Genomic DNA, 120,526 nt, shown 5'->3' on the forward strand with positions numbered 1-120,526 from the left:
CTATGTGTCCAAGAGTGTCTGTACTCTGGTCCAATATTTTACTTTTATATCAAGCAACACAAACATTAATGAATTAATGCTACCACTTACTCAGTTTATTATACTGACAACTTGCTTGTTTGGATATCTCATGTCCTCTTTCCATCATAATGTCCCTGTAATGTCTTCAGCTTGTTCAGTTGATGTCTGGACAGCCAGAAAATCCAAGCAGGACACTACAAGACCCTCCAAGAAATGTACAAGTCCAAAAAGCCAAACAAAGCTGCAGTAACTGATTGCTGAACCTTGAATCCGAGTCTAGAAGACGCTTCATCACCTCTGACATCTTAAAGGATTCTAGAGGCTTACCCTTGTTTCAGGGAACTGGATCACGTAAGTAATGTTGGTCCCACTTAGTTCACATGACTCAGTTTGTAGCCTGACATAAATAGCATAATGTTCATATGTCTCACACATTATAGATTTGTTTGGCCTGATGGTGAATCATTTTAGATTTGCCATCAAAATGTTAGACTTTTTTTTAATTCTTCACTGAATCTGTTTTTCAGGTGCTTGACGAGCTGCAGCCACTTATCCAACCAACCAACTTCCAGCACATATCAGAGATGCAGAACAGATGGAAAAGCTTCTACTCAAAGGTCCAGTTTTATGGTGTGATGAAAAAGGCCATGAAGCCTCCAAAAACTTTGAATGGAGGTGAAGTCATGATGCATTTAGTTCTTTTTACATAATAATGTCTCAGTTATTTATGTTACAGTTACTTATAGTACCACGTTGTATTGTGCCTTTTCCATTCAACCAGTGGAGCATATCACAGCTGTCTCCAGAGCCCTGCCACTGCTCTGTCCGTCCAGCACTATGCCACCAAAGAAACTGGGCTCGAGCAGCCAGGCTCTTTTCCATGTCCTTTCGGTAAGATTGTTCATAATATATTCCTGTTTTTCATACATTTTATATTTAGTTTAGTTACTTTGAGATAAGCTTTGATCATTTCCAAAGTTCCAGGGGAAGGGGAAGTGTTTTCTACAGTGTGCTTAATGTAGTACTGACTTCATTGGCTCTAGCTGTGCTGCAGTCAGCATTTGCAGGGCTGAATGCTAAGGGGATTTATTGTGACCATAGAATTTCACTAATGTCCTCATCCAGGTCAAAGTTCTGTTTTTCTAATCTTCTTCATTTATTTGTGTCATCCAGACTTCTGAGGATCCTGATGGGTTCATGCAGCAGCGGGGCCTGTCTTCTCCTGTTCTGCTCGTTTCTGAGGACAACTGCATGATCGCCGTTGGAAACACTCCAGTGAGCAGCTTCACCATGGACAGACTTAATGAGGGACTTCTCTACCTCATGGCATATTACTATGCCCTGCACATACCCAAAGTGCATTTCTACACTCCTGTCAGTACTGCAAACAGAGGTACACAACCATTCAGTCCATGAGCAGGATTTGACCTCCCACTACAAAGAAGCGATTGGTGAGTGGAAGTCCTTCCCTGAGTGAGTGAGCCCCTTTGTTTGTAGAAGCTTGTGTTTGATTTTCAAAGAAAAGTTCATCACATTCGTCACATTTGTTGTTGATGTTTTTTGGAATGTGGAAGTGGTCCTGTTTTGAATTAAATACAATATATTGAATGAAACACTTTTGGTGTCTTGATTTAAGACAACTTCACTTATATTTGTTATACTGTTTTAAGAAATGATGTCTTATTTTAACTACATTTGTGCAGATTAAGGTGTCATTTCCTAAAGGTAATTTAGTAGATAGACTTAAATTCTAATTTTAAGTTACTTAATCTTAAATTAGTGGTTTTTCATTTCTGGTTTTAGAACAAAATGGATTACTTGAATGTTTTCTGTCATGTTTTAAGTCGCATTTTAGTCTTACAGAGCCAAGAATTTTGTGCCTATTTTAAGAATTCTTGTCAATGTCTGGAGTACATCTTCCAAATCACAACGGTGTTACAGCACCTCTGATTGACCCCACACCCCTGTGAATCACCCAGGAAGGGGAAGACCTTAACACACATGGAGGAGGCACATGTTAGCCCCAGTGGCCTAATGTATAAGGCACTGGCCTCCTAAGTGCAGAGGTCAGTGGATCAAACCAACCTGTGTGAAAATGCATCTCAATGTTTTCCCTAAAGAAGCAAAGTCCACATGTCGGTGTGTCTCAGCAGCTCACTGTTCATGAGCACTATGCTGCACTGAACTGATATAGACTCTAAAAACTGTAAGCAGGCTCTACTCAACGTGGTGAAACAGTTTTACACTTCAAAATATTAAGTAAACATGAAACTAATTATTTAAATATACTAACGAAACTGAGTATATGTAAGTAGAAAAGTATATCTGTGGATGCTCTCATTCATCAGGTCAGAGTCATTTCCAAGAGTTTAAATCGAGGCAGCTGGTGTCAGGGTTTGTGTAAGGAGGTGAGGACACAGTTGCAGGACGCAGAGTGGTTAAAATCCAAAAGAGTCTTTTATTTAAAGGCCAGGAGGGCAAAACAATACAAAACCAAAAATCACACTTAGCGTGGCAAAACTAGATTCAGAAAAAAAGGCACATGGCATAAAAGGCAAGAGCAAAAACAAGGCATGAACGAGGCTTCTACCTGGAGCCTGGTGGGGTCAGGCAGAAGTACATGGAGTAGGCAAGGATCTAGGCATGGCATGGACGAAACATGGAACAAAACAAACCCTACACCAGACGAGACGAACTAGCAAGGACAAAGGGGAAGACGCAGACTATATACAAAGGGACCAGGGAAGACAACGAGGCACAGGTGACACACATGAGGGCAGGGCTGGTAATCAACAAGGAGGGAAAACACAGGAAGCAAAACTCCAGACAATACACAGGGAGGACAGGACTACCAAAGTAAAACAGGAAACACAAGACAAGACTAGACAACTAAACACAAACCCAGGAAAACAAAACACCAGGACTACAGGAAAACAACAATAACTAAGCACAGATTAAACTAAAAACCCAAAACAAGGACATCAAAAACCATAAATAACACCAAGTCGTGACAGCTGGACTCCAGGACTGTTTTTGAAGATGTTTCCCACTCCCCCGAGTGGCTTCTTCAGTTCTGCTACTGTTCTGGTTGGAATCTGAGTTTTATGTGTTCAGGACCTCTGTAGGTGGATCTTGCAGGAGCTACCATGACTAAGATCCCTATAGTTGGTTAATGGTCAGTTAACAACCAGAAAGTGTGTCTGGGCCATGTGCAGGACTAGTTGACGGCCCATCGTTAGAGATTGAATATGAGTGAAGTCTGCTAGGAAGGGATGAAGGGACAGAGCTGTAAACAGGTGAGAGCTGATGCAGCATCACTTATTACCTGAGTTTCCCCTCAGGGAAGCTGCTGTTTGCTGTTGCATCATCCAGGGGATTCCAATTCCCTGAATGGGAAACAGCTGGTTTGGGACTTCCACATGCTTTCCTAATGGAACACATGATGTGTTTGTGTAACACTGGAGATGTTAGCTGTACATGTGCAGAACAAAGACATGACCCACAGCAGACCATCATGTTTAAGGAGCAGCAGGAAGTCCTCTTCTTAGTAACATTTAGGTGAATGGGACGGCACATTTGATGTTTGACTTCATCTATGAACACATGTCTGCAGCATGTTTACTGCATTTGAACTGTTACTAATGTCATGATGCCAGCTGTGTCAGCTTTGTTTCCCTTTAAGTCCTCCATCTTCCTGCTTCATGTACTTTGTTGTTTTGTTGGATATCCTGTTTTATTGTGAAAGGACTCTTTCCTTCCTCTTGTGTTTCCCTCCTTGTTGGTCAGCTGCTCCGCCATGATTGTTGTCACCTGTGTCTTGTTAACTCTTGAACACTGTGCTCAGGGCTCTTGGTAGTTTCTGCTTCTTCTCCTGTGCTCCTGCAGACACTCCCAGTCCTCCTCTGACTGAGCTCACCTGCTTCCACTCCATGTTGATCGGCTGCCCCACCCTGATTGTTCTCACCTGTGTCCTTGTGTATAATCCCCGAGCTTCTCCTGGTCCTTGGTCAGTGTGTCTGTTCCAGTCTGTGTGTCCTCTTTGTTCCTGTCTCACTCTGTGTGTCTGCAGTTGTTCTCCTGGATTCACAGTTTTTTTCCATGTTATTTCTTTTGTTATTTGAGTTTCTCTTTTTTGGGTGTAAGTTTATGAACTCACCTTTAAGTCTCCAATAAAACCAGTTTATTTCACAGACATTTTTTTCAAGTAACAATTGTTTTATTTGAAACCTCGGCTCTGAAGGTGTTCATATAGATGCATAAAGGCCTGTTCAACAGCAGCCACTTTTCTCCACTTGGTGACACACCGGCTGAGAAACCACTGGCTCCATCTAGTGGGCCAAGTTGAAACTGCTATGTATTCAGATGGTTCAGCTCGATCTTGTGCGAGTGCGAGAGTCATTTTTAACATGTGCTCAGTTATCTTGTTTTATTGGTTATATCTTGGAGCTGGAAGGTCAGGTCTTTTTTTGTCATTATTATTTATAATAATTCAGCTCTCAAGCAGGACACATCATTCCCTTCCCCCCCAAAGCACCTCCTAGTCACCCCATAGTCCCACAGCAGCTCATCACCAGTGTGGATATTCTTAGCGCTGCAAACAGGATGACTTCCTGCTGCCCACTGGGTAAATCCACCAAACTCGTGCGGGGTGTGACGTTGGGATTTTTGGGGGAGTGACTTTAACAGGACCCAGGCTCCCAACACCTCTGCACAAGTGGGTTTGTTCTGCCCCATCCTGCCTGGATGCAGGCCTTGAGGGGGGTCTTGAAGAACTCCTCTACTTTCTTCAGTGGTGTAACATTTTGAGCTACAACTTCTCATCTTCTGTCATAAACCGTGGTCACTATTGTTCCCAGTTCATTGACATATATTGTCCAAGCTGCTGATTGCAGCTTTAGTTTTCCAGAAAAAGTGAGCTTGATGCCTTAATAAACTTGACCCCTCCATCTCCTGAGGGTTCATTAAATGATGACATTGCACCACCAATAAACAGCTCCACACCTCCAGAGCCTTCGTTCTCTTCACATGCCTCCAGCACTGCCCCTGCCATAAGCAATTTCCCTTCTGGGATTGTTAAAGTATTTCTGATTCTGATTCTGAAGCCCCCTGAAAAGGTACATATGTCTATCCCAAGCAAGTGGATAGTTCAGGATGAAAGTCTGAAGAGGAAAGTTTAAAGGCAGAATCAGGAATCTGTCAATAAACTGAAAGAACAACTGAATACAGTTACTGAAAGATCTGTTAACACTTTTCGACCCAGAGCACCCAAAAAACAAAAACAAGCACTCTTCAAGACCTTCACAGAGCATAAATGGCAACAGTGATGAAATGCACAGGATGTCTGACCGGCAGCTCATCAGATACAAACCATTCTACATCACTGATCACAACACCTGTGCATGCCATCAACATGGAAACATGAGGCTTTAGACTATAACTGTTTCAAAGAGAGGATTAATCACAACATATTTCCTCCACTGACTGAACAATATAATGTAATAATAATAATGATATTCTTTGTGAGCCTTTGTGTTTTTATATGAAGGCTCTAGCAGGAGTATCACATAACCCAGGAAGCGCAGCATGCACAACCTCGGCTCTGAGCATATCAGCACATGCTCCTAGTGTGGACATGACACCAAACCCTTTGGCATTTTCACAATCCCATCTGCAGAGGATTGCAAATGGGAGTCCCCCTCTCGCCAGCCAGAAGAGGAAGACCAAGGTCTCTATTGTGGCACCCCATCCGTGTCTTCTTTCCTGGTGTAGAAGCTCCAGCAGCACCGCCAGGGACTCTCTGCTCAGCCCGCCGGCGCCGCCTCTCCTCTTTGCTCTTTTATTTGGAAATGGATTGTCCGTGTCTCCATGTGTGTTACTTGCTCTGGTTTTCCCTCCTGTGTGATTGTGGGCCGCCCTGATCATTGTCACCTGTGTCTCTTCACTCTCGTCTGTCTTGTTGCTCTGTGTTGTGACCATATTAGGAAGCAGAGGACAGAGCAGGGAAGCAGTGAGGGGCAGATACCTCTGTACATGTGTGGCATCCCTGTGTCTTTCTGTTCTCTGTGTTTAGTCCAGTGATCACACTTCAGATTATTTTCCTGTTGGACAGTGAGTATTTCTTCACACATCAGGCAGCTTTGTCTCCTCTGAGCTCCTCATTTGCTGTTATTTTGGGGCACCTAATTAATGTAGGTTAAACTTTAGGCTGTAGAAAAATGAATGGCTTAATGTTTGATCAGGTTATGTCAGTCGACATATATGACAGGTTTTAATGTAGGCACAAACATCCTTTAATAAGAAAGCAGCAAGCTGGTAGAGGCAGGACTGATGTGTTCCACTAGGTGTCAGTAAAGCCTGGAGAACTAAACGGTGGATGAGTTTAATAATAATTGTATAAAATGTGTTGGCATGCCGTCTGTTTTTAATCCACCATTCGACCTAAGTATAATAGTGACTACATGAACGTCTCTTCATTCAGACAGCATTGTTCACTAGAACACTGTGCAGTGACACAGCTCCCCATCAGCTTCAAGTAATGTTCTCACTCTGAGCAGCAGCCAGGTTCAAAGTCTTTAATGCAGCCATAAAATGGTGGAAACCTGTGCAGTAACATGTTATCATCCATCACTGATTAACAAGCAGAGATCCAATGCAGCTGTAGAGATTGAGTTATGATGCACAGATGGTGTTCAGGAATCATATGAACATTTCTAACAGCATTCTGAGGCCGTCTCTTAAAATGAAGTGTTTCCAGAAACCTGCCTTCATATTGTATAAACTGAGAATACCTCATCTGCTCACTTCTTTCATCCACCCACAATCAATCTGCTCAGATTATTCATTTTCAGGATCTGGACCACTGTGCTGGCAGAACAACCAAAGCATTGATGTGTCTGATCGTATCAAATAATAATTTTCTGCAAATTTGTAAATCTGTTCTTTGCTTCTGTCACAGTCTCGCTGTGGGTTGTGATCTAACTACACAAAGTCCTCACACAGTTTATTCATAGTAACAGTCAGATAAGAACATCAAATGTTACATTTATAGCGAGTGTAAATGATGTTTGGAGCTGATGGATTTGTTTTCACTGAAACACACTTTATTAAGAAGGTGTGTTTCTCCTTCCTTACAGTCAGATCAAGGTCTGTAACTGTAACTGATAAGAACTCTGTGCTGGTTCAGTCTGTGAATGTTTGACCTGAGCTCTTTGTTCCAAAGGTCAGAACACTGTCATCATGTTTCCTTAAAGAAGCCTTGAGTGTGACGATGAATCCAGAGAGCTGAGCCTTTCTGTGCATCAACAGAGCGTTGAAAAGCTCCTGCTGTGAGTTCCATGTTTGTTCTTTCTCTGCTGTTTTCCTGCTGATGGACGTCACCTTCACTCCTCGGCTTCATCCAGATTCTTTTCTCCATCAGGAGGTAACTAACAGCAGTTTATTTATGAGTGTTGTTGTGTTACTGTGACTTCAAGTGTTTGCTTGTTGTGCTTCATTTCGAAGATTTATTGTATCTGTTCGTCTCGTGCCGATCATCTAATTGTTAGAGATCTTTGTGTCATTCTAACAGACAGTGTGATTCAGCTAGTGAGAGGCGTTCACTGTCCTGTTGTGGAGGACTGCTGGCTGCTTCATACAGTCATTAAACATGTTCCAGATGTTTGAAAATGTTCACAGTCAGCATGAAACAGAAAGTCTGTCATCAAACTGCTCTTTGTAGAACAATGCAGCATCTGTTAACACTGTGTCTGCATCATGTGTTCAGTCAGATACTTTTGACTTTTTACATTCTCATTGTGTCACTCATTCATGTTAAACTGTAGATGGAGCTTTTACTGAGCAGCAGCCAGGTTCAAAGTCTTTAATGCAGCCATAAAATGGTGGAAACCTGTGCAGTAACATGTTATCGTCCATCACTGATTAACAAGCAGAGATCCAATGCAGCTGTAGAGATTGAGTTATGATGCACAGATGGTGTTCAGGAATCATAAGAACACTTCTAACAGCATTATGAGGCCGTCTCTTAAAATGAAGTGTTTCCAGAAGTGATGAGCTGCAGCAGAGAGCTGCATGTTTTCATGGATCTGTGAAAACTCTCAGCTGTTTTTAAAGCTTGGAGAAAGATGGAGGTCCTGCTTATAAACAGTCCAAATGCACTTTTTATGAATCCTACAAAAACATAGTTTTATAGATAAGTTACAATCCAATGTTTCAGACATCATATGAAATCTTTAATGTAAAATGCTTCTTCACTGTTTATCATGACGTTATTTCTACACTCTCTGTACTCTGACCCATGTTTACTTTGTCTCATCTGCTGGTAGAATCCAGAGTGACAGTGGTATTCAGTGGTGTAAGTGTTGGGGGGAGTGTTGTGTTTGTATGAAGGTGTGTGCTAGCAGGTCCCAGGTGTCTTTTTAGTCATTTCATTTTAGTCTTTTAGTCTTTAAAAACGTGAGGTCAGTCCTGATCCGGTCCTTTTGGGATGAAATGAAATAAATGATTAAACATTCCAGTCATTAAGTCACAGCATCTGCTCACGTAAACAGCTGCAGCCATTTGAAATCATTTCAGTTATTTTTTGTACACACAGCACCCCATGTTGACAGAAAACATTTCTGCAGATTAAAACACAAAAAGTGAAATATGATTCAGATGGTTCTAACCTTCATCTGAGTCCAGCTGTGTTTGGTGATGCTGATTGGACTTGATGAGGAAAGACACACACCTGTCTGTATAAGACTTACAGCTCACAGTGCATGTTAGAGCACATGAGGAGCATGAGGTCCAAGGTCAAACTGACTCTGACTGTCTGTGGGACCCTTTGTATTTTTCATCAACAGAAAAATGATCCAACCAATTATTGTTTTAAACTGAGACTCACTGGCCCTGGCTCATTGACTGTGATGAACATATATCTGAACACATTTTCATTGACCCACACACACACATTTCTATTATATACAGGATGTTTGGGTCTACTGGACCCAGGCATATAAAAGTGTGAAAAGTGCAGTGTTGTACCCTCATACCTGGGCCTGCTGTTTGACAGTCCTAGGTAGTGAAAGTGATCTCAGTGAGTTGTTGGATCAAATAAATGTAATTATGTGCAGTTTCATTAACATTTGTGTGTTTGGTTTTAAAACCTAAACTTAAAATGTAAACTTGTTGAAGCAACACAAACCAACTAAGTCAATTCAACACAACATTGTTGAGTAAACTGAACGCTCACCAACCTGATACCTACACCTGACACCAGGTGGCAGCACTTGGCTGTGTGACATGCACAGTTCCCCTTTGATGAAGTTGTCCAATTTACTTAATATAGTTATGTCAACAAGTTCCACAGAACTTAGTTGTGTTCAATCGAAATAACTAAATTATGTGAAGCTAACAAGACTGTGTTAAGTCGTTTCAACATAATCTGACATTTATTACACTGACACACCTAACACCAACTAAACAGCTCACATTTCTACACTGAAATAAATGTGGATTGATATTACCTTAAAGAGCTTGTAACGTTTTGCACTCAGAAAGTGCCTGTAATCTTTATTCAGGAGTTTAAATTAATGAGTAAACATTAAATTAGTACATGTTAATTAGTTCCTAAAATATGGACTTGAATTGTGCCTTTATTATGAGAATAAATATATAAATATTTATTTTCAAATGTATTTCTGTAGATTATTTATTGTGATCAGTGTTAATTTTGGCAGCAATTTCTAATTTAGTTTTTATTTTAGTGTTGTGACTAAAATGTCATTTTATTTTAGTCACATATTAGTCATCAACATTTTTTAAGTTTTAGTCTAGTTTTAGTCGACTAAAATTCTTTGATATATATTTTTGATGAAATATGAATGAAATAATTAAGGTTTTATTGTGCAATAACACAGGCACAGCTTTAACTTGTGTAATTTGAAACAAACACCTCTTTATTTAATTGCTATGACCTAAGAACCAGTGAACAGTGAGCTGCTCTCCCTGAATACACTGTTCAGTCATGACTTTCTTCATGAATACTCCATAACTACAGCAAAACACTTCAGTGACAACTTAGAAACAGGTCGCATGCTGTAAAACCATCAGCGCTGTTTTCATTTATAGATTTTGTCACGTGTATCTTTGAGCGGAAGTTAAGATGACTCGTCTGCAAACGTCGCTTCAGGTTTGTTGTGTTTTTACCGCTGATAGTCGCTCCACACGGTTTGAACCGTCCTGTTTGTCTTGACATCAAACGTGTCCGTGTGTGTGTTCTTCTCCTGTGTTGTGTTACCATGCATGAGGACGCCTTCTTCCAGCATCGCGGGGTAACGTCCGTACACAGAGAGAGCACTTCTGATTGGCTCTCTGCCGCCGTCTCCTGATTCGTCCCTCCCTTCCACAAACAAAATTTGCTCTGATTGGATCTCGTCTCCATCAATAATTTCGTCTCGTTTTTATTAGTTGACGAAAGTGTCAATACATTTCGTCTTCGTTTTTGGCACCGTGCGTTAGTTTTTATTTAGTTATCGTCTCATTTTTATCAGCAAAAAAAGGTCGTTAACGAAAACTATGACGAAAATGATTCGTCAACAAAATTAACACTGATTGTGATACTATATTTGAAAGATGTCAGCAAGAAAAACACACGAGGAGCAGGAAAAAACAGGACACAGGTGAGACACATTAGGGCCAGCAGGTGATCAGCAGAGGAGACACAAGGAAGTGAAGACACCTGAAACGAGAGGCATGTTAGAACTACATGAAGCTGCTTGGAGGAGCAGTGAAACCTCTTCAGACAACTCTATAACTCTGCAGGTTCTACACTTGATCAGCAGCTACTTCACTTGCAGCTAGTTCAAACTTTGAAGGTCCAGCCACTGTCACTGACGGTGTCTCCTCTGTTTCAGCTGAAGACACAGCTGGACTGATGGCAAAGCCCGCTGACCGTGAGTACAGTCTTCTCTCTGTACACCACACACACCTCAGTGCGAGTATTTGGGTTTTTACTGACCTGACCTTTGACCTCTCTGACCTCACAAAGAGGGCAGAGTCCAAAGGTCAGCACCAGTTCCTCTTGAACACACCATAAACCAGCTGATAGACTGATGATCTTTATTCTTTGATTGATCCCAAACTGGGAAATGTCAGGCACTCAGCGTTCTATACACCCTGAAGCCCATCAGTCCTCACAGGACAGAGGGCAGGGGTTCCTGAACGCACCACAGAGGTCATCATCTTTCTCTGCTCTCCTCTCAGACATACACTTTGTGGATGAACACAGAGCCGACCTGATCCAGAGAATCAGCAACATCGACCCCATCCTGGACCAGCTCTTGGGCTCGGTCATCCAGCAGGAAGCATATGATCGGATCAGAGCTCAGCCCACCAGCCAGGACAAGGTCAGGGAGCTCTACACGTTCCTGCAAGCTGCAACAGAGGCCAAAGATAAATTCTACCACATCCTCCAGACGCACGAGCAGCTGCTCATCGATGACCTCAATAAGAGGTAAGCTCTGTGAGGACACCCAGGCCTGAACACCAGTGTCATCATGAGGGAACAATATACTGTATATTCTATATTTTACTCGTGTTACCTTTACTTTTCCCTTCGTTTACATATAAACAGAGTTTTCGGCTCTGAAAGATCTTGAACCCAGGGATCCACATAAAGAAAAGACACCCGGCCTGTATAGGCCAAAATAGGGTTACAATAATATTCTCATAACAGAATATGTTTTTACATATAGATAAGGACATATAATCACATGTATACACAACCATGTACCATGTAAAACATGGCCTCTCAATGGTCATTATAAATATTCTCATTATCAGCTTAACTGATTATAAATATCAACATTAACATGAGACCATTTGGCTGGACCATTACTTTCCATACTAGAACTACTCATCTCCCATTTTCTTTTTTTTAAACCACTCTCAAAAAAACAGAGAGGAAAATGTATTTTAACATCATAATATGAACAATATTTTTAAGCACAACACATGAACTGAACGCCTCCTTACTCCATATTATCATTAGCAAATGCTTCATCTTCCCTGGTTTCTTTGTGAACATATGTAAGATGGTTTTAGTCAGAAATACTATGAGTGTCCTGTTTTCTAAAGGAGACCTTAAGAGGACTGTTAGGACTATTGTGCAGCGATTAGCCTGTTAGATGCCATGCATCAGTTATTATTATGATGAACTAATTTCATTAGTGAACTTTACATGACTGACAGGTTTCATTACAGAATAGCTCCTTATATAGACGTTCTTTTTGGCTGCCATCTCTTGTGTCTCGAACTCACTGTCTCACATGTGTTTTGATGCTGCCAACCAACGTAGCTACACACATGACAGCCTTTGATATAACACAGTCAGAATGTGTTTCTTCCTGCAGGGTGGAGCATGGTGGAGAGCAGAGGTTAAAACCTGATGTGAGGAAGGGTAAGTTTGACTCAGTCTTTCCTCATGTTATTGTGCATGAGTCAGTGTTCTATCAGTCCATCAGAAGTCCTGTCTTTAATGGACATTTGTCTCTTGTATTCAGTCACAGTGTCATTGCACACTTACTGGATCCTTATTGTTCTGACCCACATATGCAACAAGAAAAAGGCTTTTGTCCATCAAACGTCTGGATGTGATGTCATTGGAGTGAATATGGACTGTGACCTGCTAGCATGTCCCAGGTGTCTTTTTAGTCTCATGTCCTCCTCACTTCCACTCTCACATGAGCCAGATGATTTGTGTGTCTTTAGTCTGTGTCTGAGTACCTGTTGTGTTGATGTGTTTGTGTAGCTGGAGTCCATCTTGCTTTTGGATCAGTCATTGTCATTTGTAAGTAGCTCTGTATGTATTGTCATGTGTAGCTGCAGCTTGTAGGAGGGAGACGCCCTTTTTCTTTGTTCTCCTGTTTTTGGGTCAGGAGTTTTAGGTTCCAGCTTTGCCATTTTTTTTATCTTTTGTTAGGGAACCTTAGTGTGTTTTAGTGTCTTTTTGTTTGTTGATTTGGGCACTGCTCCCCTCTGAGTTCATGAACTGCAGCCTAACACTGAAACCAGCTTATCTGATTAGGCGGGGCATACCACTTCGATAGTGGTATGTGCCACCAAATTCCACTTTGGGATCTCGCTGTCTCTCCTTTAAAATGTACTCAAGTATTGAAAGTAAAAGTACAAGTATGAAGTTTTAATATGTCATGTAGGTAATAAAGAAAGCAGTCGAAAATATCGCTTCGTAAGTCTGAAAGACAAAGCAAGTGATCAGAGCACCTTAAACACTGTTTAACTCTTTCCACTTTTTCCACTTCCCTTGACACACACATGCTTATAACTAACAATGACATAACAAACCACCAGCCTCTTTACAGAATCATCCACATTATCCAGAGACAAAGGTTTGCCACTTTCAGGTCCGTTTTGCTGTTTCCATGCTCGCACTGCAGGGGGCACCAACCTATCATGAAAGGAAGAGTAGGACTGAGGAACTTGATTCACACAGATACGATGTTCTGATTGTAGCTTTAACACTTTCCCATTAGAACACGGCTCTGGCTCTTATGGGTGTCGAACAGTGTGGCACTTTTGTGTCCCCCATCTTGAATCATCTGCATCAGAGACGTGTTTTGGACAATGATGGATCTGTATTGCTTTGTAGGAACAGACTGGGCTGTCTCTAAAAGTTAATGCTCAGTGCCTGTATGTGTACACACACTAACCTACTCACTGTTTTTGACACAGATGGGATGGTTCCAGTGCCAGAACCACATCACATCACATATTACCAACAGAAACTCCAATCACACTTCCAGGACAGGTTTCTGTGTGCACAAGAAGGCTCGGCAATACAAAAAAAGCGTCTGGTTGATATCTACACAAATCTATACATCACAGCCAGCCCTGACAACACACAGCATGAGGTCCAACAGATCCAGAAAGCCTCGAGGCCCAGAGACACTGAAAAATCTGTCAAACCCAGAGACATGTTCCAACATCCTTCTGGAGAATACAGACCCATAAAAACAGTGCTGACCAATGGAATCGCAGGAATTGGAAAGACCTTCCTGGTGCAAAAGTTTGTTCTGGACTGGGCTGAAGGAACAGCCAATCAAGATGTGCATCTCATTTTCCCCTTCTACTTCCGCCAGCTGAATCCACGGATGGGAAAACAGTTCAGTTTGGCAAATCTCATTCATGAATGTATCCCAGAGGCTAAGGACATCAAAGAGGAGGCTCTTAATTGCATCTTTACTGCTTTAGAATCATCAGGAAACAGCAACTACGACAAGAGCGAATTCAAGCTTCTGTTTGTGTTTGACGGACTGGATGAGAGCCGCCTTCATCTGGACCTTCATGTTGATGATAGTCACTCTGTTGATGTAACTAAGTCCACCACCACCGATATCTTGGTGAAAAACCTCATCAATGGAAAACTGCTGCGTTCCGCTCGCATATGGATAACCACAAGACCTGCAGCAGCCAATCAGATCCCCACTGACTGTGTGGACGTGGTGACAGAGGTCAGAGGGTTCACTGACCCACAGAAGGAGGAGTACTTCAGGAAGAGATTCAGAGGGGAGGAGCAGGCCAGCAGGATCATCTCCCACATCAAGACATCACGAATCGTCCACAACATGTGCCACATCCCAGTCTTCTGCTGGATCACTGCTGGAGTTCTGGAGGACATGTTGGAAACCAGAGAGGGAGCAGAGCTGCCCAAGTCCCTGACTGAGATGTATATCCGCTTCCTGGTGGTTCAGACCAAAGTGAAGAAGGTAAAGTATGATGGAGGAGCTCAGACAGATTCACACTGGAGCCCAGAGAGCAGGGAGATGATCCAGGCTCTGGGAAAACTGGCGTTTGATCAGCTGCAGAAAGGAAACCTGATCTTCTATGAATCAGACCTGACAGACTGTGGCATCGATAAACCAGCCCCAGTGAAATCAGGAGTGTTCACACAGCTCTTCAAAGAGGAAGACAAGGTCTTCTGCTTCATCCACCTGAGTGTTCAGGAGTTTCTGGCTGCTCTTCATGTCCATCTGACCTTCATCAGCTCTGCTGTCAACCTGCTGGAACAATCTTGGTGGTCTAAAGTCATTAGACACAAATCCAAACTAAAACACCTCCACCGGAGTGCTGTGGACAAGTCCTTACAGAGTCCAAATGGACACCTGGACTTGTTCCTCCGCTTCCTCCTGGGTCTTTCACTGGAGACCAATCAGACTCTTCTACGGGGCCTGCTGACACAGACAGGAAGTAGCTCACAGACCAATCAGGAAACAGTCCAGTACATCAAGAAGAAGATCAGTGAGAATGTGTCTGCAGAGAGAAGCATCAATCTGTTCCACTGTCTGAATGAACTGAATGATCGTTCTCTAGTGGAGGAGATCCAACAGGCCCTGAGATCAGGACGTCTCTCCACAGATAAACTGTCTCCTGCTCAGTGGTCAGCTCTGGGCTTCATCTTACTGTCATCAGAAGAAGATCTGGAGGTGTTTGACCTGAAGAAATACTCTGCTTCAGAGGAGGCTCTTCTGAGGCTGCTGCCAGTGGTCAAAGCCTCCAACAAAGTTCTGTAGGTGGATTTATGAACCATTTCAAACATGGTTGATTTTTATATGAACAATAAAACATTGACACCTTGATTTTCATTATTTAGAACAAATTTTGTAACTGGTTATTGATGCATTCATTCATTCGCTCATTCAGTTCATGCACTGCAGCAGTCACTATGTGTCAGTAAGGATTAATTTGATGATTCGCCGATGATTAATAATAAAGTAGGTACAAACATAATTCACAAATTATAACCACTGACATTACTAAGCTTAGACAATAGTGTCCTTTCATGTTGTAGAATTGTTTTTTTCATTGCACTGCTCTACTTTTTACAATTATTCAGTATTGTTAAATGTACACATTTCATTTCTTTCAGGCTGAGCAGCTGTAACCTCTCAGAGAGAAGCTGTGAAGCTCTGTCCTCAGTCCTCAGCTCCCAGTCCTCTAGTCTGAGAGAGCTGGATCTGGATAATAACGACCTGCAGGATTCAGGAGTGAAGCAGCTGTCTCGTGGACTGAAGAGTCCAGACTGCAGACTGGAGACTCTCAGGTCAGGATCCAGCTTTTTGATCATCAGTTAAATTCTGCTTCATGTTCATGTTGAAGATCTGTTGGATTTTCCTTCTTTCTTCTTGAGTTCATGACATGTTTTGTACCTCCAGTCTGTCAGGTTGTCTGATCACACAGGAGGGCTGTGCTTCTCTGGCCTCGGCTCTGACCTCCAACCCCTCCTATCTGAGAGAGCTGGACCTGAGCTACAATCATCCAGGAGACTCAGGAGTGAAGCTGCTGTCTGCTTTACTCAACAGTCCAGATTGTAGTCTGAAGACTCTCAGGTACACAGAGACCACAGAGCATGAGTCCTCCTCAGTCTGTCAGTTTAGCTCATATATCCACAGCTGTTGATGGATGGACTGAAACTGCAGAGAAGAAATAATCACTGATCCCTGATGTTCATCTTCCTCCATCATTAAGTGTCCATCATGTTAACTTCACTTTTCTTTATACACGTTCTTCATGTCAAAATACAAACAGACTGATTTTCAGTCACACTTAGTGCAGATCAAATACTAAATGATGCCCTACTTATTAATGTCCTCAGCTGTAAGAACCACTGAATTATTTCCACAAACAAATGTTCCTGAAACAATCCATATGTGAAGCTTCAGAGGAGACAACAACACAATGGTAGAAGGAGGAGTTCCTTCAGTCAGAGACAGAGAGCAGGGAGACACTACAATATTATCACTGTAAAAACTACACACAGACATGAGTGAATGTATTTATTTGAAGTGTGTCAGAAACTCTTCCATCCATGACACATGTGAACCAGGCTTGTGTTTGCATATAGAGTGAAAGGAACAAACAGTCAGAGACAGTGTGGCTTGTTTGCTGCTTTGGATAAATGCACAATGCTGAGATCAAACCTACACTGTTGCTGCATGAAGAGGATTTTACAGTAAAGCACTGACAGAGAGCAATATTTCACAGAATGGAGGACATGAATAAACACAGAGCAGATCAGGAGAGACTCTTCTGGAGTCGACACAGATGAGTTTCAGTCTGTTTGTGTGTCTCTGACAAACTGAGGAACTCTGCTTCATGTTGATCAGCAGTTTGGACTCATGTTGGTTAGAAAATCATTCTGACTGTGTTTCTTCCTGCAGGGTGGAGCATGGTGGAGAGCAGAGGTTAAAACCTGGGCTGAGGAGGTGTAAGTTTGACTCAGTCTTTCCTCATGTTATTGTGCATGAGTCAGTGTTCTATCAGTCCATCAGAGCTGTTGTAGCGCAGCCTCGGCGGTTGGATTTCTTTGGTGTTTACTGGAGTTTATTACTCCCCAGCAGGAGTTTTAGGTTCCAGCTTAAAAATAAGTTTCACACGGGGTCTCTGTTTAAAGCTTTTAATCAATTAGTAACAAAACACGTTATCCGCCATGTTTCCCTGCACCGCTTCTTCCCTTTTTCCCCAATCTGCTACAAACGCCCTGATTTTCAGCACAATGCAGCATTTCCATTCAACCAATCACGGGGCAGCTTTCCAACCGTCATGGCGGAGGGTTTATATGAAAACTAGAAGTTTCATATAAACCCTTTTTGGAAAGAAAACACTTTTTTCTGGATTTATAGCGTTTTGGAAGCAATCTCTTCATTTGTTAGGCGGGACAGCCGAAACCAGTTAAACAAGCTTTTACTGACAGCTCTGAACAGACCACATTAACTTATCATTCATTTTAGTGCAGCCGCCACAACTTCCATTTCACAAACCATTTTTTAATCTTCATTTATTATATTTCCTTTTATTTTGCTTTGTGCTTTGGTTTCATTCTGTAACACTGGACTTATTTTTATGAAGGTTTTGAACTCTGACAGTGTTTGAACAGGAGAGAAAGGAGTATAAAGTGTGTAGTGAGGGCTTCACAGCCTTAAAGCATCTAGAATAACTGTAAAAAATAAAGCCCATCACTTCACGGATTTCACCTTTTGCGGGTTATTTTTGGAACGTAACCCCGCGATTAACGAGGGACCTCTGATGAGAAGGAAGAGACTGGGCTCTCAGCTGCAGTAAAGGGGGCAGGTCTGGCTCCAACACAGGTTTCAATGTGCAAGATGTCTTGCCCTCACATTCTTCTTCCATTTCCACTTGTCCTGAAACTTCGGCCTTCGCTGTCAACCTTCCTTTTCTTACTCACACTTGCCATTTTAGAAATGGGCAATAAAAAACACAGATCACTGGCAAACAGGGTGGTGAGAGTTTGACCATGTTTGCTGCCATCTTGTGGTGAAATGTTAAATATATATAAATAATAATCATTTTTAAACGTGTGATTTCATCCTGTGGACAACAGTACTGGTGGCATATTATGACATTATTGATTTTATGACAGAGGCTTCGGCCCAGTGAACATATGAACTGGACTTTTGGTCTGTTCTACAGGAAGAACCCTCAATGATAATGCACCAACAATCCCAACCAAAGAAAGGAACATAAGGACAGAAGAACCAAACAGGAAAGAAAATAGAAATAACTATTGTATATATAACCTAGAAAATTTCACAAGAAATTTTGAGTGGGCCAATGCGCGCTCACCCACACTCTGCTGCCGGTCCGCCCCATTATATACCACCAAACCTCATTCCTGATCACCGGCAGATGTGAAAGATGCCACTGATGACATTTCATGCTTTTACAGTGTTTCTGATGGTTTTATATAAGGTTTAATAGGCCCCAAGCTTCTCCATTCATTCTGAATGGAGGAATCCTAAAGATGTGGATGTGACTTTGGCTGCTATTTTATGAAGTTTGGTAAAAGACATGAACATGAGGACTCAGTATGATAAAGTCCAACTCCTTATGAGCAGTTTGCAGTTGAAATGAATATTCTGTGTAGAGGCATGCCAGACTGATAGGCTTCCAAAGTTAGCTGGGTTTTGTCAGGGATCTCACCAGTTTCCCATTATTTCCTATGAGGGGGGTTAGGTCAGCTTAAGTGGCTTGCCTGTCAAAACAAAAAGTGGCACAGACATGGGGACTCAATATGTCAGAGGTCTAATGTTTATCTACATTTTACATTTTGAATGAAGGTTCTGTGTGAAAGCATGCCCAAACGCCATGCCTTCAAAGTTTGACAGTGATTTGATGCCTGTGTGGAGGGTCGATCGCAGTTTTTCTGGATTTTTTCAAACACCGATTATCCGATCGCTACCAAACCTCAGAGGGTAGTAGTCCTGACCGAGCCGGTCGATTTGATGTATAATTTGTAGGGGTGGCTAGCGCTAGTTAGCTGTGTAATGAATTAGAGGCTTTTATTTTGAAAATCAGTGTGTGTCTGTGTAAGTGTGTGTGTGTGTGTGGGGGGGGGGGGGGGGTGGGTTGGGGACACTCCCTAATGCATGTTAAAACATGTTTAAGTGTTTTATTTTGAAAATCTACACGTCAGAATATCCTGTCATTGTGCAGGGTCTTTTATTTTGAAAATCCATGTTTGTGTGTCTGTGTGTTGGCAGGTGTGTATAGTGTGTGTCTGCATATTTCTGGGTGGCTTGTATGTAGTTTACCAGGCCTAGTAAGGTCTGTAATGATGTGGAGGCTTTTATTTTGAAAGTGCGTGTGTGCGTGTGTGCGTGTGTGTGTGAGTGTGAGTGTGTGTGTGTGTGTGTGTGTGTGTCTGTGAGTGTGTGTGTGTGTGTGTGTAGTTGTGTATGTTCCTGTATGGAGCTTTTGGATGATGCTCTTTATCCAATGATACAGTTGATGCTGCTGTTACGGTTACCATGGAAACGGCTCCCTCAGTTTTCGGCTTCCTGGTTTTGTGACTTTTGCCTTTTTCTCTCTCTCTCTCTCCCCATTCACCGTCTGTGTCGTTCGCCCACTGGTTTTTTGCGATTTACGTGAAAACCGTACGTCGGAACGGAAAGAAAAGTCACAGCACAGGTGTCCCGGTACAGCCGGACGTCCTGTAAAAGTTTCAGGTCGCTCACATTAAAGCTGTGGGACTAGTTCTGCTGAAAATGTGTCCAGAAGAAGGAGAATAATACAGAAGCGGAATAAGTATTTACAATAGTAACAGTGGAACAATATCAGGATAGATCAGGAGGTCTGAGTCTGGTCTTTCAGTCCAGATCCTCCTCCAGACTCTGATGAAGGAGCTTTTGGATGATGCTCTTTATCCAATGATACAGTTGATGCTGCTGTTCTTCTCATGTTCTAAATGTGTCGTCTGTCTTTACTCACATTGCTGCAAATATCCAGTTTGTGTTTGAACACAAAGCTGATAGTTGTGTGTTTGTTCATTCAAACATTAGTGACAAAAAGTCTGATGATAAACTTTGTATGAATGAACAACACATCAGTCAGTAAAGACAGAATGAAGCCATCAGATGTGTCAGATGATAAACTGCAGCTGTGTCTTTTTCTCTCCATCAGATTTCTGTCAACTTGAAGTCGACACAAACTCAGTGAACACAAACCTCAAACTGTCTGACAACAACAGGAAGGTGACACGTGTGTGGGAGAAGCAGCCATATCCTGATCATCCAGACAGATTTGACAGGTGTCCTCAGCTGCTGTGTAGAAATGTTCTGACTGGTCGCTGTTACTGGGAGGTCAAGTGGAGAGGAAGGGTTAATATATCAGTGAGTTACAGAAGAATCAGAAGGAAAGGACGCAGTGATGACTGCAGGTTTGGAAGAAACAATCAGTCCTGGAGTCTGAGCTGCACTGATCATGGTTACTATGTCTATCACAATAACAGAGGAACATCCGTCTCCTCCTCCTCTGTCTCTCACAGAGCAGCAGTGTATGTGGACTGTCCTGCTGGCACTCTGTCCTTCTACAGAGTCTCCTCTGACACACTGATCCACCTCCACACCTTCAGCACCACATTCACTCAGCCTCTACATGCTGGGTTCTGGTTGTTGTTTCCTGGTTCCTCAGTGAGTCTGTGCTGTGTGTAGAAGCAGAGTGTGTGGAAGTGACAGCAGCTTCAACTTTGTGCTTTAAATGTTGATGATGTTTCACTTTCATTTGAATCACTGACTGTGATTTCAGGTCAGAACATGTTTTTGTCTTAGAAGCAGTGAAATGAAGAATGTGAAGCTGAATTTATGATCATGAACTTTGACATGTCCTCACAAATGAAACCCTTACATTAAGAAATGCATGATTCCATGTTGTTATGGCTCTGATATTAAAATGTAGTATTATAATAGGAGTTAATGGACCTAAGTGGAAAACACCATTTAAAACTGCTGCAATACAAACACTAATAACTCCAACTCAATATTTTGGATCAACTTTGACATGACAGATATAAAATAATGCCTGAGCCTCCCAACTTGTAAAATAACTTGTCTGTCCGTTCTTTCTCTGCTCGCTCTCTCCCTCTCCCCCCCCCTCTCTCTCCCTCCCTCCCCCCCCTCTCTCTCCTCTGTATATATATATATATATATATATATATATATATATATATATATATATATATATATACACACACACACACACACTCATGCTGGCTCCCTCTGGTGGACCATTTGTATATTACTACAGGTTTCATAGTTGTTTTTTATGTTATTTATTTTATATGTTTTTTTTTCATACTTAGCCACTTAGTATTTCGTGAGAATTACTTACTCTGATTACTCTTATTACTTACTCTATACTGGCCACTATTTACTTTGACAGCAAGGGAGAATATTTTTTCCAACTGACTAATAATTCAAAAGTAACATTTTCACAAAAATATTCTAGAAAGATAAATCACCTTTGAAATCAATCAAAAGACGATGTGGAAAAATTCTATATTTCTGCTGTAGACTGAACACAAGTTGAGTACCTTAGTCCTGACAAGTCTTTCCCAGTGTCCCTGCTGCTGTTTGACTAGTTTGAAGTCCAACCAACGGGTTGGTTGGACTTCAAACTAGTCAAACAGCAGCAGCTCACATGCTGCACTTTTCTTCAGTGACACCGTAGTTGCTGAGAGAAGTTTGTGCAGGGCGCCATATTGCTTTCAGAAGTTTGATTCCTCTGAAAGGTAAGCAGCACTTTATGATGTGGTTTATTTTATGTGAAGGTAGTGATTGTGCATGGCTCCTTGGGAGCTCACTGTAAAAATGGATATTTATGAGGCTGAGTTCTGTTTCTGACAATTACATTATTTGGTAGTTAACCCTTCATTGTAAGCATACCTATAAGTATGTGTAGTCATATCAGTGTTAATTTTGGCAGCAATTTTTGATTTAGTTTTTATTTAGTCTTGTGACTAAAATGTCATTTGATTTTAGTCACATTTTAGTCATCAACATTTTTTAACTTTTAGTCTAGTTTTAGTCGACTAAAATTCTATGATATAGGCTATTTGTCATGAAATTAGTTTGACTGTGCAATAAAAACAGGCACAGCTTTAACTTGTGTTATTTGAAACAAACATCTCTTTATTTAATTGCCGTTACCTTTTCACAAAAGAACAAAAGCACCAGTGAACAGTGAGCTGCTCTCCCTGAACGTTCATACACTGTTCAGTCATGACCTTCTTCATGAACAGGCTCTCTCATATTCTAATAGGCTCACCCTTAACCCATCTGCAAACACGTGTTACCAACAGCCAATAGAAAGGAGACACAACACAAAAACTAATCAAGTTTACTAACATGAATACAAACAACAAACCTAAAATAACATCCCTGAAGCTCATACACCCAACACTAACCAGGTCTAAATGCATTCACTAGTTAACTAGTGCAACGTTTTGCCTTACTAGTGCGAGAAATAAAATATTTACTATCAAGAAATGAACTGAACTGGCTTTCCATACAACACTGACATGAGGTCCACATTGTCCTGTAATGGAATCCAGAGTCTGAGAGTGTATGACTGGCAACAAATAACAATTTCACTTTGTAGATTAAAGCAACATGTGCTTACACCAGAATCAGTCCTGTCAGCTGATATGAACAGGACTTCCTCCTCCTCCTCCTCAGGTTCAGACAATATGAAGAAGTCCTCTATAAAAACACATACATTCATTAAGTATGTATTCTTTATGTGTATAGGACCACTGTCCTCTGTGGACTAGCAGATGTGAGCATGTGAGGAACTGGAACCACTTCTTCATCTGAACCATGGAGATGCCAATTTATAACACCTGAAACCACCTCCACTGTCTGCACACACAGGAAGTTCACCCTTAAAGAAGCATTCAGCGAATTTCTTATATGTTTGAATGTAGCCAATCAATGCTCTCTGTTTCAGTTAACCTGTCTACACGGAATTAGTCCCTGTTTGGGCAGCAAGCTTTGTATTCTTGTTACACCACATTCAGATGTTAACCCTTTAAACCCTAAAATAAAACAAAAATCACCTAAAAAGACAATAATAATGTGCATTATGCATGTTCTTGGTGTCTAGGAACATCCAGGGAGCTCGGAAAATGCATTTCCAGTGTTTAAAATATTGTGTCTATTAGTATGCCTGAGTGAATTACAATAAACTGAATGAGAAATGTAACATTTCTATCCTCGCCTGAGTTTTTTCCTGTTTGACAGAAGAAAACATTATGCTAACAATGTTTCTATGTACACAGATGCCATTGATCACATTCAGCTATTCCTTGGCTACAAATGTACCAAATTTGATCGAACTTGAACAAAGAGCAAAGCCTTCACAAAGGTTTTAGTAAGGATATCACCAGGCGGACACTCTGGCACAATTTGGCACCACATTGCCAAATAGGTTACTTATCATTTCCAATGGGAACTGGCTGAAAAATACAACTTATATCCATTTCACTAGTCTATTGCCATCTACTGGAGCTTTTGGGTATGAATTTTACCTTGTACTTCATCAACTTCTACCATTATGCACAGTGTAAAATCAAAAACATCAAAATGTATAATTTTGTCTCCAAATAGAGCAGTTTTTATTATCATAACTAATAACTAATGTAAAATAATGAAAGTCCAACCAAATGTAAAGTAAGAAAAATACAATAACAACAAGGAGAGGTGATGCATCAGCGTTGAGCCCAGATGGGCCTGGGACCTCGCTGAAGAGGAAAGCCAGGTCCCAGGCCCATCTGGGCTCTTTCCTCTTATTGGCTATGAAAATAATAACACTTATTTTTATCTGTAATTGCATACATATTGAAACATACACATCATGTAAAAAATATGTAAAGACAGTATTGAATAGGATTGAATCATCCTTCATCTCTGTTCAGCTCTTCCCTTAGGGGTTGCCACAGTGAATCATCACCACTATCCTCTGCATCCTCCTCTCTCACCCCAACTACCACCCTGCTGTATACTATACTGTGTATATGTATATATATAATAAATCATTTTTATTAGCAACAAATAGTTTACACTTCAAAATAAATGTACAAAACTTACTCATAAACTGGGTCCATCTTTTCCAACGTTCAACTGGCTGGCAACGGGGTCAAACAAATCCGGAAATCCCTGCCATTGAAATTCTGCTCCATGCCCCTCTCGACGCAGTAAGAAGAAGAGATAAGCTAGCTAACAACCTAAAAAAAACCTCTGACACTCACTGAAACTCACTGAAATTCACCAAAAGTCACTGAAGCGCACTAAAGCAACTACAACCTCCACAAACACCTACGCGCACTAGCGTTAGTGTTGTTGCATCTAGTCTTTACGCAGGGATTTTATGTCAGCTGGGTATTGTAGTCCATTAGATTTTTTATACCATTCAATTCAGTAGCTTGTCCTCTTTCATTGGACTACAAACATGGCCGTGTCAGAATTTGAAGTAATAGTGCCTGCACGTTTTCAGCCCTTCAGCGGCCCATCGGGTTTAACCACTGCAGTACTGTTAACCTGCTAGCATCTTTGCTTATCTAAACACAGTTTTCATTTCTGTCCAATGCGAGACAATTACCAACCCCTATAAAGGAGAGGTTCTGCTTCTCAATTCAATTCAATTCAGTTTCCACTGACCACTTCCTGTTATGCAACAAATACACTATGATTCAATGTTGAGCTAATGCCACAGCCACAAAGTCAATCAAGGATTGTTTTTTGAAGACGTTTCGCCACTTCCCCAAGTGGCTTCTTCAGTTCTGCTACTTTTCTGGTTGGGAATCCGAGTTTTATGTGTTCAGGACCTCTGTGGGTGGATCTTGCAGGAGCTCACATGACTACGATCCCTATAGTTCAGGGTTCGGCAACCCAAAATGTTGAAAGAGCCATATTGGACCAAAAAAAACAAAAAACAAATATGTCTGGAGCCACAAAAAATTAAAAGCCTTATATAAGCCTTATAATAAAGGCAACACATGCTGTATGTATCTATATTAGCTATATTAGCCTACTATCAAAGTGACTAAGTTGGCTTACCGTCCCCTGCTATAGTTGGTTAATGGCCAGTTAACGACCAGAAACTCTGGGATGAAGGGACAGGGTTGTGATCAGGTGAGAGCTGTTGCCTCACTAGTTGACGGCCCATCGTTAGAGTTTGAGTGGGAGTGAAGTCTGCTAGGAAGGGATGAAAGGACAGAGTTGTAAACAGGTGAGAGCTGATGCCTCAGCCCTCCCCCTCTGTTTAGAGAGGGCTTTTCCAATTTCACATAGACGCTTCTTTGACTCCTCTTTCATACCATCTGTCCTCCCTGTCTAGGATTTGGACATTATTATCCTCAAAGGAATGACCACTGTCTTTGAGGTGGAGGTGAACTGCTGAGTCGTGTCCTGAGGAGGTGGCTCTCCTGTGCTGTGCCATCCTTCTGTGTAGTGGTTGTTTGGTTTCACCAATATAGAGTGGCGAAACGGCTAGAATGAAAAGCATTCCAGAATGAAAGAAAGCATTCCCAAATGAAAGGCAGAAATCTAGAATGAGAGGCAGCATTCTGGAATAGACATCCATCCACCCATTCCAGAATGATAGGCAGGATTCCGGAATGGTAGACAAAATTCTGGAATTAAACCCCTAACCCGACAGTGACCTGTGATGTCATCCGATTGGAGCCAGAGACTGACCCTCCTTAAGAGCAACAGTGGCAAGAAAAAACAGGAAGAACCCCTGAAAGTTTTGTCCAACGTCTCAGCTGTTACCTTTAATATTATCATAACAGATGAAATCATTCAATTGGATTTTGTGGTCTGGGTTAGATCAGTCAGCGTTTTAAATGAAAACTTATTTCTCCTCCAGAGGAGGAACTGTCAGGAGTGGGATTTGAACCCACACCTCCAGTGGAGACTGCGACCTGAACGCCAGCTGGCGAAGGATCGTCCGTACAATGTTGGAAAATGTTGGACACAAGAGCCAATCACAAGCCTTCAATTGCTGGAGGTGCGCCCAATCAGCTAGCGGATTTCTTCCCCACTGTCCAACATTTCCAACATTTGACCAATCACGGTGGACAAATGTTGGAGCAGAGAATCAGTATGGCGCATACCGGTCGGCATTCATTCTGCACTAGCTAGCGAGAAAAAACAGTCGGTACGGTAATTAAACACTTGCTACAGTGCCGTGTGACACTATTTTACGTTTGTGTGTCATGTAAACTCTTGTACTGTGTTGACGTTTTTATAGATTGATAGATTTGTTGAGTTACGGTCGTTACACAAAGTGGATTTTGTTTTTGCCACTCGGTGCTTACTAATGTTATTTAAGGTGCAGTGTTTAAACACCAAACCTGAGAATCAAAGTATTTCCACCCACGTTTAAGCACTACCACAGCACCGTTTAAGCACTACCACAGCACTACCACATAAGTTATTTAGATTTTTATGGTGTATGGCCATATAGAAATGTCTTCCTGTAAATAAACATTGTCCCTTAATGCTGCTTAAAGCTACGGCATTCTTTGTAATATTTTATTTTATATTTTATATTATATGTTGTGGTACACGGCGTGTCAGAGGACAGCGGGGGTTGGGTGATCTATTTTGCCAGCTGACATGCTGTGGGTGAAAGGAGAGAGACGTGAAGGACAGCGGTGGCAGACAGGAGAAGGAAAACGGGAAAACGGGGTGAGTAAGAGGGACCCGTGATTCGAAAAAAAAAATACGGACAATAACCATTTGTTTTTATGGACAAGGATCGCCCAGGGAGAGAGAGGATCCTGTGTGGGGTTCACCAGGAGGAGTTTTTTGTTTGTTTGCCTGTTACTTTTTGATCGGGACTGAAGGGACATTTATTTGTAAATATGGGTCGGATTACAGCGTTATTTGGGATGTAAGAAAATATGATTTTGAGTTAATAAACCCGAAACAGTCTCATTTCATGTGTCTGTGGTCTGTGTTATGCAACAAGGGTAAATAGAGTACAACACGGAGAGTCCCTGCTTAATAGTAACACTCCGTTTACTTTAGGCAGACTATTAAAACGTTTATCCATATGTCCATTTGTAAAAATGATGCCAAAAATGTAGCAGATGCAGATCAACACTAGCATTCCTGTGGTCGCCGGTTCGAATCCAAGCTGTGGTCCAAAGTAAAATCCTAAGTATTTCAAAAGTTTGAAATATGTACATAAATTAGATATGTTTCCACAGCTTTCCTTTCTTTTTTCATTTTTCCCTTTTTCCCCTCTTTTTCCTCTTCTTTTCTTCTCCCCCCTTCTTCCCCATCTTAGACTGACGAATGTTCCCCAGCTTTAGTCCATCGCCTTAACCACTCGGCCACAACAACCGGCAAAAGGTAATGATGAAGAGTCTGACGACCCAGGTTGGTTCTGTCCATGAGTGCATGGTCTTGTCCAGTTTGTCCTGTCCAGATTGGTGTTGGTGCTCCTTTACTTGTTTTCCATTTCATTCGCAGGTAAATCTGCGCCGACCAGAGTCTCCGTTTGACAGACAGCTATCACAGAAAGTTGCCGACAGCTGAGCAAGTACTCACGTGCCAACATGGCACAAGTTGAATTGCTTCCAAGCCGGCTGTGTTCACGATCACATGGTCGGTTGAGACTACAAGCCTTCACTGTCCATTCTACGCTGTTTACTTTATTAGGAAGGTGCTCTACAATTGTCCCAACAAGCAGGGGGAGCACTGAACATAAAACTCTCTTTCTCACATGTTATTGTCATGTGTTTTTGTGAAAGATAAGGCTGACTTGTTTTCTTGCTTCTCTATTTAAACAATCTGAAATCTTCACTGACACTGATGTGGACAGACTGAGAGTGTCTCTGTGCTATCTCAACAAGTCTTGAGCCAGAGATGAGAGTTTTCATCTGCATTCATGGTCACCACATAATGAATCATTCTGACTATTGTGATGCCTTGAGATGAGGTCCAGTATTCTGGAATGGAAGTTACCATTCCAGAATGGAAGGCAACATTCCGGGACAAAGATCGGCATAACAGAATGAAGAGCACATTTGCAGAATGCAAGACAGCATTCCGGAATGAAAGTCAAAATTCCGCAATGAAAGGCAGAAATCTAGAATAAGTGGCAGCATATCAGAATAGACATCAGTATTCCGGAAGGATAGGCAGAATTCCCGAATAACAGTCAGTATTCTGGAACAGAGGTCAGTATTCCGGAACAGACGTCAGCAAGACAGCATTCTGGAATGAAAAGCATTCCAGAATAAAAGAAAGTATTCCCAAATGAAAGGCAGAAATCTAGAATGAGTGGCAGCATACCAGAATAGACATCCACCCACTCCAGAATAATAGGCAGGATTCCGGAATGGTAGATAAAATTCCGGAATTAAACCCCTAACCCGACAGCGGCCTGTGACGTCATGGAAGTCAGCATTCCGACATGGAAGGCAACATTCCGGGACAAAAGTCAGCAAGACAGCATTATGGAATGAAAAGCATTCCAGATTGAAAGAAAGCATTCCAGATTGAAAGGCAGAAATCTAGAACGAGCGGCAGCATACCAGAATAGACATCCATCCATGCCAGAATGTTAGACAGGATTCCAGAATGGTAGACAAAATTCCGGACTTAAATCCCTAACCTGACAGCAGCCTGTGACGTCATCCAATCAGAGCCAGAGACTGAACCTCCTTAAGGGCAACAGTGGCAAGAAAAAACAGGAAGAACCCCTGTAGGTTTGGTGTAATGTCTCATCATATCAGAGGAAATCATCCAATTGGCTTCTGTGGTCTGGGTTAGAATCTAAGTCAGTCAATGTCTTAAATGATTACTTATTTCCCCTCCAGAGGAAATAAACAGAACTGTCAGGAGTGGGATTTGAACCCACGCCTCCAGTGGAGACTGCAACCTGAACGCCAGCTGGCGAAGGATCGTCCGTACAATGTTGGAAAATGTTGGACACAAGAGCCAATCACAAGCCTTCAATTGCTGGAGGTGCGCCCAATCAGCTAGCGGATTTCTTCCCCACTGTCCAACATTTCCAACATTTGACCAATCACGGTGGACAAATGTTGGAGCAGAGAATCAGTATGGCGCATACCGGTCGTCATTCATTCTGCACTAGCTAGCGAGAAAAACAGTCGGTACGGTAATTAAACACTTGCTACAGTGCCGTGTGACACTAGTTTATGTTTGTGTGTCATGTAAACTCTTGTACTGTGTTGACGTTTTTATAGATTTGTTGAGTTACGGCCGTTACACAAAGTGGATTTTGTTTTGCCACTCGGTGCTTACTAATGTTATTTAAGGTGCAGTGTTTTAAACCTGAGAATCAAAGTCTTTCCACCCACGTTTAAGCACTACCACATAAGTAATGTTTTTATTTAGATTTTATGGTGTATTGCCATATAGAAATGTCTTCCTGTAAATAAACATTGTCCCTTAATGCCTATTACCTATAGAGAAAGGCCACTCAAGGCAACGGCATTCTTTGTAATATTTTATTTTATATTGTTGTGAGGACAGCGGGGGTCGGGTGATCTATTTTGCCAGCTGACATGCTGTGGGTGAAAGGAGACGAAGGACTGTCATCAGGGGAGGAGAGACGCCAAGGACAGCGGTGGCAGACAGGTGAAGGAAAACGGGAAAACGGGGAGAGTAAGAGGGACCCGTGATGCGAAAAAAAAATACGGACAATAACCATTTTTTTATGGACAAGGATCGCCCAGGGAGAGAGAGGATCCCGCGTGGGGTTCACCAGGAGGAGTTTTTTGTTTGTTCGTCTGTTTGCCTGTTACTTTTTGATCGGGACTGAAGGGACATTTATTTGTAAATATGGGTCGGATTACAGCGTTATTTGGGATGTAAGAAAATATGATTTTGAGTTAATAAACCCGAAACAGTCTCATTCAAGTGTCTGTGGTCTGTATTATGCAACAAAGGTAAATAGAGTACAACACGGGAGAGTCCCTGCTTAATAGTAACACTCCGTTTACTTTAGGCAGACTGTTAAAACGTTTATCCATATGTCCATTTGTAAAAATGATGCCAAAAATGTAGCAGATGCAGATCAACACTAGCATTCCTGTGGTTGCCGGTTCGAATCCAAGCTGTGGTCCAAAGTAAAATCCTAAGTATTTCAAAAGTTTGAAATACGTACATAAATTAGATATGTTTCCACAACTTTCCTTTCTTTTTTCATTTTTCCCTTTTCCCCTCTTTTTCCTCTTCTTTTCTTCTCCCCCCTTCTCCCCCCTTCTTCCCCATCTTAGACGGACGAATGTTCCCCAGCTTGAACGCAGCGCCTTGGACCGCTCGGCCATCCTGACACTGATGTGGACAGACTGAGAGTGTGTCTGTCTATGCTATCTCAACAAGTCTCAAGTCTTGAGCCAGAGATGAGATTTTTCATCTGGTCACCACATGATGAATCGTTCTGACTATTGTAGTACCTTGAGATCTGCCTTCCCTAGGTGTTTTGTCCTTAAGGTGAAGCAGTCTCTGCCTCAGGGTGAAACTGGGTTTGAAATGTGCTGGGACGTTTTATCCTTTGCCTCCTCACTGCACACCAGTTGCTCTCGGTCCAGCGTTTTTAAAATGATAGTTTTTGGAAGTGTCAGATGGACTGTGCCAGGGTTTGGTCCTCAGACAGTCAATATAAATGGCAGCACTCTGACTGGTCAAGATGAACTTTTTCATAGAGCTCGTTGTTAACACATCAGACTTGTTAAGTGTAAACGATGGAGGGGCATAAAGTGATCTTGGAGATGAAAAGAACCGTTGTTGGCAGGATTAGAACCTGCGCGGGGAAACCCCAATGGATTTCTAGTCCATCGCCTTAACCTCTCAGCCACAACAACCGGCGAAAGGTAACGATGAAGAGTCTGATGACCCAGGTTGGTTCTGTCCATGAGTGCATGGTCTTGTCCAGTTTGGTGTTGGTGCTCCTTTACTTGTTTTCCATTTCATTCGCAGGTTTGATTGTTCACACCTGTGATCAGTCATCAGCCAATCCTGCTGCAGCTTCCATCTAGTATATGTGTCCAATGGAAGCTGAGCAACATGTCAGCTACACACATAGAAACGCTACACGTAGTTTGTCATATAAATAACATGGATTGAATCATGTTGTACAGTCAATGGAAACAAAAAGCACTGAGAGTGGTGCTGGTAGTGCAGCAGTGGATGGAGGCTGAAGTGCTGCCACCTAGTGTCAATATTTGGTATTAACTCTGACTACATATTCCACCTTTAACTCTCTGCCATATATACTGTGCCATGTGTGAAGTGATAATAAAATGTGAATGTGAATTTATTGTAAAGAACTTTACTTATTATCCCTGTTACAAGCAGTGTGTGTTGACCTATTACATACATATTTTATAGCTTTTCATATTTTAAGCTGTTTGGAAGCCGCTCTGTTGAAGTTACTCCCTCTCTCCCTCTCTCTCTCTCTCTCTCTCCCTCTCTCTCTTTCTCCTCTCCCTCCCTCTCCAGCCTCATCTCCTCCGTTATCAATTGTCAGGTTTCTTCTGTTTCCCTCTGCTCCTCCTACATCAAAATGACAACAGGCAGAATGCCCGTTTGATATAATAACCATAATATTGCTCCTCACGTGAACTATACTTTATACTATACTACAGTAAACAACAAGAAACAACATTCAATCAAAGCGTTTAGTTTACAGCGCCTCGTGTCAACAGGACGTCATGTTTGTAAATATAAAACTCATTTTTTTATTGCCGCTGTCACTACTAGCATTTTAAAAATCCCTCGAATTACTGCCCTTTACTTACATTTAAATGTGAATTCGGCACTCCTGCCGCTGCCGCTCGCTTGGTCCGTCATTGTACTATTGGACAAAAAGTAGATCCTCCAAATTCAGGCAAAAGGAGGACGCATTTGGAGGACGCATTTGAAGGACCCAGCCTTTGCGCAGCGTTGTGACGTACGTGGCCTTAAAATGTGTCCCTTAATTGGGACACAGCTTATGAAACCTGTAGTAATATACAAATGGTCCACCAGAGGGAGCCAGCGTGAGTATATATATATAGTGTCCACCAGAGGGAGCTACATAATAATTCTATGAGAAGGGCCTACTATGAAACCTGTAGTAATATACAAATGGTCCACCAGATGGAGCCAGCGTGAGTACCGTATTTTCGCGACCATCAGATTTATAAGGCGCAGTGTCTGTTACAGGGTCTATTTCTGTCCTCAGCACATACACAAGGCACATCGTATTATAAGGCGCATGCTACGCTAAAACATACCAGTACGTAAATAAAAAGGTAACAGGAGTAAAACAGTGAGTTAAGTCGAACTTTATTGTTGTGAAGGAACAACTTTGTATATAGTTTGATTACTCGCTGCATATAGCGCTGTAGCTCGCAATAATCACATAATACAGATGCAGCGGTTTGTTACTCACACGTTATTCTGCATAACAATTTGAAATGTGTATGTACAATTTTCTGTTTCACATGCCGCGCCTGTGTGTTTTTCTTGTTGTGCTCTGAGCTGCAGTGACGTACGCTCGGACCCTCACATCTCAGCTTTTAGACAGAGAGTTACGCTGTGCTGACTCATTTGCATACGGACGCTGACAGAGCCGTTGCTTGACACTATAGGGGCCCTAGGCAAGAAGGTAACACTGGGGCCCTACGGGCTACTAGATTCTATAGAAATGCCGCCCCAAACACAAAGACATGTACAGTGATGATTATATAAGCAACCTTTTATTTAAATAATGTGGAACACACATATGAAAATATTATCTTAAGGAAACATAACAAATAATCAAACATAAAAAACAATCAAAATACATCATAGAAATATGTACTCTCTGAAGACTGTCCACAGTGGTGGAAAGTAACTAAGTATTTGTACTTTGTTACTGTACATAGGTAATTTTTCATGTATTTTTTATGTATCCCCAAGTTAAAAAAAACAATCCTTGAGTCCCGTTGCCTTGTTTTAAACTCTTGGAAATTGAAAGTAAGTACTTACGACTTTGGTTAAGTAGGATCATTGATGTAGCACATCTACTTTTACTTGAGTATATATTTGGCTGGGTAATTGTACTTTCACTTAAGTACTAAACATCAGTACTTCCTCCACCACTGACAACACAAGATATGATGACTAGTATTGTTATTACTAAGTTTGTCCACAGTGCAGGATCATCAGTGAGACCTGGACACCTTGGACCCTTCCTCTGTTACCAGGTCAGATGCTGGAGGAGCAGAGGAAGGAGTGGAGGCTCTCAGGTGTTGGACTGCTGCTGGGACGTCCTCTGGAGTTTCCTCACAGGGCTCCACATGACCTGTGTGGTATAAGACCATAATGATCAGCCTGATAACTAACACTGTAAATAATCCAGATTATACCTTCATCTGTGGAGGCTGTGGCATCTTCATGAGGAGACACAGACAGGTGTTTAAACACAGCACCTGATGAAAAACATTTAAAAAAGCCATAAAATAACAACTATATGACAATAATTCACTAGCTTGTCATTTACAGAGAAACACCTGAGCATTAATAAACACTAAATAGACTAAATACATACATTAGTTTTTCCTGCTGTGGTTTAGAGCTCATTAACTCTAACAGTAACTTGTAACAGCAGCACTTAGCTTAATGCTAAACAAGCTAAAGTAGCATTAGCATAGCAGCTACACACTGTTGCTGCATGAGCTAACAAGCTACTTTACAGCTTCATTCACGTTTTTATACGTTTACGTTTTATATCACGTCATTATATTGACGTTTGTAACTCATTTAGCAGACGTTTGTACGCAGAGCGACTCAGTGAACATTCAGGCTGCAGCATGAAGGAGGCTGTAGTGACGTGAAGCCTGCGTCTCTAAAAGTGTTTAAGTGATACAATGTGAAAAAGACAAACAGTGGTGCAGTAAGATGAGGCTGAGCTGTGTCACAGACTCTTACCTCTCTTGTTTTGTCCTCTGCTCCTTTCCTTGCAGCCTGCAGAGTGTGTGCTTCCTCCTTTATTTTGAACAGCCGCTCCGCTTCTGACTTTATGTGGAGGAGGATTGATTTTGGAATGAGGAAGCTGCAGCCTGCAATTCCACCACTAGATGTCAGCATTGCACAGCATTGGTGGTTCAGTTCAGATTGAGAGAATGCAAAGAGTGTGCAAAGCTGTCATCAAAGCAAAAGCTGGCTGCTTGGAAGAATGTCAAACATCAAACATATTCTGCTTGGTTTAACACTGTTTGTTCACTGCATCATTCCACATGTGTTCCTTCATAGCTCTGATGTCTTCAGGATGAATCTACAATGTAGAAAGTCATAAAAACAAAGACAAACCACTGAGTGACTTTTGACTGGTACATTTAAAATGTCATCATATGTCCTAACCAGCAGGGGGAGCACTGATCATAAACTCTCTGTCTCACATGTTATTGTCATGTGTTTTTATGGAAGATGATGCTGACTGTTGTTTTCTTGCTTCTCTCTGTAAACAGCTTGTAAACAGCAGCTTCCCTGAGGGGAAACTCAGCTAATAAATGATGCTGTAACCTCTGGGACTTGATCTGCTGGGTGGGAGTCCACCACATTATCCATCCATCCTCATCCATCCAGCTACACCCTCCCTCCTAAAATGCAGGCTGGAGGATGCAGGCATCGATCCCGCTACCTCTCACATGCTAAGCGAGCGCTCTACCATTTGAGCTAATCCCCCTTGTATAAAGGGTCAATTGCAAGTCAATCAGGACTCACTGCACTACATGAAGTGTACTAGTGAAGTATTGGAAGCATCAGACTTTTAATCTGAGGGTCCAGGGTTCAAGTCCCTGTTTGGGCAGAACACTTTGTACTCCCTCTTGCTTGTACTCCCCTTCCCTCTCTGTTAATGTGCTTGGACAGAGCTCTGTGAACAGCCAGCCTCTTTGTGTCTTGCCCTCCTCGTGCAAGGTGTCAATGGTCGTCTTTTGGGCAACTGTCAAGTCAGCAGTCTTCCTGTGGTTGTGCAGCCTACAGAACTAGACTGAGACCATTTAAAGGCCTTTGCAGGTGTTTTGAGTTCATTATCTGGTTAGAGTGGCTCCAGGTGTCTTCAATATTGAACCTTTTCACATATTCTCATTTCCTGAGATACTGAATGTGGGTTTTCATTGGTTGTCCGTTATAACCATCAAAATTAAAAGAAATAAACACTTGAAATATTTCAGTCTGTGTGGAATGAATGTTTGCATTATACAGCTTTCACCTTTTGAATGGAATTACTGAAATAAATCAACCTTCTGATGATATTCTAATTATATGACCAGCACCTGTAGTGGTGTTTTGTTGCAGCCTGTGGGGTCACCATAGAAACCAAGCTATTTTTTATTTTGCTTAGAGAGCACTTGAGAGCACTCCCTAATACTTGTTCTAGTTTCCTGAGTAATGAGAGAGTAATGAGTACCCTAATTAAGACACCTGTGTGATTCTCCTTTCACTCCTGTCAGGGCAGATCCCATGTATTTTAATGGGGGTTGCACCCTCCGAACAACTTCTCTTTTTGTCCAAACCGAAGCCTTCATACCAAAAATAAGAACACCGTCAGAATCACAAGAAGTTGCTCTAAACACAGTATAATTTTTATGTGTGTGATGTCAAAGATGTGGAGATGGTGGTGAGTTACACAATATGGCTGCTCTGCTTCTCTGTTTTTGGTTTTACATGATGTCTTAATGGAAGAATGACCAGCACTCTTGCCAAATAACTGGATCTACAGGCAAAACGGTTTGGTGTTCAGTTTTAAGAGTGACACCATCAGAAAGCTAACTAGTGTTCCTTCGAGCCGATATACAAATTATCCCAGTTATCTCCACATTGAGGGAGAGGTTGTGGTCTCTGCACCACTCGGCCAGAAGGTGCATCTCATTCCTGTAGTTTGTTTCATCTCCACTGGAGATGTCGTCCACAAACTTTAACGTGCAGTCATGGGTCAGCAGAGTGAAGAGGAGGGGGCTCAGCACACATCCTTGGGGAGTCCCGGTGTTCATTGTGATGGTGCTGGATGTGTTTCTGCCGACCCGCACTGTCTGAGGTCTCCCGGTGAGGAAGTCCAGCAGCCAGTTGCACAGCAAGGAGTTCAGCCCCAGCTGGTTCAGTTTGTTGATGAGCTGCTGTGGGATTGTATTCAGACTTAAAATTACGCATAATTATGAGCGTTGGCGCTTGAGCGACAGACGGTTGCCATATCACAGCACGAGTTTCTTGCCCGCCCCCCCCTAAACTCAGCTAGTGCTACCCCTCTTTGTCCGTGAGTTTGAGTTTTGGCGGACACAACGCTGCCAACATGGCAGCGATCAGAGTGTCCCGGAGCCTCCCACCGAACAAACGGGTGATGTCACGGAAGCTCTGTCCATAGTTTTTACTGTTGAACTTAAAAGACAACACATGCGTCTATATGTGTGTGTGTGCGTGTAAGAATGTGTTATGTGTGTGTTTCTGTATGTATGTTTGTGTGGTGTGTCTGTAAGAGCGTGTGTGTGTCTATATGTTTGTGTTATGTATGTGCGTGTGTGTCTGTGTGTGTTATGTGTGTGTGTGTGTGTGGTCAGCCTTCATCCTTCCTGTCAGCAGAGCAAAGCTGTATCAGTGTCTCATCCAGGTCTCAGCTCCTCAGGCTTTCTTCAGAAGAGCTGTCACTGTTGGAGTATCTGTTGCACAAGTGCTGCACATATCTGATCTAAGTTCTTTCTGAATCCTCACATTTAAAGTTACAGAGAACTTTTACAAACTCCCTTCTTGTTGGCTGCTACAAGCCTCCACACATCAGAGGCCTGCACACCATGAGCTTCCTGCACTTCCTGCTGTTGATGACAGCTCTCTCTCCGATTGGGAGATTAGACTGATGTGACTGTGACATCATGACGTCACTATTCAGAGCCTGCTGTTTAACATGCTGCTCACAGAGAGACAGAGACAGCAGCAGCACTCTGTGAGCCAGGTCCACTCTACTTGGAGGAAGTAAAACGCCTCATTTCATCAAGATGGAGACACTGAAAGAACACAACCAGCAGCTGTGACACATCAGCTTCTCCTCTTAATCTACTCAGTTCATGGATGTTCTGACACACGTCCTGCCTCGTGCTTCAACAGGAAGACTCATCAAGTTGATAGCAGCTTCAAAATAAGTGTGTATAAGTATTAAAACACTAAACTGTGACTTCAGTGAGTCTCCTTTATTTGAACTGATTCATAAAATGATCATAAACACATGACAAATGAAATCTATTCAAACTCTGAAGTTCACCTCATCATATCCCAGTGGCAGACAGAACAGGCCCCCTGAGTGACAGCAAAGCAGTGAGCCCCCTGCTGGTGATCAGCTGCATGTACCAGAAGCAGACAGAGATTTCTGATATGATGTTAAAGGTGTCACAGAGGAGGATCCGACTGTCTGACCTCTGATTCTTCTGTCAGCATCAGACACATCACAGTTTGATCAGTTTTCAGATCACACACAGCAGCATCAGTAACACTGAGCAGACATTACACACTCCATCAAACACACACACACACTGCTCACTTATAACAGGGATAATAAGTAAAGTTCTTTACAATAAATTCACATTCACATGTTATCATCACTTCACACATGGCACAGTATATATGGCAGAGAGTTAAAGGTGGAATATGTAGTCAGAGTTAATACCAAATATTGACACTAGGTGGCAGCACTTCAGCCTCCATCCACTGCTGCACTACCAGCACCACTCTCAGTGCTTTTTGTTTCCATTGACTGTACAACATGATTCAATCCATGTTATTTATATGACAAACTATGTGTAGTGTTTCTATGTGTGTAGCTGACATGTTGCTCAGCTTCCATTGGACACATATACTAGATGGAAGCTGCAGCAGGATTGGCTGATGACTGATCACAGGTGTGAACAAGCAAACCTGCGAATGAAATGGAAAACAAGTAAAGGAGCACCAACACCAAACTGGACAGGACAAACTGGACAAGACCATGCACTCATGGACAGAACCAACCTGGGTCGTCAGACTCTTCATCGTTACCTTTTGCTGGTTGTTGTGGCCGAGAGGTTAAGGCGATGGACTAGAAATCCATTGGGGTTTCCCCGCGCAGGTTCGAATCCTGCCAACAACGGTTCTTTTCATCTCCAAGATCACTTTATGCCCCTCCATCGTTTACACTTAACAAGTCTGATGTGTTAACAACGAGCTCTATGAAAAAGGTCATCTTGACCAGTCAGAGTGCTGCCATTTATATTGACTGTCTGAGGACCAAACCCTGGCACAGTCCATCTGACACTTCCAAAAACTATCATTTTAAAAACGCTGGACCGAGAGCAACTGGTGTGCAGTGAGGAGGCAAAGGATAAAACGTCCCAGCACATTTCAAACCCAGTTTCACCCTGAGGCAGAGACTGCTTCACCTTAAGGACAAAACACCTGGGAAAGGCAGATCTCAACGTACTACAATAGTCAGAACGATTCATCATGTGGTGACCAGATGAAAAATCTCATCTCTGGCTCAAGACTTGTTGATATAGCATAGACAGACACACTCTGAGTCTGTCCACATCAGTGTCAGTGAAGATTTCAGATTGTTTATTAAGTGTTCATCCTTGAGATTTTCCAAACTTGTTGTGGACAGCACACTTTTCATGTCAGGATGGCCGAGCGGTCCAAGGCGCTGCGTTCAGGTCGCAGTCTCCACTGGAGGCGTGGGTTCAAATCCCACTCCTGACACTTCTGTTTATTTCCTCTGGAGGGGAAATAAGTAATCATTTAAAACATTGACTGACTTAGATTCTAACCCAGACCACAGAAGCCAATTGGATGATTTCATCTGATATGATGAGACATTACACCAAACCTACAGGGGTTCTTCCTGTTTTTTCTTGCCACTGTTGCCCCTAAGGAGGTTCAGTCTCTGGCTCTGATTGGATGACGTCACAGGCTGCTGTCAGGTTAGGGATTTAAGTCCGGAATTTTGTCTACCATTCTGGAATCCTGTCTACCATTCTGGCATGGATGGATGTCTATTCTGGTATGCTGCCGCTCGTTCTAGATTTCTGCCTTTCAATCTGGAATGCTTTTCATTCCAGAATGCTGTCTTGCTGACTTTTGTCCCGGAATGTTGCCTTCCATGTCGGAATGCTGACTTCCATGACGTCACAGGCCGCTGTCGGGTTAGGGGTTTAACTCCGGAATTTTGTCTACCATTCCTTAATCCTGCCTATTATTCTGGAGTGGGTGGATGTCTATTATGGTATGCTGCCACTCATTCTAGATTTCTGCCTTTCATTTGGGAATACTTTCTTTTATTCTGGAATGCTTTTCATTCCAGAATGCTGTCTTGCTGACTTCTGTTACGGAATACTGACCTCTGTTCCAAACTTGTTGTGGACAGCACGCTTTTCATGTCAGGATGGCCGAGCGGTCCAAGGCGCTGCGTTCAAGCTGGGGAACATTCATCCGTCTAAGATGGGGAAGAAGGGGGGAGAAGAAAAGAAGAGGAAAAAGAGGGGAAAAAGGGAAAAATGAAAAAAGAAAGGAAAGCTGTGGAAACATATCTAATTTATGTACGTATTTCAAACTTTTGAAATACTTAGGATTTTACTTTGGACCACAGCTTGGATTCGAACCGGCGACCACAGGAATGCTAGTGTTGATCTGCATCTGCTACATTTTTGGCATCATTTTTACAAATGGACATATGGATAAACGTTTTAATAGTCTGCCTAAAGTAAACGGAGTGTTGCTATTAAGCAGGGACTCTCCTGTGTTGTACTCTATTTACCCTTGTTGCATAACACAGACCACAGACACATGAAATGAGACTGTTTCGGGTTTATTAACTCAAAATCATATTTTCTTACATCCCAAATAACGCTGTAATCCGACCCATATTTACAAATAAATGTCCCTTCAGTCCCGATCAAAAAGTAACAGGCAAACAAACAAAAAACTCCTCCTGGTGAACCCCACACGGGATCCTCTCTCTCCCTGGGCGATCCTTGTCCATAAAAACAAATGGTTATTGTCCGTATTTTTTTTTTCGCATCACGGGTCCCTCTTACTCTCCCCAGTTTCCCGTTTTCCTTCACCTGTCTGCCACCGCTGTCCTTCACGTCTCTCTCCTTTCACCCACAGCATGTCAGCTGGCAAAATAGATCACCCGACCCCCGCTGTCCTCACAACAATATAAAATAAAATATTACAAAGAATGCCGTCGCCTTGAGCGGCCTTTCTCTATAGGTAATAGGCATTAAGGGACAATGTTTATTTACAGGAAGACATTTCTATATGGCAATACACCATCAAATCTAAATAAAAACATTACTTATGTGGTAGTGCTTAAACGTGGGTGGAAATACTTTGATTCTCAGGTTTGGTGTTTAAACACTGCACCTTAAATAACATTAGTAAGCACCGAGTGGCAAAACAAAATCCACTTTGTGTAACGGCCGTAGCTCAACAAATCTATAAAAACGTCAACACAGTACAAGAGTTTACATGACACACAAACGTAAACTAGTGTCACACGGCACTGTAGCAAGTGTTTAATTACCGTACCGACTGTTTTTCTCGCTAGCTAGTGCAGAATGAATGACGACCGGTATGCGCCATACTGATTCTCTGCTCCAACATTTGTCCACCGTGATTGGTCAAATGTTGGAAATGTTGGACAGTGGGGAAGAAATCCGTTAGCTTATTGGGCGCACCTCCAGCAATTGAAGGCTTGTGATTGGCTCTTGTGTCCAACATTTTCCAACATTGTACGGACGATCCTTCGCCAGCTGGCGTTCAAGCTGGGGAACATTCGTCCGTCTAAGATGGGGAAGAAGGGGGGAGAAGGGGGGAGAAGAAAAGAAGAGGAAAAAGAGGGGAAAAGGGAAAAATGAAAAAAGAAAGGAAAGTTGTGGAAACATATCTAATTTATGTACGTATTTCAAACTTTTGAAATACTTAGGATTTTACTTTGGACCACAGCTTGGATTCGAACCGGCAACCACAGGAATGCTAGTGTTGATCTGCATCTGCTACATTTTTGGCATCATTTTTACAAATGGACATATGGATAAACGTTTTAACAGTCTGCCTAAAGTAAACGGAGTGTTACTATTAAGCAGGGACTCTCCCGTGTTGTACTCTATTTACCTTTGTTGCATAATACAGACCACAGACACTTGAATGAGACTGTTTCGGGTTTATTAACTCAAAATCATATTTTCTTACATCCCAAATAACGCTGTAATCCGACCCATATTTACAAATAAATGTCCCTTCAGTCCCGATCAAAAAGTAACAGGCAAACAGACGAACAAACAAAAAACTCCTCCTGGTGAACCCCACGCGGGATCCTCTCTCTCCCTGGGCGATCCTTGTCCATAAAAAATGGTTATTGTCCGTATTTTTTTTTCGCATCACGGGTCCCTCTTACTCTCCCCGTTTTCCCGTTTTCCTTCACCTGTCTGCCACCGCTGTCCTTGGCGTCTCTCCTCCCCTGATGACAGTCCTTCGTCTCCTTTCACCCACAGCATGTCAGCTGGCAAAATAGATCACCCGACCCCCGCTGTCCTCACAACAATATAAAATAAAATATTACAAAGAATGCCGTTGCCTTGAGTGGCCTTTCTCTATAGGTAATAGGCATTAAGGGACAATGTTTATTTACAGGAAGACATTTCTATATGGCAATACACCATAAAATCTAAATAAAAACATTACTTATGTGGTAGTGCTTAAACGTGGGTGGAAAGACTTTGATTCTCAGGTTTAAAACACTGCACCTTAAATAACATTAGTAAGCACCGAGTGGCAAAACAAAATCCACTTTGTGTAACGGCCGTAACTCAACAAATCTATAAAAACGTCAACACAGTACAAGAGTTTACATGACACACAAACATAAACTAGTGTCACACGGCACTGTAGCAAGTGTTTAATTACCGTACCGACTGTTTTTTCTCGCTAGCTAGTGCAGAATGAATGACGACCGGTATGCGCCATACTGATTCTCTGCTCCAACATTTGTCCACCGTGATTGGTCAAATGTTGGAAATGTTGGACAGTGGGGAAGAAATCCGCTAGCTGATTGGGCGCACCTCCAGCAATTGAAGGCTTGTGATTGGCTCTTGTGTCCAACATTTTCCAACATTGTACGGACGATCCTTCGCCAGCTGGCGTTCAGGTTGCAGTCTCCACTGGAGGCGTGGGTTCAAATCCCACTCCTGACAGTTCTGTTTATTTCCTCTGGAGGGGAAATAAGTAATCATTTAAGACATTGACTGACTTAGATTCTAACCCAGACCACAGAAGCCAATTGGATGATTTCCTCTGATATGATGAGACATTACACCAAACCTACAGGGGTTCTTCCTGTTTTTTCTTGCCACTGTTGCCCTTAAGGAGGTTCAGTCTCTGGCTCTGATTGGATGACGTCACAGGCTGCTGTCAGGTTAGGGATTTAAGTCCGGAATTTTGTCTACCATTCTGGAATCCTGTCTAACATTCTGGCATGGATGGATGTCTATTCTGGTATGCTGCCGCTCGTTCTAGATTTCTGCCTTTCAATCTGGAATGCTTTCTTTCAATCTGGAATGCTTTTCATTCCATAATGCTGTCTTGCTGACTTTTGTCCCGGAATGTTGCCTTCCATGTCGGAATGCTGACTTCCATGACGTCACAGGCCGCTGTCGGGTTAGGGGTTTAATTCCGGAATTTTATCTACCATTCCGGAATCCTGCCTATTATTCTGGAGTGGGTGGATGTCTATTCTGGTATGCTGCCACTCATTCTAGATTTCTGCCTTTCATTTGGGAATACTTTCTTTTATTCTGGAATGCTTTTCATTCCAGAATGCTGTCTTGCTGACGTCTGTTCCGGAATACTGACCTCTGTTCCAGAATACTGACTGTTATTCGGGAATTCTGCCTATCCTTCCGGAATACTGATGTCTATTCTGATATGCTGCCACTTATTCTAGATTTCTGCCTTTCATTGCGGAATTTTGACTTTCATTCCGGAATGCTGTCTTGCATTCTGCAAATGTGCTCTTCATTCTGTTATGCCGATCTTTGTCCCGGAATGTTGCCTTCCATTCTGGAATGGTAACTTCCATTCCAGAATACTGGACCTCATCTCAAGGCATCACAATAGTCAGAATGATTCATTATGTGGTGACCATGAATGCAGATGAAAACTCTCATCTCTGGCTCAAGACTTGTTGAGATAGCACAGAGACACTCTCAGTCTGTCCACATCAGTGTCAGTGAAGATTTCAGATTGTTTAAATAGAGAAGCAAGAAAACAAGTCAGCCTTATCTTTCACAAAAACACATGACAATAACATGTGAGAAAGAGAGTTTTATGTTCAGTGCTCCCCCTGCTTGTTGGGACAATTGTAGAGCACCTTCCTAATAAAGTAAACAGCGTAGAATGGACAGTGAAGGCTTGTAGTCTCAACCGACCATGTGATCGTGAACACAGCCGGCTTGGAAGCAATTCAACTTGTGCCATGTTGGCACGTGAGTACTTGCTCAGCTGTCGGCAACTTTCTGTGATAGCTGTCTGTCAAACGGAGACTCTGGTCGGCGCAGATTTACCTGCGAATGAAATGGAAAACAAGTAAAGGAGCACCAACACCAATCTGGACAGGACAAACTGGACAAGACCATGCACTCATGGACAGAACCAACCTGGGTCGTCAGACTCTTCATCATTACCTTTTGCCGGTTGTTGTGGCCGAGTGGTTAAGGCGATGGACTAAAGCTGGGGAACATTCGTCAGTCTAAGATGGGGAAGAAGGGGGGAGAAGAAAAGAAGAGGAAAAAGAGGGGAAAAAGGGAAAAATGAAAAAAGAAAGGAAAGCTGTGGAAACATATCTAATTTATGTACATATTTCAAACTTTTGAAATACTTAGGATTTTACTTTGGACCACAGCTTGGATTCGAACCGGCGACCACAGGAATGCTAGTGTTGATCTGCATCTGCTACATTTTTGGCATCATTTTTACAAATGGACATATGGATAAACGTTTTAATAGTCTGCCTAAAGTAAACGGAGTGTTACTATTAAGCAGGGACTCTCCGTGTTGTACTCTATTTACCCTTGTTGCATAACACAGACCACAGACACATGAAATGAGACTGTTTCGGGTTTATTAACTCAAAATCATATTTTCTTACATCCCAAATAACGCTGTAATCCGACCCATATTTACAAATAAATGTCCCTTCAGTCCCGATCAAAAAGTAACAGGCAAACAAACAAAAAACTCCTCCTGGTGAACCCCACACAGGATCCTCTCTCTCCCTGGGCGATCCTTGTCCATAAAAACAAATGGTTATTGTCCGTATTTTTTTTTTCGAATCACGGGTCCCTCTTACTCACCCCGTTTTCCCCGTTTTCCTTCTCCTGTCTGCCACCGCTGTCCTTCACGTCTCTCTCCTTTCACCCACAGCATGTCAGCTGGCAAAATAGATCACCCAACCCCCGCTGTCCTCTGACACGCCGTGTACCACAACATATAATATAAAATATAAAATAAAATATTACAAAGAATGCCGTAGCTTTAAGCAGCATTAAGGGACAATGTTTATTTACAGGAAGACATTTCTATATGGCCATACACCATAAAAATCTAAATAACTTATGTGGTAGTGCTGTGGTAGTGCTTAAACGGTGCTGTGGTAGTGCTTAAACGTGGGTGGAAATACTTTGATTCTCAGGTTTGGTGTTTAAACACTGCACCTTAAATAACATTAGTAAGCACCGAGTGGCAAAAACAAAATCCACTTTGTGTAACGACCGTAACTCAACAAATCTATCAATCTATAAAAACGTCAACACAGTACAAGAGTTTACATGACACACAAACGTAAAATAGTGTCACACGGCACTGTAGCAAGTGTTTAATTACCGTACCGACTGTTTTTCTCGCTAGCTAGTGCAGAATGAATGCCGACCGGTATGCGCCATACTGATTCTCTGCTCCAACATTTGTCCACCGTGATTGGTCAAATGTTGGAAATGTTGGACAGTGGGGAAGAAATCCGCTAGCTGATTGGGCGCACCTCCAGCAATTGAAGGCTTGTGATTGGCTCTTGTGTCCAACATTTTCCAACATTGTACGGACGATCCTTCGCCAGCTGGCGTTCAGGTCGCAGTCTCCACTGGAGGTGTGGGTTCAAATCCCACTCCTGACAGTTCCTCCTCTGGAGGAGAAATAAGTTTTCATTTAAAACGCTGACTGATCTAACCCAGACCACAAAATCCAATTGAATGATTTCATCTGTTATGATAATATTAAAGGTAACAGCTGAGACGTTGGACAAAACTTTCAGGGGTTCTTCCTGTTTTTTCTTGCCACTGTTGCTCTTAAGGAGGGTCAGTCTCTGGCTCCAATCGGATGACATCACAGGTCACTGTCGGGTTAGGGGTTTAATTCCAGAATTTTGTCTACCATTCCGGAATCCTGCCTATCATTCTGGAATGGGTGGATGGATGTCTATTCCAGAATGCTGCCTCTCATTCTAGATTTCTGCCTTTCATTTGGGAATGCTTTCTTTCATTCTGGAATGCTTTTCATTCTAGCCGTTTCGCCACTCTATATTGGTGAAACCAAACAACCACTACACAGAAGGATGGCACAGCACAGGAGAGCCACCTCCTCAGGACACGACTCAGCAGTTCACCTCCACCTCAAAGACAGTGGTCATTCCTTTGAGGATAATAATGTCCAAATCCTAGACAGGGAGGACAGATGGTATGAAAGAGGAGTCAAAGAAGCGTCTATGTGAAATTGGAAAAGCCCTCTCTAAACAGAGGGGGAGGGCTGAGGCATCAGCTCTCACCTGTTTACAACTCTGTCCTTTCATCCCTTCCTAGCAGACTTCACTCCCACTCAAACTCTAACGATGGGCCGTCAACTAGTGAGGCAACAGCTCTCACCTGATCACAACCCTGTCCCTTCATCCCAGAGTTTCTGGTCGTTAACTGGCCATTAACCAACTATAGCAGGGGACGGTAAGCCAACTTAGTCACTTTGATAGTAGGCTAATATAGCTAATATAGATACATACAGCATGTGTTGCCTTTATTATAAGGCTTATATAAGGCTTTTAATTTTTTGTGGCTCCAGACATATTTGTTTTTTGTTTTTTTGGTCCAATATGGCTCTTTCAACATTTTGGGTTGCCGAACCCTGAACTATAGGGATCGTAGTCATGTGAGCTCCTGCAAGATCCACCCACAGAGGTCCTGAACACATAAAACTCGGATTCCCAACCAGAAAAGTAGCAGAACTGAAGAAGCCACTTGGGGAAGTGGCGAAACGTCTTCAAAAAACAATCCTTGATTGACTTTGTGGCTGTGGCATTAGCTCAACATTGAATCATAGTGTATTTGTTGCATAACAGGAAGTGGTCAGTGGAAACTGAATTGAATTGAATTGAGAAGCAGAACCTCTCCTTTATAGGGGTTGGTAATTGTCTCGCATTGGACAGAAATGAAAACTGTGTTTAGATAAGCAAAGATGCTAGCAGGTTAACAGTACTGCAGTGGTTAAACCCGATGGGCCGCTGAAGGGCTGAAAACGTGCAGGCACTATTACTTCAAATTCTGACACGGCCATGTTTGTAGTCCAATGAAAGAGGACAAGCTACTGAATTGAATGGTATAAAAAATCTAATGGACTACAATACCCAGCTGACATAAAATCCCTGCGTAAAGACTAGATGCAACAACACTAACGCTAGTGCGCGTAGGTGTTTGTGGAGGTTGTAGTTGCTTTAGTGCGCTTCAGTGACTTTTGGTGAATTTCAGTGAGTTTCAGTGAGTGTCAGAGGTTTTTTTTAGGTTGTTAGCTAGCTTATCTCTTCTTCTTACTGCGTCGAGAGGGGCATGGAGCAGAATTTCAATGGCAGGGATTTCCGGATTTGTTTGACCCCGTTGCCAGCCAGTTGAACGTTGGAAAAGATGGACCCAGTTTATGAGTAAGTTTTGTACATTTATTTTGAAGTGTAAACTATTTGTTGCTAATAAAAATGATTTATTATATATATACATATACACAGTATAGTATACAGCAGGGTGGTAGTTGGGGTGAGAGAGGAGGATGCAGAGGATAGTGGTGATGATTCACTGTGGCAACCCCTAAGGGAAGAGCTGAACAGAGATGAAGGATGATTCAATCCTATTCAATACTGTCTTTACATATTTTTTACATGATGTGTATGTTTCAATATGTATGCAATTACAGATAAAAATAAGTGTTATTATTTTCATAGCCAATAAGAGGAAAGAGCCCAGATGGGCCTGGGACCTGGCTTTCCTCTTCAGCGAGGTCCCAGGCCCATCTGGGCTCAACGCTGATGCATCACCTCTCCTTGTTGTTATTGTATTTTTCTTACTTTACATTTGGTTGGACTTTCATTATTTTACATTAGTTATTAGTTATGATAATAAAAACTGCTCTATTTGGAGACAAAATTATACATTTTGATGTTTTTGATTTTACACTGTGCATAATGGTAGAAGTTGATGAAGTACAAGGTAAAATTCATACCCAAAAGCTCCAGTAGATGGCAATAGACTAGTGAAATGGATATAAGTTGTATTTTTCAGCCAGTTCCCATTGGAAATGATAAGTAACCTATTTGGCAATGTGGTGCCAAATTGTGCCAGAGTGTCCGCCTGGTGATATCCTTACTAAAACCTTTGTGAAGGCTTTGCTCTTTGTTCAAGTTCGATCAAATTTGGTACATTTGTAGCCAAGGAATAGCTGAATGTGATCAATGGCATCTGTGTACATAGAAACATTGTTAGCATAATGTTTTCTTCTGTCAAACAGGAAAAAACTCAGGCGAGGATAGAAATGTTACATTTCTCATTCAGTTTATTGTAATTCACTCAGGCATACTAATAGACACAATATTTTAAACACTGGAAATGCATTTTCCGAGCTCCCTGGATGTTCCTAGACACCAAGAACATGCATAATGCACATTATTATTGTCTTTTTAGGTGATTTTTGTTTTATTTTAGGGTTTAAAGGGTTAACATCTGAATGTGGTGTAACAAGAATACAAAGCTTGCTGCCCAAACAGGGACTAATTCCGTGTAGACAGGTTAACTGAAACAGAGAGCATTGATTGGCTACATTCAAACATATAAGAAATTCGCTGAATGCTTCTTTAAGGGTGAACTTCCTGTGTGTGCAGACAGTGGAGGTGGTTTCAGGTGTTATAAATTGGCATCTCCATGGTTCAGATGAAGAAGTGGTTCCAGTTCCTCACATGCTCACATCTGCTAGTCCACAGAGGACAGTGGTCCTATACACATAAAGAACACATACTTAATGAATGTATGTGTTTTTATAGAGGACTTCTTCATATTGTCTGAACCTGAGGAGGAGGAGGAGGAAGTCCTGTTCATATCAGCTGACAGGACTGATTCTGGTGTCAGCACATGTTGCTTTAATCTACAAAGTGAAATTGTTATTTGTTGCCAGTCATACACTCTCAGACTCTGGATTCCATCACAGGACAATGTGGACCTCATGTCAGTGTTGTATGGAAAGCCAGTTCAGTTCATTTCTTGATATTAAATATTTTATTTCTCGCACTAGTAAGGCAAAACGTTGCACTAGTTAACTAGTGAATGCATTTAGACCTGGTTAGTGTTGGGTGTATGTGCTTCAGGGATGTTATTTTAGGTTTGTTGTTTGTATTCATGTTAGTAAACTTGATTAGTTTTTGTGTTGTGTCTCCTTTCTATTGGCTGTTGGCAACACGTGTTTGCAGATGGGTTAAGGGTGAGCCTATTAGAATATGAGAGAGCCTGTTCATGAAGAAGGTCATGACTGAACAGTGTATGAACGTTCAGGGAGAGCAGCTCACTGTTCACTGGTGCTTTTGTTCTTTTGTGAAAAGGTAACGGCAATTAAATAAAGAGATGTTTGTTTCAAATAACAAAAGTTAAAGCTGTGCCTGTTTTTATTGCACAGTCAAACTAATTTCATGACAAATAGCCTATATCATAGAATTTTAGTCGACTAAAACTAGACTAAAAGTTAAAAAATGTTGATGACTAAAATGTTTCTAAAATCAAATGACATTTTAGTCACAAGACTAAATAAAAACTAAATCAAAAATTGCTGCCAAAATTAACACTGATGACTACACATACTTATAGGTATGCTTACAATGAAGGGTTAACTACCAAATAATTTAATTGTCAGAAACAGAACTCAGCCTCATAAATATCCATTTTTACAGTGAGCTCCCAAGGAGCCATGCACAATCACTACCTTCACATAAAATAAACCACATCATAAAGTGCTGCTTACCTTTCAGAGGAATCAAACTTCTGAAAGCAATATGGCGCCCTGCACAAACTTCTCTCAGCAACTACGGTGTCACTGAAGAAAAGTGCAGCATGTGAGCTGTCACTCCAACCAAACCAACCGTGCCTCTGCACCACCTGCTGGCCAACCGGAACAGACTTACATGTATATCTGCAGATCTAATGGTTGTTCTGTATCGTCTTTATTTTTACTTTATCTGTTGTTATGCTGCTCAGGACCTTGTTTTGATGCTGCTGCAATGACTTCATGTTCCTCGGCCACACTTGGAGGAGCTGTTCACGTCCACAGGGAGGAAAGGAGACAGCGTGCTGATGGAGCAAACTCTGTTTACCATGTGGGGTAACATCGGCTTACAAGGATTCAACCTCCAATCTCAAAAACACATTATGGTAAGAAGTCTTATGTCTGTATTTGTGTATTTGTAAATATTAATAAAACAGTTTTACAAATATTTGATTTCACGCCTTTGCGTCTAGATCAATCGATGCGAAAATCGAAGCAAGTGAACCTGTGACTAATTAATCTGGGTCTACGCTGCGTCTTCTGCTGCTGTCCAACAACACTCCGCCGCATCCGTGTCCGGCTGCCGTTAAAAGAAAACAAGCGGTCGCTGCAGCAGTCATACAGCTAACATCAGGAGGAACATGCTAAACAAACAGTGACACATTCAACAGAAGGAACTCTATAGTACGAGAGCAGGTAGGAGTTTTCTCTGAGACATAGAAAGTGTCATCTAAGAACTTCCCGTTTGTGAGCCCAGAGATAGCGAGTAGGATGTCAAAATGAGTGACAGCATGTAGCTCAGTCAGCAGGATAAAACCTGTTTGTAGTGCCTTTCACTGAACATGGAGGCCTTTCTTCATGGCTGTTCACTTTAATGAAGATGTGTTAAAGCACCAGAGCTGCTGAACTCCTTGTGTGTGAGAGCCTGTTTGGTTTATGTCATTTGAAATTGAACATGATCAAAGTGTCGTGCGTTCACATGAACTTTATTAATACCCATGGAGTCATTGGGTTGTGTTTGCAGCATATACAACAACTGACAGTAAACACAATGCATGTGTTGATGATTTTCTGTGTCCTCTTCACAGATACTGTGTGTTGATACCCCAGTATTTTCTGAGCCAGTCATCTACAAAGTGAGTTACTAACACAGCCACAACTGTTATGTTGTGTTATTTTAAATGATACAATGATTCTGTACATGGTTTGTAAACCTTCAGCTGTAATGGAAACAGTAGTGCTTTTTATATTGTTAGAATGGAAATGTAACCGTGCCCTGACAGATTTGTTTTCTTCTTTTCTTCTTCTTAGAATTCTTTTCTTCTTTCGCATTAAAAAGAAGAAAATGAATCATAATATTAATTAATAATAATTAAGAAGGAGAGGTTGGTGTCTTTAGATAAGCATGTGTTTCAGAGATTCAGTGTAGTTTTGAGTGTGAGTACCAGTATGTGTTTGGCATGGTGTGCTGCTGATTTTGATTGAGCTTTGTATTCTTTCAGGTCTTGTATACATTCAAAATGAGTACTGTGATTAAGTTTGTGCGGCATTATTATCAATACGTAGGGAGTGGCAGAGATGCCTGATTGTCAGGGCTCCTTGTACAAACAGAGCACAGTGTTGAGTAATAGGGCATAGAAACTTCAAGGTCCGCCAAAGAAACTGTTATTACTAACAGCAGCGTTACAGTGAGGAAACATACAATAATTATTCTATAACCCTATTCCCAGTTTGTTTGGGTGTTGTCAGAGCTTATTGCCTTTGATTAGGTGGTTGTTGTTGCAAAGAGCGTAAGAGAACCACACAGCCTCTGCTCTCTTGTTTCTGTGCTCCTGTAATACCTTTCATTCTGCTCTGTAGCCACTTAAGGTTTATATCCATTTTGATGTTGTTGTTGTCACATACACACTGTCACAAATGTTTAATTGAACGCTGGCTATCATACACAGGAAGAGGGATGCGATAGACGTGTATCCAGTGATTAGCCTGGCTGCCTCTCTAAACCCCTCTGGAAATGGTAAAAGCATTTTTGTAACTTCTATACAGATCCACAGTTTACTAAACATCGCAGATTGACACTAAGAGGCAAGAGATGGTGTAAACTAGCACACAGAAAGATGTTTTATATAGGCTACTATGAATGAGCTGAGACACTCCATAAATCATGTGTACAGGTGTACCTGAAGGGGCAGATGAAAGCTACAGACAGCAGGTCATCAGCACTAACAGAAGAGACGACTCAACAAAAAGGCACGAGACGTCGTACAATATGTGGTCTTAATAATACAGTTACATTGTTCTAAGTGTTTTGTTGTTGGATTTCTGTTACCACCCCCATGTACGTTGGTATCAGACGGTCAACTGTGCAGTTGCAAGAGTGATCTTGGTGAACCCAGAAAGTCAGCGCTGTGATTTCTTCTCTGACAGAGTCATCTACAGGTCTGTCAGGACCAGACCACCAGTGTTTGCTCACTCACTTTCATCACATCCAACATTCAGTGGAACTTTCTGTCCAGAGCATTTTACACTGGTGGTAGTGGGTACATGTTCGGCATGCCAGTCTGTAAATTAGACAAACAAACGGTGTCACACAGTTCCGGGTTACAGTTTAATGTAAAGGGCATCTCATTCAGTCACTTTCCTTTGGTGCTACTGTGATTGTTCTGTATTCTGTTGTTTCTGAATAATACAGCTGTCTCATAATTGGATTTAAAGGAAATCTACATTTAATTTGTGATTACATTACCATGAAATTTGATTGGCCTAACATTATACTAATTTAGCAAAGATATCTTTACTCTGCTGCAGTTACATTCATTCATGTCAGGGAACAAACTTCTTTGTTTGCACAGACTCAATATACCCGCCCTCATTTGTGTCAGATTTTCATTGTATACATTACATAACAGTAGAATAAAGCTTGCCCATCTGATTCCTAAGACCTTCTATCAGCAGCAAATATGTAACTTGGTTGTTGGTGCATTTCTTGACTGTCAGTATACCTGATTCCTTGTGGTTGCTCACCTGTGGGAAGCTTCCAAGGAATTATAGTGGTTTATTGGTTCACCCTGACAAAGAATGAGGAGGGATATAGGGGGAGATTATAGAGTTTGAGAGATGATCATGAAACAATGTAGAATATTAATGTTCCCTTTTGTGTTTTTGCAAATTGAAATCGTAAATTGCCTTAAATGCTTCAGAATTGCAAACAAGTGACCTGGTATGGAGGAAACTTGGAGTGTGTTGATGCCCTCTTTTTGTTCTGCAGTGGCAGAGTGAATGGTCGTCAGTACAGAGCCGACCTGGAGCTTTACCAGAATATTGTTGCTGAACAGTGCTGCTGGGAAATGAAGTCCAACGAACCCGTTCTCAAACTAGTCAAACAGCAGCAGGGACACTGGGAAAGACTTGTCAGGACTAAGGTACTCAACTTGTGTTCAGTCTACAGCAGAATTATAGAATTTTTCCACATCATCTTTTGATTGATTTCAAAGGTGATTTATCTTTCTAGAATATTTTTGTGAGTCACGACATGGATCACCTTGACGACGAGGAAGAAACACCAAACGGTAAGCTGCTGGAGACTGACTTAATTTTTGTGATAATACCTACTTTCAGTGAGAATGATTCGCCCTCTTGTGGTTTTGTGGTTTATAGGGAACACAGGAGAGGACAACTGCTATGTGAATTCGGAGAGCGGTAGTGAAAGTGACTGAACATCTAGCTGTGCATGCATTCATACTTATTCATCATAGGATCACAGGACTGTTATAAAGTTTACACAGTTAAGTGATCTGATTTATACTATAGAAAGAGATTTTTGCTCTGAGATGCAGAGAGCCGTTTGTGTTTCATGCAAATATTTTACATCAGACAATGTTACTTTTGAATTATTAGTCTGTTGGAAAAAAATATTCTCCCTTGCTGTCATCAAAGTAAATAGTGTTCAGTACAGAGTAAGTAATAAGAGTAATCAGAGTAATTAATTCTCACCAAGTGGCATCAAAAAGTATGGAAAAAAATCATATAAAACAAATAACATAAAAAAACTATGAAACCTGTAGTAATATACAAATGCTCCACCATAGTATAAAGTATAGTTCACGTGAGGAGCAATATTGTGGTTATTATATCAAACGGTCATTCTGCCTGTTGGCATTTTGGAGAGAGAGAGACACAGTTTGAACATTTCTAACTATTTACCAGTGGGCATTATGAAAATGTACAGTTTATTATTTATAAAGATCAGCAGAAAATACTATTCTGACTGCACACACACACACACACACACACACTCTGACTGCACGCACACACACTCTGTCTGCTCTCTGACTGCAGACACACACACACACACACTCTGTCTGCTCTCTGACTGCAGACACGCACACGCGCACACTGACTGCAGACACGCACACGCGCACACTCCGACTGCTCGCACACACACGCACGCACGCACTCTGACTGCACACACACACTCCGACTGCACGCACACACACTGACTGCACTCCCGACTGCACGCACACACACACTGACTGCACTCCCGACTGCACGCACACACACACTGACTGCACTCCGACTGCACACACACACTCTGACTGCTCTCTGACTGCAGACGCAGACATACACTCTGACTGCACACACACACACACACACACACTCTGACTGCTCTCCGACTGCAGACACGCACGCGCGCACACTCCGACTGCTCTCTGACTGCACACGCGCACACACACACTCTGACTGCGCACACACACATTGACTGTGCACACACACACACACACTCTGACTACACACACACTCTGACTGCGCACACACACACACACACTCTGACTGCTCTCCGACTGCAGACACGCACGCGCGCACACTCCGACTGCACACGCGCGCACACACACTCTGACTGCGCACACACACACTCTGACTGCTGTCGTGACCTTCCCTGGTCACCCCGGATTGTCAGACTCCGTCTTCTGTAATCAGAACATTGAGTGAAAGACAATACCCTGGGTTTGTAGTTTCGCCTTTGCAAAGGGAGAACACAGTGAACACAGGCCTTTCAGTCTGCTTCACTCCCCTCCATAAGTGTTCTGCCCCTCCCTGGACACAGGCTCGTGGAGGTACATTTGCATAATCTATTTGCATAATAGATCAACAGTTTTTCAAGACCTTCGTTGGTATTACCATATTGGGACATGTTGCCCTGTTATTCCCACCTACCAATTATAATAATTGGTCTAACATATTTATGACTGTGAAACACTCTGTATCCCTCGTATGTTGGATGATTTATCTTACGTCCGATGCCTCCCAGTGCTTCGCCTTCACTGCATCAAAAGGGTTCCAGGAATGATAACATCCTCGCGAACTCCCTGTAACGGAGGATGTGTTTGTGTGAAAGAGTGTGAAAACCTCCCTTTTTCTCTGAGTGAAAGCATACATACGAGTAAATATGTGCTCTGTATCATGTCAGTGCATAGGTAACCTTATATAATTCCACACTGCGCACACACACACACACACTCTGACTGCTCTCTGACTGCACACACACACACACACTGACTGCACTCTGACTGCAGACACACACACACACACACTGACTGCACACACACACACTGACTGCACTCTGACTGCAGACACACACACACGCTGACTGCTCACTGACACACACACACTCACTGACACACAGACACACGCACACTCTGACCTCCTGACGGACTGTGACTAACCCGTCACCTTCTCTCTCTCTGTGTGTTCAGAGTCGGATCCTGTCCATGTTGCTCTGCTTGTCATCTTCCTCTTCATCCTCCCAGGTACAGCTGGACTTGCAGGTCCTGGTCTGGGGTCCATGTAGAGTCAGTGACTGTTCACACCTGGGATTAGCGTGTGAGGTGACCACATCACATGGCACAGCTGTGATTGGATCACATGCTACAGGCAACCTTGCCTGTTTGACCTTTGACCTCTGTGCAGCTCTGTCACTCTGTCTCTGCTTCCTGTTTTCTCTCCTGTCAGGTTCATGACAGACCTGCTCCTCCCACTAAGCCACTCCCCCCTGATCCCGCTCTAAAACCTCAGCCACAGGTAACCTTGCCTGCCGGTGTCCATGTGCTGTTTCCGTGTTAATGTGTGATTATTAGAATAGTTAGGTAATAGTGTATCATTTATGAAGTCCTCTCTATCTACACACTGCCACCATCAGGGCAGACTGAGAGCTACAGCACTGGCCTGTGGCAGATCAGTAAAGATGGAGAATTCTGTGATGTCACTCTCTTTCCTGGTCATCACTGACTCGTGTGCCCCCCCCCCCCTTCCCATCAAGCCACTGCCCCCCGACCCCCCCCACCGGTTTTCTTTGTTGAGTGTTTGTCTGCAGTTCATGTACAGATCAGATCAGGCTGCAGCTCCACCTGCTGGTTGGAGGAGAAACAGCATTAAATATGATGTGGAATATAAAAGTACTGTAAAAGTCATAGGACATCTTCTGTTCGTACAGTAGGGGGCGTCACACTTCTGTCTGCATGCTGTGATCACTTAACAGAATTTCACAATATAGCTCAGTACACAGCATCCCATTGCTAAGGCTCTACTCTTCCTCTTCTGCTCTTCTTCATCACTAACCTCTCAGCTGCTAGCGAGTCAACCAGCTCCACCCAACAAGCCACTCCCCCCTGACCCCTGCACAACTGGACAGGTACGACCTGCCTCTGGCTGCAGCCTCTGATAGTGCTGAGTAGAGAAGCCGCTTGATTGATCAGTGTAATGTGATCAGGTGGTTGATCACTGTGATTATTGAACTCACCTGAAATCTGGTGTAAGCTGATTGGTCAGGGACACAGGTGAGCGTCAGGTCCTGGATTTATGTAGATTCTGATAACATTCCCTGAACTACAAATTCTCAGGGTTAGTTCGACCCATTTAATCAATCAACAAAACTAATCAGCTATTTGAACGACTAATCATGGTTGATGACATTTGATGAAGATTCCACTTTAGATATAGCGTAAACATATAAATTCTTCAGGTATCAGGTTCCACTCAGACCGGTGCTGCCCAGGAAGCCTCCCCTGGCCTGCTACCCCGACCTCCTACAGCCCCCCGACTACGCCTCCGACATCAAACCCCAGCGGCACAGAAGTGTTGCACCAGCTGCCTCTCCTAACAGGTACAGTTCAGTGGTTCATTCCAGACCAGGAGAGAAAGACGTTTTAAAGCTCAAACTGTAACTGTGTGTCTCTGCAGACGGCCTCCTCTTCCTCCCATTCCACCGTCTAGCGCCTAAGATGGAGGCCATGAAGATGAAGATGATGCTTGGTCATTGGATTTAATCCTCCTCAACGCTGCTCTGTAAACAATGGTGCCTTGCTAAGCAGCCCCTCAGCACTGATCATGTCACTTCAAAGCCTGGAGCTACGCCTCGGGTCAGTGCCTTGCTCACAGATGGAGTCATGTGATGACTCACAGAGAGCTGCCCACACTCTCTGAAGACGGACTAGAACTTGAGGGACAAAGTCCTTCAGATCGTAATCAGATTACTTTACAGACTGAGTCTTCATCAGATTGTAATCAGATTATTATTTCTATGGTTCAGGCTGAAAGGTGAAAAATCTTTAGTCTGGAGTTTTGATTTTAGAATGAATGGGAGAAGTTGAGCTGCTGAAATGAATAGACGTTATTGAAAGTGAGATGTTTTAGATGTTTTCTTTTTCTCTGAGCCTTTTCAGTTAGAAGGACCTTTCCCCACCTTTGCTGAGGTGGCCAGTGAGTTTGTGGAAGCTGACACACTTCCTGGATCTGTGCTGGACTCTGAAGTTAACTGAAAGCCTTACCAGCAGCACCTGTCTGTCTCTGTGTCTCTACAGTCTTCATCTGTCTAATGTGTCTTCAGCTGCCAGAATGTACTCAGTGAGTTGTCTGCTGTTGTATTGTTATGCCAAAGAGGATCAATCATTCTGAATTAAAATATTGATCTGTTGAGAGCAGAAATCACTGAGAATGCTGTTTCAGCCATGATTCTTCATCTGAGTTCTGCTAAAGTTATGTGAGGCAGAGCACTGATATCTGAACAAAACCTGGTCTGAAAAGGTCTCACGCGGTTTGGTCTTCAAAGAGGACCAGGAGTAAATCAACTCTGCTGGGTCAGCTTTAAATCACACAATCGGTCCTTTTGTCAACACCTGCCCAGCAGCTTTCACCCCATCCAAACCCTAACACAATGGGGCCGTCAACTAGTCCTGCACAGTGTCTGGTCCTTAACTGACCATTAACCAAGAACAGGGATCTTAGTCATGTGAGTCAAGATCCCCCCACAGAGGTCCTGAACACATAAAAACTCAGATTCCACACCAGAACAGCAGCAGGACCGAAGAAGCGACGCGGGGGACGAAACGTCTTCAAAACACCATCCTTGAGTCCAGCTGCCGCCATCAGACTCCTGGACACAGCGGCTCTGTTCCACCTTCACTCAAACCAAGTGTGATGTGAAATAGGAGCAGCCAGGTAGCCGTTCTTAGCTAACCTGCACAAAGGGGAGGGACGGAACTTTTGTAACAGTTTGTCTCAGCTCAGTGTGAGAGAGCGGCCTCATCACTCGGTCGTCAACACAGAAATATGAAACAATGGAAACACTCATGTCACATCTTTGACTTCAAGCCACAGAACAGTGACTCACTTCCTCTGAGTCTGAACGTTCTACTAGTCTTCTTACAGATATCAGATCTATCATCTGATACCATCAGTTCATTGTTCACTGACACTGATTGAGACAGTTTGGTTCTGTAAAGAAAATGTATCCTGTCCACTCAGCTGAGTCAGCTGATCACATGCTCTCACATCTCTTTTCTCTGTATTCTGACCACATGACACTTCCTTTCATCACTTCCTGTATTTCAGACCCATCGTTTGTCGGCTCTTCTCTGGACCAAGCCGAGAAGAAACTCTACTTCTTCTTTAGTGAAATTGGGAAAGAGTTTAACTTCCTGGACGAACTGCAGATCTCCCGTGTGTCTCAAGTCTGCAAGGTAACATAAAAAGTGACAGCAGGATGTGATGTCATCTGATGCTACAGTCTGATGCCTGTGTGTGCAATTACAGGACGATGTGGGAGGACAGAGGACTCTGCAGAGGAAGTGGACGTCCTTTGCCAAAGCAAAGTCCCCCAAACAGCTTCCCTTCAACATCCTCCAGGATGTGTTCACACATGGTGGCTGTCTCCTTCCTGCTGGTGCTCTGCATCTGTGCCCTGATGATTGCTGCACTTTACGTGTGGCAACAAAGACAAGCCGACCGCAAATCACACCGTCTGGTCTGTCCAGAGGAGGGCAGCAAAAACAACAACTGTCTAGAGATCTGCTCTCTGAGCAGCCCAGAGGACCCTGGACCAGACCTGAAGGTGGTCGAGTGAAAACGTGTTGGTCCATACACCTCTCCTCTTCCTCCCAACCTGTGTGGCCTTACACTCTGTGTAATGTGCAAAGTGGACTTTAGCCTGTAGTTGTTGAACACACTGTTCTGCTTCGTTTTCACAGACGACGGGATTATTGTTTGATTGTAATGATGGCTGGGAGATCAGTTATCAAGTGATCAATATTTGCACATTTGTAATGTTAGTTTAATTGATTGTGTACAGAGCTGTTGTGTTTGTTTACAATAATGCAGGGATTGATTGTTTATTGTTTTGAATTGATCTCTGACCTCATGTGAATCTGCAGCTTTAATAAATCTTCCTCAACAGCTGGTCTCCTGTTGGTGGAAACACTGCCACCAAAATTTATGACGTCGCGCCACAATCAGGAAGTGCTTTGAAGGCCAGACGGTCCCATTTACCAACGGTTGAGGATCCTCCAGTTTTCCTGGTTACCACAGTGCTGCAATACCGTTACTATAGTAACAGACCTAACAAAGCCAGTGGTTTCTTCGGGCGAGCGTAAAACACAGTGAAGAGAACCGTCGGTGCTGGTCGAAGCTGGAGGAGGTAACGTCAGTGTCATCCCACAAAGTCCAGCTCATGCTGAAGCCTGACTGTTTGTCACATGGCCCCAGGTGACGTTAGGTTGATGTTAAAGAAACTTAGAAAAGTTGGGAGGAAGCTGCTGTTTACTTTCAGTTACAGTAGACGGTTTTATTTGTCTGATGACATGTTGTTGCCTTTTCTGCTCCCTCCGCACACACAATGGACATGAGGAGATTCCCAACAAAGACACGGAGAGTTAGAGTTGTTTTCAGCTTTAACCCATATTGTAATAAGGCCAGGTTAGCTCCTGTTACACATAGCCACCTGCTCCTACTCTTATCAGCAACAATAAAACACATGTGATGGACCGTCAGGACACAGTGGAGCATTATATGAACAGGGAAACACTGATGTAGCAGATGAGGCAGGGCGTCATTATAAACACATCCACAAGGTTTGTTGTGAATTCAGCCGTTTTATAAGCAAATAAAAATAAAGACATGCATCTTTTTGTAAGTTAGTATTTTTAGTGTTTCAGTATTATCTGCATTAAGCAGAGTTTGGTTCATGGTCCAACAACTTTTTGAAACTCAGATGAAGAGAACTGTGTTAAATCAACATGCTGATGTTATTTCATTGATGATATATATATTTAAAGCTCACTTATATTGGTTGTTAATTCAAAAGTATGCTTGCTGAGGTGAGTGATGACGGGGAAACTCTATCAGGTGGACATGAGGGAGATTTGCCAGTGTTTTGTCTCTGTAAATGAGAGAAGGCCTCAGATATGGAGGCTTTGTATCATCTGTTAGTGTAGTGCCACCAGTGTGTTTGACAAAACTGTTGTTTCACTTGGAATTAGTTTCTGTCACCGTGTTTTAAAATCAATGAGTGTTTATTGAATCTGTCTCTGAAATAGTCATTAAGTGTTTACTTCTGTAGCTAAAATAGTTTAACAACCTGTTAAAATCTGCAGGAAATCTCAACTACTTCATATTATTATATTTCATAATATACTAATGTACTTTTTTTCACCACCAACCCACAGAAGGTGTCCCCCCCGTAATGAAGGGCCTCTTCATTACTGTTAGCAGTGGTTGCTAGCACAGTTAATCTTTTTTTAGTTCACCTTTAACCCATGTAGGGAGCATGATTTTTGTTTGTGTAGTGGCAGTGGGATGATTGATAAAATAAAAACACAGCAACATGGAGTAATTATTTATTGTTGTAATCGCTTGGTGGGACCGGGTGTGTTCAGGGATATGACTATATATCAATATATAGTAATAGATCAATCAGTTAGATAGTGAAATATATTAGATACATTGATACATTTATCAGTTTGAGATTCTTTAAATATGAGTTAAATATATTACTTGGATGCAAACGATGCACATTTATTTTTATTATTTATATCTAAGAATTTCATAGCATTAAACGCAGTTAATCGCAATTTGTCATTGTGTACATGTTAGTAGAAGAAAAGTTATTGATCACGTTTCTCTTGCATGTGTGTGTGTGGAGGACCTCTTGCTGATTCACGTATCATAAGTTTTGAACCCGGACCCTCTCGCACCCAAACCGACGATGATTCCCCTACACCAGCATCCAGCTTTGTTCTCTGCCGCAAATGCTTTAATTGTGTTAAACATTTTAATCGGATTCATCATGATGTTTGATTAGCCCTAATTATTATGTATCCACTTCAAATGTAACTTTGTAACAATTGTGTGCAGTGAAACTGAAAGTTTAATGTATTTTATTGTGTCAGCCATGTAGTGTAGTCGAACGAGGCTGCACGGAGATTCAAATGCCAAACGATCCATGAACCAATAACACACACCGCAATTCATTTTATTCACCACTAGATGTCCTACTCGAGCACTGTGTCATTGAAGCCTCGAGTAATGAACCTTTTTCTTGAATCAGGTGTCGAAGCTTCAACAAAGCCTTGAAAACCCATCACTAGCTGTAGGTATTATCTGTAAGACACAAGAAACAGATGCTGAATTAACTATACAATGATCGGATTGTGGGTTTTTAATGATTGTTTATTGTTAATGTGTGATGGTGTGTGAGCTCTTACCTTTTGTTGTGGCCAGGGGTGACAGTCAAAAGAGTCCCTCTTGGAACAAGCAGGCATTTATGGTTCCGGACCAGTCCACTCAGGAAATAGGTGCAGGGGGAAGGACAATTTTAGTTATGAGTTTTAAACCAGCTTTTAGCTTTTAATAAAAAGGAATTCCATGTATTTATTGTACATATGTATTGTATTTGGTGTGAGGTGTATGGTGGGGTAAGTGTAATGGAGGGAGAAGGAGATCACCTATCTGGGGATGGGAGAGGACTCCAGGTGTGGCAGCAGCTATTTAAAGCGGCCATTTTGTACGTATGGTGGTTTTTCTGTTGTGTGCTGTCAGGACCACATGCTGCCTGTGGTTCCCAGCATGTGGGTACATTTATTGATGTTTGTTATGTGCTTGCTAAAAAACATCTACATAGAAGTTGAAGCTGCTGAAGTTGAGCTGCTACATGGCCATCCTAGAACTGTGTCACAGGAGTACAAAGCGTTCCACCTGAACAGGGACTTGAACCCTGGACCCTCAGATTAAAAGTCTGATGCTCTACCGACTGAGCTATCCAGGCTCTACATGTTGTGTCAGAGACTAATTCTGTGCGGACAGGTTAACTGAAACAGAGAGCATTGATTAAGGGTGAACTTCCTGTGTGTGCAGACAGTGGAGGGGGTGGAGGAGGAAGTCCTGTTCATATCAGCTGACAGGACCAATTCTGGTGTAAACACATGTTGCTGTAATCTACAAAGTGAAATTGTTATTTGTTACATGTCAGTTTTCTCTTCCAAGGACTCAGTTTAGCATGACATGATCAGCTTGATGTTCATATATGTGTTACACATTATTACTAGATGAGCTGCAGTGAAACATCCAAGCGACCACGTCCCAGCACATGTCAGAGATGCAGAACAGATGGAACAGTCTTATGGAGTGATGGAGGCCATGAAGCCTCCTAAAGCTTTGAATGGAGCTGAAGTCATGATGCACTGGTCTTTCTTATATAATGTCTCATAAGTATTTGTTATAATATTGTGTCATTGAGCACTTTGCATATCACTGTCCTCCATGAGGAGACTGTCCTCCATGTCTAGATAAGGCTTGCTGTCTAGCAACTATTGCCCTGCACACTGGCTCCCAACAATGCCCAGCTTCAGCCTTGCTTCAGTGGTCTCTATGAATATGACCTGGATGACATGTAAATATACAGTGTGCTCTTTGTAATCTGTATTCTGGCTCTAAAACAAGTGCCCCTTGTGAGGGTTGAAGTCACAATCTTCAGATTATGAGACTGACTCGCTGCCTACTACACTAACGAGGCTCAGAAAGAGCTGAAACATGGTCTTTTCTCTTTTTCTTCTTTAAATAAAGACATCTACAGTGCTCATGCTGGCTACTGCACCAACAAACATTCTTAATTTAAATCAAATGAGTGTGTTCTATAAAAAGGCTCTAAAGGTAAAACATCACAGTAATTCTTCCTGGGACACCTTCACTACCAGTGATGGTAAGTGCTCTTGTTTCAAATGTGATGTGCACTGTACCACTGAAGCTCGTCTGTGAAGTGTAGAGCCTCTGTGTGTATGTCACAGTGATGTTAACAGAAGTCAGATAGGTCTGTTAACACATATAAAAACAACATGCTGAACAACAGCATAGATGTGAAGGTGAATATATGTCCCCTCACATGTTCCTCAGTTAAAAGTGTCTTTGCATTGGCCGGGAATCGGGCCTCCCGCGTGGCAGGCGAGAATTCTACCACTGAACCACCAATGCTGTGAAAAGCTGACATCTAGTGGTGCCATCGCAGGTTGCAGCCTCCTCATTCCAAAATCAATCCCTCCTCCACATAAAGTCAAAAGTTATAAATTCACCTCATTACATGAGCGGTTGTGTGTAATGACGCGGCTCACCAGCAGAGGGCGTGTGACGGAGCAACAAGCAGGAAACTACAGGGGAGAAGAGACACAAGCATCCACAGATCAGAACAGACACTCAGCTCTTCTCTCTGAGACCATGATGATACCGTCACATATCATCACTGCACATGTTTTTGGCTGCACGTCTGGAAATGAGAGGAGACAGAACATTATCATACATGTTGCATAAGTAAAGTCACATGACATGCACCACTGTAAATAAAGGAAACCACATATTCTCAGACTCTTAGAGCACAGAGCTGAAGGATGAATGTAAGACAGCAGTTTGTTGCTCTCTGACTTTTCTGCCATGTTCAGTTCGTAGCTGCAACACAAGCACAGTCAGAGTGTAGTTATGATCAGCTGAGAGCGGGAGGCGGTCCTTGAACACACCATGAGAACCGCGGAGACTCAATCCAAGGCAGCTCCTCTGCAGGCTGAATGTTCCGCTCGTGTTTTCTGTGTGTGGATGAAAGAGTCCAGATGAGTGTGGGAGCAGCGCTGCAGGCCGACAGTGAAGGAGCTGCTAGCGGACTGTGTCTCTTCATGTTCAGCTCATGTGGAGCTCTGATGATCTCTGCACTTTGCTGCTGGAGAGAGTCCGCGCGCTGCGCAGCGGCTTCTCCCTCTTCTTCCTCTCAGAGATGAAGTCAGACTATCAGAGCTCCATCAGAAGCTGTTTTCCAGCTGAGCCGCATGTTGCTTCAGAGACTCAGAGGACAAACCGACATCTGCTGACGTCACTTTGTCCCAGAGTCCGGCTGTTGCAGCAGCATCAGACCCTGATGATGGTGCAGACAGACTTCTATCAGAGCTGCTCGCTGCTTCTCTCGCTGAGCAGGTTGAATAAAGTCCATCACTGTTCTGTTTGTGTCACAGCTGTTATCATGTAAACAGACACAGACAGAGCAACAACAGGGAGGCTGCTGTAAAAATCAGCTTCATGTTTCCAGTGTGAGGGCGCCCCCTGCTGGAGACGTGTCCTGGTTTAAAGGCGTGGCTTCTGTGGACTTACTTTCGTTTTTGAGCTCCTGTCAGACAGACTGCAGCAGAACCAGCAGCTCCACACACGAAGGTGGAAACTTCTGGAAGTCAGGACTGATTCAGCAGGTGAGTCTGTCGATATCTGATCAATCATCAGTGTGATCACCTCATTGATCTTTGCTGCCTGTAACTGATGGATCTTTATTGTAGTAAGTCCCTGAAACGCGGAACCAACAACAAGCGTCTCTGTTGATCGTTCTCTCTGTAAAGTTCAGCAGCTTCATTTGCTCTGAAACTCAGATCGACTCGTTCAAAGCTTCAAGCGGAGAAAAGGTCGCTTTATTCTGACTTTATCAGATCAGTCTGTTTCCGGTTTGACGCGCCTGTGCTGCGCAACAGCCGCGCGCCACGTTACGTAAGTTTGGTTGGTTTAAAGTTCATGGTGCGTTCAGGTGCATCTGGTTGAATTGAGTTCAGATGATTCTTGTTACTAAAACTAAAACATTTATAAATGCATCAATTTGTCATGTTTTATTTTTCATGAATTCATATCGATGATTGAAACTCATCAGAAGAAACATTTTCTCTTCAAGGGTTCATAAATATGTGAATCTAATATTTGCCATGAGGAGAAGTGTGTCAGTCCTCAGAGCTCAGACAGTAGCTGCTCATGTGTTTGTCCTTTCTATAGAAAACAGTCCACAGACTGTTACAGAGGAAGGTCTCAGTGCTTCACTCAGTCTGTTCACACTGTGACAGAAACACACATGAACACATGTTCATTTATTCACATGTTCACACATGGAGAGAAGTGACAGAATTCTGAAGCAAACACTGAATGTGTGTGTGCACTGTTCCACTTACAGCATGTGACATCAATAATAACAGCATCAGAGATGTTGGTGTGTTTACAGACTCACCAAAATAAAAGCCTGAGAACCAAACCTGGTCTGAGGCTCTGATGCTAAGCTAACAGCATGATTAGCCTGTTAGCATCTACATGAAGGATCAATAACAACATGCTGACTGTGTGTTTCTGTGTCATGTTGCTGTGTTTGTGTGAAGGTGTGAGCTCTGCTATGAGTCAGTGTGAGGACAGAGAGGAGGGAGTCCCTCCCTCTAAAAGCCCTCTGTGTGGGGACCATGAGAGCCGGACCAAAGCTCAGAGGTAAGAGGACCGTCTCTGACTGTCCATGACTCTTCTCCATGTCAGAGCTCACACTCACATTATTCACACATCTGTGTGTTCAAGAACAAAGCAGCAGCACACTGCACACTCTGCTGGACCTGGACCTGGACCTGGACCTGGACCTGGACCTGCCAGCTGTGTGTCCATGAAGAGTGATCGGTCAAAGGATCTGCCCCCTGATTTCAAAGCTGTTGATCCATCTGAGGGTCAAAGGTCAGAGTTAATGTCACAGCTGCAGTTTGTTTCCATCATTATTAAACATTTAAAGTGTAACATGATGTTCAGCAGCATTTTTCCAGAAGAAGCTCAGAGTCAGTGTTTGTGATTCTATCAGGATCCAGGATGTGAGAGCAGACTCTGCTGGACCTGGACCCAGCTGTGTGTCCATGAAAAGTGATCGGTCGATGGTTCAGCCCATTAATTTCAAAGCTGATCAGCCATCTGATGATCAAAGGTAAGAATCACTCTGGAAGTGTCTCCATGCTGTGATGAGCTCTGCTGGACTCTTGGGGTTGTATGTGTCTGTTTGCTCTGCAGGTGGTTGATGGTTTGGAGCATCTGTAGCACAGAGTAATGCATATTTACAGTGCTGCTTCAAAGTGTATGAATCATTTAAAATCTTCTATATGTCTGCATAAACATGACTTAAACATCTGCCTCACTGTACTAGAAAGGCAGCCCACTGAAACAAAGTATGGAAAGACATTTCAGTAATAAAACATTTAAATAAATGATAGATTCATACACTGTATGTAAATATTATTGTGCTGCCCCCTATAGTCAGCCAAAATCCTATGTTTGAGTTGAGATTGTCCTACAAGGCTTCCGTAGTAGCATAATGGTTCCAGAGCCAAGTGGAAAGTTTCTGCTGTGTTTTTTCATCCTGCTACATGTTTTTTAGTCGTCTGAGAATATCTGTCTGTAAGTATTATGTTTCATAAGCCCTTACCTTACGTCATGCGCTCATAGGAGGCACTTTAAGTTATTTAAGTTTAAGAAAACGGGTTAAAAGTGTGACGCTAATAGCGCTAGCGACCTTATGGGTTTTTCAATGCAAATTAGCATTGTGCTAATCGCTAGCGGTTTATGCATTTTTCTGTTGTCTAGCTCAGCTATGTTTTGTCGACCTGCAGAATTCAGCATTGATCGTGTTTCGGGTCATATTTATGCAGAAATATAGAAAGTTTGACCAACTTCCCAAAACGACTGTAGCTGTCAGCCTATATGTAGCTAGGAGCTAGTCTCCTCCTCCTCAGATTCCCAGGGTCCTGGTTTGGATTTTTGCACGTACCTCACACTGCTGATTATTCTGACTTGAACACAGCCTGTGCAGAACTTTAAGGTGGCTTCTGTTCTTCGGTGTTTTTGGTTGAATTTGGTCAAATTGTGATCAAATAAATTGTGTGATAACAGTCTTTCAGTCTCTTGTAGTGGCCATCATGGACACTGATCCAGCTCTGTGTCCATGAAAAGTGAACATTTCACAAATGTTGATACCACTTTAAGTCCTGTTTCTGTAACTTAGCAGAGTTCTTCAATGATCATGTGGGTCTGCTTGGCTCTGTAAAAGACCCATAAGCAGGTCTGTGTTTGTAGATGTATAATAGAAAGTATCAGTATGTATTTATGTTGTCATGTTATCATCTCATGGTGGTTTCTGAAGGCTTTAAGTAAAGGAAATAACAAAGGTCTGCAGTGTCATGTGTTACAACCGGCCAATTCAGAGTGGTTGCGATTCTTTCAAAGGCACTAAAATAGCAATCCACCTCAGACTCTCTGAATGGTGGCACTAAAGCAATGTGCTTGCTCACATCAAATGTGTCACGAGGAGAATGAGGAACCTGTCGTGAGGCAGATGGGTGTGGAGTCGCAGAGGGGAGACGCTCTAGCTCTAAGGCCCTCACCTTCAGGTGCATGGCCTCCACCTCTAACTCGCGATTTCTCAAATCAATTTCTTTTATTCTGAGAGTTAGCTGCATCTCCTCTGCCGTCATAGCAGGCGTAACAGACGGACCAGAGGGAGCGGTTGGGCTGGGCCGCACCGTGTCACGGGAGCTCACGTCAGCTTTCGCCGCCTCCTCTACAGAGGGCACAGACACACACAGACCTTCCTCCACCAGCTTTTCCTGCAAAAGCTCTTTCAGTTCCTCCTTTTTAATGTTTTGAGGCACTCTGACCTGAAAACGCGCAGCAATCATTAATAAATCCACCTTCCTACACTTGTCCAACTGCTGGACTGTAGGATTCTTCACAAAATACTCTAGATCAAACTCCATATTCAGAGCAAAACTGTCAACCAGTATTATGCAGAGTAATATGAAAAATACAATATTCCAAAAAAACGACGAATTGCCAATTACTTACTGACACGAATCAAAACACGAACGAGCCAAATTTAACTTACCGATAACAAACGTTTTACTTACCAACACGCTTTCAAAAGAATCGACGAGCCCCCAATTTATGTTACAACCGGCCTAGGGGAAACCTAGTTGTAGCATAAAGTGACTCTTCCCTCCTGTTCCGACTCCCAAGGTAGATATGAAAAAATATCAACGACGAATGGAATTTATATAAATGTATTTATAAACGAACCGAGACAACAGAAACCTTCAGGGTGAGCAATGCCAAAATAACAAACAAAACAACTAAGGTTCTCAGCTCCTGTCTTTCCTGAACAAAAGAAAAGAGATTCAAACAAAAATACAGGTGACTTCCCTGACTTCCTAACAAAAAACAGGAGAAAACGAATAAACAAAAACGGCTTCTCACCCCTACTCAAATGTGCCTGGTATGTAATAATAACTTAAATTCAATTACTCTTGGTAAAGCCAAAATCAAACGACGAGTCTAAATTACATAAATTAATATTCACAGTCTAATGTCTAATATACAAGCAAAAATCGAGTGCAGTCTTCTCGAGATGTGGAGAGGAGGGCAAGAGCATCGGGTGGCTGATGTGGAGGGTTTTTAAATTCAGAGCCCATCTGTGTCCTCCAATCCTCGAGCTCCATGTCATCCAGCTGCAGAACCAATAGTATGCTCCCCCCTGTTGGCGGGGAGGGAGAACACTCACACACACAAAATATGACTTAGTCATAACACATGATATAGACTCTATATCATGACACTGCAACATTGTCTGACTGCGATTCATTACAAACCCATCCTGCTGCACATCGCCTAATGTTAAAGAAAGAGAAACATGGTGAGTGGAAGATTTAACTGAACTCTTACAGCTGTGCTGGCAGCCATTAAAGCAGAATATGTGAAGAAGAACAAATTACAAACCTGCTGGATGCAGCTGAACAGTGTGGAGTCAGGATAGTTTTCATTTTTAATACACACATTTTGTGTATTAATTAATTTTCTTCACCAGTCCATTGACTGTTGCACTTTGTATTTATTTCAGTCTGAGGTTTCAGTTTTCTTTAATCTGAAATAAAGGCCTTCAATGTATTTGCCTGGGACTACTTTTATTCATGGTAACAGAGCTAGCTGTGCCCCAGGTAAACATTTCCTGCATTGAAAACTGACAATAGATATTACTGAAACATATGAACATGTGGACATAGGGGAAGCTAATAAGACACAAGCTAGACATCAGTTCAGACCTTTGACTTGGAGCAAATGTGAACAGCTGGACCTCAGGGACTTTAATTGAACCCCCCTGGTCTAAATCAATGTGAACATATGATGACAGTGGAAGTGGAATGGAACTCTTAAAGCTGTGCTTCAGTCATTAAAGCAGCAGCAACAGGTTCAACATGAGCTGGATGTGTGGAGTTGGGATAGTTTTCATTTTTAATACAACAATGCTTGTTTGTCACCAGTCTGTTGACTGTTGTGTATCTGTTTAAAGTGAAAACACATCAAAACACTTAGTGACGTGATTGTGTTGTTAAATGCTGATGTTTCTGTCACAGACTGCAGCAACCCAGTGTTCAGACTCCTGCTCAGGACGCCATATTTATGGTGAGTACAAACAGCTTCTAACTACAACACAACAGTCCTGGTGCTTTACAGAGACCCAGAGCCTGACCCCTGAGCAAGCATTCACAGAGACAGAACTGTGGTAGTAATACTTATAACTACAGCAGCTGTGCATACACAACACTTCATATCTAATGTTGTAGATTCAAGTAATACATGTATGAACATAAGCTGTAATATCATGAAACACTAAACTGTTATTCTGCTCCTCAAAGTCTGAGAGTTTATACTCTGTTGTTCTGTTCCAGCTGCTGGAGGAGAACATTGTCAGGTTTGTGAAGGATGAGCTGAAGAAGATCCAGAAGCTCCTGAGTCCAGATTACCCAGAATGCTCAGAGAGTCAGAGGGAGGATGAGGAGGATGAAGAGCAGAGGAGCAGCAGAGAGTCATTAGTGCAGATCACAGTGCACTTCCTGAGGAGGATGAAGCAGGAGGAGCTGGCTGAGCGTCTGCAGAGCAGTAAGAGGATTTGAAGAGCTTTAACATGATGGAAAGAGGAAATGAAGTTTACATTTACACACTCTGCTGTTAATATGATGCAGACATCTGTGAATTCTTCTGACTGAAAACACAAACTGTTTGTCTACAACTGATGAACAGATTTCATGGAGACAGAAAATATTTATTTGACACATTTATTGTAGCGTTCACTTATTAATGACATTTATTGTTTGTTCAGGAACTCCTGCTGCAGAGTGTGGACGTAAACTCAAGTCTAACCTGAGGAAGAAGTTCCAGTGTGTGTTTGAGGGGATCGCTAAAGCAGGAGAGCCGACCCTTCTGAACCAGATCTACACAGAGCTCTACATCACAGAGGGGGGGACTGCAGAGGTCAATGAGGAACATGAGGTCAGACAGATTGAAGCAGCATCCAGGAAAGCACACAGACCAGAAACAAGCATCAGACCAGAAGGCATCTTTAAAGGCTCACCTGGAAGACGGGAACCAATCAGAACAGTGATGACAAAGGGAGTGGCTGGCATCGGGAAAACAGTCCTAACACAGAAGTTCACTCTGGACTGGGCTGAAGACAAAGCCAACCAGGACATCCAGTTCACATTTCCATTCACTTTCAGAGAGCTGAATGTGCTGAGAGAGAGAAAGTTCAGCTTGGTGGAACTTGTTCATCACTTCTTCACTGAAACCAAAGAAGCAGGAATCTGCAGCTTTCAGCGCCTCCAGGTGGTCTTCATCTTTGATGGTCTGGATGAGTGTCGACTTCCTCTGGACTTCCACAACAATGAGACCCTGACTGATGTCACAGAGTCCACCTCAGTGGATGTGCTGCTGACAAACCTCATCAGGGGGAAGCTGCTTCCCTCTGCTCGCCTCTGGATCACCACACGACCTGCAGCAGCCAATCAGATCCCTCCTGACTGTGTGGACGTGGTGACAGAGGTCAGAGGGTTCACTGACCCACAGAAGGAGGAGTACTTCAGGAAGAGGTTCAGAGAGGAGGAGCAGGCCAGCAGGATCATCTCCCACATCAAGACATCACGAAGCCTCCACATCATGTGCCACATCCCAGTCTTCTGCTGGATCACTGCTACAGTTCTGGAGGACATGTTGGAAACCAGAGAGGGAGCAGAGCTGCCCAAGACCCTGACTGAGATGTACATCCACTTCCTGGTGGTTCAGACCAAAGTGAAGAAGATCAAGTATGATGGAGGAGCTGAAACAGATCCACAGTGGAGTCCAGAGAGCAGGGAGGTGACCCAGGCTCTGGGAAAACTGGCTTTTGATCAGCTGCAGAAAGGAAACCTGATCTTCTATGAGTCAGACCTGACAGAGTGTGGCATCGATATCAGAGCAGCCTCAGTGTACTCAGGAGTGTTCACACAGGTCTTTAAAGAGGAGAGAGGCCTGTACCAGGACAAGGTGTTCTGCTTCATCCATCTGAGTGTTCAGGAGTTTCTGGCTGCTTTCCACCTCATACGCTGTTTCATTGATGGGGATGATGAAGAACTGCTGGACTTCCTGAGGGGTGACGAGGACGACAGCGACGAGGACGACAGCGATGATGATGACGATGGCAACAATGACGTGAACCAGTTATCTCTGGATGACATCCTGGACATAGTCATGAAGAAATCTCTGAACAGTGAAACTGGCCACCTGGACCTGATGGTTCGCTTCCTTCATGGTCTCTCCCTGCAGTCAAACCAGAGACTCTTAAAAGACCTGCTGGGTCAGACAGAGATCAGTTCAGAGACCATCCAGAGAGCCATCAACAACCTGAAACGGAGACGCACTGATACAGTGTCCCCTGACAGAAGCATCAACATCTTCCACTGTCTGATGGAGATGAACGACCTCTCAGTGCATCAGGAGATCCAAGAGTTCCTGCAGTCAGAGACCAGATCAGAGAAGAAACTCTCTGAGATCCACTGCTCAGCTCTGGCCTACATGCTGCAGATGTCAGAGGAGGTTCTTGATGAGCTAGACCTGATGAAGTACAACACAACACCGGAAGGACGATTGAGACTGCTTCCAGCTGTGAGGAACTGCAGAAAGTTCAGGTGAGTCCAGATGTGACCAATCAGTGTAGATTACTGGTTTAGTTCTTAGACACATTCACACTGTGTGTTTCTCTCTAACAGAGCTCCTTGTGTTCATTGACACATCACATCAGCTGTGTTTTTGTCTCAGATGTTCTTCTACTGTGAAAACATTGTTTTGTATGTTTCTGTTTGAAGCTGTTAAATGAATGGACAATAAATGTGTCTTTATTTGTAGTTAAAACAGCTGCATGTGGCCAAAGAGCTGCACAAACTACATAGATACAAAGACTGCAAAAACTGCAGCACAACATCATGGTATGCAAACATGCAGACACATACCATTACACAAACAGTTCAATCAGGATGTCACACAACAGAATAACTCTTAAAAGTCTCTGCATGAAAGAGAAGAATTTATCTTTCAGCAATATCAGCTGGAAGAACCTACAACAGAGGAATAAAGTGAAATACACTGTCAAAATGAGACGATGAGAATGATCAGAACTATTGTTACATGTCAAACAGTCAGATCAAATGAGATCACTGCTACTACTTAAAGTGTCCCTTTCATAATGTTCTGATATTTCTGTCATCACAGACTTTCTGACTGTGACCTCTCAGAGACTCACTGGGAAGTTGTGGCCTCAGCTCTGAAGTCCGACCCCTCCCATCTGACAGAGCTCGACATGAACCGGAACAGGCTGCAGGATTCAGGACTGAAGCAGCTATGTGCTGGACTGGACAGTCCTCACTGCATACTGCAGGTTCTCAGGTCAGTTAATGTTATTATTAGGCTGAGGTCCAGTTTTTAAATCATCTGTCAGGACTGACAGACAGAAAAGGACCACAGACATGTGTATCTTCAGTCACTGTTGTGATGTAAAGTTTGTGGTGGGGTTAGCTCTGAAGTCCCAAGACTGCAGATCCTCGGGTCAGGGTAAATCTGGGTGTTGATCCAGTCTTCACATTTCATTGGTTGATCGGTTGGATTTTGCTGCTGATGTTTTGAACTTATGATGCATTACTAACCCACCCAACCCCAGATGTTGAATGTCTGTAGGGGTTTAGTTCTTGCTTTTTGACTTTATGATTTTGTAACTCTACTCTTGTCAAGTTGTCTGATCAATGAGGGAGGTTTGGGTTTACTGAAGCTCTTTGAGATGCAGCATGGTTTTGTTTTCAGTTGTATATCAGCATGAGTTGCAGATATAACTAGTACAAATGAGTTCCAAGATAAAATTGTTGGAACTTTCTGGTGTAAAATATTTCCGACAAACATGTGTGAATATAGAAAACACTTCAACAACATGTAGCGCTCCCCTCTGTAGTCATATTGATGATGTTATGTGCGATCACAGACGGAGATCCAGAAGCAGGTACATTTACTCACTTTAATAGAGAAAACAAAAAACTACCACTGAGGCGAAAACTGAGCTGAGTCCAAAATATAACCAAAAACAACCACAAGGGCGAACTACGAGGTAACTTGAAGGAGGAACGAAAAACAACCATGAGGGCGAAGCACAACTCAGGTCCAGGGCGAGAAACAACCGGGTGGCGTGGCTGGAGGCCTAGGCAAACAACAAGGTAAGTCACTGGTCACTTAGAACGGACAGAAAGGTGGCTGGTTGCTTAGTACGAAAATAGCAGTGAAGAACTGGCGCCGAGGAGAAGGGAGGCGGCGCTTAAGTAGCCGGCGGAATGACGGGAAACGGAACCCAGGTGAGAAGAAGCCACGACTCCACCCAGCTGGACCATCGCGCCTGGAAAGAACAAAAACAAGGAAACGAGCAAGAAATGAAAAACACAGGAAGTGCCAGAGGAGCAACTCTCACCACATTACAGATGAGGGCAGGCTTTTAGGTTCTTTTAAAGTATTTATCCAATGTTTCTTAACCCTGATTAACTCAGTTTTAATTATTATCTTGGATGTCCCTTTAATACACACAAGTGCAGTGTTTGACCCATCAATCAAATGGCCATCTTTAAATTATATTTTTAATGAAGATCTTAACTACGTCTGCATATGTCTCTGCAATTGAATCCCTGCCCTTTCTCCGGTGAGTAATAAGTAACACAACACAAGGTTTTAGAAAAATAATTCTGTTATTTAAGAAAAGGTTAATGCTGGTGAACTAAGAACATGAAAATAAAATTAGAATATTGTTTTGGAGCCTTAAACATCAAATGTCACTTTTTTAAAGAAAAACACTCCAGCTGTTTGGAGGCAAAAACACAATATAACCTTTTTTCTTAACCCTCTAATGAATTCAGAAACTCAGTTTACCAACCTCAAGGTCACTTAAACAAAAGTTGTGGCCCCCACACCTTAATACACTCTATAAAGCAGCAACTTAAATGATTACAGACTGACATATACCGCAGCAGGCCTGATGCGGTGCTTGTGTTCGTGGACGCCCAAAACTTAATGGCCGCTTCACTCTGTGAGCAAAATAAAACAAGCACCTGAGGTGTTCCAGTCCTGTCCTCCAACAGTCACAGGAGCAGGCTCAGCATCAGCATCTCACCACAGACTCCGTCTACTGTCTCTATCCTCTCTTCTTGCCGGAAGAAACTCCCAAGTCCTAGTGGCTCCAACCTCCGTCCGTGTCTCTTCTCTGTCCTCAGGTGGAAAACAGCAGATGAGCTCCTCAAACAGTCGACTGAGTGAGTCCAACTAGAGCTAGAAAAAGTCCCTTCACTTGTCATCAACTGACTTGAATCTATTCTTCCAGGTGGCTAACAGCTAGCTTTAGCATTAGCACCAAACATAAACCGTCTGAACTTCGTGCTGAAAGTCTTCCCGCCTCTCAGTATGCTGCTAGACTTCTTCTCACAGATTGTCCTGTCAACAACCTTAAGACACAAGTTACACACCGTTTTGTGCACTGCTAACTTAGAAATGAACACAGAAAATCTCTGTGTTACACATGTTTCTCCGACACACCTCTCCTAGTCTGTGTCACACTGTGCTCACGGTCCTGTCACTTGTTATTAACCCCATCTATGCTGGTGGGACATCTTTCAGCAACATTCTTTAACATAACACAACAAACATGTAACACTTTTTTACCCTTTTAAATCACATTTTAAATGCTTACACATTTAAACTTGAACTGAAATGATCAACACTCATTAAAACATGTGGGGATTTTAAACTGGGTTACAAACAAAACACATTTAGGAATGAAACCTTCTAGATGTAGGCTTCACTCAAGAGATTAAATGATGATGGATTGTGCAAGTACATCTATAACATTAAACTGCAACTCATTAAACAAGACGAAAATATGAATTGACACACTATGAACACAAAGTTAACTAGAAAGCATTTCCTGCAGAAAATGTGAGTTTGGTTGCTGCAGCTGAAGCATTGCTCTGAATGATGTGAAGGATTGCTCTGAATTGCTGGAGAATCTGCAGTCTGAATTTAAGTTGCTGAAACACTTTGAATAGATGAAGCTGTTTTATTGTGAAAAGTAGAAAACCTTTGAACATTAGGAAGTTATGAAACAGAAACTGCTGAAGATGAACAATATGAAGTCACTGACCTTAAAGAATAGCCTGGAAATACACCATAAAGGTCTGAGGCTGGAATCATATCTAAAGCTAATAAGGACAGGCTGTATGGTTTTAATGTGGAAAAGTATCAGAGTTACCTCCCCCAGAACATTTTGGATGAAGTAGAAGCCATTTCCTGCATTCTGGTGGATTTCAACAGCTATTATACTGACAGAAGTAAAGGGTTAACTCAACAACTATTACTGAGAGATTCAATAACTCCTTATTTATTTTAAGCCATGATGACAAATATAAAACCAACTGAAAATGAAACAGTTCTGTCAGCCTCATGGTGGCACTACACTAACAGGTTATTAGAACAAAATGTTTACATCTGTTACTGTCTACCTCTGTGCCACCATGACTTTAACCACAAAAACCACATTTCTGTTTCACTGTATTCCCAATGAGGCCATCAGCTGCACTGTCAGGTTTTAGAGACTTCACAGAACAGATCAGATTAAACAGATTAGAAACAGATTACCCAAAGCCTCCAAAAAAAGCTGCACAACAGGTAACTTAGTTCACATGAATCTGTGCTGATGTGTCTGCTTGTGTTGATCAGCACACAATCAGTTCACATGAAGTGACTGAAACACAAAGGGAGGATCAATATAGAAGGAAACCCGCTCCCTGTCTCTCACTCCTGGCCTGCCCTATATGCCATAACGTCTGCTGCACCGTGTGCTTGCAGCTGAATCTCAGACCTCACCTGGCAACAATACATTTTTTTCTGATTGGCTGATTCCTGTTCTCTGCCATAGAAATGACAGATGATTAATAATAAAAAATGTACAAACATAATTCACAAATTATAACCACTGACATTACTAAGCTTAGACAATAGTGTCCTTTCATGTTGTAGAATTGTTTTTTTCATTGCACTGCTCTACGTTTTACAATTATTCAGTATTGTTAAATGTACACATTTCATTTCTTTCAGGCTGAGCAGCTGTAACCTCTCAGAGAGAAGCTGTGAAGCTCTGTCCTCAGTCCTCAGCTCCCAGTCCTCTAGTCTGAGAGAGCTGGATCTGGATAATAATGACCTGCAGGATTCAGGAGTGAAGCTTCTTTGTGCTGGACTGGAGACTCCAGACTGTGGACTGAAGACTCTCAGGTCAGGATCCAGCTTGTTGATCATTTAAATGCATACCTTAACATTATGTTTGAAGCTTTTCTACATGCAGTTCATGTGTTGACATGTGGAGGCTTTCAGATTGACACTAATGTGCACTGAATTCTACACAAGTAAAAATATCTTTATTGTCATTATTCACAACAAATTTCCATTCATTCATTAATAACAACTAATTTGCATTTCTTTCAGTCTGAGCAGCTGTAACCTCTCAGAGAGAAGCTGTGAAGCTCTGTCCTCAGTCCTCAGCTCCCAGTCCTCTAGTCTGAGAGAGCTGGACCTGGATAATAATGACCTGCAGGATTCAGGAGTGAAGCAGCTGTCTCGTGGACTGGAGACTCCAGACTGCAGACTGAAGACTCTCAGGTCAGGATCCAGCTTGTTGATCATCAGTTAAATTCTGCTTCATGTTCATGTTGAAGATCTGTTGGATTTTCCTTCTTTCTTCTTGAGTTCATGACATGTTTTGTCCCTCCAGTCTGTCAGGGTGTCTGATCACACAGGAGGGCTGTGCTTCTCTGGCCTCGGCTCTGACCTCCAACCCCTCCTATCTGAGAGAGCTGGACCTGAGCTACAATCATCCAGGAGACTCAGGAGTGGAGCTGCTGTCTGCTTTACTCAACAGTCCAGATTGTAGTCTGAAGACTCTCAGGTACACAGAGACCACAGAGCATGAGTCCTCCTCAGTCTGTCAGTTTAGCTCATATATCCACAGCTGTTGATGGATGGACTGAAACTGCAGAGAAGAAATAATCACTGATCCCTGATGTTCATCTTCCTCCATCATTAAGTGTCCATCATGTTAACTTCACTTTTCTTTATACACGTTCTTCATGTCAAAATACAAACAGACTGATTTTCAGTCACACTTAGTGCAGATCAAATACAAAATGATACCCTACTTATTAATGTCCTCAGCTGTAAGAACCACTGAATTATTTCCACAAACAAATGTTCCTGAAACAATCCATATGTGAAGCTTCAGAGGAGACAACAACACAATGGTAGAAGGAGGAGTTCCTTCAGTCGGAGACAGAGAGCAGGGAGACACTACAATATTATCACTGTAAAAACTACACACAGACATGAGTGAATGTATTATATTATTTGAAGTGTGTCAGAAACTCTTCCATCCATGACACATGTGAACCAGGCTTGTGTTTGCATATAGAGTGAAAGGAACAAACAGTCAGAGACAGTGTGGCTTGTTTGCTGCTTTGGATAAATGCACAATGCTGAGATCAAACCTACACTGTTGCTGCATGAAGAGGATTTTACAGTAAAGCACTGACAGAGAGCAATATTTCACAGAATGGAGGACATGAATAAACACAGAGCAGATCAGGAGAGACTCTTCTGGAGTCGACACAGATGAGTTTCAGTCTGTTTGTGTGTCTCTGACAAACTGAGGAACTCTGCTTCATGTTGATCAGCAGTTTGGACTCATGTTGGTTAGAAAATCATTCTGACTGTGTTTCTTCCTGCAGGGTGGAGCATGGTGGAGAGCAGAGGTTAAAACCTGGGCTGAGGAAGTGTAAGTTTGACTCAGTCTTTCCTCATGTTATTGTGCATGAGTCAGTGTTCTATCAGTCCATCAGAGCTGTTGTAGCGCAGCCTCGGCGGTTGGATTTCTTTGGTGTTTACTGGAGTTTATTACTCCCCAGCAGGAGTTTTAGGTTCCAGCTTTGTCATTGGTTTTCCTTTTTTCTCTTGTTAGGGAGCTTTAGTGTGTTGTAGTGTCTCTGTGTTTGTTTGGGCACTGCTCAGCTCTGAGTTCATGAACTGCAGCCTAACACTGAAACCAGCCTGTGTAGCTGCCGATCTGAGAGTGGGGACGAGTGGGGAGGTGCAGACATGCTGTGTGTGGGTTTCCCCTCAGCCTGGGACATAACAGAGACAACCAAAGCAGACAAAAGACAAAATCCAATAAGAGACCACAAAGGGTTGAAAAGGTCCAAACACAGGAATAAACAGCTCCACAGTCCAAAAGCAGGCAGGACTCAGACACAAAGAATCTCATCCAAAGGGTCAGACTGGACTGATGGACTGAAGAGTGAAGACACTGAGACACTGAGCTGTGAGCAGCATTATTAGGGTTAGGGTTAGGGCGAGAAACGCCACTGTTTAAGAAAACGAGTTACCACCAAAATAAGTTTCACACGGGGTCTCTGTTTAAAGTTTGTAATCAATTAGTAACAAAACACGTTATCCGCCATGTTTCCCTGCACCGCTTCTTCCCTTTTTTCCCAATCTGCTACAAACACCCTGATTTTCAGCACAATGCAGCATTTCCATTCAACCAATCACAGGGCAGCTTTCCAACTGTCATGGCGGAGGGTTTGTATGAAAACTGGAAGTTTCATATAAACCCTTTTTGGAAAGAAAACACTTTTTTCTGGATTTATAGCGTTTTGGAAGCAATCTCTTCATTTGTTAGGCGGGACAGCCGAAACCAGTTAAACAAGCTTTTACTGACAGCTCTGAACAGACCACATTAACTTATCATTCATTTTAGTGCAGCCGCCACAACTTCCATTTCACAAACCATTGTTTAATCTTCAGTTATTATATTTCCTTTTATTTTGCTTTGTGCTTTGGTTTCATTCTGTAACACTGGACTTATTTTTATGAAGGCTTGAACTCTGACAGTGTTTGAACAGGAGAGAAAGGAGTATAAAGTGTGTAGTGAGGGGTTCACAGCCTTAAAGCATCTAGAATAACTGTAAAAAATAAAGCCCATCACTTCACGGATTTCACCTTTTGCGGGTTATTTTTGGAACGTAACCCCACGATTAACGAGGGACCTCTGATGAGAAGGAAGAGACTGGGCTCTCAGCTGCAGTAAAGGGGGCAGGTCTGGCTCCAACACAGGTTTCAATGTGCAAGATGTCTTGCCCTCACATTCTTCTTCCATTTCCACTTGTCCTGAAACTTCGGCCTTCGCTGTCAACCTTCCTTTTCTTACTCACACTTGCCATTTTAGAAATGGGCAATAAAAAAAAAACACAGATCACTGGCAAAACTGGGTGGTGAGAGTTTGACCATGTTTGCTGCCATCTTGTGGTGAAATGTTAAATATATATAAATAATAATCATTTTTAAACGTGTGATTTCATCCTGTGGACAACAGTACTGGTGGCATATTATGACATGATTGATTTTATGACAGAGGCTTCGGCCCAGTGAACATATGAACTGGACTTTTGGTCTGTTCTACAGGAAGAACCCTCAATGATAATGCACCAACAATCCCAACCAAAGAAAGGAACATAAGGAAGAAGAACCAAACAGGAAAGAAAATAGAAATAACTATTGTTTATATAACCTAGAAAATTTCACAAGAAATTTTGAGTGGGCCAATGCGCGCTCACCCACACTCTGCTGCCGGTCCGCCCCATTATATACCACCAAACCTCATTCCTGATCACCATATGTGAAAGATGCCACTGATGACATTTCATGCTTTTACAGTGTTTCTGATTGGTTTTATATAAGGTTTAATAGGCCCCAAGCTTCTCCATTCATTCTGAATGGAGGAATCCTAAAGATGTGGATGTGACTTTGGCTGCTATTTTATGAAGTTTGGTAAAAAAGACATGAACATGAGGACTCAGTATGATAAAGTCCAACTCCTTATGAGCAGTTTGCAGTTGAAATGAATATTCTGTGTAGAGGCATGCCAGACTGATAGGCTTCCAAAGTTAGCTGGGTTTTGTCAGGGATCTCACCAGTTTCCCATTATTTCCTATGAGGGGGGTTAGGTCAGCTTAAGTGGCTTGCCTGTCAAAACAAAAAGTGGCACAGACATGGGGACTCAATATGTCAGAGGTCTAATCTTTATCTACATTTTACATTTTGAATGAAGGTTCTGTGTGAAAGCATGCCCAAACACCATGCCTTCAAAGTTTGACAGTGATTTGATGCCTGTGGGGATGGTCGATCGCAGTTTTTCTGGATTTTTTCAAACACCGTTTATCCGATCGCTACCAAACCTCAGAGGGTAGTAGTCCTGACTGAGCCGGTCGATTTGATGTATAATTTGTAGGGGTGACTAGCGCTAGTTAGCTGTGTAATGAATTTGAGGCTTTTATTTTGAAAATCAGTGTGTGTCTGTGTGATTGTGTGTGTGTGGGGGGGGGGGGTGGGTTGGGGACACTCCCTAATGCATGTTAAAACATGTTTAAGTGTTTTATTTTGAAAATCTACACGTCAGCCATATCCTGTTATTGTGCAGGGTCTTTTATTTTGAAAATCCATGTTTGTGTGTCTGTGTGTTGGCAGGTGTGTATAGTGTGTGTCTGCATATTTCTGGGTGGCTTGTGTGTAGTTTACCAGGCCTAGTAAGGTGTGTAATGATTTGGAGGCTTTTATTTTGAATCTGTGTGTGTGTGTGTGTGTCTGCCTCTGTATGGATCAATACAGTGAAGTTACATTGGTTTGAATGAACCCAATGCATTGTTAATGGGAGCGGCCATCTTTGATGATGTCATCAGAGAAGTCAGTCAGAGCACCTGTGGAGGTTACCATGGAAACGGCTCCCTCAGTTTTCGGCTTCCTGGTTTTGTGACTTTTGCCTTTTTTTCTCTCTCTCTCCATTCACCGTCTATGTCGTTCGCCCAATGGTTTTTTGCGATTTACGTGAAAACCGTACGTCGGAACGGAAAGAAAAGTCATAGCACAGGTGTCCCGGTACCGCCGGACGTCCTGTGAAAGTTTCAGGTCGCTCACATTAAAGCTGTGGGACTAGTTCTGCTGAAAATGTGTCCAGAAGAAGGAGAATAATACAGAAGCGGAATAAGTATTTACAATAGTAACAGTGGAACAATATCAGGATAGATCAGGAGGTCTGAGTCTGGTCTTTCAGTCCAGATCCTCCTCCAGACTCTGATGAAGGAGCTTTTGGATGATGCTCTTTATCCAATGATACAGTTGATGCTGCTGTTCTTCTCATGTTCTAAATGTGTCGTCTGTCTTTACTCACATTGCTGCAAATATCCAGTTTGTGTTTGAACACAAAGCTGATAGTTGTGTGTTTGTTCATTCAAACATTAGTGACAAAAAGTCTGATGATAAACTTTGTATGAATGAACAACACATCAGTCAGTAAAGACAGAATGAAGCCATCAGATGTGTCAGATGATAAACTGCAGCTGTGTCTTTTTCTCTCCATCAGATTTCTGTCAACTTGAAGTCGACACAAACTCAGTGAACACAAACCTCAAACTGTCTGACAACAACAGGAAGGTGACATGTGTGAGAGAGGAGCAGCCATATCCTGATCATCCAGACAGATTTGACTACTGGGATCAGCTGCTGTGTAGAAATGTTCTGACTGGTCGCTGTTACTGGGAGGTCGAGTGGAGAGGAGTGGTTAATATATCAGTGAGTTACAGAAGAATCAGAAGGAAAGGACACAGTGATGACTGCTGGTTTGGAGGAAACAATCAGTCCTGGAGTCTGATCTGCTCTGATGATGATGGTTACTCTGTCAGTCACAATAACAGAGAAACATCCATCTCCTCCTCTGTCTCTCACAGAGCAGCAGTGTATGTGGACTGTCCTGCTGGCACTCTGTCCTTCTACAGAGTCTCCTCTGACACACTGATCCACCTCCACACCTTCAGCACCACATTCACTCAGCCTCTACATGCTGGGTTTGGGTTCAGGTTGGGTTTTGGTTCCTCAGTGAGTCTGTGCTGTGTGTAGAAGCAGAGTGTGTGGAAGTGACAGCAGCTTCAACTTTGTGCTTTAAATGTTGATGATGTTTCACTTTCATTTGAATCACTGACTGTGATTTCAGGTCAGAACATGTTTTTGTCTTAGAAGCAGTGAAATGAAGAATGTGAAGCTGAATTTATGATCATGAACTTTGACATGTCCTCACAAATGAAACCCTTACATTAAGAAATGCATGATTCCATGTTGTTATGGCTCTGATATTAAAATGTAGTATTATAATAGGAGTTAATGGACCTAAGTGGAAAACACCATTTAAAACTGCTGCAATACAAACACTAATAACTCCAACTCAATATTTTGGATAAACTTTGACATGACAGATATAAAATAATGCCTGAGCCTCCCAACTTGTAAAATAACTTGTCTCTCTCCCCCCCTCCCTCCCTCCCTCTCTCCCTCTCCCCCCTCTCTCTCCCTCTCTCTCTCCCTCTCACTCTCTCTCTCCCTGTCTCTCCCTCCCTCTCCCTCCCCCCCTCTCTCTCTCTCTCCTGTCTCTCCCACCCTCTCTCTCTCTCCCTCCCTCTCTCTCCTCTCTCCCTCTTTCCCCCCCTCTCTCCCTCCCTGTCTCTCCCTCCCTCTCTCTCTCTCCCTCTCGCTCTCTCTCTCTCCCACCCTCTCTCTCTCTCCTGTCTCTCCCTCCCTTTCTCTCTCTCCCTCTCACTCTCTCTCTCCTCTCCCTCTCTCCTGTCTCTCCCTCCCTCTCTCTCTCTCCCTCTTGCTCTCTCCTCTCTCTCCCTCTCTCCCCCCCTCTCTCCCTCCCTTTCTGTCTCTCCCTCCCCCCCCCCTCTCTCTCTCCCTCTCTCTCTCCCTCTCTCCTCTCCCTCCCTCCCTTTCTCTCTCTCCCCCCCCCCTCTCTCCCTCCCTTTCTCTCTCTCCCTCTCACTCTCTCTCTCCTCTCCCTCTCTCCTGTCTCTCCCTCTCTCTCTCTCTCTCCCTCTCTCCCCCCTCTCTCTCTCCCTCTCACCCCCCTCTCTCCCTCCCTACATGTTTTCCATTTTTATATTAATTTATGCTTCGACCCCAAGGTTCCCGGTTCGAGTCCCACAAACGCCAAATATTAATGCATTAGATTTGGACTGATTTAAAAAAATGTGTAACTGGACATCACTTTAACACCGATTTTGCTGATTATTAACCTTACGTTACTGATACATTGATATTGATATGAGCCAGTGGTGCAGTAGTGGTGAGCGCTTGTCGCTTCAAACTCTCCACCCCGGGTGTAAAGTCCTGCCTCTTCTCTGGCGACCTAAACCTGCCTGTATTCAGCCTGCTCTGGTGCCTGGCAGCAAACACCACCCTTTGCTTGCCGTAGTCCAGAAGGTTCTGCCACAACGCAACAATGGTGCTGACCTGAGGGAGAGCAGAATGACAACACAGGCACATGAGAAAAGAAAATATAAGCGTGGACATGTATGACAGGCGCAGAAGCACACACAAACATCTGACCTGCTGACTGGTGAGGGCTAGAGAGGACTGCTTCCTCAGCTCCACCAGATACTCTGCCAAGCTGTCAACTCTGTCTATGCCTGGCACACCAGCATCGACCACAGCCTGGGGGAAAACAGAGATGAGAAATATAAGAACCCAGAAAGCACAAATCACACAATAATATTTCTTAATAGCAACTAATGTTACTACAAATAAATGTGCTTTAACATACCCAGATGCTGAGGATACACCAGGCTGTGGCATGGAGGTGGTGGTAGCCTCCTCCTCACAGAGGATGAGGACTGGTGGTCCTCCTAGCCACCAAGCTGGGCTTTAATGCAGCAGAGTGCACCCCACCAAAGGGAGATTTAGTGAACTGGAGAGAGAGGAGCAGGACACTGAGTGGCAGGCTGGTAAAGCAACATTACATGATGTAACAGACACAGCATTTGATGTTATCTGTGTGTATTGAAGCAACTGTCACTCATTAAACTGCATGATGCTATATAATAATGTCCATAGTAAGTAACAGGCTAACACTTTACCTTCTCATAGAGGTCATGCCACCTCTGCTGCCTAGGAGCTGGCCTGCAGCCTCCAGCAGGGCAAACACCTGAGCTGGCAGCCTGCTCATCCACTCATCTTCTCCCATAGCCGTGTGGTTATTGCTCATCTAAAGACACTGACAACAATAAAAAACGCTGAGCATGCAATAATGAACAACGCGCTGTGACGCCGCTGCACTAAATAAACAGTTAATATGCGAATACATACGCGTCCACAGCGATCGTGTAATATAAAGAACGCGTGCTCCTGGTTTTCAAATAATGTACGGAAGCGCTGAACTGAATTATGTTTTCTTTATGTCACTATAACGTGATCTTATCACGTTATAACAAGCTAGCGGCTCATCGCGTCCTGTCATGCTATAACGGGATGAGCCGCTGTTTTACAACGTGACAGCGTCGTATCACGTTATAACGATACAAGACGCTGTTGTAAACCGCACGTTTGCAGTATTTACTTACTGTTTAGACGCGTCGAATCCTTCGTCGTAGATGACCGACTGACTGGAAACGGTTGCTATGGACTCGCTACGTCATCCAATGTAGAATGGAAATGCGCGCTGCCATTGACGCTGTCGAGCGTCGTCGCGCCGCGCGATTGGATGAAATCCAATCTTACATTGGACGGCGGCGTACGCGATAGGCCGAGGAGATTGGAATTGGGACTGCTAATCCATTGTGCACGCGTGGGTTTGAATCCCATCCTCGTCGTTTCATATTTTAAGGTCAACGTTCTGACACAGGATCATCAGTTGATGGTGTCATAAACATTCCAACTTAAGACAGTTTGGACAGTAATACTGGTGTCCTATCTACACAGATCAGTCTATGGAGAAGTCCACAGTCTGTGCATTGGTCCAGCTGTAGGCATTAATGGAAAACCCACATTCAGTAGGTCAGGAAATGAGAATGTGAAAAGGTTCAATATTAATAATAATAATAATAATAATATAAGACACCTGGAGCCACTCTAACCAGATAATGAACTCAAAACACCTGCAAAGGCCTTTAAATGGTCTCAGTCTAGTTCTGTAGGCTGCACAACCACGGGGAAGACTGCTGACTTGACAGTTGCCCAAAAGACGACCATTGACACCTTGCACAAGGAGGGCAAGACACAAAGAGGCTGGCTGTTCACAGAGCTCTGTCCAAGCACATTAACAGAGAGGGAAGGGGAGTACAAGCAAGAGGGAGTACAAAGTGTTCTGCCCAAACAGGGACTTGAACCCTGGACCCTCAGATTAAAAGTCTGATGCTTCCAATACTTCACTAGTGCACTTCATGTAGTGCAGTGAGTCCTGATTGACTTGCAATTGACCCTTTGTACAAGGGGGATTAGCTCAAATGGTAGAGCGCTCGCTTAGCATGCGAGAGGTAGTGGGATCGATGCCCGCATCCTCCAGCCTGCATTTTAGGAGGGAGGGTGTAGCTGGATGGATGAGGATGGATGGATAATGTAGTGGACTCCCACCCAGCAGATCAAGTCCCAGAGGTTACAGCATCATTTATTAGCTGAGTTTCCCCTCAGGGAAGCTGCTGTTTACAAGCTGTTTACAGAGAGAAGCAAGAAAACAACAGTCAGCATCATCTTCCATAAAAACACATGACAATAACATGTGAGACAGAGAGTTTATGATCAGTGCTCCCCCTGCTGGTTAGGACATATGATGACAAGTACCAGTCAAAAGTCACTCAGTGGTTTGTCTTTGTTTTTATGACTTTCTACATTGTAGATTCATCCTGAAGACATCAGAGCTATGAAGGAACACATGTGGAATGATGTAGTGAACAAACAGTGTTAAACCAAGCAGAATATGTTTGATGTTTGACATTCTTCCAAGCAGCCAGCTTTTGCTTTGATGACAGCTTTGCACACTTTGCATTCTCTCAATCTGAACTGAACCACCAATGCTGTGCAATGCTGACATCTAGTGGTGGAATCGCAGGCTGCAGCCTCCTCATTCCAAAATCAATCCCTCCTCCACATAAAGTCAAAAGTTCTAAATGTGAGTCATTAAATGAGAGGTTCCAGCAGAAACGTCCAAACATCTGAAGAGAAGCTGAGAAGCCTGAGATACAGGGGCTGCAAGCTGTGCTTCAACTGTTCCTGTTTAGACAATAAGAACAGATCACCAATGTCTTTTAATGTGTACAGTGGGTGCAGGAAGTATTCAGACCCCCTTAAATGTTTCACTTTGTTATATTGCAGCCATTTGCTAAAATCATTGAAGTTCATTTTCCTCATTAATGTCCACACAGCTCCCCATACTGACAGAAACACACAGAGTTGTTGACATGTTTGCAGATGTATTAAAAAGACAAAGTGAAATATGACATGGTCCTAAGTATCAGAGCCTTTGCTGTGACTCTCATATATTGAACCTAGGTGCGTCCATTTCTTGTGATCGTCCTTCAGATGGTTCTACACCTTCATCTGAGTCCAGCTGTCTTTGATGATACTGATTGGACCTGATGAGGAAAGACACACACCTGTCTGTATAAGACCTTACAGCTCACAGTGCAGGTCACATACTGGGTGATGACGTCCTCCTGCAGGTGTTACTGTGGAACAACTGCTCTGGATTGGGATGAGTCTGAATAGAACTTTGTTAGCTTTGTAAAGCTATGTGGTAGTTAGAGAGGAACTGAAAAGAGTCAACAAGGAGTTGGTCTCCAATGGAATAAAGTTAAACATCAGGGCTCGTCCAGGATTTGAACCCGGGACCTCTCGCACCCTAAGCGAGAATCATACCCCTAGACCAACGAGCCATGTGTGGCCACTTATTTTTCATGTTTCAGTCAGTGGAAGAACATGATGTGTTTGTGTAACACTGGAGATGTTACCTGTACATGTGCAGAACAAAGACATGACCCACAGCAGACCATCATGTTTAAGGAGCAGCAGGAAGTCCTCTTCTTAGTAACATTTAGGTGAATGGGACGGCACATTTGATGTTTGACTTCATCTATGAACACATGTCTGCAGCATGTTTACTGCATTTGAACTGTTACTAATAGAATTTCACTTGCTGTTTCTGTCACTTCTTTCATTGCGAGTTAAGACTCCAATAAGTTCCATTAAACTCACAGTGATGTATCCAGACCTCATAGTAAAGCCTTTCTTCTTCATGCCTCCTCCCACCTTACCCATTAAGCACATGTGTTTGTTACCAGCAGCAACATGATTGTAGTAAAAAGCTCATTGAACACTGTGCTCAGGGCTCTTGGTAGTTTCTGCTTCTTCTCCTGTGCTCCTGCAGACACTCCCAGTCCTCCTCTCTGACTGAGCTCACCTGCTTCCACTTGCTGATCAGGAGACAAAGGACAAATGAGGGAAGATGAGACACAGAGGGACATTTGTCCTTTTGTTAGTAGGGCTGCTGCTTGTTGTTGCTCCTTTAGAAAACCTGATGTGTTTTGTTGTTCCTTTAGTAGAAAATAATGAGTCTCTTTTGCTTCTTTGTCTCCTAGTTCAGGTTTTGTTCCTCTCCTTGTCCTCTGACCTGCTGAGGGATGTCAAATGGACTTTTAGCTGCACATGCTGGAAGATCATAGGAAGATGTTCATGTATTGAAAGTTCCATGTAAGGAAAGCTTTAGCTCTTCTTCTTCCTCTTTGATTCTTGGATTCATTTGTCTTTGAAAATGACTCTTTGTCTTCTTCCTGCTTTTGCTTTTATCATGCTTTGATTCATTTCCTCTCTGTCTCTAGCTTCCTGTTTTATTTGGAAAGATCTAAGCTGTGTTCCAATTCAGGGTCTGCATCCTTCGGAGGACACAGCCTATGCGGTCTAAGGAGGCCGCGTCCTCCTGAGGATCCTCCGGAGGATTCTCAACCGTTGGTAAATGGGACGGTCTAGCCTTCAAAGCACTTCCTGATTGTGGCGCGACGTCACAAGTTCTGCCCCCCAAGCCCGGGAAAAACAAACGCGGACAGACGACAGCAGACGAACACAGAGTAAAAAGAGAAAAGAGAGGAAAGACACGAAAAGGCAGAAAAACGAAAGATGGAAATGGAGATCGAGATTTGGATTTTGTTTTGTTTAATATTTACGTTGTTGGCGGAAGAGGAGAGGCGGCTCCAGCGGCAGCGAAATCGGCGCCGACTCGTCTATTTCAGGCTGGGAGAGCGCAGTGGAGAGGTAACGTTAACCCGCTGCTGTAATAACCCATACTATTGATAATAATTAATATACCAGTTACTGAACAAATGCCTGCCATATAAATAGTAGTTGACAAATATGATTTAATGTAATATGTATTTATTCATTTGTAAGACTTGAATACTTTAAACTAGTTTTAGTTAAATGTGTAAGAACTGTTAACATCCAATAGAATTGTATCAGCTGTAAATCAATTGCTATAGTTTAATCCTCATGTTCTTACCCTCATGTCTCCAGACAGGGCAGATTTACTGCCGTATAAATGTACAGGTCCCTGTTCTACAAACCTTTTTTAACAATCATGACACCACCCAAGACTTCCGGCTGAGCAGAGAGTCCCTGGCGGTGCTGCTGGAGCTTCTACACCAGGAAAGAAGACACGGATGGGGTGCCACAATAGAGACCTTGGTGTTCCTCTTCTGGCTGGTGAGTGGGACATCCTACAGAGTGGTGGCAAGGGTGTTCGGGATGCCTCGTACCACTGTTCACCGCATCGTCCATCGGGTTACGGAGGAGGTGGTGGCTATCCGCCACAAGTTTCATCTACCTCCGCAATACCGCAGAAGACCTGGCGGCAGTAACCCAGGGGTTTGCAGGGCTGGCGAGTCACAGAGCTTTCTGCAAAGCTGCTGGAGCAATCGACGGCTGCCATGTGAGGATCAAGCCTCCAAGCGGCTTGGATGGTCACTGCTACCGCAACAGGAAACTGTTTTCCTCCATTTTATTGCAGGCAGTGTGTGACCATCAGGGCCGCTTCATTGACACGTACGTGGGCTGGCCGGGGTCGGTGCACGACTCCAGAGTACTCCGGCACAGCCCACTGTACAGGCGTGGCATCTACCCTCCTCCAGGGCACTTCATCTTGGCAGACGGCGGGTACCCATGTCTCCAGCATCCACTCCCCCTCATCACTCCCTACAAGCAGCCGGTACAAGGTGTGGCAGCCCAGCGCTTTAACAGCCGTCATTCCACGGCACGCTCCATCATAGAGCGTGCCTTTGGAATGATGAAGACGAGGTGGCGAGCCATCTTCCTCCAAGCGCTGGAGGTGCACCACACCTTTGTGCCTCAGGTATGTCACTACATGAGAGAAATATTGCTTATTGTCAAATGGCCTGCACAACATCTGCCTGGGTGCCGGTGACATCATGGCCCCAGAGGATGGAGTGCAGGAGGACATGCCGGAGGATGAGGGGGAGAACGGGCTGGAGGCAGCCAGTGGGGCTCCCTGGTGGGATCAGCTGTCTGCTGAGGTGTCTGGCCTGGAGGAGGGAATACTTGACCATGATTGCTTTCAGAGGGTAAGTATAGTAATTTTATAGCTATTTCAATTCCAAGCTGTTGTGCAATGTAAATAATAACTTAAACAACATAGAAATTTGAATGTACAACACAAAAACATCACCTCCTGTCCACCATCCTCTCCAATAAACCAAAAAGCCTCTCCATCCTCTGTCTGCTCTCCCTTTCTCTCCTTTCCTCAGCCTCCCTCTGCAGCCTCATGTCCTCCCTCATTAGCTCCAAAAAAACATTGTTTTCTCTCCTCCTCTTCCTCCTTGTTCCTTGTTATGGTCCTGGCTGCCTCTCCTCATTATCGTCATCATCATCGTAAATGCAGCGCCGTGCCCCTGGTGCTGCTGAGAAGGGGTCCAGGAGTGCTTTGTTTTTCTTTGTTTGTTTGTTTATTCTGGGGCCCCTGGTAGTGCGCCAGAGAACCAGGAGGGAGGGACAGCTTACCGGGGAGGCCGCACTTTACCTGGGCACACACCTTGCACACACACAGACAAATCTTGTCAAGACCGCAGTGCCTGTTTTTAGCATTCCTTGTCCATACTTACCTGTAGGGTCTTAACCAAGACCTGTGTGCACGTGTCTATGTGTGTGTGATGTCGTCATGATACGCATGCATACATCTGTACCATGCACAGATCTGTACCATGCAGGAATCACTATCACAGTCAGAGTTCATATCAATGAGCAGAGAGCTGCAGTGGGCAGAAATCCCCACAGGTGGTCAGGTGGTCCTTTGTAGTACTTGTGATCTGCTCATTGTAGCCTTTAATCATCGGCTGAGCATGAAGTCTGTTACAGCCTTCCCTCCTCCAGGCAATTTTGTCTTCTCCCCAAAGAAATGTACAAACTGGAGATATTTTAATGTTGTAGAAAAACATGTGCTTAGTGTTGTTCTTCCATCGACAATATTTTACTTTATGTATTTTATGCTACTCAGGATCTTGTTTATATGCACATAATAAACATTTACAATGGGGCTTTCGCACTACTCAGTGGTCAGGCCCTAACAACAGTGGGGGATGTAGCTCAGTAGTAGAGCGTATACTTTGCATGTATGAGGCCCTGGGTTCAATCCCTGGCATCTCCAAGGTTATCTTATGCTCCTCTGTCAGCTCAAAGAGTTAATTGTTTACACCTAACAAGTCCGATGTGCTTCATCTGGTCAAGTTCAGTAGAACTGATGGAGCCACTTGGGCTACGTTCAGTCTGCAGGCTAAAGTGACCAAATCCCATTTTTTTGCACTAATGTGACCTGTATCTGATATTGTCATGACAGTGTGAACAGCTCAATTCTGATTTTTTTATATCCGACCCAGGCCGCTTTCATATGTGGTCCTAAATCAGATGCGTATCAGATTTTTTGCAATGCGACCTCAGTCTGAACAGCTATGCGGCATATATCCGACTTTTGCGTCAGTGAAAGGCGACAGGCGTCACAATTCTGCGACACAGGAGCCGGCAGACAAGCTGTGTTGTTAGCAACAAGCGCCTGTTGCCAGGAAGTAGAGCCCAACTCCAACGCACGGCTCACAGATGAGGGAGATGTCGACTGTCTTGCTGTGAAAGTGACACAGAAAGGAGCTCGCAGACGTATTCAAAGGTTCTCGTCATTCTGAAGTTATGAATGTTGAATGTTATGAATGAAGTCAGTGTCGCTAAAAGCAGTCACATCACTATCCCACCACTCCGCACCCACACGCATCTCTGTACAGACGCTGCAGCTACTGCGCTCTTCCTTCTCAGCATTCTTCTGGATATTATTTGAATATAATTATGTTGGCTACGATCGGACATTAACGTAAACAAAGGCACACAAGCACACATTGTGTGACGTCGTGTCCTCTTCTGCACATGCAGGGCACTTCAGGGCCACAGTCCATTCACACAGGAGAGTGGTAGCAGTCGCATATTATTTTGTAAACACCAAAAAAATCGGATTTCACCAAAAAATCAGAATTGAGCATTAAGACCTGCCGACCTCTGAACGTAGCCTTGGAGAAGTGGCGAAAAAAAGTGTTAAGAGCACAGGGCCTGCCTACAATCAGACACAGGTGCAGCACGTTAGGGCAGGGCAGCTAATCAGCGGGGGACAAGCACACAGAGGTGGGAGAGCAGAGAGGAAGCAGCAAAACACACGGGACCAGGAGTGGATCTGTTGTTGGACCATGCTGATTTTTGAACAAGTGAACATGACAGGAATTGGAATGCTGGCGTTCTAGTCTGCTGCAAGTCCATGCAGAGCTTTATAAAGAGTAACGATTGATTGAACGACGATTGATACGAATGTATCTGTTCATATCACCTGACAGGACCGATTCTGGTGTAACCACAAGTGAAATTGTTATTTGTTGCAAGTCATACACTCTCATACTCTGGATTCCATTACAGGCCAATGTGGACCTCATGACAGTGTTGTATGGAAAGCCAGTTCAGTTCATTTCTTGATATTAAATATTTTGTTCTTGCACTACTTAACTAGTGAATACATTTAGACCTGGTTAGCTAATTAGTTCTTACATGTTCACATGGAGTCAGCTACTGCATGATGTAACATCTAGTATCTAACAAACAAGTAAACCCTATACATGACCACCAAAAACCCATAACACATTATATAACATATCTTAAAGTAAGTATTATTAGGAGGATGCTGTCATCTTCCTGCTAAATTGAGCTTTCTCACCTGGAGAGCCGGCGATCCTGAAGGACAAACTGGAGCAGACAGGGGTGGACCACCTGCTGTCAGAGTGGATCAGGGACTACCTCACAAACTGACCACAATAGCTTTAATTTGCACATACAAATACTACTGTTTACTGCTTACTTTTGCACTTCAGCCACTTTACAGTCTGTTTACATTGTTCATGGACATTTGGATAGTCATAACATTTATGACTTGATGTAACCTTTACATACTTAATATTTTATATTTTATTTGTATCTATTCTCTCTTCTATTTTACTGTGTCTTATATTTCAAGCTGCTCACTTGTGCCTTAAATTGCCCCTCAGGGAGAAATAAAGTTTTCTGAATCTGAATCTGAATCTGAACAATATGTGAAAGCCCAGAACTGTGGGTCTTCAGAAACAACACTGACGGCTGTGTGCTGCAGAAGTTCTCTAACAACACTGCGATTGTTGGTCTCATCACTGACCACGACGACGCAGAGTACAGAGGACTGACGCAGAACTTTGTGGACTGGTGTCAGCGAAACCACCTCCTGATCTATGCAGGGAAAACCAAGGAGATGGTGGTGGACTTTCGCAGACGACACTCAGCCCCCCCCCCCCTCACCGGTGAACATCCAGGAAATGGACATTGAGCAGGTGGACTCTTACAAATACCTGGGTGTTCCGATGAGATCCGAGGAGATGGTGGTGGCATCAGTCATTCTGTACGGTGTGGTCTGCTGGAAGAGCAGCATCACAAAGGGAGAGGAAAAAGCTGGACAGAGTCATCAGGAAGTCCAGCTCTGTCCCGACCTTGCAGGAGGAGACTGCAGGAGGTGGGTGACAGGAGGGTCCTGACAAAACTGACATCCATGCTGGACAATGAGTCCCACCCCCTGCAGAACACCCTGTCAGCCCTGCAGAGCAGCTTCAGTGGCAGACTGCTCCACCCTCGGTGTGTGGAGGAGAGGTACAGAAGGTCTTTCCTTCCTGCTGCTGTCAGACTGTATAATAACCACTTCTGATAGGAGCAATATTCACACACCACAGTGTACAATACATAATTTATTTAGTTATGCAGTTTTCTTACAGACCACTTCTACCTCCACTCACCTGTTAATATGCATACTCTTATTTGATTCTATTGTATATTGTAGTTAATTTTATTATGTATCTAGCTTTTCTCATCCTTTTGCTGTCTATATCTGCTGCTGCTAAAACACAATTTCCCCATTGTGGGACAAATTAATCTTTTCCTGTTTTTGCAGACAGTTCTGGACAGCAGGCCCAGTGTGTTTGGGGAGGAGGGAGACTGTGTTTCGACATTTGAGGCAAGAGGCTAAACCATGCTTTTTAAAATCTGGAAAAAAATAAAGGAGCGCCAACACCAAACTGGAGAGGGAGCCATGCTCACCCTGAGCACTGTTATGTACTGTAGCAACCTAACTTCCTCGACTCCTCTTACAAACCACCTGTTCTCTGTTTAAAATGTGGACATTATTGTCCTCAAAAGACTGACTGTCCTTTCTCTTTGAGGTGAAGATGGACTGCTGAGTGTTGTCCTGTGGATGTGGCTGTGGGTTTTTATTGACTAATAACATATCAGTTCTAGAATGATTGCTGCTGACAGCTGTTTACAGGGTCTAAGTTGGAATATGAACTTATTTGGAATAAAGATTAATCCTGCAAACGTAAACATGAGGCAGCCATCCAATCTACTGAAGTTCAAAGATGTGGGATTTGAACCCGGGACCTCTCGCACCCAAAGCAAGAATCATACCCCTAGACCAACGAGCCATGTGTGACCTCTTATTTTTTATGTCAGTCGGTTTTATTTATATAGCGCATAGCTTCACAGGAACCCCCCTAAGAGCACTGTGGCAAGGAAAAACTCCCTTTAAGAGGAAGAAACCTTGAGCAGGACCTGTCAACTTAAGGGGGAACCAGTCCTGCCGCTAGTCAGAGAGGATGAAGGAGAGAGAGAGAGAGAGAGAGAGGATGAAGGAGAGAGAGAGGGAGAGAGGATGAAGGAGAGGGAGAGAGAGAGAGAGAGAGAGAGAGAGAGAGAGAGAGAGAGGGGGAGAGAAGCAAACATGATACAGAACAGAGCAAACATGACAGCAAGATGAAACGGTGATTATACTGTAATAGATATCTATCGTCAGTCCATAAGTAGTAATAGTAATTTGATAGCAAAGATGAGCAGCAGGGGCTAGTGAAGTCGATGAGCACAGGAGAGATCAGGGACCAGACTGCAGGTCAGCATGCAGGTCTTGAGACCTGCAAAGAGAGAGAGAGAGAGCGAGGTACAGAACTACAAGGAAGACAGAAAACACAGATTATGAGACGATATTACCCAGTATGATCCAGACTAAGGAGAGTGGAGGAGAGGTCAGAGGGTGAGGGGGAAACTGCTCAATGGGTCCTGTTTGTACCCCCCAACAAGGTAGGCCTAGAGAGAGCACATGCTCTTCTTAGTTTGACATTGGTAAAGATATGTGCAAAGATTTCTTCTAACTGTGTCAACAAAGATTGAACACTTTGCATATCACTGTCCTCCATGAGGAGACTGTCCTCCATGTCTAGATAAGGCTTGCTGTCTAGCAGCTGGGAGAAATGTCTTTTTGTGGCTGTGGCATTAGCTCAACATTGAATCATGAAGTTTATTTGTTGCATAACAGGAAGTGGTCTTGTATTAGGGTGTGACCCTCCTGAGAAGCAGAACCTCTCCTTTATAGGGCTGTCTTGATAACTGCCTCTCATTTCCACCTGTTGTCTGTTCCATTTGCACAACAGCAGCTGAAACTGATCCACAATCAGTGTTGATCCTAACTGGACAGGCTGGTTTCACACAAGTGTGGCCAGATCAACCTGTCTCTGGCAACAGGTTAAGTACCACAGGCTTCTAAACTGCTGTGATCTCCAACCTCACCTTTACTTCTAAGATATTTCAAAGGGTGGCTGCAAGTCAGTCCACCTACAGCACCGGTCTGTTTGAAGTGTTCCAGGATTCAACAATAATCTGTTAAATATCACAGACCAGAGTGAAATCAAGTCCTTTTGAGGCAGAAATAAGCCCCTGGACTCACTGTGGGGCCACAGTCACTTTTTGATGAAAACACCAGTTTTTGAGGTTTATTATTTTAAAGGGGTCTTCATGGTATAAATGTGCTGGCTGCATCATAAGTTCTTGTTATTTAATGATAGTTAATTATAACTTCCTGGACCTGCAGACTCTTTGTCTTCATATGGGCTGAATGAAGGGAGACTAGCACAGATTTGACATGTGTGACTTCCACATGCTTTCCTACCATGAATGGAACAAGTCAAGCAGCACATGATGTGTTTGTGTAACACTGGAGATGTTAGCTGTACACGTGCAGAACAAAGACATGACCCACAGCAGACCATCATGTTTAAGGAGCAGCAGGAAGTCCTCTTCTTAGTAACATTTAGGTGAATGGGACGGCACATTTGATGTTTGACTTCATCTATGAACACATGTCTGCAGCATGTTTACTGCATTTGAACTGTTACTAATGTCATGATGCCAGCTGTGTCAGCTTTGTTTCCCTTTAAGTCCTCCATCTTCCTGCTTCATGTACTTTGTTGTTTTGTTGGATATCCTGTTTTATTGTGAAAGGACTCTTTCCTTCCTCTTGTGTTTCCCTCCTTGTTGGTCAGCTGCTCTGCCATGATTGTTGTCACCTGTGTCTTGTTAACTCTTGTGTGTCCAAGTCTTGTGCTGTCCTTTGTCTCTGTCACTTTCAGAGCTTTCTATGTTTGCACCTGTTGTTTCCTGTTCCTTCAGTGTCTTCAGCATGCAGTCTGTCCAGGTTTGGGTCCCTTGACCTTTTCTTTAATACTTTGGTAGTTTATAATTTCACCTGCTGTTTCTGTCACTTCTTTCATTATGAGTTAAGACTCCAATAAGTTCCATTAAACTCACAGTGATGTATCCAGACCTCATAGTAAAGCCTTTCTTCTTCATGCCTCCTCCCACCTTACCCATTAAGCACATGTGTTTGTTACCAGCAGCAACATGATTGTAGTAAAAAGCTCATTGAACACTGTGCTCAGGGCTCTTGGTAGTTTCTGCTTCTTCTCCTGTGCTCCTCCAGACACTCCCAGTCCTCCTCTCTGACTGAGCTCACCTGCTTCCACTTGCTGATCAGGAGACAAAGGACAAAGGAGGGAAGATGAGACACAGAGGGACATTTGTCCTTTTGTTAGTAGGGCTGCTGCTTGTTGTTGCTCCTTTAGAAAACCTGATGTGTTTTCTTGTTCCTTTAGTAGAAAATAACGAGTCTCTTTTGTTTGAATCTCTTTTTTTAGTTTCTTTGTCTCCTAGTTCAGCTTTTGTTCTCTCCTTGTCCTCTGACTTGCTGAGGGATGGAAAATGGACTTTTAGCTGCACATGCTGGAAGTCCTGACTCCAAAGCGAGTAATTTCCCATAGACTCCCATGATAAAATGGCCGACATCACAGCAGAAAAGAACATGTTTACAGCCTGGTACAAAAAACCACTCTGGTCTCAGATGATAGGTTCTCTTCTAGTGTCAACTGTATCGGGGGTGAATTTTTTTACAACTCACTCCTTTCAATTGTATTCAGACTTAAAATTACACATAATTATGGGCGTTGCCGCTTGAGTGACAGACAGTTGACGTATCACAGCACGAGTTTCCTCCCCCTCATTGTCCATATTTGTAGTTTTGGCGGACGTGACACTGCCAACATGGCGGCGGTCAGCGCGTCCTGGAACCTCCCACCGAGCCTCAGAACGGCTCTTCAGAAACAAACGGAAGCTCTCACGGAAGCTCTGTCCATAGTTTTTACTGTCAATGGAACGTGTTCTAAGGGTTGTCAGAATTTCTGTATGAGGTATTGTAAAGATATAGAGAAAGTAAATACATCTATTGTGTGGTAATGTGGTATAGATAAATGTGCATGAATTAATATTTATAATATTATTGTTGTTAGTTATTATGTGTATATTAACATTTTTTATACATTTTATGAAAGTGCTTGTGTTACTGGGTGATTGGGGGAGGGGCATTTTTATTGATTTTTATTTAGGAACAATAGTGATATCAAAGTGTTTGGGCTCAGGCGATTCCTCTTTTTTGATAAACTTCCCCAGCCTTGGAAAACACCCTCTCACAGGGGACCGAAGAAGCAAGTGTGCACAGAATCTGAAGTGCCAGTTTGTACGGGTGCGGATATAGATGCTTCTGAGTGTGCCAGTAGAGCAAAGGGTCCTGTTGCCTTGGAATGTTCAGTTCTATTTCGTATAGGCTTCGCCCTTTAAGGCTATCGCTAGTGGGTTTCATCCCTTCGCGCGCATGCGCAGCACTGAAAGATTTAATCACCGCCCACCTATTACGTGGGCCTCACCTCGGTCTCACCTCGAGTATAAATTGGACTGAGACCGGACAATCGGCTCCCATTTTTCTTCAGCGTAAGCTGCAGCACTAAGAGCAAGCTAAGAGCGAGCTAAGAGCGAGCTAAGAGCGTGCAATGGCGAGCAATAGCGAGCAAGAACGAGCAAGAGAGTCCGCTAAGTCCTCGGATGGCATCAGGATCTGCCCGGTGTGCCAGATCGGCTTCATCATGAGCTTTGATCTGCATGCCCGTTGCGAATCCTGCCTTGGCCCGGAGCACGCCGGCCTGGCGCTAACTCCACAGGCAGCGTGCCGTCGGCCGAGGAAGTAATTCCTCGGGACGAGATGGGAGGGCGTTATGCTTCAGTACACGCGGCTAGACGGGACCCTGTCTGGCCACGTTTTCCTGCTATTGTGCCGTATCTGTCGGGGGCAGCGGCAGAACCTGGGAAAATAAAGGCGCCGGTCTCTACCTATTCTCCCATCACCAAGGTAGATGGGCTCACCGCCTCTGGTTTTCCTCCCGTCCCTCCCCTCGACCACAGCCTCACATCTCTGTTTGGAGTCAGGGCCAACGTGCTGAGCGGACGCCGGCCAGCCCTGCCCTCCGGCAGAGATCAGCTGATCGCACGTTTCACTGACCGTTCTCATCAGTGTGCTTTTCAGATTAAAGCGGCAGCCAACAACATTTCTCTCCTGGCGTTTGCTATCACTAAGCTGACGGAGGATTCCGATCACCTTTCTGAGCAAGCCTTGGAGCTCGGCAACCTTGCCAGCGCCATCCTGAATCTGTGTGCATCAACTGCTGTCTGCGCGGCCCGGATCGCAGTGTGGCAACAGCTGATTCAGAGGAATATGTGGCTGCACCTGTCATCCTCCATTCCCGATGCTGTGAAGAAGGAGTTATTGGAGTGTCCCATCAGCTCGGACGGGCTGTTCGGTCCTCACCTCCAAGTGTTGGTGGATCACATGCAGAAAGCTTCTGAGGACGCAGAGAAAATTAAGAAGCATGTTGCTCGAGCCCAGCGCTCCTCTGGTCACTGGCGGGACCGCCGGGACCCGCGCCCCAGGCAGAGACGCCCCCCAGTACTTATGACGGCTGCGTCTCAGCCACAGCAACCACTACCTGCTTCTTTCAGTGCTCCACCGCCGTCTCACCCGGTGCCCGCGGCGGCACCCCGAGGCAACAGACAGCGGCGGCCGGCATGCACTTGGTCTAACCCTCCTCTGCAGCCTCCCAGGAAGCAGCCCAAGAAACCGTGACGGTGCGGGGGATATGTGTGATATTGTTTGTAAGGATGTTGGGAGTGTTTCTCCCCGTTTTGAAATAAAACACGTACATCCTGTTGAGAGCAATCCTACAGCTCAGGCTGTCGCACACATGTCTCCCACACAGTGTGAGCCTGCAGTCTCTAACCTTTCGGTTACGATACAGCAGGCGCTCATATCACACAAGCAGCACGTCTCTCTGTCTTCACCTGTGCTTCTCTCTGATGAGCCGTCACACACACAGACGCTCTCATCTTTGCACAGTCTCTCTCCTCCTCACTTACCAGTGAGCGGGGATGAGTCTCCCTCTCTGCGTCATAAGCCCTGTCTGTCAGCACAGCAGCACATAAATGACTTTTCTGACGCCGCTCCACATCTCTCGGGGATGGCTGCGTCTATCCCACAGACACATGACTTGCCCTTTCGATCGGAGCCCCCCATGGGTTGCCATGGCAACGGCGGCAGGGGCTCAGACAATGGGCGTCTCCGTAGTAGCGGCGGAGTGTCAGACAGGTGTACGCCCGCTTTCAGAGCGTTACTCAGAGTGGCGGCGCGTATGTTCCCTGGACAGATGGATGGACAGGCTGATCAGCAGAGGTTACACTCTAGAGTTCGCCACAACACCTCCGCCCTTCAACGGCATTCTGGAGACAGTTCTCTCCTCCCCAGGCCAGCGTCAGGCTCTCCAGGCGGAACTGGAAGAGCTGCTGGTGAAGCGGGCGATTTCCAGGGTTCCGCGGGGACAGGAAAATCAGGGGTTTTACTCCCGTTATTTCCTGGTTCCGAAGAACACAGGGGGAATGAGGCCCATTCTCGATCTGTCTTACTTCAACAAATCAATAATGAAAAGACCGTTTCACATGCTGACTGTGAATCAGGTGCTGGAATGTGTGCGTCAGGGAGATTGGCTCACATCCATAGACCTAAAAGACGCGTATTTCCACGTCCCCGTTGTTCCCAAACACAGGAGATACCTGCGTTTCTCTTTTCTGGGGATCCAGTACGAGTACAATCGCCTTCCATTCGGCTATTCTCTGGCTCCCCGGACTTTTTCAAAGTGTGTGGAGGCGGCGCTGCGGCCGCTACATATGTCAGGGATGAGAGTGCTGTTTTACCTGGACGACCTGCTGCTGCTGGCTCGGTCCAGAGAGGAAGCGGCGTCACACACAGAGTGGCTAGTGAGCCACCTGTCGAACCTGGGGTTTATGATAAACTGGGAAAAGAGTTCCCCTGTCCCTGCTCAGACGGTGATTTATCTGGGGGTGGAGCTGAACACAGCCGTGATGAGAGCGCGGCTCTCACAGCAGAGAGTGGAGGCGCTGACGGCGCTTCTCCATCGTGTGTCACCTGGCAGCGTTGTGACAGCGCTCTCCATCATGCAGCTGTTGGGCATGATGTCAGCGGGTCATGCCGTAGTTCCGCTGGGACTGCTTCATATGAGACGACTGCAGAGATGGTTCATCCGTTTGCTCATCGATCCCGTACATCAACGGAGACGCATGGTGTCGGTGCCTCCCTCCGTAAGTCCCGATCTTTCTTGTTGGAGGAATCGACAGGTCCTGTCGGAAGGTGTGCCTCTGGGAAGGGCAGTGTCACACATCTCAGTGTTCACAGACGCATCTCTGTCAGGATGGGGAGGAACGTGTCTGTCTCAGGTGGTGGGAGGACGGTGGCCGGCGCGCCCGTCACTCCACATAAATGCGCTGGAGCTTCTCACCGTGTGGAAAGTGATCCAGCATTTCGCCTATGTACTGCAGAATCAGCATGTTCTGATTCACACAGACAACAGAGCAGCAGCGGCATACATACATACATACCGCCCAGTTGTTAAACATAGCCAGACGGCTGCTGCGCTGGGCGCACACACACCTTCTCTCTATCAGAGCCGTGTACGTCCCAGGTGTACTGAACAAAGGAGCGGATGTGATGTCGAGAGGAGGTCCTCGTTCCGGGGATTGGAGTCTCCATCCCGATCTGGCCGGGCAGATCTGGAGCAGGTTCGGAAGAACGCAAGTGGATCTGTTTTCCAGACGCGAGAATGCGCTGTGCGCTCTGTGGTTTTCTCTGAGCGCACGGGACAATCCTCCACTGGGAGTGGATGCTTTTGCGCATCGACCGTGGCCCAGGATGCTTCTATATGCGTTTCCTCCAGTCACACTTATCCCTCAGTTTAATCCTTTAACAAAGCATTTTTTGAAGGGAGTGCGGAGACACAGGCCTGTGTCCCGCTCCTTTGCTCCTCAGTGGGATTTGGCGTTAGTTTTACGCGCACTAACCAGGGCGCCCTTTGAGCCCCTGGATACAGTTTCACTGAAGTTTGTGTCTATTAAAACTGCTTTGTTGTTGGCTTTAACATCTGCAAAGAGAGTCAGTGATTTATCTGCCCTCTCTGTGGCCCCCTCCTGCCTCAGGATTCAGGGGGATGGCAGTTCAGCTGTGTTGCGTCCTTATCCGACTTTTATACCTAAGAGCATCACTAGCTCTTTCAGATCCAGGGTGGTAACGTTGGATGGTTTTTTCCCTCCTCCTCACAGTTCTGATGAGGAGAGGACATCTCATCTTCTCTGTCCGGTGCGCGCGTTGTCCTGTTATGTGGCGCGCACAGCTGCTGTGCGCCGCACGCAGCGTCTGTTTGTGCATTACAGAGTTCAGTCTTTGGGGTTTCCTTTGTCTGCTCAGCGCCTGTCACACTGGCTGTGTGAGGCGATCTCACAGGCATATCTGTCATCTGATGCTGTCCCTCCAGACAGGATCAGGGCACACTCCACCAGGGGGATCTCATCCTCTGCGGCTTTTCACAGGGATGACAGTGGCTGATATCTGCTCTGCAGCATCCTGGTCCTCCCCCTGTTCATTTGTGCCTTTTTATCTGCGGGATGTTTCTGGGTTATCCATGACCCGTGCTGTTCTGGGTTTTTTGTCAGAATGAGCTGTGCTGTGTTCCTCCTCCCGGCCTGTTGATTGTGTGACTACACTGCTGTGTTATTGTTTTCAGTGTAGTGATCTGGCAGGTGTGTGGTTATGCTTGTGGTACCGTACGGACCCAGTGAGGCATGGACTACATCCTGCTTCGCCTTTAACCCATTAGCGATAGCCTTAAAGGGCGAAGCCTATACAAAATAGAACGTTGGTTACGTATTGTAACCCCAGATTCTATGAGTATAGGCGCAGCCCTTTAAGCTGTGGGCCTCACTGGTTCCTAGTTTTGGCTGAAGAAAAAGCCGTTTTTTATTTGGGAGCCGATTGTCCGGTCTCAGTCCAATTTATACTCGAGGTGAGACCGAGGTGAGGCCCACGTAGTAGGTGGGCGGTGATTAAATCTTTCAGTGCTGCACATGCGCACGAAGGGATGAAACCCATTAGCGATAGCCTTAAAGGGCTGCGCCTATACTCATAGAATCTGGGGTTACAATACGTAACCAACGTTCACAGAGCTCTGTCCAAGCACATTAACAGAGAGGGAAGGGGTGTACAAGCAAGAGGGAGTACAAAGTGTTCTGCCCAAACAGGGACTTGAACCCTGGACCCTCAGATTAAAAGTCTGATGCTTCCAATACTTCACTGAACTTTGGGGGCGACCCTGCAGGATCCTGCAAAGGCCCAACAGCCTGTTGTACTGACGCACAGGAAGCCTTTCCACAGTTGAAGCAGGCAGTGTGTGTGTCTGAAGCTGTGTATGTGTGTGTGTCTGTATATGTTTGTGTGCATGTGTCTGTGTGTTAGTGTGTGTCAGTGTCTATATTGTGGCCCTGTGTTGGCCTCTCAGGGAGTGTTGTGTTGTTGCTGCTGTCTCTCCCCTGTGTGTGCAGGAGGTTGCTGGGTGGAGCTGATCCTGAGCTTATGCAGCTCTCCTGTGCTGACGAGCTGGAGACGGTTTAAGAGTTCCCAGTCTGTTTGCTTCACTCTCTCTCTCCCCGTCTGGCCTACTAGGAGGGCTGCTCTCTCTCCAGCCTGCTGCAGGCATGGTGGTGTATTTTGTTTGCACATTTCCTTGTTTGTCAATTGTTGGTGTACAACTACTGTTCTTTCTTCAATAAAATGGTCAAACGGTTAAGGTTGTGTTTGTCCTCCCCAATTTTTCACACTTTCTGAGCCGGTGTGACAATATATGTGTGTGCATGTCTGTAAGAGTGTGTGTATGATTGTGTGTGTGTGTGTGTGTGTGTGTGTGTGTGTGGTCAGCCTTCATCCTTCCTGTCAGCAGAGCAAAGCTGTATCAGTGTCTCATCCAGGTCTCAGCTCCTCAGGCTTTCTTCAGAAGAGCTGTCACTGTTGGAGTATCTGTTGCACAAGTGCTGCACATATCTGATCTAAGTTCTTTCTGAATCCTCACATCTAAAGTTACAGAGAACTTTTACAAACTCCCTTCTTGTTGGCTGCTACAAGCCGACAGCCTCCACACATCAGAGGCCTGCACACCATGAGCTTCCTGCACTTCCTGCTGTTGATGGCAGCTCTCTCTCAGATTGGGAGATTAGACTGATGTGACTGTGACATCATGACATCACTATTCAGAGCCTGCTGTTTAACATGGTGCTCACAGAGAGACAGAAACAGCAGCAGCACTCTGTGAGGCAGGTCCACTCTACTTGGAGGAAGTAAAACGCCTCATTTCATCAAGATGGAGACACTGAAAGAACACAACCAGCAGCTGTGACACATCAGCTTTTCCTCTTAATCTACTCAGTTCATGGATGTTCTGACACACGTCCTGCCTCGTGCTTCAACAGGAAGGCTCATCAAGTTGATAGCAGCTTCAAAATAATGTGTGTATAAGTATTAAAACACTAAACTGTGACTTCAGTGAGTCTCCTTTATTTGAACTGATTCATAAAATGATCATAAACACATGACAAATGAAATCTATTCAAACTCTGAAGTTCACCTCATCATATCCCAGTGGCAGACAGAACAGGCCCCCTGAGTGACAGCAAAGCAGGGAGCCCCTGCTGGTGATCAGCTGCATGTACCAGAAGCAGACAGAGATTTCTGATATGATGTTAAAGGTGTCACAGAGGAGGATCCGACTGTCTGACCTCTGATTCGTCTGTCAGCATCAGACACATCACAGTTTGATCAGTTTTCAGATCACACACAGCAGCATCAGTAACACTGAGCAGACATTACACACTCCATCAAACACACACACACACTGCTCACTTATAACAGGGATAATAAGTAAAGTTCTTTACAATAAATTCACATTCACATTTTATTATCACTTCACACATGGCACAGTATATATGGCAGAGAGTTAAAGGTGGAATATGTAGTCAGAGTTAATACCAAATATTGACACTAGGTGGCAGCACTTCAGCCTCCATCCACTGCTGCACTACCAGCACCACTCTCAGTGCTTTTTGTTTCCATTGACTGTACAACATGATTCAATCCATGTTATTTATATGACAAACTATGTGTAGTGTTTCTATGTGTGTAGCTGACATGTTGCTCAGCTTCCATTGGACACATATACTAGATGGAAGCTGCAGCAGGATTGGCTGATGACTGATCACAGGTGTGAACAATCAGCCGGTGACGAGTGAAGCAGGAGCAGCTGCCCATGCTGCAGAGACACAAACAGCAGCAGCACTCTGTGACCCATGTCCACTCTGTGTGTCCTCCAGACAGTCTTAAGATTAAGATTAAGAAACCTTTATTAGTCCCACAATGGGGAAACTGCATTTTTGCAACAGCAGATACAGACAGCAAAGGATACGTTAAGAAAAGATATATATGATAAAATAAACTACCAATAAAATATAGAATAGAATCATCAACAGTTTACATATGAACAGTTATTGCACAGGTGAGTGGAGGGAGAAGTGGTCTGTAAGAAAACTGTACATAGTGCATCAGAAACTAAATAAATAATGTGTTGTACACTGTGGTGTGTGAATATTGCACCTATCAGAAGTGGTTATTATACAGTCTGACAGCAGCAGAGGTTGTGTGTAATGACGCAGCTCACCAGCAGAGGGCGGGTGACGGAGCAACAAGCAGAAACTACAGAGGAGAAGAGACACAACAAAGATCAGAACAGACACACTCAGCTCTTCTCTCTGAGACCATGATGATACCGTCACATATCATCACTGCACATGTTTTTGGCTGCACGTCTGGAAATGAGAGGAGACAGAACATTATCATACATGTTGCATAAGTAAAGTCACATGACATGCACCACTGTAAATAAAGGAAATCATATATTTTCAGACTCTTAGAACACAGAGCCCAAGAACACAGAGCCCAAACTGGGAAATGTTTTCTATTGCAGCAGCAATGTACAGGGTCAGTATCATCCTATCTGGTGGTAAAAGTCTTTCTCCCCGTCGGAGAATCGAACCCCGGTCTTCCGCGTGACAGGCGGAGATACTATCCACTATACTAACGAGGAATGCTGACAACCACCATCTGTCATAGCAGCAGCCACCTGGTGCGGTCATGTGTCAGCTGGGGTGTGACGGAGTGGCTACGTCAGTAACTGTGGGCAGACTGCAGGTGTGTGTGCACCCAGACACACACAGGTCCCAGTTGAGAGCAGCCGGACCTTCCTGTCCTCCTGTCCATCACTGTCCAAGGTGAACCGACACCACCAGACCACAGGGCCATTATTTATTTAGCAGGAAAGAAGAAGATGCTCTGCAGCATTCAGGTGTGTTAACACAGTGCAGAGAGAGGAAGACATGAACAATGGTGTCAGAGCAGCAGCTGTTGCTGCATCAACCTGGAAATCAAACTGTTTATATATATGCACAAACTGTACGTTCATAAGTCACATGACATGCACACTGTAAATAAAAAGGAAACCACATATTTTAAGACTCTTAGAACACAGACAGAAGTATGAATTATATATGGTTACAATCAAAAATAATTGAATGCAAATAAATGATTTTTTGAAATTTAAATTAAAACCTAAACCCTACCTGGCTTTACTGGGGTATAAAGGAAACACTGAATCAATGTAAAAGTCAGTCACACTTGTGTGAAACCAGCCTGTCCAGTTAGGATTAACACTGATTGTGGATCAGTTTCAGCTGCTGTTGTGCAAATGGAACAGACAACAGGTGGAAATGAGAGGCAGTTATCAAGACAGCCCCTATAAAGGAGAGGTTCTGCTTCTCAGGAGGGTCACACCCTAATACAAGACCACTTCCTGTTATGCAACAAATACACTTTATGATTCAATGTTGAGCTAATGCCACAGCCACAGAAAGACATTTCTCCAGCTGCTAGACAGCAAGCCTTATCTAGACATGGAGGACAGCCTCCTCATGGAGGACAGTGAGGAGGACAGTCTCCTCATGGAGGACAGTCTCCTCATGGAGGACAGTCTCCTCATGGAGGACAGAGGACAGTCTCCTCATGGAGGACAGTCTCCTCATGGAGGACAGTGATATGCAAAGTGTTCAATCTTTGTTGACACAATTAGAAGAAATCTTTGTTCATATCTTTACCAATGTCAAACTAAGAAGAACATGTGCTTTGTGTTGTTCTTCCACCGACTGACACATGAAAAATAAGAGGTCACACATGGCTCGTTGGTCTAGGGGTATGATTCTCGCTTAGGGTGCGAGAGGTCCCAGGTTCAAATCCCGGACGAGCCCTGATGTTTAACTGTATTCCATTGGAGACCAACTCCTTGTTGTTGACTCTTTTCAGTTCCTCTCTAACTACCACACAGCTTTACAAAACTAACAAAGTTCTATTCAGACTCATCCCAATCCAGAGCAGTTGTTCCACAGTAACACCTGCAGGAGGACGTCATCACCCAGTATGTGACCTGCACTGTGAGCTGTAAGGTCTTATACAGACACGTGTGTGTCTGTCCTCATCAAGTCCAATCAGTATCATCAAAGACAGCTGGACTCAGATGAAGGTGTAGAACCATCTGAAGGACGATCAGAAGAAATGGACGCACCTGAGTTCAATATATGAGAGTCACAGCAAAGGCTCTGATACTTAGGACCATGTCATATTTCACTTTGTCTTTTTAATACATCTGCAAACATGTCAACAGCTCGGTGTGTTTCTCTCAGTATGGGGAGCTGTGTGGACATTAATGAGGAAAAATGAACTTCAATGATTTTAGCAAATGGCTGCAATATAACAAAGTGAAACATTTAAGGGGGTCTGAATACTTCCTGCACCCACTGTACACATAACAGATGGATGTGACTGAAACAACAGCTCTGTGTGTAATATAAATATACAAACTAATGTGATTTGATCAGAACATTTTAGATCAGATCTGTTCTTATTGTCTAAATAGGAACAGTTGAAGCACAGATTGCAGCCCCTGTATCTCAGGCTTCTCAGCTTCTCTTCAGATGTTTGGAACCGCTTGGAATCTGCTGGAACCTCTCATTTAATGACTCACATAGAACTTTTGAACTTTTGACTTTATGTGGAGGAGGGATTGATTTTGGAATGAGGAGGCTGCAACACTTCAGGAATGCTTTTAAGTGACTGACTGGCAGGACATTGATGAGATCACAGAGTGCATGACTGGATACATAAACTTGTGTGTGGACAGTGTTGTTCCAGTTAGGACAGTGAATTGTTACCCCAACAACAAGCCATGGGTGACTAAGGACATTAAAGCCATTTTAAACAGAAAAAAGAAGGCATTCAAAGCGGGCGACAGGGAGGAGGTGCGAGCTACACAGAAGGACCTGAGAATAAAATCAGGGAGGCCAAGGAGAAGTACAGGAGGAAGCTGGAGTGGAAACTTCAGCAAAACAACCAAGCGGCAACCTTCGGGGCTCAAAGTGGAAGCCCATGCGGAAGTGTCAAAACTTGTAATTCACGCTGCAACAGCTGGGGGTTGGCTCCAAAAGCGAGTAATTTCCCATAGACTCCCATGATAAAATGGCCGATTTCACAGCAGAAATTAACATGTTTACAGCCTGGTACAAAAAACCACTCTGGTCTCAGATGATAGGTTCTCTTCTAGTGTCAATTGTACGGGGGGTGAATTTTTTTACAACCCACTCGTTTCAATTGTATTCGGACTTAAAATTACGCCTAATTATGGGCGTTGCCGCTTGAGTGACAGACAGTTGCCGTATCACAGCGTGAGTTTCCTGCTCCCACGATCGCCCGCCCCCCTAAACCCCGCTCGTGCTCCCCCTCTTTGTCCATATTCGGAGTTTTAGTTGACGTGACGCTGCCAACATGGTGGCGGTCATCACGTCCCGGAACCTCCCACTGAGACTCAAAACGGCTCTTCAGAAACAAACGGGTGACGTCACGGAAGCTCTGTCCATAGTTTTTACTGTCAATGAAAACAACACGAGAGAGGTGTGGAGTGGCATGAGGACCATCACTGGTTACAGGTGGAGCAGCAGGGGTGGAGTTAATGGCAGTGTGGAAAGGGCCAATGAGCTGTATCAGTTTCACCCTGCTAACGACTGCTGGCCCTGCTGGCTGAGAAGCTGACAGCGATGCAGGTGGATGCCCCACTGGTGTCCTGGATGGTGGACTATCTGACTGGCAGACCACAGTGTGTACGCCTACAGAGCTGTATGTCTGACAGACTGATCAGCCACACCAGGGCTCCACAGGGACCTGCCACCTCCAGAAATTCTCTGATGACTCTGCAGTGGTTGGATGTATGTGGATAACTTTGTCACCTGGAGCGAGAGCAACCACATACTGCTCAATGTGACAAAGACAAAGGAACTAGTGCTGGATCTGAGGAGGACAAAGGCTCCACTGACCCCTACCAGCATCAAAGGGGTCAGTGTGGAGGTGGTGGAGGAGTACAAATACCTGGGAATGTACTTGGACCACAAACTGGAATGGAGTAAGAACGTGGACATTGTTTACAGGAAGGGCCAGAGTCGCCTCTACTTTAACATCTGCAGGACGATGCTGAGGATGTTTTATGAGTCTGTGGTGGCCAGTGCCATCATGTATGCTGTTGTCTGCTGGGGCAGCAGTCTGAGGGTGAGGGACATAAACAGAATCATCAGGAAGGCCGGCCATGTTGTGGGAGAGGACTCTCTGACAAAGGTGTGTCAGAGGAGGATGTTGTCCAAAATAAAGACCATACTGGACTGTCCCTCCCACCCGCTCCACACTGTGCTGACCAGCTACAGGAGCTTGTTCAGCAACAGACTCTGACTCCCACGATGCACCACTGAGAGACACAGGAAGTCATTCCTGCCTGTCTCAGTCAAACTACTGAACTCTGAACTGTGACAGTCACTCAGACCCTGTACATTCATACTGGTACATTCATGTCAGGCTCTTTACTGTGTAAAGGTTTTTATACAATAGTAAATATGTTTTTTAGATACAACTCAGGGATTTAAATGCTGTCTAGGTATTTAGATATTTATTATATATTTCTATTTCATATTTCAATTATCTTTTCTTCTATTTGTCTGTAACAAACAAGAATTTCCCCTCTGGGATAAATAAAGTAATTTCTGATCTGATTCTGTAACCTGCGATTTCACCACTAGATGTCAGCATTGCACAGCATTGGTGGTTCAGTTCAGATTGAGAGAATGCAAAGAGTGTACAAAGCTGTCATCAAAGCAAAAGCTGGCTGCTTGGAAGAATGTCAAACATCAAACATATTCTGCTTGGTTTAACACTGTTTGTTCACTACATCATTCCACATGTGTTCCTTCATAGCTCTGATGTCTTCAGGATGAATCTACAATGTAGAAAGTCATAAAAACAAAGACAAACCACTGAGTGACTTTTGACTGGTACATTTAAAATGTCATCATATGTCCTAACCAGCAGGGGGAGCACTGATCATAAACTCTCTGTCTCACATGTTATTGTCATGTGTTTTTATGGAAGATGATGCTGACTGTTGTTTTCTTGCTTCTCTCTGTAAACAGCTTGTAAACAGCAGCTTCCCTGAGGGGAAACTCAGCTAATAAATGATGCTGTAACCTCTGGGACTTGATCTGCTGGGTGGAGTCCACTACATTATCCATCCATCCTCATCCATCCAGCTACACCCTCCCTCCTAAAATGCAGACTCTCACATGCTAAGCGAGCGCTCTACCATTTGAGCTAATCCCCCTTGTATAAAGAGTCAATTGCAAGTCAATCAGGACTCACTGCACTACATGAAGTGTACTAGTGAAGTATTGGAAGCATCAGACTTTTAATCTGAGGGTCCAGGGTTCAAGTCCCTGTTTGGGCAGAACACTTTGTACTCCCTCTTGCTTGTACTCCCCTTCCCTCTCTGTTAATGTGCTTGGACAGAGCTCTGTGAACAGCCAGCCTCTTTGTGTCTTGCCCTCCTTGTGCAAGGTGTCAATGGTCGTCTTTTGGGCAACTGTCAAGTCAGCAGTTTTCCTGTGGTTGTGCAGCCTACAGAACTAGACTGAGACCATTTAAAGGCCTTTGCAGGTGTTTTGAGTTCATTATCTGGTTAGAGTGGCTCCAGGTGTCTTCAATATTGAACCTTTTCACATATTCTCATTTCCTGACATACTGAATGTGGGTTTTCATTGGTTGTCAGTTATAACCATCAAAACTAAAAGAAATAAACACTTGAAAGTAGAATATCATGAAAAGGTTGATTTATTTCAGTAATTAATGACTACAGCTGGACCATGAACAGACTGTGGACTTCTCCATAGACTGATCTGTGTAGATAGGACACCAGGATTACTGTCCAAACAAAAGGTTCCACTGAGATTTGAACTCAGATTGCTGGAGTCAGAGTCCAGAGTGCCTCTCAGTGTGACAGTGGAAACACGCCCCCCTGCATTACTTGCTGCTGCTTCTTCTTCTCTTTTAGGTATTTAGCTGGCGGTTGGACTGGACTGGACTTGACATTACTTGCTGCGCATGTACAGAACCGAACAAAACACACGCCCCGAACCAAAACACATTTACCGAACGGTTCTGATTTTTTTCCTGAACAGTCCCATCCCTACTTAGGACCATGTCATATTTCACTTTGTCTTTTTAATACATCTGCAAACATGTCAACAACTCTGTGTGTTTCTGTCAGTATGGGGTGCTGTGTGGACATTAATGAGGAAAAACGAACTTCAATGATTTTAGCAAATCGCTGCAATATAACATTTAAGGGGGTCTGAATACTTCCTGCACCCACTGCACATTTTTTCCATCCTTGAGATCGCACGTTTCTCCCTCGTCAACGATCCTGAACTGCGATCGATCCTGAAATAAGGGTTTCATTTGTGAGGACATGTCAAAGTTCATGATCATAAATTCAGCTTCACATTCTTCATTTCACTGCTTCTAAGATAAAAACATGTTCTGACCTGAAATCACAGTCAGTGATTCAAATGAAAGTGAAACATCATCAACATTTAAAGCACAAAGTTGAAGCTGCTGTCACTTCCACACACTCTGCTTCTACACACAGCACAGACTCACTGAGGAACCAGAACCCAACAAGAACCCAGCATGTAGAGGCTGAGTGAATGTGGTGCTGAAGGTGTGGAGGTGGATCAGTGTGTCAGAGGAGAGTCTGTAGAAGGACAGAGTGCCAGCAGGACAGTCCACATACACTGCTGCTCTGTCAGATTCAAGTCCTCACAACAAGTGTATTTCACTGCACAAACACACACTCAGCTGATGTGTCCCAGGAAATGTCTTTTGTCTGACGTATTAGAAGATTCTAGATTCTAGATTCAACAACTAGACAATTAACCCCTGCTGAGACCCCCACAGGGTTTCTGTGGCTGTATCTCCCTCATTCTTCATCCTATGTGGATGAAACCTTACAGTCATGCTGAACATTTGACTCTGCACAGATTGATATGCTGAAATGCTACAGACACTGCGCCACCTACTGGCCAGAGGACCTGTCTTTTGTTTAGGGGCCTTAAACAATTTCGCTCTGGGATTACTAAAATAATAATATATATATATATATATATATATATATATATATATATAATAAATATACCTAAAATTAAAAAAAAATGTAAAAAAAATTTCCCAGAATGCGTAATTTAATCCAAGTCTTCAAAATGGTGGAACAAACATTTCAGACATTTCATTTCAGATCCTTTATTGTTCTGGAAAGAAAACCAAAACAGTTTCCCAAACCTTGCTGTATGTGCATGTAAATATCTGGCCATACCTGCTTCCTCTGCAGCTGTTGAGAGGATTTTTAGTGTTGCTCGCAAGATGTTCAGAGCAGAACGATGCGCCGCCGCTGTTGACTATTAAATGCAACAATGTTACCCTGTGAAGTAAATGATAACTGCATTTACCTCAACTTTGTGTTATTTGATTACTTTGAAATAAAAATATTGCTAATTATTCAACAAGAAGTTAATGTATGCGTAATGATAGTGTCTGTATTGGATTTATAGTGTTTCAGATGTAATTATTCTCATTTGGAAGAAAAAGAGAAAAAGACGTTTAAAGAATCACATTCTCACTGATGTGTGGTAAAAAAATAATTTCTCTGAATTGAATTCTGAAATTCAGAACGCTGATAGAGATGCAATTTCATTTTCAATTGCAGAACTTGCAGGATGATCGGACACAGAGGGTAATGGAGAAGAGTCAGTGGGACCAAAGGAAGAAATGTAGAGACTAGACGAGTGTCAGCATGTACCAGAAGATGCATGATGCCATGCTGTTGGAGTATGCAGACACAGAGAGGACCACTAAGAAGGTAGGAATCACTTAATGTTGATTAGATCAAAACTAAGAATTATTGTAGCAAATGTAAATGTCAGTCATACTCACTCTGTGTATGTATGTGTAGTCCTTCTGAGTACATGAGGAGAAACTTAAACCAACAACCGAAGCTGAAAGGAAAACTCTACAAGTATATGTATGGAGCCAAATCACATCAAAACATTCAGTTCAGTTTCAAATTTTAGTGTTTGAATGAATTTTATTTTTTCAGGTGAACAAAACTTATGACCCCGATTTGGCGCCATAGGAGGCGGTCCTTGAACACACCATGAGAACCGCGGAGACTCAATCCAAGGCAGCTCCTCTGCAGGCTGAATGTTCCGCTCGTGTTTTCTGTGTGTGGATGAAAGAGTCCAGATGAGTGTGGGAGCAGCGCTGCAGGCCGACAGTGAAGGAGCTGCTAGCGGAACTGTGTCTCTTCATGTTCAGCTCATGTGGAGCTCTGATGATCTCTGCACTTTGCTGCTGGAGAGAGTCCGCGCGCTGCGCAGCGGCTTCTCCCTCTTCTTCCTCTCAGAGATGAAGTCAGACTATCAGAGCTCCATCAGAAGCTGTTTCCCAGCTGAGCCGCATGTTGCTTCAGAGACTCAGAGGACAAACCGACATCTGTGACGTCACTTTGTCCCAGAGTCCGGCTGTTGCAGCAGCATCAGACCCTGATGATGGTGCAGACAGACTTCTATCAGAGCTGCTCGCTGCTTCTCTCGCTGAGCAGGTTGAATAAAGTCCATCACTGTTCTGTTTGTGTCACAGCTGTTATCATGTAAACAGACACTGACAGAGCAACAACAGGGAGGCTGCTGTAAAAATCAGCTTCATGTTTCCAGTGTGAGGGCGCCCCCTGCTGGAGACGTGTCCTGGTTTAAAGGCGTGGCTTCTGTGGACTTACTTTCGTTTTTGAGCTCCTGTCAGACAGACTGCAGCAGAACCAGCAGCTCCACACACGAAGGTGGAAACTTCTGGAAGTCAGGACTGATTCAGCAGGTGAGTCTGTCGATATCTGATCAATCATCAGTGTGATCACCTCATTGACTTTGCTGCCTGTAACTGATGGATCTTTATTGTAGTAAGTCCCTGAAACGCGGAACCAACAACAAGCGTCTCTGTTGATCGTTCTCTCTGTAAAGTCAGCAGCTTCATTTGCTCTGAAACTCAGATCGACTCGTTTAAAGCTTCAAGCGGAGGAAAAGGTCGCTTTATTCTGACTTTATCAGATCAGTCTGTTTCCGGTTTGACGCGCCTGTGCTGCGCAACAGCCGCGCGCCACGTTACGTAAGTTTGGTGGTTTAAAGTTCATGGTGCGTTCAGGTGCATCTGGTTGAATTGAGTTCAGATGATTCTTATTACTAAACTAAAACATTTATAAATGCATCAATTTGTCATGTTTTATTTTTCATGAATTCATATCGATGATTGAAACTCATCAGAAGAAACATTTTCTCTTCAAGGGTTCATAAATATGTAAATCTAATATTTGCCATGAGGAGAAGTTTGTCAGTCCTCAGAGCTCAGACAGTAGCTGCTCATGTGTTTGTCCTTTCTATAGAAAACAGCTCCACAGACTGTTACAGAGGAAGGTCTCAGTGCTTCACTCAGTCTGTTCACACTGTGACAGAAACACACATGAACACATTGTTCATTTATTCACATGTTCACACATGGAGAGAAGTGACAGAATTCTGAAGCAAACACTGAATGTGTGTGTGCACTGTTCCACTTACAGCATGTGACATCAATAATAACAGCACAGAGATGTTGGTGTGTTTACAGACTCACCAAAATAAAAGCCTGAGAACCAAACCTGGTCTGAGGCTCTGATGCTAAGCTAACAGCATGATTAGCCTGTTAGCATCTACATGAAGGATCAATAACAACATGCTGACTGGTGTTTCTGTGTCATGTTGCTGTGTTTATGTGAAGGTTGTGAGCTCTGCTATGAGTCAGTGTGAGGACAGAGAGGAGGGAGTCCCTCCCTCTAAAAGCCCTCTGTGTGGGGACCATGAGAGCCGGACCAAAGCTCAGAGGTAAGAGGACCGGTCTCTGACTGTCCTGACTCTTCTCCATGTCAGAGCTCACACTCACATTATTCACACATCTGTGTGTTCAAGAACAAAGCAGCAGCACACTGCACACTCTGCTGGACCTGGACCTGGACCTGGACCTGGACCTGGACCTGCCAGCTGTGTGTCCATGAAGAGTGATTTGTCAAAGGATCGGCCCCCTGATTTCAAAGCTGTTGATCCATCTGAGGGTCAAAGGTCAGAGTTAATGTCACAGCTGCAGTTTGTTTCCATCATTATTAAACATTTAAAGTGTAACATGATGTTCAGCATCATTTTTCCAGAAGAAGCTCAGAGTCAGTGTTTGTGATTCTATCAGGATCCAGGATGTGAGAGCAGACTCTGCTGGACCTGGGACCCAGCTGTGTGTCCATGAAAAGTGATCGGTCGATGATTGAGCCCTTTAATTTCCAAGCTGATCAGCCATCTGATGATCAAAGGTTAAGAATCACTCTGGAAGTGTCTCCATGCTGTGATGAGCTCTGCTGACCCTTGGGGTTGTATGTGTCTGTTTGCTCTGCAGGTGGTTGATGGTTTGGAGCATCTGTAGCACAGAGTAATGCATATTTACAGTGCTGCTTCAAAGTGTATGAATCATTTAAAATCTTCTATATGTCTGCATAAATATGACTTAAACATCTGCCTCACTGTACTAGAAAGGCAGCCCACTGAAACAAAGTATGGAAAGACATTTCAGTAATAAAACATTTAAATAAATGATAGATTCATACACTGTATGTAAATATTATTGTGCTGCCCCCTATAGTCAGCCAAAATTCTATGTTTGAGTTGAGATTGTCCTACGAGGCTTCCGTAGTAGCATAATGGTTCCAGAGCCAAGTGGAAAGTTTCTGCTGTTTTTTCATCCTGCTACATGTTTTTTAGTCGTCTGAGAATATCTGTCTGTAAGTATTATGTTTCATAAGCCCTTACCTTACGTCATGCGCTCATAGGAGGCACTTTAAGTTATTTAAGTTTAAGAAAACGGGTTAAAAGTGTGACGCTAATAGCGCTAGCGACCTTATGGGTTTTTCAATGCAAATTAGCATTGTGCTAATCGCTAGCGGTTTATGCATTTTTCTGTTTTAGCTCAGCTATGTTTTGTCGGCCTGCAGAATTCAGCATTGATCGTGTTTCGGGTCATATTTATGCAGAAATATAGAAAGTTTGACCAACTTCCCAAAACGACTGTAGCTGTCAGCCTATATGTAGCTAGGAGCTAGTCTCCTCCTCCTCAGATTCCCAGGGTCCTGGTTTGGATTTTTGCACGTACCTCACACTGCTGATTATTCTGACTTGAACACAGCCTGTGCAGAACTTTAAGGTGGCTTCTGCTCTTCGGTGTTTTTGGTTGAATTTGGTCAAATTGTGATCAAATAAATTGTGTGATAACAGTTTTTCAGTCTTTGTAGTGGCCATCATGGACACTGATCCAGCTCTGTGTCCATGAAAAGTGAACATTTCACAAATGTTCACAAAACCCATATTGTAAAAGGCCAGGTTAGCTCCTGTTAGCCTGTTAGCTTCAGCCTCGCCTAGCCAGTGCACACAGCCACCTGCTCCTATTCTTATCAGCAAGAATAAAACACATGTGATGGACGTCAGGACACAGTGGAGCATTATATGAACAGGGAAACACTGATGTAGCAGATGAGGCAGGGCATCATTATAAACACATCCACAAGGTTTGTTGTGAATTCAGAAGTTTTATAAGCAAATAAAAATAAAGACATGCATCTTTTTGTAAGTTAGTATTTTTAGTGTTTCAGTATCATGCATTAAGCAGTTTGGTTCATTTTTCTATGGGATTTGCCAGTTTTTGTTTCTGTAAATGAGAGAAGGCCTCAGATATGGAGGCTGTTAGTGTAGTAGCACCAGTATGTTTGACAAAACTGTTGTTTCACTTGGAATTAGTTTCTGTTTGTCACCGAGTTTTTGTTGAATCTGTCTCTGAAATAGTCATGAAGTGTTTACTTCTGTAGGTAAAATAGTTTAACAACCTGTTAAAGTCCACAGGAAATCGCAACTACTTCATATTATTATATTTCATAATATACTGATGTACTTTTTTTCACCACCCACCCCACAGAAGGTGTCCCCCCACATTTTTAATGCTTCCTACGCCACTGGTCTGCTCAGAACATAACATAAACATTACACAATGAGTTAAAAAAATACCTGTTGATTTGACACATTTTAAGACAGAAGCCGCGGGCCATAAGGTCTGACGGCCTTTATACGCTACGATGCACCGGAGTGACGCTTTTTGTTATCCAGTCTCTTTGGCAGCGAGAGGGAGAGAGAGAGAAAGAGAGGAAAACAAACCAGCATGCAAATGTAATTTATCGCGGCCGAAAAACTTATCGAGCCCATTTAATTTATCGTGCAATTAATTGATTTATTGTTTATCGCGACAGGCCTAGTCATACCCCTACACTACAGGACACAGAGCCTGAAATCATGTAATCGGGCCCGATTTCCGATCACGTGATCGGATCGGGACATCCCTATTAATGAGTGTTTCATTAGAATTGTAGTGTGTGTGATCCTGGCTTCGATTAATGTAAAATGTGTCTTTTGGCATGTACATTTTTTTCTGTTTTCCAGAAATGTATTAAAGTTACAATCATCAATTTCACTGTGACTGAGTCTGGCCTGGAGGACCAACTGCTCAGGTAGACACAAGACAGATATTGAATTCTAACCAAACTTTAAGACTCACATTCACAACTTTACCCTTTTCCTTCTCTTTTCCCCCCTTTCTTCTCCTTTCTCTACCTCCAAACCCTTGAAAATTACAACCCTGCAACTTGTTTCTCTCTTTAAAGTGATGTGGTGCGTCTTGAGAGTCCACATCTTGAGGAACAGAGCAATAAGCTGATTGTTCGCATCAACGCTGACCGCAATCAGGTTAAAGATATCGAGGACCGCATTGTTGAGCTTCTCTCTAACTCTAAGGGGAATATACTTGACAATGAGGAGCTGTTCAGACTCTCCAGGAGTCAAAGGTGGGGATCTGGCAGAGATCATACCTGTCATCATTTTCAACTTTCTGATCGTTTTCCTAATTGTAATTGAAACTTTTTGTTCTTGTTCTAGTTGTCGTGCTCCTCTTTCACTTCTTTTGTCTGTTTTTTCTCCACTATCTCCAGGTGACATCAGAGGCCATAAAGCATCACCTGAAGGAGCAGAATCTACTGAGCTGATGATCTACCTTGCAAGAGACGCTATCAGCCTGTAGCCACCCGAGGCTCTGGCTTGTATTTTGAAGTCGCCAGTCAGTGCTCCCTGAAGGACTTCAAACAGAAGAGATGAATCAGGCTTTATTTTCCTGTCTACAAAGCACACAAAATTTGTGTAAAACACAAACAAAGCTTCAACACATCACATAAGGGTCTCTCTTGTTTATTTCATTCTTCTCTCACAGCTCTTCTTCAATTCCACTATTGAGAAATCACCACAGAGAACTGTGCTAAGCGAGCGTTCTGAGATCCTGCTGGAAAAACTGGAACTCCTACGTGTAGAGATCATGGGGCAAGAAAAAGAAGGTTGCTGAAATACTGATGCTGGATGAAAAAGGTCTCAGTAGTGTGTTGCATGAGCTACGTTTATGTTGAGTATTATATAACTGCATCTTTACACAGTGTCTTCTTTATTTACATTCAGTCGATTTTATCTGTATGTAGCTATAGTACCTTTTACAGTTTTTCTGATTGCTTAAACACTAACAATGATTCTTATAGCACAATTTCTAAAACTATTAATAGTTATAGCAAAATCACTCACTGAGTTTGCAAAACTAAAAGCAAAAACACTGCTTTACACTCAGTTTGCACTTTTGTAACACACAATTTGCAAATGTATAAATATAATCCACTCACAGCATCTTTTTGCTGAACTGTAACACAACTCACTGCTTTACACACAACTTCCAAATGATCACACCATTTTTATAACTTAGAATGCAAATGTAAATAGTAAATTAAAAAATATATGTACAAATTTAGTAAACAACAAAGTTTTACCTTGAATGAGTGCTTAGGCCTTTTTGTACAGCTGTTTATTTATTTATTTAGTTTCTGTCTGTAAAAGTTCCCATTGTACTGGAAATAAGTGGTGGTCAAGGAGGTGACATCAAATGAGACCATGGTGTCTTCTGGGTCCATTCGGATCTTCTCTACCTTGTTCACAAAGTCCTGGGAGTTGTGGATGTGATGTGGTGTGTTACCTACCAGTGGTGTCAGGAGTTCAGCCAGTGCTTAGCCACTTGTATGTGACTGAGTTGTGCTGCTGCGCGGGTCAGAGGGGGACTCCTTCCTTGTGTACCTTGGGGAGTCCATACAGGCGTGGAGTGGCTTCCCCAGGATACAGTCGGAAGTACACACACACCACACACGTATGCACACACATGGAACATACACACGTGTACAAACACATGCACACACACTTAACCGCCTACTGAACACAATCCAAACACATCCAAAACACAAGATTTTATGCATAGGAATATAATAATGGGTGATTTTAGTGGTGAACAGTAGAAAATGTCAAATTTAACTATTTTTTTCAAAAATGAAACCCTTACATCAAGAAATGCATGGTTATATGTTGTTATAGTTATGATATTAAAAATGTAGTATTATAATAGGAGTTAATGGGCCCTAAGTGGAAAATACCATTTTAAACTGCTGCTACACAAAAACTAATAATGCATCAAACTCAATATTTGGCTAATCTTTGACCTATCCATGACAGATATAAAATAATGCCTCAGCCACCTAACTTTTGTTTTGTGGAAAATAACTCATTTTTTGTGTTTTCTTCATAAAAAAATGACTGTGACATCAAGTAATCAAAGTGGCATTTAAAGGGTTAAATTCCTCAAAATGATTTGATGTTTGGTAGTTTTGAGCAGGGCTGAAGTTGTTTAACATATTTATGCAGAAAAAAAGTAAGAAAAAATATTAATCTGTTAATTTTTTATAGCAGTTTTTTGGAAGTGGACTTTTTGTCCCCTAATGACACAAAAGGGTAGTAAATTGGTGATGTATTTGAAAAATTTAAATTGGAATTCTAAAATGTGTCTAGAGAGAGTTTGTTACAAAAATTGTGCCATATGCACCAACACAGAAAAATGGTAAAGAGGCAAAAATTACCCAAATGGACAAAAAAGTCCCCAATGACGGGGTTTAAGTGGGACCAACACTCCCCCGTAGCTTCTTCAGTTCTGCAGTGACAATGTTCTTCCTCAGCCAGTGTTGTCT

The 120,526-nt window shown here is 43.4% G+C and overlaps 3 long non-coding RNA genes and 4 other non-coding genes across 7 annotated transcripts; 6 read left to right on the forward strand and 1 right to left on the reverse strand.

Moving 5' to 3' along the window:
* The first annotated feature begins 38,405 nt into the window (after positions 1-38,405).
* On the forward strand, positions 38,406-38,487 carry trnas-aga (transfer RNA serine (anticodon AGA)). The gene has a single exon. It is a non-coding gene; the product is annotated as a tRNA-Ser (tRNA).
* A 522-nt stretch (positions 38,488-39,009) lies between these two features.
* trnal-cag (transfer RNA leucine (anticodon CAG)) lies at positions 39,010-39,092 on the forward strand. The gene has a single exon. It is a non-coding gene; the product is annotated as a tRNA-Leu (tRNA).
* Positions 39,093-53,083: 13,991 nt separating this feature from the next.
* On the forward strand, positions 53,084-55,766 carry LOC114429749 (uncharacterized). The gene is made up of 3 exons (XR_003669913.1): positions 53,084-53,143; positions 53,233-53,290; positions 55,475-55,766. It is a non-coding gene; the product is annotated as an uncharacterized LOC114429749 (long non-coding RNA).
* Positions 55,767-62,240: 6,474 nt separating this feature from the next.
* trnak-uuu (transfer RNA lysine (anticodon UUU)) lies at positions 62,241-62,313 on the reverse strand. The gene has a single exon. It is a non-coding gene; the product is annotated as a tRNA-Lys (tRNA).
* A 3,460-nt stretch (positions 62,314-65,773) lies between these two features.
* LOC114429751 (uncharacterized) lies at positions 65,774-66,223 on the forward strand. Its single transcript, XR_003669915.1, has 3 exons — positions 65,774-65,810; positions 65,895-66,044; positions 66,166-66,223. It is a non-coding gene; the product is annotated as an uncharacterized LOC114429751 (long non-coding RNA).
* Positions 66,224-86,086: 19,863 nt separating this feature from the next.
* Positions 86,087-86,159, forward strand: trnaa-agc (transfer RNA alanine (anticodon AGC)). Its single transcript has one exon. It is a non-coding gene; the product is annotated as a tRNA-Ala (tRNA).
* Positions 86,160-115,183: 29,024 nt separating this feature from the next.
* On the forward strand, positions 115,184-115,618 carry LOC114429746 (uncharacterized). The gene is made up of 3 exons (XR_003669910.1): positions 115,184-115,226; positions 115,311-115,460; positions 115,582-115,618. It is a non-coding gene; the product is annotated as an uncharacterized LOC114429746 (long non-coding RNA).
* Positions 115,619-120,526: the final 4,908 nt, after the last annotated feature.

The sequence above is a fragment of the Parambassis ranga genome, unplaced genomic scaffold, assembly GCF_900634625.1.
Source record: "Parambassis ranga unplaced genomic scaffold, fParRan2.1 scaffold_21_arrow_ctg1, whole genome shotgun sequence".
NCBI classification, from domain to species: Eukaryota; Metazoa; Chordata; class Actinopteri; family Ambassidae; genus Parambassis; species Parambassis ranga.